The sequence below is a fragment of the Tachypleus tridentatus genome, chromosome 11 (assembly GCF_004210375.1).
Source record: "Tachypleus tridentatus isolate NWPU-2018 chromosome 11, ASM421037v1, whole genome shotgun sequence".
NCBI lineage: Eukaryota > Metazoa > Arthropoda > Merostomata > Xiphosura > Limulidae > Tachypleus > Tachypleus tridentatus.
The window spans coordinates 51,299,230-51,421,125 of NC_134835.1; the positions used below are offsets into that span (position 1 = coordinate 51,299,230).

At 32.8% G+C, this 121,896-nt stretch overlaps 1 protein-coding gene and 1 pseudogene across 8 annotated transcripts; one reads left to right on the forward strand and one right to left on the reverse strand.

Moving 5' to 3' along the window:
- The first annotated feature begins 20,104 nt into the window (after positions 1–20,104).
- On the forward strand, positions 20,105–71,842 carry LOC143232140 (phosphoenolpyruvate carboxykinase, cytosolic [GTP]-like; annotated as a pseudogene). The gene is made up of 11 exons (XR_013017394.1): positions 20,105–20,560; positions 26,168–26,431; positions 31,202–31,386; positions 32,286–32,489; positions 44,005–44,192; positions 44,430–44,643; positions 45,129–45,333; positions 52,815–52,918; positions 57,120–57,215; positions 62,373–62,609; positions 71,459–71,842. The product of XR_013017394.1 is annotated as a phosphoenolpyruvate carboxykinase, cytosolic [GTP]-like (transcript).
- A 9,334-nt stretch (positions 71,843–81,176) lies between these two features.
- On the reverse strand, positions 81,177–116,289 carry LOC143232141 (acyl-coenzyme A diphosphatase NUDT19-like). Of its 7 annotated transcripts, none has more exons than XM_076467229.1 (4): positions 116,175–116,289; positions 97,311–98,044; positions 91,479–91,686; positions 81,177–81,743 (listed from the first exon to the last, which is right to left on the reverse strand). In XM_076467229.1, exons 1-4 carry the CDS (start codon positions 116,206–116,208, stop codon positions 81,523–81,525), a joined length of 1,197 nt encoding a protein of 398 aa, XP_076323344.1. In that variant the 5' UTR covers positions 116,209–116,289; the 3' UTR covers positions 81,177–81,522. The 7 variants fall into 7 exon arrangements, with proteins under 7 accessions (XP_076323344.1, XP_076323348.1, XP_076323347.1 ...); XM_076467233.1 differs by lacking the exon at positions 116,175–116,289 and adding an exon at positions 108,259–108,281; XM_076467232.1 differs by lacking the exon at positions 116,175–116,289 and adding an exon at positions 108,145–108,265.
- Between the last annotated feature and the right edge of the window lie 5,607 nt (positions 116,290–121,896).

Below are 121,896 nucleotides of genomic sequence, written 5' to 3' on the forward strand. Positions count from 1 at the left end.
GGACGGCTAGCTCAGATAGCCTTCGAATAGCTTTGCGTGAAACTCAAAACAAACAAACAGTATATATGGTGTACCTAGCATCTCATTATTTAGTAGTTTCAAGCGTCGGAGTTGATGCTCGACCGAGCAAAGATGGTTCGTAACCCACCTATTTAAAGAACTTTCCTTTCACCTTGGAAAACACGTCCTAAAACTATGAAGCGCTCTGTGATGTACGTGAGAGACACTAACGTCTTAGAATATTTCAAACAGATCACCGAGTGGAATGAGCGGATTCAGAGACAGACATTACTATATTTGCAGATTAACCTGCATAGCCATGACATTCACTTGATAAAGTGGTCAGTGAAGAAGGTCAGCTTCATAATTGCAATGTTCAGCCGAGGCGTTGGTGCCGATCTCCTGATTGCATAATAAGCCACCAAGAATAGTCATTTAGTAGAGAAACCAATTACTGAATGGGATTGTAGACCATGAGATAATGAGTGACAGTCTGACAGAATGTGGCAACAGTATTTGCGACGACCATTCAATAAATACGCTGGGATGGTTATACAATTAAAGGATTGCTAACTGAAAAGACGTGACTTTCCTTGCTTTCTATAATAATGTGAGATATGCACTGCGCTATCTGATTACTACTAGATTATCACAGCGAGGTGAGTCATTGGTCGAGAAACAAATCGTGGAAAGGGCTTTGCTATCAGAGTTATTAAATGATTTCCTGACAAAATAATGGTCCAAGACAGTCTAACATTTCGTAAAGACTATATTATGGCTGCACGGTTCTCAAGAAAAACATCACATGTGTGTTCGGTTTGGTTGTTTTTAGCACAATGTTAACACAATGGGCTATCGGGCTTCTGTCCATCACAGATATCGAAATCCGTTTTATAGCATCTTAAGCCTAAATATTTACTACGAAACTATTACAAACGGTTTACACTTAACTGTACGGAGTTCCTTCATAAGTAACGAGGGAGGTATATTCTCCACTGCTACAGAAGGCAAATTATGTGAGGTTTGTGGATAGGTCTTATTATAATGAGATAACCAGTATTTACTTCTCTGTGATATTTCAAACAGCATGATTGGATAGAATTTTCTAAAAAATACAATGCTCCGATGGGTCAAATATTCGATACAGTGAGGACCACTGTACTTAACTAAAATTAGTTAGAGTAAATTATGATAAAAAGTTAGTGAAATAGTGAATATTAAATGCGGTGACAAAGATTTGGGTTGAATACTCTTGTTCAGTTGAATTATGCCATATATTATTTAAGTAATGCCTGTAACGTTCTAGACGTTTTATCACTTGCTGAAGTAGCATATTACAAAAACATAACTACTGAGATTGTTCTTTGTAATAGTAACTGTTACTGATGTAACAATACACAAGCAAAGAGTAATATTTTCGAAGCTACTGATGTACGTAGCGATGTGTAGAAGTTGAAAATATACATGTATGTAAACATTCATTTGTGAAAGTTGACAGATAATGGATTAGCTAAAAAGAAATAAAAGCAATGAACTGGCCAATGCCACATTTGCAGGAAATACAGCTGAACCTATGTATAGTAATTATAGATCAAGAGCAATTTAGTGGTTGAAATGAATAAAGTGAAATTAGCTGTGGAAATTAAGATTCCTAAACATTGTAACTGGCACAACAAATAAAAACTTGAAGTATTCAGTTTTTGATATGGTGAAAAACATTCTGATCATGTAGATTGAAATATTATCAAAGTTTCCAGTTTTATAAATAACATTTTAACATTTTTAAGCTTGAGGCCAGTTGTAGTGACAACAATGTGAACTCTGTGCAGGAATATTAGAGGCGAGAAGTAAGCCCTTTGTGCAAGATATGGCTACTTTTCTCTGTTCTTAACTTATGGCTAAAGGAAATAGTAGAGAAAGTCTAAATGTTAACGATAGTTCTTAAAAACAGGATAGTGCTTATGCAGTGTTTGATGTAAAATAAGATAATGCTGTGGTAGTATTTGATCTAAAAATAGGATAATGCTGTGGTAGTGTTTGATCTAAAAATAGGATAATGCTGTGATAATGCTTGATCTATGATGGTCACTTGTGTAGGTTCTGAAATTCGAAATCTCGTTTTCCTCTCTCTCTTTTCTACGAGATACAAGCTCTGTGTTTATGACAACTACATGTTAGGGAAAGGAATGTGGTAAGGATCCAGAAAGCTATGAACAACTACGACAGTAGTGACAAGCTCAGACAGCACAGCCAAAACTAGGTCGAACTCGAAACCAGAAGATACCTACATTAAGTGCAGTCCATAAGTGGAAGAAACTTAGTGTTGCGCAGCATGATTAAACACGTACAAATACACATATATCTGAATATATTAAGCTTGACCACTGTTGTTGGTTTTTGTTGTTTAACACTCTACTCCTAACTTACTGAAGCACATTTCACCCTAAGTTTTGAATACTGACTTTTCATAATTAAAATCACGTTCTTAACCCTAAGGGCTATGTTGTTGTTACCTAGTCAGTTTTTAATAATTCTCTTAGTGTTGTAGAGCACGTCTTAGGTTATGTAGTAAGCCATGAAAAACAAAAATGACTACAATGTCAACAACTATGAGCTGGAACCATCAGATCATGACAGACCACAAGAAATTCTTGGACTGACTCTCAAGTTACCAGAAATGTCTCCTTTTGTGTGATGATCTAATAATTATAATATTGTCAGATTGAAGTATTTTGTTGTTGTTGGCCAAGGTAGTTGAAGAAGATAAAGTATGGTGATATTTATTCTTGAAGTGGTTTTTAGTAAACCAGACATCATGGTGAGTCACGATCAATGATGCCATTATCATTTTTAAGACATAAATGTGTCATCTGTTCCACAACTGAGTTTATATTAATTCTTTAGTTATTAAAAAAAATATTGAACTTGTTCATGATGAAACAAGAAACAAACATTTTTCACAAACCATAATCAAACTTAAAACAAGCCCTTCGTAAATCGAAACAAGGGTTAACCTAAGATCTTTTCTACTAATCATATCAATATCTATATTTGTACAAATGCACCGTTTGGAAAGTATCTGATTACTTGTGGCAACTTAATTACTCCTGATTTCGTATAACAGGATAGGTTCTACCACCCGGTGTTTTAAAGATGTTGTTTTTAATTTTAATATTATTTAAATATAGAAAGTTTTAATTTGTATGTATAAGTGTATATTGCTTTACACTTGGAATAGTTTAAATACCAGTTCATAAGTAATCTATGAGGTAGTGAAGGATTGTATTAATTTGTGGTATCTTAATTCTAGTATATTAAGAGTGCTTTCCATTTTTGTTATATATTACTGTAAACATTCTATTTTATGGTGTTTTGATGTTTCGAGTGGTTTATTTTGCTATTGTGTTCAGTGTTACTGTTTTGAGGGACAACTAGTTATACAGAATAAAGAAAACAAATTACAAGTCAATAAATATTTTAAAAACGTATATTGCCAGAAACTGTACACAAGAGTTTGTTGGAAAAAACAACTACTTTGTGAAAAACATGGTCATTAAAGCTGAGACTATAACGAACAGGCAACTAATACATGACTAATAAAGATGAGTCATTGATTCAGCCAGATCAAAGAAATAATAAAAAAACTAACAAGACAATGGAAAACAGAAATTAGTTGGACTTATGAGGCAAAAATTGACTGATAATACTACGTCTGCTACAAATGATATAATAAGTTTATTATTTAAAAAAAAAACAGTTCATGAGTCAACTTGTTTATTGTTAGGAAACCTTGCAGTGTGTTTATTGAAATTGCTTCAACAGCCAAACATTACTGAAGAAAACAGCAATGAAAATGGGAAACTGCCTTCAGGGACAAAGACTGAAGAATGATTAATGCAAACATAAAGTGGAAATAATGTTGCATCAAGAAAAGAGTTAGAAATTACTCTTTAAGTGAGAGGCTTTTCTACACCACATGATGTGTACTGATATCGGATAAAAGTGTATATTAGGAAATTACTTTATGCGAAAACATGAATGTGAGGTTAGGGAAGTTTCACATTCTTGGATAATAAAATCCTTATGCACTACATGACAGCTTCTGCATCATAAGTTTAATTTCCAGTGATAACAGTGAAAGTAATCGTTATACCACTAGAAAGTGAAATACTCGTAGAAGCTCAATAAGTCAGATGACTCTTACTTACAAAACAATCTTAGGCGTTTAGAAAGATAAAAACGATAAACAAAAAGAGGTAATAAAACTGAGTTTTAGTAATTGTTCTTTATCTATTCTACCTGTGAAAAAGGATGGGCATACAAAATAATTCATGAACTATCAAAAGGTAAATGAACTCACAAAGAACGGTGCCTATCCACTGCCAAGAAGTTACACGACTTTGAATGCTTTATCTGAATCAAAATGGTTATGAAGATTAGATATGAAAAGTGAATATTTGGAAGAGCGAGTTATTGAAGCAGGTAGAAAGAATGTAGCCTGTACTGCAGAAAATTAAATGTGGTAGTTTCTCGTGTTATCGTTTGGATTTTGTAATACATCTGCTACATTTAAATGATTGATGGAGTGTGCTTTATCTGACCTCCCCTAGAACGTTACACTCATCTACTTGAATGACATCTCACACATGGAAAGACCTTTGATAATGCTAGCGAAGGGCTAAGAAAATTCTGGATTGATTGCGGAAAGAAAGCGTGTCCTCATCCCACGAATTTCGAGTTGTTCTGTCAATAAGCGACTATTATAGAACACACAGTCAACAGAGAATTAATGCCTACAGAGTCGTTTGTTCAGAACCGGCCAGCACCAAAAAGCTTGCAAGAGGAAAGAGATTTATCGAATGGTGCTTTTACTACTGTCATTTTGTAAAATCATTTTCTCACACAACTTGTTCTCTACAAATTGCTTGAAAAAACAATTATATTCTGTTTTATTGTTAATTATGAATAAGCAATCTACAAACTGAAGAAAGAATTAACCACTACTTTTTTATTAGTTTGCCAAATCTGGTAGATTCTTTCGTATCAGATACAATGATTTTGCATTGGGAACAGTACTCTCACAAGTACAACATGGAAAAGAATATAAGTCTTTCTAGTACAAAAAGACAATTCATTCAGCAGAAAGAAGGGTGTTGTACGACTTTAAAAGAGCGACTAAGTGTTGTACAAATTCTAAGTCACTTCAGTTGTTACTTATGTGGGCAAAAGTTTACATTTAACAGGTCATACAGCATTGAAATGAGTTGTGAATTATGCAATCAACATGGTCAAATGGGAGGATGACTTCAGAAACTCCAGATATACACTTTTAGCATAATTCATCATTTGGAACCGAGGAAATACAGACGCATCACGTCGAAGCTCACGTGTTAAGAAAGAATGTACACATTGTGAAAAGAGTTAAGCATGGCATAGTAAAGCTGAGCATCCTAAAACACAGAAGACGATAATCCATGATGTGACATACACAAAGGGATGATCAATAACTCATACTATCTAACATTTAAAAGATGTTCAGGCAAACGTTTTTTTTATAAGTTTCAAACCTATTATTCAAAGAGTCAAGAATAATACAAAAAAGAGTATGTCTTATAGCAAACAGTCACTCCGCACAGTCCAATGTCAAAAATGTAATGAGCGTAATGCGATTCACTGTGCTTACAAGAGAGTTTGTTATGTCAGAAATAAGAATATGTCAATGAGCAGAAACAACAGATATAGTCATTCCTTACATAGCACTACATTCACAAGCACTTTGCCAATAATCGTCACCACTTTCCAACAGCTAAACACTCTTAAGTGCTAAGAAGATACTGGAGAGAGTAAAATAAGGCTTTTCTTAGGTTCTATATCGAAGATTGTAAAAACATCAGGGTAAACTATGTGAAATATGATGTGTGTAAAAATCTTCATGAAAGAAGTAGCATGGGAAGCTGTAGCACTATTCTTTTGGAGCACTGCTTGAGAGAGTTGCACTTGAAGATGTGCATTATCCTTCGCCACAAAGAAACAATGGGAATAAATGCATCATAGTTGTGAGGAACTATTTCACCACACACCCAGAAACATATGCTGTTTTTAACCAGGAAACAGAGACTATAGAAAGGACATTTGTCAATGGATTCGTTTCAATATTTAGAGTGATTTTAGAATTTTGAGTCAACTTTGTTTATGCAGATATGTCAAATCCTTAGATCCAAGACGACCAGAACAATAACCCTTCGTTCATCTTCTGATGGAACAGTAAATAAATACAATTATATAGTTTTAAATCGTTTAGCAACTTATATGGATGAACACCAGAAAACGTGAAATAGAGATCCTGCATTATTACGTATGGGTTGTTGAATGGCAGTACATGAAATTATAGGCAGAACATCTTTGTCAGTCATGTTGGTGAAAAAACTTAAACTACAAATGGAACCTTTGGAGAAAATTATCAAAGAAAATATACTTGGTGAATGGATAATTTATGAAAATGAGATTAATTTACAGATCTTTTTGTTAATCAAAATTTTATTGTACTTTGCTTAACAAATTTAATTAAATACATGGTGACTGTAGTACTCAATTGGGAATATTAACTGCGTTAATTGTAAATAATAATTGTCTTGTATTTAATCGACGTTTCTTTTTTTCTTTTCGAAATGTTTGGAATAGAAAATCTCAACGCTTTTGGAAGTTATTACCACAAACATTTTTATTTTAAAATTATATCTTTGATACTTCCTTAACAAACGGTGAGTTTTTCATTCTTTTGATGTTGGCACAATGAATATTCGGCGGAGTCTGGTTTTGCTTCTTATATTCATTCATTACATTATGTAATATAAATTTTGTTCCTGGATAGTACCTGTTATTTCTTAATTGCTTATGTTGTAAAAATACAGAAAATGAACATTATTCCCTCAAACTTTGCTTTTGTGACCTGGATAATGAAATTTATAAATTAACATATTTTATATGTAAAAACGGATAAATTTGTACAATTTTATTTACATAAGGTCTGAATAAAACAACATATGAATCAAGATTTACATGTATTTACACTAAAGTTATACAAAAATGAACAAAAATGTTCAGAAGTGAGTAGTTTTTCGAGATTTGCAACTGTAATGTAAATCACACTCACGTATCAGCCCCAAACATAGTCTTCCATTATGTTTTCGTTACACGCTTCCAGGTCACAAAAGCAAAGTTTAAAAAGAAAAATAGGTCTTTTCCATTTACTCTAGGCATAAGCAATTGGGAAATAACACTTACTGCTCAGGAGCAAGAAAAAAATTTTTGTTACATAGTGTTATAGTTATATAGTGCTAATAATTGCCTATTCACTAGTGGTTATGTAAAGCAGAGTTAATTAACACCTGGAGGACATGCTTATCTTAATTTTACTCATGGAACAACTTGGGGCGTGGTTAGCAGATGCACTATAAAAAGAGATGATGCTATTATATTTTAAAACTTCATAAACGAGGAAACCAATTTTTAGAAAATAAAAGTGCTGAGACGGCTTGACTGGGAAATGAAAAATTGTGTTATAAATGTACGACAAAATATTGTGGAAACATCGAACGTTTATAATAGAGTTTCTCCACTACCCAGTCAAGCCATCCTAAAACTGCCATTTACTGTTGTATTTTATTTTGTATAAACACCCTTATTATTATTAAAAATTATTTCAGATTTTGACCAGACCTTCTTCAAACTAAGAGTTATTTTCGTTTTAAGAATAACTCTGTTAATCATGTATGCATACATCTTTCTTTGATTTTATTAATCAAAAATACCAATGTTTACTTTGTTTCACTCAGTTATTCTCTTACTTCAAGCCATTTGCTGTCGGAAATTACACTTCGTGATATACTTTCTACCATTTGTCTTGTTATCTGTGGGTATTATGTTTACATTTTAAAGTAATATAAATGCACCTGAGAATACACATGCTTTTGGTGATTCAGTAAGGTGATTACTTTCACATTTCTTGCTGTCTCTATTAACAAAGTATACAAAAATATTTCCCTCACTCTTATTCTTTCTTTAATGTTGCATGTCACAAAAAAATTATTTCAACGTTCAATCTGAAAAGAAATTTTGATAACGATGGGAGCTTTGTGCTTTTATCAGTGAATGTTGTGTCGTTTCCTTGACGGAAGTCATATAAGTTCATGATGAGTGAAAGGTTATCTTAGGATTCGAAAAGCTGCTTCCCATGCACCCAACTGTAAAAAGAAATCCATATAAACTCGAAAACATAAAGTGTGAAACCGCAATTTCGTATGTATGTTCCTATCCAATTTGGTGAAGATTCATCGACAGGGGACAAAGTAGTAGTATACACACCCATAAGACCACAAAACGCAAAATGCAAAGTTAAACTCTCTGTGTGTCTTTGCATGGAACCAATGAATCTTCATTCAGTATTTGGTGAAGATCCATCTTCAGGGTATGAGATCGTGATAAAATACGCCCATTAAAAAAAACAAAATTCAAAACTGAATATTTGTATGTATTTTACCATGGACCCAATGAATATCTAAACATATTTGGTGAAGATCCATGTAACTGGGGCAAATTAGTGCTAAAAAGCTCAAAAATGTCTATAAAAATGAGGAAAACGCGAAACTAAAAATTTGTATGTGCAAGGGCCGAATGAACCACCATTTCAATTTTGACGAGAATCCATCCACGTATTGTTAAATGATAACATAAATGTATAAAAGACGATAGAGAGTACTGTTACATTTATATGTATGTATTATTTTTATTATACTGTTTGGTTTTGAAACAGGGACTTTAATATCCAGAACGTGGGCACTTTTTGTTCACTGCATGAATTTATCGGTGGGGAGAAAAACATCTATAAGACTAACGCGGCATTATCACCATAATATAGTTTTCTAAATTTATGCATTCCGTTCTCCCAGTGGCTCAGCGGTAAGTCTGCAGGCTTACTATGCTTAGAATCGGGTTCCGATTCCCGTGATAGTAAATATATTCCATTGCGTAGGTTTGCGCTTAACAAAAATCAAACTACAAATCGTGACTCTGCTGTCCCTCAAATGCAGTTTTGCCAATCCCAACCAATAAATCATATCATTTAGTTTGACCTTGTCATAGGCTAATTTTACTTTTCCATTTATCACCTGCCAGGCCCGGCATGGCCAGGTGGTTAAGGTACTCGACTTGTAATCTTAGGGTTGAGGGTTTGTATCCTACTCATATTAAATATTCTTGACCTCTCAGCTGAGTGGACGTTATAATGTGGTGATCAATCCCACTCCTCGTTGATAAAAGAGACGCCCAAAAGTTTGCGGTCGAAGGTGATGACTAGCTGCCTTCTTTCTAGTATTACATTGCTAAATTAGAGACGGCTAGCGCAGATATCCCTCGTGTAGCTTTGCACAATTTGTAATTCAAAACAAAACACAAAAAAACATGTCCTCGTTGATAGCTTTTATTCGGCCCCCCCCCAGTATCTCAGCGGTATGTCTGCGGACTTACAACGCTAAAAACCGGGTTTCGATACCCGTGGTGGGCAGAACACAGATAGCCCATTGTGTAGCTTGTGCTTAATTCAAAACATATAACAATAGCTTTTATTGAAATAAAAGAAAAGAAATTCAAGTTGCTTTATTGTTTCAATTTTCTGTTTTTTTTGCAGTACATATAAAAAATAAATTGAAAAAGTTGTTTGTAACCATTGTCTCAATTTTGTAATTTTTTAAAATAGAAAAAATAGGAAAATGTCCACAAACTTCCAATGTTTGAGAATTAAACTAAAAGCTGAGCTAAAAAAATGATGTGTTTGTTTTAGAATTTCGCGCAAAGCTACACAAGGCCTACGTGTGCTAGCTGTCTGTAATTTAACAGTGTAAGACTAGAGGGTAGACAGCTAGTCATCACCACCCACCACCAACTATTGAGCTACTCTTTTACCAACGAATAGTGGGATTGACCGTTACACTATAATGCCCTCACGGCTTAGAATGCGAGCACGTTTGGTGCGACAGGGATTCAAACCCGCGACCATCGGGTTACGAGTCGAACGACTTAACCACCTGGCCATTCCGGGCAATTCCTGGCTGATGTATAAATATACACTGCTGGCCAAAATCTTAAGGCCAATGAACATTAAGAATAAATATGCATTTTGCGTTGTTAGTCTCAACCACTTATTTGAGTTGAACTTTGAAAGATGAAAATAAGAAAAGGAAAATAAAAATAAAAACCTCATTTCTTTAACATTTAATAGGGAAAATGTGAACACTATAAAATTAGTCTAAATAATAGCTGGTCAAAACTTTAATACTATACTGAAAAGAAGTGTTAATCGGTAAACACGTAACAAAATTTAGTCATCTGTGTTCAAGCAATAGCGTTTTCAACATCTCCCACTGACATTTCCTGTGTTACATTGAGTAAAAACATGGCAAAGGCTAAAAACTTGACAGAGTTTAAACGTGGCAGAATTGTCGAGCTGCAAAAGCAAGGTCTCTCTCAACGTGCCATCGCTGGTGAGACTGAGCATTGTAAAACTGCTGTTGCAAATTTCTTAAAAGACCCTGAGGGATACGGAACGAGAATTTCAAGTGGTCGGCCCAAGAAATTTTCTGGCGTTGAGCAGGAGGATTTGACGAGTTGTTCGGCAAGACAATAGTCGATCGTCGGACCAGATTAAGGTCCATATGGACGCAGAATGCAGCTCAAGAACAATAAGACGGCATCTACGAGAGAAAGACTTTGAAAACTGTAAACGTCTTCAAAGGCCACGCCTCCTTCCACACCGCGAAACAGCTCGGTTAAACTTTGCTGAGAAGCACCAAACATGAGACGCAATAAAGTGGGTGAAGGTTTTGCTCTCTGATGAGAAGAAATTGATCCTGAATTATCCAGATGGATTTCAACGTTACTGGCACGATAAGGATATCCCATCGGAGACATTTTATACACGACACAGTGGAGGAGGTTCCGTCATGATCTGAGGTGCTTTCTCCTTCCATGGAACAATGTAGCTTCAGGTTATACATGGGCGTTAAACAGCAGCTGGTTACATTGGCATGTTGGAGAGAGCATCCTTATTGACTGAAGGACCTCGCTTGTGTGTAAATGACTGGATCTTTCAGCTGGACAACGCTGCAATTTACAATACCCGCAGGACAAAGGACTTTTTCATGGCGGATAACGTCATTCTTTTGGACCATCCAGCGTGTTTGTCCGAACTGAACCCCATGGAAAATGTTTGGGGGTGGATGGCAAGGGAAGTCTATAGAAATGGACGTCAATTCCAAACAGTGCATAATCTTCGTGAAGCCATCTTCACCACCTGGAATAACATTCTAGCCAGCTTTCTGCAAACGCTTATATCGACCATGCCAAAGCGAATGTTTGAAGTTATTCGCAATGGCAGTTGTGATTATGCTATGGATGTGAGTCTAGAAAGTCTATTGGTACATTAAGTTATCCCCATCGATATGAGCGTTAATGATGCATTGTCTGTTTAATAACTAATATGTAGCAGTGGGCGATTTTAATCCCACATTCTCTGGTGTCTAATCACATAACTGACTAATTGTTATCCTTGTCTTTTTTGTTTAAATGACTTGATATATTTCTGTAACTAAGGCTGGTTCAAATCCAAACTTCAATGAAGTTTTATTAGCACCAAAATTCTTGAAACAAGTTCAATGATGAGTTTCATTGCTATAGTCTCTACTTCCTGTTCATAAACAACCTCTGTTTCTGGCAGATTGATGAAATAGTCTATCACTACCATGATATATTTATTCCCATTGTTATTGTGTTGCAGAGAATCAAGTGCATTAACAACAACTCTCTTAAATGATGTTCCAATATAATATTGCTATAGTTGCCTAAACTGTTCTTCAATAGACCTTTCTTGACTTTTTACTCAAAGCATAGCTTTCATGATTTATATCAATTTTCTAGAAATCCTTGGCGCCCAACCCAATAAAAGCGTTTCTTTCTCATCTCCAGTTTCTTATCAAAACCTGAGCATCAAGTTATTGGGGATTATGGAGAGCTTTTGAATTTAGAGACTGAAGAAGTACCAGTTTTTATTGTTGTTTCAGTCTAGTGTTATTTTCCATTTCTCGTAAACATAATTAATCCCTCTGTACCCGGTAAATCTTTATCTTTTAGCTGTATAGACTGTTTGAAGTTATTCGCAATGATGGCCGTGTAACTCACTACTGAGACCTTTGTTGGACATTTCCTACCCTGTTTAGGACTTTTTTTGGTATGGTCTTAAACTTTTGACCAGCTAGTATTTAGGCTAATTTCATAGTGTTCACATTTTCCCTATTAAGTGCTAAAAAGGTTTCTTATTTGTATTTCCCCTTTTTTTATTTTCATCTTTCGAAGCTCTACTCAATTAAATGGTTGAGTCTAACAACGCAAAATGCATATTTTTTCTTCATTTTCATTGGCCTTAAGATTTTGGCCAGCAGTGTATATTTTGTCTGTAGCATTCATTGCCTGACTGTGGTAAATAACTGCATGATCTTTTACGTAATTTAGTTTGCTCCTAGTGTAAAATCCTAGCATCTCTATATAAAATGAATATATCTTTAAAAGTTGGGTATGATAACACAGCAATAAATGCTTCTAGTGTAAAATCCTGCCATCTGTATCTAAAATGAATATATCTTCAAGAGTTGGGTATGCTAATGCAGCAGTAGTGGTCTCTTCTTTCTTCAGTTTGTTGAAAGCTTTATCCCAGTCAGAAGTCCAGTGAAACTTAATTTATTTTTAAAGTAATTTGTATTGTGAATAGTCTACATAAGAGAAGGATTTCACAAAGTTATGATAGTAAGAATATAGTTTAAGAAAACATTTTACATCAAGTAAGTTCTTCTGTGTTGACCAATTCTGAACACATTCAGTCTCAGATGGATCATTTATCCTTTGCTGTTTGTGTGCTCCCAAGAAACTCTTCTGCTGATGGAACAATTTATACTTCTTGAGATTAAGCTGAAGATTATCTTTCTTTAATTGATCCATAACTTTCCTTATCCCATCATAAACATCGCCACATGTTTTCTTACATGTAGTTTTGTCATTCGAAAATGAGAATAATGTGACAGAATAGTTCAAAGAAAGCACACTTGGTGGAGTTTGGCAGGTGTATTTGGTAGTCTAAATTGCCAAAAACATTTCCTTCAGGAACAGCTGTCTTCTTTTTACTTACTTTGTTGAATGCACTTGCCAAAACCAGCTCGATTTCTCAAAACCATATTAAAACCAATTCTGGGAAACAGACACTTCTTTATTACTTCATTCATTTTTTAGTAGATCATGAAGAACCTTGTTAATACATTCGTCTTATTTACAAAGTGGCATCCAATGAACACTATTTGGTTCTACTTTGGATGCTTTATCGAAGTCAGTAGGATTTTCAGCATTGGAACTCAAGAATGGAAGTTAGCAAGTGCAAGTCACTGAAGGAAACAGAGTGAAACTTTTTACTGTAGTCTTTTATTACAACCATTTGTTGTGATACAATTTAGACTGTGTAATGCAATATTTCAATAAGTAAAGAAATATACTCTCTTTGAATTCCACAGAAGCATCATATGCATCTGTTTGGATGATATAATTGCAAACGAAATTATCTTTGGTAATGCTTATTACGGGCTGAGAAAAGCTTTATATTGGCTGTGGAAAGAGAACCTTAGGCTAAAATTCAAGAAATGCGAATTGTTCTATCAATAGATGAGCTTCCAGAGACATATTGTCAGCAGGAATCTGTTCAGAAATTGCCAACATCAATGAACTTGCATGAGATAAGAGGATTTCTTGGACCATATTTTTACTGTCATTTATTTTATTTTTATTTTTTGTAAAATTACATATCTTACCAGATATACAAATTTCTTCAAAAATCGAATAATATTTTTGTCTACACTGATAGTGAACAAGTATTCAGCAAACCAAAGAAAGAATTAGTACATTCAAGTCTTGAAGATCTACTAATGTTAGAAAAACTTGCTCCTGATTTTACAGTAAGACTAATGTTATCACATGTAAAAGAATATACAGTAAGCAATGATTTTAGCAAAATAACGAATAATACAGCAGAAAAAAGTATTGTATAACTTGTAAAGATCTACAGCATGAATAAATACATTATGATTGTGACGGATTATTTTACAAAAATTCCAAATGTATTTGATGATTTTAACTAGGAAACAAAAACACTAGGATAGATACTTATCAATGAATGTGTTTCAAGGTTTAAGGTACTTATAAGACTTTATTCTAATCGGTAATGGAATTTTGAATCATCCTTGTGAGCAGACATGTGTCAGTTCTTTGGAATAATAGAAAAGAAAAAAACAGTGTGTTATCAATTTTAAATGGAATAGCAGAGATACAATAATATACTATTAAACAGTTAGCATTTATGTGGATGAACAAAGTAAATGAGGGATAAATGATTCCATTGCTACTATGACTTGCCAAATGACAGTACATAAAACTACAGGCAACATACCACCATCAGTGTTATTTGTGAAACTTAAAGTGCCATTTGACCTTTTGTATTCCAATCATGACGATAGCTATTCATTGAAGTGTTACAAAATAATGCAGAGCAATTAAAAAACGACATTAATGTCATACATGGCTTTATTTACTATGAAGTCAATGTTAGCAAGAGTGGATTTCATTGATATGACATGTTATGGATGTACAATCCTCACTGAAAGACATGATTAACTCCAAACTAAGGTAGTTTTTTGGAAAAACCCCATTTAGTAACGAAATGAATTCATAATTACTTTACAAAATCGAGAAAAACGAGCAGTCTAGCCAAATTTCATTCACTGTTGTCATCTCTGAATTACATATGTTAGAAATATATCAGCTGGGGATTTCAAAAACGAACCTGCATGTAAAAAGTCAACCTGCTTCAGATTCCAGGGTTCCTGTCGACATTACTTCCCATGGCTACCAAGAATAAGGCCATCGATGGGATCACTTGACCACATTCCTAAAATGAGTACATCAAGTGGTGATGAGGGAGGATGATTCATCCAATCTTCATATCAAAATGACTTGTTGGAAAAAGTTTAGAAACAGCAAAAGGAGATATTAAAGAGTTTGTTTATCAGAATTATTATTATTTTTTGTTTAACATGTTTATATAATAATGTAGTGATTGTGGTGCATACTTGGGAATCTTATTTTTGTTTCTTTTTAAAAGTGTGCTCTTTATTAAGCTGTTCAGAAATAAATGTCATTTTGAACTGCGAAGTTTGAAAAGTGTAAACAACTGTTGTAAAACATGCTTTAATTAAAGTAAGCACCATTTGCTTCAACACACTTTCGCCAGTGTGTAACGATGCTGTTTATGCCCCTTCTGTAGAAATCAGAGTTTCTATGGTCAATGTACTCCCTGAACGCTTCTTCTGCAGCTGCTTGATTTTGAAAGCGTATATTGTTCAAAAAGTTGTCAAACCGCCTGAAAAAATGAAAATATGTAGGAGGAAAAAGGTCTGAGGGATAAGATGGATGAGGCAGAACCTCCATTCCCAATTCATTTAATTTTTGGAACGTCATCTTTGACATGTCTTATAACGCCGATTTTGTTGATCATCTGTCAGCTCATGTGGAACCCACTTTTCCAACTTTTTTGTTTTTCCATCCACACTCGGGTGGTTGGCAATGCTTGTGTCTAGCTTTTCTGCGAGCTCGCGTACTGTTGTGCGAGGGTCTGTCGCAACTGCTTCTCTTAATGTGTTTTCATCTAAGGATAGCTTTCTTTCACGACCTTTGTGGTCTTTAAGACTTTCATCTTCAAGTCGAAACCTTTGGAACCAACGCTGAACTATACGTTCAATAACAGATCCATAGCCGAATGCCTGGTTGATGTTCCGTGTAGTTTTGATAGCTTTTCGTCCAAGTTTAAAGTCGTAGAAGAAAATCAGACGAAAGTCCTTCTTGTCCATGTTGCCGTGGAGACTGCAAAACCTACTCTGAGTAGGGCTGAAACCGTAGACAATTAAGACACCTTGTAAGAAACAAATGTTGGATTAAACCAACCAATGATGATTTACTCAATATTCAGCTTCTAAATGTTATCGCGAAAATTCCGACATTTGTTTCTGGACAACCTAATGTTTTATCTGTGTATTGTGATTCGTTAAGGATTTCATAATCCAAAAAAGAGGTAGAACTATGGGTTGTATTTTTATTATTTTAATATTTTTGTTCGCTATAAGAAGCTTTATACTGCATAATGTAATAAACAATATAAGTGTAATTAAATTGTGGTCTAGTATGGTAGCTTCCTGTAGACAGTAGAAAATTAACACAAAATAAGTCCCAAAACTGAATATGTTATATTTGATTAATCATTTCTGTACCTGATAGTGAGTTAGATAGTGAGAGTTAATGTATCTGTTAGTCTTTTCAGTTAAGAAGTTAGTCAATGAGTCAGCCAAAATGTTCGTTATGAATCAATTAGTGAAGTAATATTGCAGATAAGTTTACTTGTGTGTTAAAAATACCATTATTCTACGAATTTGTGGCGAAACAGTTTGTGAAGTTAGGCCTACCAATGTATGTAGCCTACGCGGGGTCTGTATTGTTTCCATGAAATAGTTTTTTAAAAAATATACCCAATTATAGAATACGTTAAAACAATGATGTTATAGCATTTTTTCATATGTCTAAAAAAATTCGACACATCAGGTCCAATTTAGACAATCAAAAAGTTTCTAGTGTCACGCATCATCACTATGTTACTTTAAAACTCTCTGTAGTAAACATTTGTAATGCTAACTTAAAAGATTAAAATATTGTTCACAACAGTACTATTATTTTCTTGTGCAAACAATACCAGCATCTGGTGTTACTTGTGACCCCAAAAGTACATAAAGAGTGTTTCAAAATACCTCAAATAAACAATATTGTCGTGAGCTGTTTGTGTGCCTTGTTTTTAAATCATATATTTTATTCATAGTTACAAGTGAAAGTGCAAGTGCAGAAAATGAAAATTGTTGTAAGTTAAATTTATTAAGTAACACAAAGTAATTTATTAACTTGGGGGATTTATGAATCATAATATTCACCTTGCGATAAGCTTAGAAATTTTAAGATTTGACATAAAGTTCTCTAGTACATTCTAGTATCCTATTATCATTTGAGACAGTTTGTTTGTTCTCTTAATTTCTACTAGGTTTATGCATTTCGACCTATCAACTATGGTTTAATTAACTAGAAATAATCTGTGTATATCAGTAAAAAAAACATTTTAATTTAAAATAACATATATTGCTTTGCTCCGGTGATGGTTAAATAAAGATTGGTTAGTGAGGGCAACCATAAGGGTACTATTAAATTTTCTCTTGTTTCCGATTTCATATCACATACTGTAGAACACATATATTTTATGTACTCTCTGTCATTACTGGTACGTTTAGGACAAAACGAAACACTATTTATATTCATAACTCGTAAAACATCAATTCTGCAGTTGCATTTTATTTTCAAATCTCATCAATCATTTGAACGATTTATTTTTCACATATTGTTTGTACATAATTTCAAAATACACACGATTATGTTAAGTGAGATGTTTTAAGACACGTTACTTTCTGTTTTTTGTAATTAAAAAATCAAAATAAAAAATGGTTATTGTTTTAATGAACAAGCCTATTGAACATGAATTATTTTATTCTCGTGCACTTTCATTCTCTATATTACCATTGACATATTTGGATTTTTTTAATAAATCTCTCACCTGTATCCCATGAGTACATCTGTTAGTATATTATACATACAGGTTTGGAGAAGACAGGTAAAACGAATAAAGCTCTTTTAAGATAGTGAGATGAATCAGTCGTAGTATTTTTACAAAGTATTTGGATCTATGTTAGGTATCATGTTTTTTTATTACTCTGTAAAAGTACATTATTTTTACATTTTCATAGTAATGTTCAGAGACGTTTGAACATTCATAATACATGCCAACTACAATTTACGACACCTTACATGTGCTTGAGATTATAGATACATTAAAAAAGTAATTAAACTAATTTTTGATAGTTAGTAGAGTGAATGTTGAATTATTTTCACTAGACAATTTAAAGCAACACATCAACAAAAGAATAGGGATGCAACATTGATGTCAGAAAGGGAATATTATTTTTGTGAAAGTAAAATAGAACTTTGAATACCTGAAATATAAATCTAACTGTTGTAAGTTACTTTTACTGTAGGAAGATTCTGTACAGCTCATACATATCATAATAATGATAAATATTACATATTGGTAACTAACTCTATGTGTAGATATGGATGCGAGGTTATGCTATCTAAGATAGCTTTATAATCTATAATCAGGGAATCCCAATGTTCTACATTTGAATTACTACCTCAGTTGTTGAATGTCCAATGGAAATAGGAATGACAGTTTTTTGTCCTACAAAAATGAGTGACATTCAGGAATTAATAGCAGTAATTCTTTTTCTACTGATTGGACCATACTTTGTCTAAATACTCTACCATGTGGAAAGGAAACAGTGGTTGAAAGAGTTATTCTCGATGGAAAGAATAAAGTTGTTGTGCATAGTTTTATTAGGAACGGAAAAAATAATTTGTGTTTGTCTGTTTGTTTTTGAATTTCGCACAAAGCTACTCCAGGGCTATTTGTGCTAGCCGTCCCTAATTTAGCAGTGTAAGACTAGAGGGAAGGCAGCTAGTCATCATCACCCACCGCCAACTCTTGGGCTACTCTTTTACCAACGAATAGTGGGATTGACCGTAACATTATAACGCCCCCACGGCTAGGAGGGCGAGCATGTTTGGCGCGATGGGGATGCGAACCCGCGACCCTCAGATGACGAGTCGCACGCCTTAACACGCTTGGCCATGCCGGGCCAAAATAATTTGTGATAAAGCCAAAGGTAACTGTGCTGTGACTGTTGATACAATCTATATTTCTTGCAAGGTGTCATAATTTGAATGATTAGTTTTCTTTACAAGAGAGGACAAACTCCAAACTTTATAGATGTTCATGTTAGAAGCAATGTAAGTCAAAGGTCATCCACAATGATCATCTTTAGAAATAAGTCACTAAGAGAACATACAACTGGGTAACTCCAAAGAAAAACTTTCCAGCAAAACAGAGGAGCTAAGAGTCACTAATGAGATTGTTTACAGAGTATCATCAAGGATGGGGCCATCAGTGGATTTATTCAACCACATATATACAGAGGAAAAATTCTTCCAAAAAACAAGACAGCCGTTGAAAACAAGGATCAGGATACTATCTTGTCTGTATACCTGTATTAGGATTGTTTAAAAGACTTCACACTTCAGGATTAGAGCACATGAGTATGTGCACAGATGAGGCTGCAAGCCATAATAATGACGTTAAGATAGGCCTAGAAAATTCTAAGATTTGACGTCACGTTTACTAAATCATTCTTGAGATAAAATTAAAAATAGAAGCTTAGAGAAGAAAGTTAAGAAAATAAGATGGAGAGTTGAAAAAGTCAGTGTATTTTCGTTCAGTATTTGGATATGTGTTATCTAAAGCGCTTGTTTTAGTCGCTCTGCATATAAAAGTAAGCTAATTTTACATTAATTCTAGTATTATTAGAGAAGTTTGCACACCATTTATGATATAGGTCTACGACAAGCTACGACAATGTACAAGTGTTAAAGCTTATAGAGATATTAAAGAATAAAACAAACTAAGTATTGATAGTTATTTGGGCTGGATTTTGCATTATTTTCACTAAATAATTTATAAGAATACATCTATGAAAGAATTAATATTTTACAATATTTCATACCAGTGTGTCAAAATCTCATGAGTATATAATGCAACTGCTTTTGGTAGTTGAAAGTTTAAGTGGATTTTATCAATCTATAAAACCAAATCTATGATGAATTTATCTTACTAAAATATTTTGGCCGCTCGTAAATAAAAATAAATGAATAAAATTCCGAAAGTATAACCCAGACACAGTTATATTCTTGCTTCCCGTGAAGGAGTGTTTTCCCAATGGAATTTTTCATCTTGCTAGCATCCAATGAGAAATAAAGAAGAGATCTACGTTAAATATCCACACCTCCAATATCAGTTAACAATGTTTCATCCGAGTATAAAATTATTCCCAAATTTAATATGACATGAAAGTGACTTTTAGCTGTTCTTAATTTAATCTTATAGGAAACATTAATCTTAAGTGTGAATTTTTATTCTATCTAAATAACTATTTTTGTTTATAGTTTTATTGAATACTGTTGCCTTGGTAATAACCTTCGTGACTTAATGGCGCAGAGTAGTAATACGATGAAAACCTTGGCTGGAAAGAATAGGTCGAATCTGAACAGTGCTCTCGGAATGTGAGGACTGGTAACCTTAGGTGCTATCTGGAAATCGAAGATTTTATTAAGTCAAATGGAATAATTTTAATATAAAGTATTGTTTGTTTTAATAATATTTTAAGTTCTCATAATTCTTCAATCTCATGATGCCACCCATTTTATGTTGGATTGCCAGGTGAGTTCCTTATTCACATGATTTTTTTAATCTTCTAGATTTACATTATTTGGTTATGTCAAATTTTCAGAAGAACGTTTATATTGTAATATTTATTATTTATATTCGCCGGTGATGACGCTTAAGCAAAGCTCTGGAAGTTATTATTGCACACTTTTGGAAGAGTTAACTCGTGTGCAATCTTAGCTCTTTAATTTTACTTTTTAAAGTTAGGTCTGTAAAGAATCAATGCGTAAGGATGTAATGCAGAAAAATAGCCGATGTTCAGGTTTCATAAAGAGATAGACACTTAGTTTTGTGTTCCGAAAAGTGCAGTCGACATTTTGGTAAAGATGTTAGCTGAATAGTTGAGAAAATGCAGAATTTCACTTGAATACTATTACTAGCCATTTCTCTTAACTGGCATCCTTACATCAAGGTATGCACTATGCGACCTAAATTTATTATAAATAGTATTTTAATGGTGAATTAAAAACAAGAACATTGGTATCTAATCGTAAGTAATACTTATTAGACTTATGCCATAAATTGATGATTTATTTAGATTAACAGTTAATATTAATATATAATAATATAGTTATTTCAAGACACTGACAAGGTGGGAATTTTTTTTTTTAAATAAATACTTAAATATTCAAGGTAGACATATTTCTTATATTTATAAGTAATAGAGTTACAGAAAGAAAAGGGCAGCTGCAAGTAAAACACCAGGTTGGCTTACAAAGAGTTTAAGAAATAAGATTAAAGAAAAGCATAAATTTAAGAAATTTAAATTGACTGATATAACAGGAGTTTAAAAATTAAATATGAAAAAAGTTGATGAAACAGGAAATTGTGACATCAAAAAGAATGTATGAGAAAAGATTGGCTGAAAATATAAAAATAAACAACAAGAATTTCTCTAAATACATTACAGGTAAACAGAATGTTAGGATGAAGGAAGGATCTTTGAAGGATGAAAAAGGAAAACTTGTGTCTGATGGTTATAAGATGGTTGAATTATTAAATTTTGTTGGTTTTTTTCAGTTTTTATTAACAAAGATTTGAGCAGTATTCTGCTTCTGGAACAGTTGGTAAATGGAAACAAGATGACTGTGTTGTTTTTGAGCTGGTTAAGCTTAGCATCCATAGTTTTATTTGTAACAGTTTGTAATTTATGTAAAATGATTGTCAAATATATTTAACTCTGTAGATAATATCTCTTTTTCAAGAGTTCAACATCCAGTTTTTAGTGCATTTGACTATTTTCATAGAAATCTTAAATTAATGAATAGAGGCTAAGTACTAAAACATAATGACAATATTCTTCAAATAGAAAATATTGCAACCAATTTTAAAGTGAATAAGTTAATAAAAAAAATCACTTTCAAAATCCATAAATGCTTAGAGAAATTTAAAGAAATGTGATATTCAAGTATAAAAAAATTAAACAAATCTTACAAAACTGTTGTTACTGTCACTAAAACCAAATTTGCTTAAACAAGTTGTCTTCTTCCAACAATGCAAACGTACTAAAAGCTTGTTTGTTCCTAGATACAAAAGTAATGAAATAAGAAAAAGTAAAGTAATTCAACAGAAAGACATTAATATCACCTGTCATCTATAGAAAACAGAAATATATGTAGTTTTAAGTAACTCTTTAATAAAGTATTAAAGATAAGTACATATTTTATTATTGGACCACCTGCTTCATGAAAGATCAAGGGTCTATAAGGAACGAATTTTGCCTGTAATGTACATGTTGGAACTAAAAGTAAGTGTATATTACATCAGTATCTTTTCAGTTGGAAAAATGCTAGAGTATAATAAAATAAGCTTTATAAACTTATTTAGTAAAAGTTAAAATATGATATACAGAACCAAACTGAACTCAGTAAAGGGGCATTATTTTCTTACTGTTCTCTTTTTAATTTTTTTAGAGAGGATGTTACATCTTGTTTAGGTGGTGAAAAGGTTGTGGATGTGGTGTACTGAAATTGTTCAAAAATGTCTAGCTATCAAATTGACATTAGTATGGTTTAGGGGAAGACTAGTTAGTAGGTGTTTAGGGGTTTGAATGTGAGAAAACAAGGTTATTATTAGTAAAGTGCAGTCAGATGAGTGAAGAGGTCAAAGCTTGTGCCTCAATATTTTCTTTTGGACATTAATGATATTGACAGAGGTATAATTAGTACATTAGAGAAGTTTGCTAATGACATTAAAATTGAAGCACTGGTATTTACAGAGTGACTTGAAACAGTTAGTAAGTTGAACAAATACTTGTCATGTGACTTTAATTATAGTAAACTTAAATTATTTCATTTGATTATCATAATTTGGATTGAGTGTTTAATACAGATCACAACTGAATAGTATAAATAAAGAAAAGGATCTTGACATAGTGGTGGATAAATCACTCAAACCATTAAATTTGTTTGTTGCTACTGGTAAACTAAAGCTAAAAGAATATTGACATTTAACTACATGACAGGTAATTATCTCTATACAAGCTACTAGTTAGGCCTCTCTTGAAACACTGCATACAGTTGGTCTCCATATCCAATAAAATATATTAACAGAAAGAGTTCAGAGAGTTCAGAATGATTCTGAATATGTAAGGGTTATCACTTGATGATAGGTTAAGATCTCTATCTGTTGTCTCTTAATAATGGTAACAGGTGATTTTGCTGCAAGTTACAAAGTTATACAGTTGATAGGTTAAAGACGTGTGCTTTTGTTTTACTGTATTCTGAAGTCAATAAGAAAAGAGAACATAAATTTAAAATCTGGAAAGAAATCAAGGTATACTGCATTAAAACAAATTTGTTTGATTAACAAGATGAATAGCTTATAAAATAACATCTAGTCAGCAGTACTAGTGGAGGTCAACACATTACAGGAATTAAAGAGAGGAAATAATTTCCCTAAAAAAGGGTATGTGCAACTTTTTACTTTTCATAAGGGTAGTTGTTGAAGTTGAGCCTTGAAAGTGGGTTCACATCAAATTATTGGAATAACAAACTTCATGACTCTCTTTTCCTCTCTGTACCATTCTGCAAAAGAGGAAAATAAAATTATTATGAAGGATAAATTTATTTCATCCACAACTAATGTGTAAGTGGTTCATGCAAAATATTTTGATATTTTTTCTTTACTATTGGAAATTAAAAAAAAAAATTCAAATTGTAAAAGGTCTAAAATTTGTATAATATAAAAATCTTACTATTCAAGTAAGCAAAAATTGTCCATCTTACCTTCTAGAGATTTTTTGCAGTTCTTGCAGGTAGAATGAGGTGCCCAGGGTTTGTCTTGATCCCTGACAGACTTGCCAAATATGCCTTGTAGGCTTCACATTTTAGCAGATGCTGTCACAGAGTACTTTTTCACTCTTGATAAATTGGCCACATACATAGCAGAATGCATCTGGAGAATGCTTACAGCTTCTTGATACCATCTCTGACAAAATCAGATATGTCTATGTGTTCATTTAGGCAACTAGAACTAAAGTGAAGAGGTGAGTGGTGAGCCTCTGTATATATATTACTATGGAAAGTTCTAGAAAATTCTTGCAAGTTCTACAACATTCTAGAAAGTTCTTAAATTCTTTTAAGTTTGAGAAAATTTTTTATCAGCTACTCAGCACTGAATCTACCTGGAATGTTCTGGAAAATGGGTACATTTGAAAATTTCATTACCCTGGTCACAAAAGCAAAGTTTGAAAAGAAAAATAGGTCTTTTCCATTTACTTTATACACAAACAATTTGGAAATAACATTTTATGCCTAGGAACATGAAAAAGTAAAAATTTTGTTACATGGTGTTATTTTAAGTAATACTAATCATTGTAATGTATATTTATAGGTAGTTTATTGAATATATTGATCAAGTTAATTTACCAGCTCCACCTGTGATAGCTTGCTCCAATTTCACTTCCATTAGTGTCTATATGGTTGTATACAGTATAATTGAACAGTCTTGTCTCTAAAGAGTTTTCCACAAAGCTTCTTAACTGAGGGTGAAGTATGCTTGGTGTCAAATTGTGAGGATGAATGCTTAGATTATTAATGATAAATTTATTGATGAAACTGATGCTTCCTGTAAAAGTTATTGTAAACCCTTTTAGTTTTGGATCTTTTCAATTCATATACTTGTAGGTATGTTGATATTTGTAACTTTGTGATATGGGTAGAAATAATCTTATGACATTAAAATGTACTCTATCATATACCTATATTGAAACTGATAAATGTTATCAATTTTCACATTACAATAAATTTATGATAATTACAAATCAGAGTAAGTTTCTTTATTCTAACAGTCAGGCAGATTACCAGTTACCATTTGTGTTCAAAGCTTAAAACATGGTTATTCATGATCAGTTATTTTAACTGGCTTAAAAACAATTTGCTTGATATTCTGATTGAAATCGCGTTTATTTTGATAGTAGTGTATATAGGCCTGAAGGCCAGACTAATCAGACTTGGTCAATTAATAATCATCTGCTTGACAGCTCACCCAGAAATATACAAATCAATCCAACATCACTTGGTCGTTGTGTGACAGGTCTTTGAATTAACAGCAAACATGACATCCATGAGCTTGGCTACTGTTTTTGTATCAAGCCAGTTTGTAATATGTGCTAGTTATCTGCACCTAGCACCAGCCTCAAAATGTAAATGTGTTTGATATTGGTTGTAAGTTTAAAGTTAGTGCTAAGTTAGAACATCAAGATTAATACTCTTTTTACATGTATAAACCACAAGTTCTAACTAAATATGTCTATATGACAATTTTTGTAATGAATATGAAAACAGAAAATGGTTTCTTTCAACTAAAGCAGTTCAGAGGATTAGAATTCTGAGAGAGTTGTCATTAAGGTTGCTACCTAAATATCTCTAAATTTTAGAATAGGAAAATACAAATGAAGTTGTTTAAACACAAAATATAAATTGTAGTAGCAGGGAAGAATATTTCTCAAATAATCAGGTGCATGGGAGGAGACTTAATTAGTCTAACAGTTATACTTGGAACTCTCCAATGTAATGCTTGAAATTTACTGTTGAATGTTTTTTTTAACTTTTGACAATATATGGCAGATTCTTAAGTGGTCAGTAAATTATATAAATATAATGAATGTTAAGTTATTGATGCATGTTCTCACACAGTAAGCAGATGTTTGGCAAGTTTCAAACAATTTGTTAGACTGTGGAGTACTCTAAATGCATCACAATGTAATAGACTACTTGCATATTGGACTTAGAGCAACTTTTCCAAGAGCTGCAAAGGAAGGATAGTTTTCATTTGAATAATGTTTCCTTTGAGGGAGAACTAGTTATTTCTGTACTAAATATTTGTTTCTAAGCTATTAACCTCTAATCCTTTCTTGTAGGGACACCATTTTTTACATATGTGACAGATATGTTTATATTAAACCATTTACTTTTGTTTTAGACTACTTGCATTTTCTGTTTGTGTTTGTATATGTATTTCTATTTTAACATTTTATCTATAACTTTTTTAAATAATAAAGATTGTATTGGAATTTCTCTAAAATGAACAGTATGGTAGATTAACAGATTCATAAAATAAACAAGATATTATAATGTATAAAACCTAATGTTTTTTTAGGTATGGAAAGGTACTTGCAAAAAGTGTAGATACTCCACTGACTCTTGGGAAATGGGTTCCAGTGACTAGTCGTTTCTTTAGCGTTGTCCATGGAGACATAAGCAGGTTAAAATCCAATGTTCGTGACTTTGTGGAAGAAAAAGCTAAGTTGTGCCAGCCAGACAACATCCATATTTGTGATGGTAGTGAAGCAGAGAATGACTATCTTCTCCATATGATGCAGAAACAGGGAATGATAATTCAGCTTAAGAAGTATGAAAACAAGTAAGTTCTTGTACATTTTTATGTTCAAATATTTTGATACACATTTAGAATTAATAGGGTACTAGTTTTGACTCTTACTAACCAAAAACTGCTTTCAACTGAGTTTACAAACTTAAGTGTGTGTGTGTGTGTGTGGTAGCTCTCAGAGGACTGAGAGGGAGCAACTGTGTTTATGGAAATTCTTCCACTCACTTCCTTATACACAAGTTCATAATGTATTTTATAATACCTTCTGTTGAAAGATTTAATATCATAAATAGTAAGTTTGAAAATGGATTAATTAATTTGCTTAGAAATGTCACATTTTATATTTAAGATATGCATTTCTTGTTTAGACACTGATGTTGACTTGTTTCGTTTCTGATTGTGTAAATGATTTTTCTGCTGAAGTAGATCATAGTTTTCACTGTTTATTTTGTGCTTTCAACTACATTGTATAGTTGATATAGTCAACTGCTCACAAATCTTTATGAATTTTCGTAATGTAAGTTTGGATTTGTCATTGTTGTTCTGCAGTGTTTTTTCATATCCATTACAAGTTTACCTATGTATGGTAATATTATATTTATTAGTTGTTTTGGAACATTGGGATAAATCAAAAAAGTAGTAATATCAAACATGAAAATTAGTGTTGTAAAACAAATAGTATTTGCATTACATAGTGGTTTCATCATGAAACTTAAATGGTCTGATGATGACTCTGCTGAGATTGAAAGGTTGAATGGTTTATTCAGTTTGTGAATTATTGTTAAGTCTTGTTATTGATCTGTTGAAGCATGTGATCAGTATAAATCTGCAAAATGTTTGACATTTCTTTTTTCAGTTTGTGTGATATGTATTATTGTAGATGCAGGAGATTTTGAACTTGTGCTTACCATGATTGAGTAAAATTTGCATGTGGTATACTGTGAACCCACTGAACTGTTCTTTTCCTTATACAAGTACATCATGAGATCAGACAGCTCACATTGTTTCTTGGTGGTCTCTAACCTTTTTTCCTTGCCTTGCCTCTTTAGTTACAACTGCTGAAGGTGGTCTGTCAGACTTTCTAAGCTACTTTGCAACCCCATAAGAACTTGAGAATTAGATGGGCTTTAAATATACATAATTTTTGATTTTCACAAAACTAAGTAATAATCCATAGAGCTTACTTATCCCTATAAATTTTCTCCTGTCATTTTCGACTTGGCACTGGTTGATTTGTTTTGTTTTTGAATTTCTTGCAAAGCTGCACAAGGGCTATCTGCACTAGCCTTCCTGATTTAGCCATGTAAGACTAGAGGGAAGGCAGGTAGTCATCACCACCCATCACCAACTTGTGAGCTACTCTTTTACTAATGAATATTAGGATTGACCATCACATTATAATGCCTCCCAGAGCTGAAAGGGTAAGCATATTTAGTGTGGCAGGGATTCGACTCATAATCTGAAAGTTGCCAGCTTAGCCTTAACGGATTGATAAGCATTTGATTGTCACAAGCATTTTTTCTTATTAAAGGTGTTTACTGTACTTGGTTTCTCCCATCACTTTTGCTAGTTTATATTTCTCTTTCATTGTCCATTTAAAGATATATTTACATATCTGAATTGTATATTTTTTACAGATAAAATGAAATCCAAATAAATGTATAATAGATATGTTAAAATAAACAGTTTGCCTCCATTATCATCATACTCAAGTTTCACATGTGTTCAGCCAGGTATTTACCAATATGAGTGTGAATGGTAATGGCAAGTCCCATAGTTCTCCTTCATTAACAAGATAGGTTTTATACAAAAAGGAAGTTAGTTTTCTTCCTTAATTAGATGCAGTAACCTTTTTCACTGAACTTTAAAAAATATATAAATTATGTCTCGTACATATTTGCAATTTTATTAATGCTTATTCTGTTTTACAGTTTTTTATGTAAAGTTATTTTCAATGAGCAAATATGATTTATGAGTTAACAGCTACTTTTCTGAAATTTTAAAAGATCAGTGGAGAACCATTTATTAATAAGTAATAAAATATAACTGAAATTATTTAATAGTTCACTCCTTTCACAGCAAAAAATGCCTGAAGTCAAGTGAATCTTTGTTACTGTTAAGTTGCAGAAGTCAACATTTCTCTACAGTAGTCAAAATATTTTCTTCTATTGCAACAATTGACAGATCCATCCTGGTCTTTAAATGGCCTCCAAACATTCCTGTGTGCAGCCATCTGCAATTGACATTAGTAAAATGAAAATAAAAAAGACCAAGTTGATCCATTTATGCTGCCTACACTAGTAATGTACAGCCAGTTAACCATTTAGTCAATTTTAGCAAACAATAAATTATTATTCAACTTGTCAAATTACTCAATACAGGCAAAGATGGACTTTTTTGCCTTCTAAGAATATTGCTTGCTTGTTTATCAAATAAAATCAACTACATGGTTAATTGGTTGTCCATTACTAGCCTAAATCTCAGCTTTGTGTACATTTTTATTCTATTTTTGCCATAATATAGGTAAGTTATGCACACTATTTATATTGTATTTCATTGCAAAAGGGAAAATAAAAACTTTTTAATAGTATTGTTTTTTGTGTGTATCATTAAACCAAGTGTTGCAAATAAATTTGTTTATTATATCTATGTTGTTTCCATCAATACTGACATATTTAAAGTACAAGATTTTTAGCAGTTATGTGTCAGAATCTATAATAATATCATGCTTTTAGACTATTTGGTTTATTATTGAATCATTTTAGTCAAAGTTACTGTCATATTGAGAACTATTTTGGTAGATGTTCCACATTTTTTTGTTGAAAATATAAATTTCTATTTTTAAATTTTGTATTCAAAGAATTTTAATAGGACATAAGGGAACTTTATGGTCATTTTAAGTTGGAAAAGTAATGAGTCACATCAAAACTTTTTTGATGGTAAAACAAACACTTTTGAGGAATCCCTCTGAGATCTAATTACATTGTGAGAGGGTGTTAAAAAGAATTCAGGTATGTATATGAGTAGTTAATATTAAGTTAATTTATTATTTAGTTTGTGATAAAAAGTTATTGCAATCTGTTTTATACACTCATTTTCAGATATTTCAGAAGGCTGTTAAAACATTTATGTGGTTATTGTTGGACATCATTACTTAATGAACTTTACAAAATAAATCCTGTTATTTTATCATCCATTTATATGATATAGAATTAACTCCTTATGTTGACTCTGCCATTTTGACTAGCTCCTTTATCAAACATGTAACCATGAAGTTAAAGATACTATAACTCTTGATGCAGTAAATGTGCCTTCACAAAATGGACAAACTTTTAATAAACGTTACAAGTATTATGCACACAAAAATATTAAATTTTTAAAAATTTTAAAGTTTTCTCTAAATTTATGTTAAAGTCTGGCTCTGGCTAGTCTGAATCATACTGTCTGAATGGAGGATAATTTTCATGTTAAGATTAAAAATACTTTGTCTTGCAGTTTTAAGATTTAATTTACAGAAATCTACAAAATCTCTTAAATGATTATCAAAAGTTTTTCAGTACAGCCTTGTATTCTGTATTTTATTTTCTCTATACTGAATGATATGGAATGAGTTCATTTTACCAACCTTTAACCACCACCAAAGAAAATTCCAGATAAATCTAAATTACCCTTTTTCTTTGTAAAATTGAAACAGAATGTTATTTATCCTAAAAAGCCTTGGGATTTTAACAATTCATATCTGTTTCTCTTGTTTAAATTTATTGTTTTATTGTTCTTTTAACCATCTCTAACTGCAAAACATGCATAAAAAAGCTATAAATACATCACAAGCAAATAGCACAAGTAACAGTGAAATGGAGTAACAAATTACACATTGCTTGTACAACTTGTATGTATATTTCGATGGAAAATTTTTTGTTTAATTATTTTTTTTTCACATTTTTCATACCTAATTAAATAAGTTTCTAAATTTTTCATTTTGGTTATTTTCATAGCAATAGATTAAAAACATAAAGTTTACTACTAACATATGGCTCTTGTTGTTTTTTGTTTTTTGCAGTTGGAAATTTGAAGTTTCAGTAGAAACTATTTCTAATTTTTGCTAGCATTGCTGTTAATGCTGTTAGCACTTTACTAAATTATCTATTTATTTCAAATATTCAGTTTAGTACAAAAAATCATAATATGCATAAAGCAAACATTTCCTATAATTATTTACCTAACTTTCTTGCTAAGCTATAAGTGTAGGTAATTTTCGTAGCTAGTTAAGTTGCACTTGGTGAACATTTTTGAATTTATATGCCAAAGAACTTAAAAGCTGTTCTGAGAGTAAACTTGCATCATACACAAGTTTTGAATCTTCTCTTTCTGTTAATTATAAATAATGTAATAATAAATGTTATAGAGAATTAATGAATTTTCTTATAAAACTTATAAAAGCTAATTATATCTTAGCAATATCTGCACTGTAAGTTTTTAGTTTGCATTAAAACTCAAACCCAAATAGAGATAGAACAATTATCTAAAATGTGTAATTTGGAGGAAATATGTCTCATATGCTACAGAAAAGTGAAATTTGAGAACTTGTTTAAAAATGTCATTTAGAAAATAATAAAATAAAACTTATTAATCTTATTTTGATTATAACTTTATTGACATAAATTAATATGTAATTGTGTAATTCAACTTTGAACGTAACCTTGTGAAAAGGTCTTAGCATACACATTTTTGCCTTCTGGTATGCATAAGGTTTATTTGACTTTTAGTCGTTAATAAACACTTAACACACATTTTTTTTGTTAGCTGGCTAGCACGTACTGATCCTGCTGATGTGGCTCGTGTTGAAAGTTTAACTTTCATTTCTACCCCAAATAAGCATGACACTGTCCCTGTAACAAAAGAAGGAGTGAAAGGAACATTAGGCAATTGGATGTCTCCAGTTGATCAGGAAAAAGCTTTTAGTGAAAGGTATCCAGGCTGTATGAAAGGTAAGGAATACTTATTCACATATTTTTTCTTCAACAAATTATTTCTGTGTTTCATCACTAAAGATAGTGTGTTAAAAAACAAACACTTTCAAGCTTATTTATTCATTTATGGATGCTTTGAAAATATTTTTCACCTTCATGCAGTGTTGTATATAAAATTGCAATGGCTTCCTAAATATTGCTATACAACCTAATAGTACATTTGGCTCTTAGACAAGAAACTAGTCTATGGAAATTCTTTGTATCTCTGTACAGTATTCATTTGTCTAAAATTATCTTTGGTTATGTCTTTATGTAATATTATGTTTTTGCAGGTAGTATTTCATTTACATAAAATGGTTTTTGAATCCTAAGTTATTTTGCTAATCTAATTAGATACAAATAACATTTTTGTACCTTTTAAATAACCTGAAGCATCAGGTAACAGTTTTTGCAATGAATATTTAATAAAGCACACTCCTCTAAGTAAATGTGTTAAATATCCTTCTGAACTTGCATGCCTATAAATAATTTTTACATGATTTATTTTTGTCATAATCACTATTCAGTAAATTTTCCATAGTTTTACATTCATTATAGTTTTTCTGTATTTTTAAAATGTACAGCTGAATTAAGATAAAATATTAGAGACATCTTGTACATTTAATTTCAAAACCTTTTTTGTGAAGTTACTATGAGTAGTAAAGGCTAATACAAGACAAATTTATGAATAAGGAACAATTTCTAGAATAGATGAGGATTTAAAAAACAGTACATGTAAGATGGAGATATTCTCATAACTTTAAATACTTAATTTTAAATTGCATTTTTTTTAAGATTTGAAATGTGTTTTTGCTTTTAAAGTGCATTCACTTGCATGGAAATGTGTTAGAAATACAGGTGAATGTTGTTTTTTTTAGGCAGAACAATGTATGTCATACCATTTAGCATGGGTCCTATAGGGTCTCCTATTGCTAAGATAGGAATCCAGCTCACAGATTCTGCATATGTAGTGTGCTGTATGAGAATTATGACAAGAATGGGATCTGCAGTACTGAAGACATTAGGAGAACAAAGCTTCATTAAGTGTCTTCACTCAGTTGGTCAGCCTCTACCAATGAAGTGTAAGTTTACAATGTAGATTTGTTTCACATCAGTTTTGTTGCATTTCATTTATGTAATTTCTAAGATCCCCTAAATCTACATCAAAAGTTTATACAGGAGAACTTTATATCTTATGTTATTTTCTTTAACCTAAAATATGGCCTTGGTTAGTTTTATCAACCCTTTAACCATTACAAAAAATATTAAATAAATTTAAATTATTCTCTTTATTTTTAAAATGACTGTAAGTTATAACATAAAATTAGTTATTTATGCTAAACAACCTCAGACTTATAACATTTATCTTTGGTTATCATGGTTTTAACAGGTTTATGTATCATAGTGTTAGTGTAGTTGGTATAGTTAAGATGTTTGTTGAAGGTTATCCACAGATACATATTATTTCTTCCATAGGGATAACTACCAACAAAGAATGATTTATTCTTCTCAGTATGTCTGTTACTTGGTGTTTAATTCATGATGTTAGGAACACATGTAGGTTCAAGAAGTCTTAATGAAAAAGAAACCCTATAATATGAGTGATTTTGAAAGGTGGACCTTTCCTCTTCTGGGGCAAACTTGGAGTCATGGTGCAATCAAACGAGTGATGTACATGTGTATAGGGAGTTTAATAACATCTTGAAGATCATCTGGTTTTGTTGACCAACACATAAAATGTATTCTCTCTTACATAAAGGTTACTATCCACTCTCTTAATATCACAGAAGATATTTGATCTGATGTACTTCTTAGTCTTCTTTGCATGAGGGATGTTTCTTCCCTTTACACCAACGTTCCACATGATGGACTAGAAACTCAAGTCTGCATCAAACCTTTCTAACCCATCAGAATCTCAAACAAAAATTAATCTTGTCAGCTTAGTTTTAAAGCTGAACAAATTCAAATTTAAATACAAGCACTACATTCAGGTTAACAGTTCTGCAGTGGGTACTAAAATGACTCCCAATTATGCCAACATTTTTATGAGTCATACCAAAAACCAGTTTGTACAACTCAGTCCTGTAAAACCTTGTATATGAAAACATTACATAGACAACATATTTTTCATTTGAACAGCCAGTCTTAAATCAGTTAAAGAATTTATCACACATGCAAACTCCTTTCACAAAAGAATAAAGTTTACATGCAATTATTTGCCTATGCAAATTAACTTTCTTGACATCAGTTTTTCTGAAAAACAGAATTTTACACACTGACTTGTACAAAAAACAAACCTATAGACAGACCATAATATCTTCACTGTAAAAGCTGCCACCCTGTCACACTAAACGAAACATTATCTACAGTCAAGTTTTTAGAATAAAAAAAAAACATGCTCAGATGAAACAGACTAGAGAAAATCACTAAGAATCTAAAACAGACCATGTTACAAAAAGGATGTAAAGATACCATTATCAATAGACAGATTGAAAAGGCTAACAACATTAAGCAGAAAAACATTCTAAATCAGAGTAATACTAAAGTTTCAAATATAATTTCTCTTATTTTTGCCCATCAGTTTAAACTCAAATGTTTCACAAATTTTGAAATAAAACATTTTCATTTCCTACAGCTTCACAATCATGTTAAACAGATATTTCATGAAATTTATGGTGTCTCCTTGTTAAAAATAACTCCAAAAGATATCCTTGTTCACACAATAGTGGATTACATCCCACCAAAAAATTGTCATCCGTGCAATAATAAAGCATGTTGTCAAACCCGCAAATTTGTAAAAGCCACTGACTCATTTTCTGACAAGAACAATCAAAGGATTTATTTAACATGTACAATTAAATTACTTGTGAAACAAAAAACACCATTTATCTTGTACAGTATAAAAAATGCAATCATCAATATGAAGAACATATCCAAACAATGTTTAGTGAAATTTTTAACAACCGTAAACCTTCTATTTACACCAAGAAAAATACTCTTGTTACTTAACACTTTAATCAACCTGATCATTCCATTGACGTTCTTACTCTCATTGGTAATGAAATTCAGATTTAAAACTACAGTAGAGAGAGAAATAAAGGTAGCTTATTGGATTGTTAGTCTAAACACTGTTAAATCTTTCGGAATTAACCTAGATTCTGGAATCAGTGACCTCCATTCATTGGATTCATCTCTCTCAGAAAAAGAAAACTTTTATTCTTTCCTCATTTTTTTTTCATGAAATATGAAAGCTGAATTTTCTGAAACTTGTTTTTTAAGATGATTTTTCGTATCTGTTTTTATAAATTGATTAGTATAACATATCTTTTTCAGTCACCTTCAAGGTTTCGCTTTTATTTCACTGAATCCTAACCATAGGATTAAATCATATTTAAGATATGAATAAGTCTGTATCATTGCATCATGGTGTTTGATCAGGGTTTAAATTCTCAAAAAAAAAAGAAAAAAAAAGTGGTATTCAGAAGTGGAAATGTATTAAGACGACTAGTATGTGTATTAAAACTTGTTAAAATAGAGAACAACATTTAGACCTTAGGTCATCTTCAGGTTGACAAAGAATGAAATGGCCTGGTTTTGAAAGGAAAAAAAAATGTGTAAGTATACAAAACAACAATTTGAGTATCGGGGAGTAAATACTTTCTGACAAAATAATGGAATGCACGTGCATCCAACAAAGAAGCTTAAGTAAGTCACAGTACTAGTACCATCTTATACAAGTTTCAGTACCAGTGCACACTAGCAATATTTTTCAACCATGCTTGAGTAAGTCAGAATACAGTGCATAAACATCCAACTCAATGTTGTGGTTATTCATTACCAAAGCTACTTTTATGAGTAATGGAGTAATATAATGCATAATAATAATATGCATACTTTAAATGCATCAGTTTATTTTATTTCCCAATTTCCTGAATCATGGGTTTAATGATTCCACCAGAGTTTCAAGAAAACATTTACTTCTGTTTTGGTCTACTGCATTGCTTGAAGTTGAAATTTCAACAAAATTCCCATTTTATGGTTTTAAATGATGAATATCTAAATAGCTTTCTTGCTGTCTTTTGTGTAGGAACCATTTGTGGCTATGTTGGGAAGCTACTGTTAACCATGGCCTTTAAATAGGTGCTGACAGGTTTTCTCTGCTGCACTTTTTGCCCAACCTTTACATTTTCTATCTATGCTAATTTCCACGGATCTTAAACTTTTAAAATTATAAAGATCAATAAAAGAAGCAACCAAGTTTAACCTACCTAACAGAAAACTCATTTTCCACTTGCCTTGAGTGCAAAATAAGTACTTGATGACAATTCCTAAAGTTTGCAGACATCTGATGATTGAGAGATTGACTGCTTTACACGAGGTAGAAGAGAGTTCATTTATTGATGTTACCATTGACCCTGTGGTTTTATATTGTCCTGTGGAATAACTTTTGCTAACTACTTCATATGGTACCTACTTTTTCAACATCTTTATTTTGTCTAATGCTGATGAAGGCCACCTGCTTCATTGTAGTTTTCACTGTACTAATACAGAGGAGGTTGATACATTGCCAGTGCAGTTGTCATGGATTTGATGAACGGGCTTCTTCTGCAAACGTGCTATCTTCCTCTTTCAGCTTCAATCTTATATGGTGTGACATTTTACTGTACAAGTGCTTAGAAATCTGTCATCTGTTTGGATACCTATCACTGAACTTTTTATAGTACTACCAGTAACTCAATTGCAAATACTATGTTAGACGCAGTGTATATGTACGGTTTATTGTTTTCAGCATTCTAAACAAAAACTTGCTTTATGGTTTCCAGGTCTGTCCTCTTGTTGCTTCTGGAAAGCTTCAATGAATTCTCCACTCTTTCATCCCAGTTATCCTTTACTGTAATGATAGGATGATGTATTGCATGACTGTGTTTTGAACAGATAATAGTCAGTTTCACTCAGTGCATAAGTAATGTTCCCATAAGAAACTTACTGACTAGCTTGGATAAATTTGTAATGACTATTATTGCATAGTTAGAAATCCAGAACGATTGTGAGAGAAGGAAAATTGTCAACATTTTGCATGTTATTAGTGTATGTTCCTTAGTACATTATTTAATTAAATAAAATTGTTTAGTGCATTACTACAATTTTTTTTAAAAAGTAGACTTAAATATCCCCAATTGCAAGAAAAAAGGAAAACAAAGTACTCTACTTCTTGTTTCTCATATTTGTTTGTTATTTATTATTATATAAAAACATCCCAATTATTACATTCATTAAGATTAGATTAGATGAAATAATAATACAATGAAATTGTTTCATAAAATGCAAGTCAAGCACTTGTGCAGGCATGAGTAATGACTCATTAGCTAAACATGAGCTTCAAGTGCCCCAAATGATTTTCAACTTATAATGGTGTGGATAGTAGTTAAAGATGGTCAATAAAAAATTTAGTTATAAAAAGAGTTATACTGTTATAAGTTTAACCCTTAAACAGCAGGAATGTTGTAGGTAGCACCATCAGTTGATGATGGCCACTGCTTGAGGATTAAAGCAACTTAGGATTAACTAATATTATTTCATGTTAAAATTTGAAGTAATTCTAAAAAGGAAAAAAGCTTATTTATATTTATTTAGTTTGTTTTTTATGTTAGTTACATGTTAGGTCAAATTGACCGAGCCCATGTTGAAACGGTTAATTATGTAGAATGTTGTTGCTTCGTAAGATGAAGAATGCTTATTTAATTTTCTCACTTCCTTTTCTGTAGGAGACAATTCTGGCTATGGGAGTGACTGATGTCTTTCTACCATAGTCTTTAAACAGGTATTGGCAGACTTTTTTTGCTTCCCCCTCTTCTCAGAATTTCCATTTTCTGTCTAGAGTGATTTCTACAGGTCTCAATAGTAACAGATCTTTATTCCAAATGACAACATATCAGATCTATTGGTAATGAATTATCTCAGTAGTGGTTATAACAGTATATTTTCACTCATAATTGACCTGAGACACCTTCTAGGCAATCGTCGGCTTGTTGTTATCTATGGGGGTCATCTTTGAGCTGCAATATCCTGGTTGGAAAAGAGAGTGATTTAATCATGGAATGCTTTTATAGTTTCTATGGTGCAATGCCTTAGTGAAGAATTTATATAAGATCTGCTGCTGCTGAACCTTGTGAGGTGTAAAAGAGCTTTGACAGGGTTGTCAAAAGTACATTACCTGTAGTAGTTGTGTGAATCACCAGTAATGCATAATCCAGATGTAGCTGATTAATATCTTGACTTTTGCCTGAGTAATTTCAAAACCTTAAAAACATACCAATTTTGTGGGAAAAATGATTGAAAGTTTTCATTAAAAATTCTTTAGTTTTGTGTTTTAATCTGGATGACATGAAAGCACTGATTGCTTCCTATCATTCTGTACGTCTTTTCTCACAGGAAACATTTCTGACACCTGCAGATAGTCACCTTATAGCAGTTTTCTTTGTACAGATATGACAAGTTGTGTGATGGAGAGGTGGCACTGTTGGTTGATCAGCATGTGCCCACCCTGCCTTTCCCACTCAACACAGCCTTGGAGATCACAGTCATCTTTGTTTCCTTGGGTCGTACCATTACTGTTTGTTCTCTCTACCTGTCACCTGGAGAGACCTATGATCAATCAGACCTTAATGCTCTCTTTGAACAGTTTCCATCTCCCTTTTTAACTCTAGGGGACTAATGGACATAATCCCCTATAGGGAGGTACTGATATTGATGTGAAGGGTCACTCCATAGAGTATATGCTCTCAGATCACAACTTTTCTCTTTACAATACTGGTTCTTCTACTTATTTTCATGCACATAGTCAGTCAGTTGCTCAATGTACTCCTGAAGCCTTGACACGTTTTCCACGGTATCCTCCTTTGTGGTGGGATCCTACCTGCTTCTTCCTCCACCTTCTTAGCCATCAAGACTCGAGCAGAACCATCACCTCTTTCCTTTTGAGCTGATTGTCTATATGACTAATTGCTTCTTTACACTGGTGGAACTCAAACTGGCCCTTCATCAGTCAGACCTGACATACACCACAAGGTGCTATTCTTTTGATTGTTTTTCACTGGATCTGGAAGGAGCATGTTTTTCCTGGTGCCTTTCTCTAAGCCTGGGAAGGATCACAAGGTTCCTTTAAACTACCATCCAATTGCTTTGACAAGCTGTCTTTTTAAGATCTCAGAGAGGATGGTTAATACTCCTCTTGTTTGGTTCCTCAAATCAAACAATCTCCTCTTGCCCACCCTGTGTAGATTTCAAAAGGCAGCACTCTACCATGCACTACCTGATTTTACTTGAAACATCAATTAGAGAAGCCTTTCTCATTCAACATCTTGTATAAATGTTGTTTGACCTTGAGAAGGCTTATGATACAACATGGAGGTATGGCATTTTGCAAGACCTCTAGTTATATGAATTACATGGTCATTTACCCATTTTTATTAAGTTGTTAATGGTCAGGCAATTCCAAGTTTATATGGGTTCAACACTTTCCTATTTTTTTTCTACAGGAACTTAGAGTCCCTCAAGGCTGTATTTTGAGTGTCAAACTTTTCAGTATAAAGATTAATACCATTACTGGACAACTCCCTTTTATTGTTTCAAAGGCTTTGTGTTGATGACTTTCACATCTCATGTCAGTTATAAAATATGAAGTATATTGAGCTGCTATTACAGACTGCCCTCAATTGTTTAGTGAAGTGGACCACAGCAAATGGTTTCAACTTATCTCTCTCTCTAAAACCATTTGCAAGCACTTTTGCCACCAACTGGGTATTCACCCTGATCCTAAACTCCGTATCAGTGAAGTTGTGCTGCCTGTGGTCCCAGAGACTAAGTTCTTGGGACTCATCTTTGACTGTAAGGTGACCTTTATACCACATTTCAAGCAGCTACAAGTCAAATGCACAAGAGCACTGAACATCCTCTGTGCCCTCTCTTCCACCACTGGAGAAGCAGATCAATGTTCTATGCTAGCAATATATCGTGTTCTTATTCAATCAAAACTAGACTATGGGTCACTGGTCTATGGCTCTGCCAGGACCTTGGCTTTGATAATGCTAGACCTATCATCATTGGGGACTTTGGCTCTGCACTGGGGCTTTCTGTATTTTCCCATCCAGAGCTTGTACACAAAGTCTTGTGAACCTTCTACACCTCTGTATACTTTGATCCTTACCACAGCATCCCTCCTAAGATTGTGTTTTCCTTCCTCAATGGGACATGCTATTTCAGAACAAATGATCTACCATTGTTTCTTTTGGCCTTCGTATCCAGGCCCAGTTAGATAAATTGAGTCTGTTCTTGGATAACATTGCTGTATCCACTGGTCAGCCCTTCCCACAATGACTTATTACAACACTAAATGTGACCTTTTTTGAACCATCTGAAAAAAAAGATGCTCCTGATTAGAAGTATCATCTTTTATTTGCTGAACATCTTTCGAATAATCCTTCTATTCCCATTTATATGGATGGTTCGAAATCAGGTGACTCTGTGGGCTGTGTCATGGTTTGTTGTGGTTTAGTGGTTGTGTACAGGATCCCCTCTTATGGTTTTTGTGTTCACTGCTGAACTGTATGCCATTTCTCTTGCCCTGAATCATGTAGAAGCTAAGCAGTACTCAAATTGCACTATTTATACTAACTCACTGGTCCTGGAATTGCTTCATTCATTCTCACCCTATTGTCGCTGATATTCAAAACTGACTGGCCCATTTCTCTGTAACATCAACTTTTATCCAATTTTTCTATATACCAGTCTATGTTGGTATTCACAGAAATGAGTTTGCTGACGCTGCAGCTAAATCTGTCTGCTCTGGTGCTCTCACTGCTGTGCCTGTTCCATACATGGACTATGGTCCTGTATTCAAGGCTTGACCCCATGCCGGCTGGCAGTCAGCTTGGAGTGAACAACGTGAAAACAAGCTTTTCCAGGTAAAACCCTCTATTGGATGTTGATCATCTTGTTTCCATAAAGATCAAAAGGAGAAAGATGCCTTAACTAGGTTACACGTTGGTCACAATTTTTTAACTCATTGTTTTCTTTTATCTGGGACTGATGCACCAATGTGTTGTCTCTGTGACATTCAGGTCAGAATAAGCCACATTTTACTGTCTTGCCATCGTTATGACTCATTGATTGCACCATTTTAAACATCTTTTGTCTCAAGGTTTATCCATAACGTTAGACAGTGTTATTGGCAATGATGACACTGTCCACCTTGCAAATGTTTTTATTTTTTTTAAAGGCCATTAACCTTTTCAACACTATTTAAGTTTTTAATTCATAAATTAGACATTTTTTTAATCTGATTCTTTTTTAACTATTAAAGTACAACTAGTTCAATATGAAATTAGAAAATGGCTGTAACTTCAAATTCCTCGAAACCAGGACTGGAAAGGCCAACTTCATGTAACTAACACTGATGTTTGAACTTATTGATTTGTCATCCTGGCGAGTTATAATTAAAATTATGCTTCAGAAAGTCCTTTACAACTTGTATTACTGTAGTTTCTCTCTTACTGCTGTAAACTAAATATAATAATTTGATTTAATGCTATTTATGTTTTTAATTCAAAATTTAAACTTTATTTTGTTTTACCTTGATTCCTTTTTATGAATTTTAATAATTTTAACTTTTTACCAGATGTTTGACACAGATAGTCTAGTTGCTTTGTGCCATAAACACCAAACCAACCAACCAGAAGTATTTAAAAAATGGCATTTTACAATGATGTGAAAGAGGAACTATTAGTTTTTAATAAACACATTAAACTATTTGTAGTTGCATTTTTACTATAAAACATCATGGTTTTCTTGTAATTGCCATTTCAAAACTTAACTACAACATGTATAGTTTTGTCCCCATTTCTTTAGTAACTTACATAAAATATTAAAAGATAATATTTTCATTTTTCATACAGCTAAAACTTGTTTTATTTTATGATGTGGCTGTTGATAATCACTCCATTTTCTGTTTTGGTGTTTGTGTTAATTCTTTGATAATTCCTAACAATGATGTTGTACAGATACCATGTTTCTCCAATAATAAGACCTACCCATAAAATAAGACCTAGTGTGATTTTTGGGGATAGTTTTAAAATAAGCCCTAGTTAAGAGTGGCAGGAAGAGGAAAGAAATAAAAAAAAAATTAATTTATTAATTAGTTTAAGAGTTAGTTAATTAGTTTGTTTAAGTATTAATCAGTTAGTTTAATAGTTTAATAATAGTTTATTTTAAATGGTTAATTTAATAGTTTTACTTTGTAACTTCATTTTTTTAATATATCAAAATAAGACATCCCCCGAAAATAAGCCATAGTGTCATATTTTGGAGTGAAAATTAATATAAGCCCTGTCTTATTTTCGGAGAAACACGGTAACAGTTATGATGTGTCCTAGATGACTGTCCTTGTCTTTATTTATGTATACTGCCACTTATATTCTGTTTTAACATTTTAACTCTTCAGACATCCTTTACTTCTGTCAAAATCCACCATCTATCATTTACCAAGGGGTAAAATTATTTTAGTTATATAAAAAGTAAGAATTAAAAAATCAACAAAACAGTAAGTTAGTAGATAATCAAATATTAAAATGTATGATTTTGTGGCTCTGACCTTCCCAGATATATCTAACAGAACTGACCACTTGTTTATCTGTTTTTGTGTTTGTTTGACATTTTAACTTCTCAGGCATCCTTTAATTCTGTCAAAAACTTCTCTTCATCAGTTATTAATAGGATGTAAAATAATTTTAATTATGTGAAAATTAAGAAATGAAGCAACCTACAAAACATTAAACTAACAGATAATCAAATTGGATCTAAAAATGTGAGTATTGATGTAAGTGCTGTAATCCTATAATGGGTACCAGTGGACGTCTCATTTTCATTTGGCGCAGTTGTAAAGAAATATATTGAAACTACTGTAGTAGTTTTCACTTGTTCATAAAAAAAAGTTTACAATTAAGGTAGATGGATGTATTCAACAGAAAAAGAAAAACTATATTGCATGTGGACTGTATTTCCCATGATTTCATTTATTACTTTTGTTTATTACTTACTTGGATCATGATAAAATTAATTCCAGTTATTTTTTCTCCATTGTAAGAATTCTGATAAAGTAATATCTAGCTACCTAATTAATATATAATCATTTTTGACTTAAATAAAAGTGGAAATAAGGACAAATTACAAAATTTTAATATGGTCACTTTATTATTCCTCTGATATATAAAATAAACTTTACCTTAAAAGTTTGTTACCAGTGCACTGTAAACATGAGCCTCCTGGTTGTCACCTTGAGGTAGCACTAAACTACAAACTGTGTCCTGCTTATTGGGAAGCTTCATTAGCAATAACTTTCTGCTGTTTAAAAAGTATTAATTTTCATTTGTTGTATTCAAGGTATCAGTATAATGCTATTATATTAAACAGCTAGTAGTAAAATATTTTTAGTTAGTAAAATACTACCAGTTATATGATATATAATATTTGACATATTCAAAACTTTTAACCACAGAGAATTTGTAAAATGGTATTTGTTTTCTATAGAGTTACTGTATATATTGTGTGTTTAATGAATAAATCACTTAATTTGTTTCATAATAAGACCTTCAAATATATTTTTGTTAGAAAGTAAAAAGCATGCAATTAGAATGAAGATGTACATTTATTCAGTTTTGTATATGACTTGATAATAGTGATTTATTTAATGTATCAGTGTTCTGTGGCAAGTAAGAAATTGAAATAAAACTACTTTGTTAGATCTGTCAGCAAATTTAATGAGTTTTTATTTTCAGATTAACAGATAAACGTTTTGTTTTGAGATAGCGTTTTTGCTCTTTTGCTGCATAATATTTATTTTATCATTGCATAGTAAATGTTAATTGAAAGTTACATAGAGGAAGTAAAAGTTGTTTAAAAAATAGTACTATATGCATATATATATATAAACAGTAATAACACATCAGTATAATAGAGCACAAACAATTAAATAAGACAAAAAGTTTTGTCAGGTCAAGATTGTCATTATCAACAGATGGAGAAAAACATCATGGCTTCTTGTAAGTTCAGACTCAGAAATGGCTGTAGAAGAATCAAAGTTAATTAACTAAGGTGCAAAAACTAGTTTAATTAAAAAAAAAAAAACTTCCAGATAGGGTTGCATTTAAATTCATTTTAATTACTGAGCACATTTTGACTAATTTTGATATTACTGTTGATACTCTTGTGTTGCAATGATTTGGGATTTCCTGTGAGTTTTGATTGATATTTATGTTGTAATGCTAAAGTTCATGTTTTAAGTTTATTCCATGACAGTAACTTTCATGTTTGTTTGTTTGTTAAAGTCAGTGTAAGCACAATTACAATAACAATACATTCTTAGCTGGTCAGAGTAATTGTTCTTTTTTATTAATTATTTTAATTTATGCAATGTTACTTTGTTACATGTAATGTATATTTTGAAAGTGATGTGTATGAGTAATTGCTTGAAAAATGTATTATGCTTAGTTCATGAATTCCATCATTAATTCTTTTGATTTAGTATTTAGTTTCTATATCTAGCACCCCCAATTAATAACTGGCCATGTAATCCTTCAAAGACTATCATATCCCATATACCTGCAAACAATGAGATATGCTCCTTTGGAAGTGGATATGGTGGAAATTCTCTTCTGGGCAAGAAGTGTTTCGCTCTACGTTTGGGCTCAATACTAGCAAAAAGAGAAGGTTGGCTGGCAGAACATATGCTGGTGAGTTTAAGGAAGCTATTTTATGAAACAACTGTGTTGTGATTTTTTTCTGATAAAACGGGTGTCTCTTTTTGTAGCATGATTATTTCATACACACACAAAATGCTCTTGGCTTACACAGAGAAAAAGTTAACATGGTATTAAAACATTTAGTACATAAAAAGGAAAGAAACATTTAAAAAAGTTATTCGCTTTAATTTGTTCTTGATTGTAAAAATAATTAATATTTCATTGTAGATTTTAGGAATCACCAATCCTCAAGGTGAGAAGAAGTATGTTGCAGCAGCTTTTCCAAGTGCATGTGGAAAGACCAATCTAGCTATGATGACACCAACATTGCCAGGCTACAAAGTGGAATGTGTTGGTGATGATATTGCTTGGATGAAATTTGATGATCAAGGACATTTGCGTGCTATTAATCCTGAATATGGTTTCTTTGGTGTTGCACCAGGTAAAAGTATAACACTGGTTTTATGGAATTTTTTCATACTGTAGTTTTTTAATAGAGAATATTTTATGAACGTAGTTGAATAATTTGAAACACTATTTCTCAAATATCTGAGTGTGGTTTCTTTGGTGTTGCACCAGGTAAAAGTATAACACTGGTGTTATGGGATTTTTTTCATACCATAGTGTTTTGATAGAGAATATTTTATAAACATAGTTGAATAATTTGAAACAATATTTCTCAAATATCTGAGAATACTACAGATTTTAAGAGAAATAAATTTTGAAGACTTCCATGCATTCAGAAAAGATGTGGCAACAAGTAACATAAACAGAAACAAATAGAATTGTGTTTTGGTTATCTGATATACATTAACATGGATGATTTCATGGTACAAAATTTGTAATAAATTAGAGGATATTCTGGTGTTTCATTTATTTTCATATGCATACAAAACAGTAATGTTTATCTGAACGTCCTTTAATTAGGGACATCTATGAAGACCAACCTAAATGCAATGCTTACGGTACAGAAAAATACAATATTCACTAATGTAGCTGAGAGAAGTGATGGAGGTTTCTTTTGGGAGGGCATGGAAGATGAAATTCCCAAAGAGGTGAAAATAAAGTCCTGGACAAATGTTGAAAATTGGAAACCTGATAGTGGGAAGCCTGCTGCTCACCCAAACTCCAGGTAGGGTAAAATTTCATTATTTTATTTGGAGAAGGAAAGTTATACAAAAAAAAAATTAATTCCACAGAATTTCAATTTTTTCACCACATACTTTAACAAAGAACAATGTGATGTGTGTAAGCACATTCAATACTAATTTGTAAAATTAACTGATGTTGATAACAAAAAACACATACTTAAAAAACAAAAAAAATATAGTTAAGCAAGAAAAACTTGAATCAGTTAACATTTCAAATACAATGATTTGGAAATTCAAATAAATCTGAGTGAGATTTGTAAGCTATTTGATAAAAATGATAGAAATTAGCAGATGCAATAATAAAAACAGTTTGAAAGAAAAATTGGTTTGTGAATGCCAGTTAACATGAATTAATTAATATACTATACTGAGAGAGAAAATAGATAATGTGACTAGGACAGCATAATTTACAGTTAGGAGAATCTAAGTTAAAATGGAAATAAGGACAAAAGCATTTAACACCAATAATAAGGTCTGCAGATTATGGATTTTTGTTAAAGCAAAAAGTAAAAAAGAGCAACATATATCAAATTAAGAGTAAGCAAAGTGCAAAGAAAATGTTTTTAAAAATTCTTAAGCAGATATACAGAAATAATTTATAGCTCAGATGCAATAAAAAAACCTGATTTCAAAGAAAATTTTGTAGTTTAGGTATTATCAGATGTTTTCTTTCAAAGTTCAGAAATTTCATCTAATGGTATTATTGGTAGCAGGTTGTGTATTAAGGTTGCAATAAATAAACTTGCAATCAGACTTTTTATGAAAAATGGATGCCATATAACAAAAATCGGGTGGAGGTGTCAGCGTCCAAAACAACGTATTAAAGCATTGAAAACTTCTGTGGGTTCATCCAAATTACCCATAGAAAGACTTAAACTTTGGAATTTCAGTGAAATTTTAAAACACAGATTAATCAAAATTATTTTCTGATAAGGCTAAAGAAACAAAAATCTTTGTGTGGAAGATACTGGCTGTCTCAAATAGTTAAGGTCAATTTCAGGAATGTAGCATAAAGGTTTATAGTAAAATCAATATCATGAAAGAATGTATATTCTAAAGTTGCTTTGTGATTAAGATATTCTATAAGCATTCACTAAAGTATGTTCTTACATGTATTAATATTTGTAAAATTGAAAATTTTCAAATTTCATCCTTTACATAAAATATCTGTGATACATACCAAACAAACAAACTTTATTGTTAAAAATAGTTCGTAACTGCAGTCATAACCCATCACAACTAAATTCAGATGTTTTACTCGTTTTTTTAACAAGTTTCCTTAAACAGAATCAGGTACATGAGGTAAGAAATTAGTAAGTAAATAAATTGTAATTTTCTAATAAGAGAAAGTATAATTAGAATAATATTTAAATTTAGAAAAGAAACTATATTGGATAAACTTTAACTAATTAATTTTTATGTTTGAGCATTTTAATATACTTTATACATACATTATGTGTCATGAATTCATAAGATATATGTAATTAATTTAGATTATTTATGCTTTGTTTAAAATTGGTATTTGAATGATTTTGTTAAACTCCCAGTAAAATTATACCCTGAAGAGTGACTTTTTAAAGTCAGGAAATCAGTTGAAAAAATTCATAAAGGAGAGTACAAATAGACTGATATTCCAGTGAGAAAGAGAACTTACTTCTGCAGATGAAAGCAAATACCTAGATACTCAGACTTTCAAACACAAATTTTAATTTATCTACTGTCACTTTCTCTGAGAGAGATATTAATTATCTATGTAAACTGAAAGAAAACAAGTCTCGCATTGTGTTATAAAACTGAATAAAATGATTCAGGACGAAAGGTCCTTTACATGATTAATACTGGTACTAACAGAGTAAAAATAAACATAATTTTAATGGTATTGTAGTTACATGTATAGTAATCAGGAAATGTTTGAAATCTAATTTTTTTAAATCCTATTTCATATAAGTACTTAATTGTATTGTTTTTAAAATTGGATTACAGATACATGCAAAGAAACATTGCAATATGTTTGTTTTTTTTTACACAGAGCTATTTTGATTTTCTCTCTTTTGTCCAAGCAATACTAAAAAACATTTTGCTCTCAGCACATCAGTATATATACCCCATCAATTTCACACCAGTTTTGAACATGCACATGTTGTGGCTACACTCTATCAATTATACTGTGCCATCTGCATCAACATAGCTAGCACTCTCTGATTTACACCGAATCCCCACTTTCATAATTTTGTATGAATTCATGATTTAATGTATCAACTGCAGTAGTTACAGTTAATAGCACTACTCAAACAACTTTCTAAGAATTGGGTCTAACACTGTCTGCAGAGGAGGTACAGGTTTTACTTTGTACAGTGCTAGATTCATAAGTTTGGCCAGAGATTTTCTTCTCATTTTCAACCTGATAATTTTGCTGAGGAAGAATACAGTCAAGGCGAAGACAAGTAACTTTCTTCTCTTTTCATCTTCTTATTTTGGTGTATCACACAGTACACCTCATTGGAATATTTTGCCTTCCATGTCCATTTTTTTTTCTACAACTGGTTATTCAGTGATGAGGTTGATGTTACAAGTTTTATTTTTCCTGCTGCTGTGCTCCACTGTTCAATTTGTTTGTTCTTCTCCCTTCTTCCTATGGCTTCCAGATCTCTGTGGATCAGATGTAAGTTTTTTTGTTGTTGTTGTTTTTTTTAACTTGTACACTCTACACCTGGTTGAAATATCCATTGTAGGCATGGTTGAAGTGCCCTCTGTTTGGCTTTGTCCTTTATACACAGGAGAATTGTTTCTCATCTCTGAGCTTAGACTTTGGTAAGTTAGATATTGGTTCTTACTTTGTTTCCTAGGTAAATGTGATTGGCTCTATATACTCATTACATTATGTTCTTTGTAGACTAGATACATTTTGATTTTTTTATCAGTTTCATATTAATGAGTGCTTTGCCAACTAGGTATGTTTAAGTAGTATGTACATATCACTCCTACTGTAGTAACATGTAATCTAATGTTCTGTCTGAATATTTTTTTTGTTTGTCATTGTTCATATGTGCCTTGTAATCCTAATTTTTGTTAGTGCAGAGCTTAATTTTTTTTGGTTTGTTAACATGTTTCTTTTCTGTTCATAAGGCTGAACTTTGTTTTGACTACATTCCGTATTTTCTTGATAGTAGAAATCCAATTTTTTCTCCATGTATGCTGCAATTTGGGGTTCATTCTCATATTACTCCCATTGTTCATAGGTGTTTATAGCTAAATATTGAGTGTTCCAGTTTAGGATCCTACCATTTGGATTATCCTCAGCTCCTTATGTGTTTTGTTGGATTGTAAGAACTTTTGCTCAAAACCTTCACTCCATGATTTTTTGCATTTGTCATCACAGATAACTGGCTCCTGCTTGCTTTTTCTTGTTTACAATCCAAAGACCACACTTATCTGCTCCTACAAGAAGCAGCATCAGGGTATTCCTGATAAAGGTGAAGAAATCTATTCCTCACTCCACTCAGTACCTTGTTCATTTGGGAGTCTTCTTCAATTTCAAGCCTAGTCAGACCCAGCATTCTCTTCATCTTCAAGATATGGAGCAGGCAGTCTTCAAGGCACTTGCTTTGCATTCTTTCACAGCTTGAGAAGCTATATCTTTTGAGGATGAAGGCTTCCTTCAAAGCTCTCATTCTCAAGAATTGACTCCATGCACATTCCCCTAAGTGAACACTCCTTGGACCACTCTTTTTACTCTTTTCCACATTCATTGTTGGCCTGATTTCATGGCTAGATAGACTACACCACACCTCCTGTATTTCATCCAGATCTACATCTCTTCATAGACACATTTTATAAGGTTGGGGTCTTACCTTGACAGTTAGGTACCTTCCAATCTCTGGTCAGTCAAGGAGTCTGCTCTCCAAATTAACATTCTTAAAATGGAGCTTTATCAAGCTTTGTAATAATTTCTTCCTATCTTGTTGGGGAGGGTAGTTATGGTACACTCCAACAACCCAAATGCAAAAATCCTAAGGATGATAAACTCAGTTACAGTTCTCATCATCTGATCTATATCATCCTTGTATAAAACAGTAATTTGGTTAACCTGTTAGGTATAAAATTAAAATGAATTTGTAATAAATGGTGGAGATTACTTCTGAATGAATGTTTAAAAATGTGGTATTGAATCTTTTTGTTTTACTTGTGACACCATAATTACTATTTCTTCATTTATCATTGAATGGTTTTAAAGCAGCTTTTTATTTAACAAAAACAACAGGCTTTACCTTGTCTGAACACTTAACTCTCTTTTCACAGTTTAATTGCTATTAAAGGACATAAAGGACTTTTCGTAGGAGTGTTAACTATCATAAATAGTTAGTCATTATTTGATAAATATATGGAATAATTAAAGAAATACCACCTATTAAACTTCCCATGCTCTTTACAATTTGCTTTATTTTCTGTAATGTTTTAAATCTCATATCTGACAAATATATTGTTTATGATGAATTCAATTTTGTTTGAGGAGTTAATGCTTTTCTTCATCATTCACTAACCCCCCATTGGCACAGTGTTATATCTGCAAATTCACAGGGTTTCAATACCTGTGGTGGGCAAAGCAGAGCTAGCCCTTTGTGCTTAATTCCTATCAGTCATTCATCACTCACTCAGTATGGCATGATTAGTTTCTACATCACCAAAATTTTTATTGATAAGATTATTGCCATTGCTTCTTCAAGATTTGTAATAACAGTCTGTACACCATTGTAGCTTAATCTGCCAAAGTAATTATTAAACTCCCACTTGAACTCATTTTAAAATAAACTCTAGCATTCTTTTGTTAACCTGAAGATCATCTAAGAATGTCAAAACATTGTTCTGTCCTTTATTAGTAAAAGTATTAATACCCATATCAGCTGTCCTGAGATACAAACTCCAGCATTACTGTATTTGAAAAAATAGAGGGCATTTTTATGAATTTATCCTTTAAGCTGATCCTAACTAGTATCATTTTGAATTCACATGACTGGACAAGATCATTGTTGAACTTAGGTTGGATACAAGCGCTATATAAACAAAACATTTGTTCTTTGCTGTTCCAAAGAGCATTCATTGTTGTGTCAACATCCTAACTTCCTATCATTCACATATTAAATTTATCTATGAATGTTATTGAAATCACTGTTTACCTATTTGCATAATCTCATTTAGGAATTTTTAAAAAGTAAATAGCAGCCCATTATTAGTACTGCACCTAAGTCTTATTGTCTGATACTTTCTTTAATATTGTTAAAAAACAAAACGTATTACCTAAAGTTCTTTTATTTCCAGATTTAAGTTACTTTTAGTGTTTTCTATATTGTAAACTTTATCAGTTAAAAGGCAAATTAACTTTGAATGTATTCACATTTTTATGCTTAATTGTAGCTGTCAGGCTATTTGCACTGTATATAAGTAAAGTTATGTAATGTGCAAGCTCTAACCTAAAAACACGAGGATAGTTTAAAAGACTAGATAGAATATCTAACCCTGTAATCTTATTATTTTTATGTATCATATTACTGTTAGTTTTAGTGTTTTCTTATTTTTGTTTTATTACCTGTGTTACAGTTAGATTATTTCTTATCACACATGTGTATAGTTCTCACATTTGAATATCTCATTTAATCTCAAAACTTATTCTTTACCATTAACTCTTTCAGTATGGGCACAGTTGATGTGATGAATTTTATGACTAAACCATTATTTTCTGCACTATAATTTTTATCTATCTCCAAATATTTGGAAAGCTCTTAGTAAATGTTACAAGTTTTTTCTAAATAAAAATGATTTTTTAATTAAGGATTTTTACTAAAGACTTGTCAGTGAGTGTTATAAGTGCAAAGTGATTTTCATGTTAAGATTAAATAATACTTTTCTTTATTTGAAAATTTTCAAATTTCATTTGCATAACCTCTAAAACATTCTAAATAAATATCAAGCTTTTTTTTAATGTAAAACTCTGTTTTGTATTTTCTGTACCCCTAATTCTTTTGACAAGTACCAAATTTATCCTTTCTCTTTCTTGAATGATTGCATATTCTAACAGGACACTATGATTGTTTACCCTATGTAATTTAAAGCTGTTAACAGCCTACATCTGTTTATACATAGTTTTGTTTTATTGCCCTTTGAACTGTTTAACTAATATTCCTGCCATACAAGTTGTAAATTACTAAGCAGACTTGTTGCTCATGTTACCATATCGATTGAGATAACGTATGAGACATCTTTTGAAGAATTATTGTATTTTTCTTTACCTAATCTAACGTATTTTAAACTGTTTCTAATCCTATAATAATGGTACTGTTATGCTAAATAGTTTTTGTTTACTGAAATAATGCATCTATAAACACTAACAATACACACAAAGCAAAGAATGTCCTTTAACCATCATAATTTAAATTGTTTTCTAACAATGACAGAAGACACCCAAAGCTTTTTGATGTGAACACAGCAAGAGCAACTTTCAAACTGAAAATCAAATAGACAATAGTGTGCACTAATAACAAGATATGCCATTTGATAGATTAAAACGTTGCCTTTGTATTGGATATCATGTCATAAAAACATCAGAGCAATGTTGCCAATTTGAGAAAAAGAGGGTGTGGCAAGTGGGTCTGATTTGTTAGTTTCACTCTGTTAAATAAGATTGAAAGCTGTTAAAATTAAACTTTCTTTTGGTAATATATTAAGTAATTTATGTTAAATTCTATATTTGAGAGACAGGTGGTAAATAAATTCAAGAAGGAAAATCTTGAGGATAAATGTAAAAATTCTAATACTATTAGAGATTGAGGGGTTTTAAAGTATTTCCATATAAAGTTAAAACTTGTATTAACTACATTTTCATAATAAAGTTATTTGTATACATTGATAATAATGTATTGATTAAAGTTTGAAAGTAGCTTTCTAAAACTTTGCAATGTCTGCTTTGATCAACTTGAAAGAGGGTTAAAGTGCCTATTTTGTTGTCTTCTTTACTCATTTTCAAGTAATTCTTCATGTGTCATTACTCACATTATACTTTATTTTAAATATTCATTTGATCATGTTTTTTTTTTCCTTTTATACATCTTTAGCTAACTTCTCCTGAAGTTTGTTTATTCTAAAACATTTGTTGCTCATCTTGTGACTAACAAATGTAGATGTTCATCCTCTTTGTGGCTCACCTAACTAATACATTGGTTATTATTTGAACAGCATAACTCGTTCATTTTATGTAGCCACTAGGCAAGCAACTGTGCAAAAAAAGGTCTTGTGATAAAATTAATCTTGTACAATATATGAAAATGAAACCTGCAGCAAGTGTGTTGTTTACATCATAATCTTAAACATGCATTTCATGTCTGGTACCCCACTTCATTCTTTATTTACTACTGTTATGCAGAATCCTCATACAGATAAGTTCAACAAAGATGAATTTCTTTATGTAAAGGTTCTGTACCCCAGCAAAACAGTGTCCAATGATGGATTCTCAGTGGGAAGATCCAGCTGGTGTACCAATTTCAGCCATTATTTTTGGAGGAAGACGACCTAAAGGTTTATTGTTTCTGAAAGTGTTTTTACTTTTAGTCTCTGTAATAATTAAAAACCTTGTGTTAAATTTAGTGACACATAAAATAATATATATGAAAGAGCTAGATATATTGTATGCTCTATCATGCAAAATATCTACTGAACAGATGTTTTCCAGTTACTTTCCTCATTTTGTCAACTATATTAACTGACAATCAAACAAAAACTAGTCAAACACTAGTAATTAATTTTCCTACTTTTTTCCTTCAGTCACCCAAAAAACTTGAGAAGAGAGAAATCTATTATACTTATGAAAAGTCCTTATTGGTTGAAGGAAGTTAACAAAGTTAAATATAATTAAACACTTCTTTCCCAAGGCTAACCAGCTTGACAAATATAATTATTATTCAAGATATTTTAAATTGCAGTGAGAAACAAAGAAAACATAAGCAAAGTTTTAAAAGCATATATTAAAAATATTTAACACTCTTACTGCTGATTTGTATGATCCACATGTGGCAGTATGCTGTGTATGGATCACAAAAGAATTCTATGCATGTCTAGTCTTCTGCACCCAGACATCATTTACTTCATGTCATAAGGTTTTAGCATCTTACATTCAAAATTTTATTAAACTACTTTTTGTTTATGTTATACCAAGGTGTATCAACTTAAAATCATTGTTAATAATCTGTATTTTTAGTTGTATACAAGTTTTAAGTTAGTAATTTTATAAAGCAACATTTTAAAAAAATTGTGAATTTCTCCTAGCATGAGAAATATGACACATTTTTGTTGGCATTCCCTCTTTTTTATTTCATTCATCACCCCTTCACTGAGTATGAAATGGTAGTGTACATGTAATAAACTTGTTATTGCTCAGACAAACCATAATTTTTATAGTTTTCAATGTTGTTTGGTTACAAAGCCATCAAGCACAAAATCAGACCCCTCTTGCACACCAAGATGTTGCATCCTTTCTCTCAGGATTTGCTAATAGTTCTCTCTTGTGTTTAAGTTGATATTGTCTATAATCAACGGAAAGCCAAGGTTTTCATCTACCAAATGGCTTATTATATTGTGTTGTATTCTGAACATAAAATTGTAACTCTCTGCAAACTTTGTTGTCATAGGAAAGATAATAACTTGTTTGAATGAATTTGTAACAACTCTTGTCACATAGTTAAGATGGTACAAGAATAATATGCAAAAACTAGACAATGTTCCATCACCAGTTTTCTAGCATTATTTAATTAAATAAAAATTTAGTGTATTTACTACTATTACTATAGAAAAATAGGTTAAGCATCATTGACAGGCAACAGTAAAAAACAAAAAGAAAATGTGGGTTAGTGCTTTTTGTGTTTTTTATGGTTATTCTTTATTTCTTATGATTAGTTAAGATTAGGTTATGTAAAATAAATAATATAATATAAATGGTTGACAAGGCTCTTAAATGAGCAGCTCATTGGTAATGTCATTTCATAGCATAATATAAGCTGTATATTCCTCCAGTGATTTACAACTTACAATGGCATGAATAGTAGTTATACATGGTTCATAGGGCAGTGAAACAAATTTAATTATAAATAAATGTATATTGTTAAAATTTTAAAGCAACTTAGGCTAAATGGAGTTTATTACAGCTTGAAATCATTGCATAAAAAAAGATATATTTTGATTTTTATGGTGGTTACAAGGTTGGTCAAATTGACCAACCTTACTTAGAGTTAAAGTAGAGAATATAACAGATAATATATAGCTTTATTGAAAACAAACATTTGAAATGTATTTTGCATGTTTTATAGATTACACAAATAATTTTAACATGAAAATCACTTCACACGTACACTATTCAAAACAAGTACTCCATATATTTCTGGATAATTTTCTTGTTTGTTTATTAAAAATACTTCACTAAAAATATTTTTTGTATGTTTACTGATAGACTGCCAAATTTTATGAAGATGTACACACTATATTAAATGTTAGTAATATCAAATCTATAAAGATTTTAAATGAGTACAGAGAGACAATGTGGTTGGTAAAATCAACTGACCCTGTATTGAAAGTTAAAGCAGTGGTAGTTAAATGGTTAATTTACAAGAAAGTTTGTTTTTTAAATTTCTAAATTAAGCAAAACAACCTGAAATAGCAGAATAAACAATTTTTCTGTGCTCTCTATCGATAACACCCTAAATAGAACAAATATTCAGGATTATCGCTAGTTTTTCAGTGAAGGATCCCACACTCTCAATTTTCTTCAAGATTTTCAATAAAATTCTGAAGGATCTCATATGTATAATTTAATAATTTCAAAAAAGTGGGGAAAAAAGCATTTTAATGTTAATGAAAAACTTTTCACAATGTACACTACATTTTATCTTCTGCAAGTGTAAAAGAGTATGTTAATGTTCAGTGAAAGATATTTACAACTTGCACAACATGTTTCCCTTTATGAGTGCAAAGTAATTTTCATTTTAAGATTTAAAATATATTTCTTTATCCGAAACTGTTCAAACATCATTTTTGAAATCCTAAAACCTTTTAAATAAACAAGTTTTTTCAGAAATACTGTATAAATATTTTTTGCCCTAATTTTGTAAGAGGTTAGTTTATTTGAATGATCTCATAATCACTGTAAAGTATTTTAAAATTAGGAAATTTCCTCTTTTTCATTTTGCAATAACTGCACAATGCAACAGAAAACCACAATTGTTTATCCTAAATAACTTGTAACAGTATATGTCTATTTTTACTTGAAGTTGATTGTTTTATTGCCCTGTGAATTATGTATGATTACTCTTTGTGTCATATAAATTGCAAATCACATGTCAAATGTACAGCTAACGACACAGTATCAAATTACATGACACATGAATTATTTGTGGTATATCTCGTGAAACAATTATTATTAATACTATTCTTTTTATTACTCTATATTACCTCAGAAAATTTAACTGTGTAATAAAAGTTGTTAAAAATTCAATTAGACTTGTCAGTGTGTTTCCTCTGTAAATAAAGTTTGAACTGGAAGAATACAGTTCTTTGTACATATAAAATGTAATATAATACCTCATATGGTAAGAAAAACTTTGGTTTTCTATTGGTTATGAGTAATTTGCTTTAAAGTTTTTTCTTGGAGAGATGGTAATAATTTTGAGAAGAGAGAAGGCATAGATAAATACTATAGTATTGTTGATAACTGTGTGCATACTGTATGCTGTTTATTTTATGTTATAAAGTTTGAAACAAAGTACTTGTGCTAGCCTTGTATATGGGGCATTGTGCTATGCACATTCAGTACCCAGGAGGTCAAATCTCGTGCATCTCAATAAATTGTCATGGGTATGGGATCTGGGAGTTGGGTTGAGTGGAACCATGAAATACTGTTCCATAGCCTTATTAAACTTGATAGAAAGTTTTCTATGACTAAAATATGAACACGCATACAAGCTGAAGCCGAGTCCAGCGGTAACTTTCTAGACTTAAAATTCTAGAATTTGATGTTTGATTTCTTGCAGCAGACAGAGCATAGATAGCTTATTGTGTCACTTTGCATAAATAACAGTAGCATAGATCCAAGGTTTTTTATTTTGTTAAATTAGATGGCTTTTGTAACATTTAAAATATTTTAGTTTTCTGTTTAGTTTTTAGCATGTTGTATGTGCAGGAACATTGCACTCAGTAGGCTAGGTTTTTATAGAAGTTTATATTAAAGTTTTCACATTCTCTTTAACTACCAAGATTTGTTATTTTTATTGCAAATTAGTACCTGAAATTTATTTTTAAAAAAATTCACATGTATGTAGATGAATCTTGCATGCAGTTAGGAACTTTAGTAGTAATTTATTGTATTATGAAATGTATTTTTAGTTTTTACTGTTTTGTGATAAAATATGAATAATAGGTGTGTTTGAACAGATTTGATGTAATGTACATTTTTATGAAGTCAATAATACTACCTTCTAATTACTATATTTTTAAACAGATTTTGAATAATGCTAACAGTTCTTTTCAGTTATTTTTATTTTTTATTAATTGCAGTTGTTTTACCATAAGAAACTGTAGAAACATTAATTCTTTATTTGTATACAAAAACTTTTCCTTCAACTTGCTTGTTTCCTATCTTGCATATTGTTTTTTTCTTCATTTTGTGGTTTTATTTGACATATTTCATTAATTTTTTTTAAATGGTAATGGTTACTAAATATTTATTTTATAGGTGTTCCTCTGGTGTACGAGGCTCTAAGCTGGCAACATGGTGTGTTTATTGGAGCAGCCATGAGGTCAGAAGCAACTGCTGCTGCTGAACACAAAGGTGATATATTGTTTAGATACTGTGTTAAAAGATAAAGTTGCAGTAATCTAAGTTTTAGTAAGATTTACATTGGGATTGAACTTATTAAAGATACACTTATTAAAATTTATTTCACAGGTTATGTACGTTTTCTGTTACAATATTCTAGTCTCTAACCGGTTCCGTAACAAAGGAGTGTTGTTAGTTTCTTTTGTCCATCTCATAATGTAAATATTTAACCAACTTGTATGAAACCTAGCATAAATTTGTTAAATAGCATTATTTTTGGCTGTAAATATGCATTGACTTTCATACATAGTGTTTCTATAATTTTTAAATTGTCACATTTCCAAAATTCTCCTCAGACATACAATTTTGAAGGAACATCAAAAATGCTCACATCTTCTTTTAATTTCATTTTTCTCAGTTTTTACCAGTAAGCTTCATTAATATATTCAGTCAGATTCAACATGATTAATTTTCATTAACATACTTCTTTTGACACTTTATTTTGCTGATTGCAGTAGTGACCAGTTCCAGCTATAAATCATAAAAAAAACACCTCAAAACTAGAAAATTTAATGACCTAAGTCTTGGCATTTCAAAATAGGTGTTGCCATTACATTTTTCAAGCTAGTATCAAGATATTTACTCATAATATTCTTGTTCAAGATCACTTTACATCTAATAAATACATTTCCAATAAACAATAAGTTCTGTAATTTGTGTGCATAATTTTAACATGATAAGTTTAAAAGTAATTTTCATAAAATAGGGATTTTACTATCACTTAGTTTAACTCACTAAGCCTAACTAAGCTTACTAATGTCAGAAGAGAATTTCTGTCAATTTCATGTATAATTTGAGATCAAAATCTATTTTATTGAATTATATTTAGAACTGTAAACATTGTATATAGCTATTTCAAAACTATACTTCATTAGTATTTGTTCAGACCCCATACTGTGATATAAGAAAGTGGGAATGATGGGCTTTAATAACTAAACTAATAACAAGAAAGGGCAATAATCAGAGAAACAAGACATAGGTAGTTATACTCTCAAGGAATGATAGGTTCCTAAATATAAGTTTATACTTTTGGATGAAAAAATATTATGAAAAATTCTAATTACATTATTATTTACGGATGAGAATTCTGGGAGCTGCGAAGAAAGGAAAGTTGGAAATGTTTTTAACTTGTTTACAAGCTGTGTCAAGTAAATGCTATAAAGTAAAAAAAACAACAAATTTTTAAAATATTGAGTTAGTTATTGAAATATAGTTGTATTTATTTAAATTTTGAAATATATATGTAGGTGTTCTCCCCTCCACCTAAAAGGTTCTAACAAGTTGATAGAATTCATTTAATTATTATTCTTTGTTTGTTTAGGTTGTTTTTTAAGCTGGTTATTTTTGTTTATTTTAAAAGTTGTCAATTATCTTCCCAAATTGCTCCCATGTCTTTGGTTACAACAGTGGGATGTAGAGCTGTTCCAGCTCTATCCATGACACTGCACAACAAAGTTTTTGCTTCTTGGACACTGTTGGGTGCTCCTTAAAGATTTTTGGCTGCTAATCACGAAAATCACATTCAAATTTGCCCATCACATACCGTTTCATTGAAATCTTCAGTTTTACCAGGGCATTGCTGCAATAAAGAAACGATATCAGGGCAACTGGAATCCATCAGTGCTTGCTGACTACTGTTGGATATTGTAACATGATGCACTGGACATTAAATACAAACGAAAATCAGGAGCAAAACAATTTTAATTATGTTCAATTTAATAGCATATTAGAAACATAAACGCAGTTAAACATGTTATTGCCAGTAAACAGTTAAGTGTCTATTTCTCAGAGTTCCTATATGATGAAGCAAAACCAAAACTATATTTGTGCATACCCACCAGGTACCTGTCACAATCAGCAAAAACTTTTCAAAAAAATTGTTGTGTAGTGTAATTTCTATTGAAATTAATATATTGTCATTTATTTATCTTTTAAATCTGGTGGTATTGCTCTTATATAAATTAAGTTGTTTAAATAAAATCTTATGTTACTAAATTCAGTCTTTAAGATGTATTATTCCTACCTATGCTTTCACTTCTTTAATAGCTATATCTTGGCCCTTTTTGATTTTTTAATATTGAACCTGTACAATGTGCTTTATCTATTATATTCAATTTTGATATTTTACTCTTATACCCTTATTAATTTCCAAACCTAGTTCTTTTTTTTGTATTAATTAGTTTAAATACACTGTTTCTATCTCTATTAATAATTGAATGAAGTATTTTCCATGCATTTAATTTATAAACCTATAGTTTATTTGCAACTTTATTTCAAAATTATTTAGGTTTGAACTTTTTGGTTTTGAAAATTTCTGACCAATGAGAAAAGTGAGAAATTAATAAATATAGAGAGAGAAATACAGGGTATATTGTAACTGTTTGTAGAAGTAAATTCCCATACAGTTCTTATCTCCCTTCACAAGACTTGCTATTCTCACTCATTGCTACCTTCTGTATGCAAGTTTTTTTTTTCCTCTATGCATGCCATAAACCTTCCACTTCCCCCTGTTGTTTTAGATTCCAACATATCTCTTATTCAAATCATGTGTCACCTATTAAACAATGCGATATGTATGCTCATATCATGCATACAGCTCCCTATTAAACTATCATTTTTCATTTAGCAGTGTTAGAGTTAGAACATGCTTTTATGTTTCTTTATTGCTGCATTTTCAACTTTGTTGTGCTCCCAAGGTAGTTAATTTTCAATATAATTTGATTTATTGAACTCAGTTATTATATTAGTTTTTATCGATTCATTCAAGTCACTTTTTTCCTTGTTTTTTTGCACCCATCCATATTATGGGTGGTGTAGACATCAAAAGTGGCTGGTCTTCCACTGTTGATATACTGCCAGGGGTTTCATGCTAACAAAGCTATGCTAGCTCTTAGACCATTGGTCTTCATTCTCCTCAGTAACCTGACATCCTATACCTTTTGTCTTTTCTGATACTGCAGTGTTTCTACTTCCCTTGTTATTCCCATGCTCATGCATTCCTTCTGCCTCACTGGTATCCTACCCTTCCAGATTGGATTATTTATGTGGTCAGTTGTTCACTAACTTCAACTCTGTTTTAATCGAACCAATTTATAATGTTCAGTGTTACCTTTTTTCCATACTACTTAATTCCTTCTCTTAACCTGTGCACATCAATGGCTGGATTTGTTTGCCATTGAAATTTTGCAAACCCTTCTCCCATTACCTTTTTTTTATCCAGTTCATTCCTCCTCTCACAAATCTTGAAGCTCATATAAGTGTTGTTCCTCCTTTTGTCCAATTGGTCTTCTTTCTCTTTCCCATCTTTCCCCTTCACTGGATCCAGATAGGCTTATGTGTCAACTCAGGGCTCTTTGTTCTTCTAGAGCCAGTATTGCTAGCATCTGAGACACATGATGTGGATGATGTGACCTCCTAACACCACTTGCACAAACATTAGAGTTTAGCCATCCCATTTATAGATAATGTGACCTCCTTATAAAATTTACACAAGCATTGGAGTTGAATCATTGCAGTTGTAGTTTACCCCTTTGATTCGAGCTCTCATCCTACCTTTGTGTGGATGTTAGTTATCAGTATTGAGGGCTGATATTCAAGTAAACAAAATCACTAAGAGTCTTCACAAGAGTTTGGGTTGTCAATTATTCTTCACAAATTGCTTTGTCTGTGTCTTGGGTCACAGCAGTGGGGTGCGAGATTGTTCTGGCTCTATCCTTGACAAACCTGCATACTCTTCTTTCAAGAATATTGTTGCCATTGGATAATGCAGTCATGTGCTATGATTGGGGAGTCGATTTCATGTGATGGGACATCTTTGTAATACCTGATGACAGTTCCCAGTACAATAAATCAGTAATGATTCTCATGACATTCCCAGAAATTGGTTTATTTCTTCATCCCCAATTCTTGGGATTGAGGTGATGATAGTATGGTTCTCATCCTACTTTCAAGTGAATGCTGGTATACCATGAAGAGTTATTTTAGATGTATTTGAATTACATAGTGTGGTCTGTCACACCCTTGCCATTCTACACTTCACAGCTTCCACCCTTGTATACTAAAGATTACATACAGGTGAACAGTATACCTGGCTCAGAAATAGTATTTCCTCTGTTATGTTCTTCAGATCTATTTCCCTCATTGTCTGGGTATCCTTGAAACCCCTTCCTGAATAAACGTACCCTTCCAGCCATAGGAGTGTTAATATGTGACAATCACTGTTCACTGGTAAAGAATAACTCAAGAGTTGGTAGTATGGTGTGTTGAATAGCTACCTTCGAATCAGTCTTATCACTTCAAAAACAGGGAAGGCTTTCACAGGTAACCCTTAAATAGCTTTGCATTCAACTCGGAAATAAAGCATTTTTAGGAAATTTTGTTGAATAATTGTGCAGTTATTTTTCATTTGGGAAAAATGTGTAGGTTTACAGAATTCAAATGACATTTAGGGAAGTGTTTTATTGCATATATGAGTTTAAAAGTGATCTACTCTTCACACTAAATATTTTATTGAAATCTCCTGTGTATATGTGTCAAAAGTTGAATGATTGATAAATTTTTGGAATGAGTATATGTTGTTATTTATTTTCTCTTGGGAAGTAATTAAGCTGTATCCGAAGATGGCTGGTATGAGTATTAAAACTTTTATTGAGATAAAGTGAGAACAACGTTTTAAGCTTCATAGATCACCTTCAGGTTAACAAAGTACTTAAGCTGTTTAAAATAAATTATATATTAATGTTTTGTACATCTCCTATCAAACATGATTTTATTTCATAATTATTGACTTTCAAGAATCATCAACACAAAAAACTTTATAGTTAGTGTGTTTATATATGTTTATGTAGGTGCCTGTCTGTTCATGTGTATAACTTGGGTACTGTTTTTTTTTTTATTATTTATTTATTTTATTTTTTTTAATTGTTGTGACATATTGGGAATAATCTCATAATTAAGGTTTTGTTTTCAGTTATTCTTTGACCTCGCACCTAAAGCTAAAATTTTATTGTACCCACTTCGGTCAAAGTTGTTAGTTTGATATTTTTAATGAATTTTGTAAATAATAAATAGATTAACCACATACAATAATAACTTTTTTTTTCATAATAGCTAAAGTCATCATGCATGACCCATTTGCAATGCCCTTTTTTTGGTTACAACTTTGGGCACTACATTGATCACTGGTTGAGTTTTGCTAAAAAGCCTGGATTAAAACTTCCCAAGATTTTTCATGTGAACTGGTTCAGAAAGGATGGTGATGGAAAAATCATTTGGCCCGGCTTTGGTGAGAACTGTAGAGTCCTGGATTGGATTTGTCGACGAGTGGATGGTCAAGATGTGGAGCAGGTAATTTGATTACAAAAAAGTTTGGAGGAGGGAAATATCAGAAATTGTATAAAAATGAATGTGCAGATAATTTCAGGAAAATATGACAGCTAAAGTCATCAAACATAAGATCATGTGAAAGCATACAAAGTACTTGAAATTCATCTTAATTAGTATATAGTTTGCAAACTTTAGAAGTATGATTAAATAAATTTTAACATAAGTATTAAGCACATCAACTGCTTTATCCATTTTTGACATGGTTGTATTTTTAAAGGACTTGAATGTTGAAGCCCAGTAGTTACCATGCCTGACTATCAGTCTGTGTGTTCGTTGTTCATATCCTATCATTACAGAAACAGAATTGTCTTTACACTTTGGAGCTAGGGGGTGCATATGTCAGTATTTGAATAGAGAAGTGTTAATCAAGTTGGTGATAACTTTCATTAACTAGAAGCCTTTTATACAGTTAAGTTTAGAATTAGGGACAACCAGCATAGATAGTCTTTAAATAGCTTTGCACAAGTATCAAAAGCAAAGAGGCTGACTCTTCAAATGAGAATAAAAAGAAACTTTTATGGTTTGAGACTACTTTTCACATTTATTACATGCATTATTCCACTTTTTTTCAGGGTCTAACTGATCACTAACACAATAAATATGATTGATTTACATTGTAAGTAGGAATGTAACTCATGAAAATTCTTTATAAAAATGAAAATAGTTGATGAAATAGTTATCAATTTGTCTTGAATGATCCAAAGACTATGTAGTTTAAGAAAAATAAGGCATTTGATTTTGATCTTTTTTACCATTTATAATAAATCAGTCATTGTTTAATCTATATTTATTTGCACTCATTCTTGAAAAGTTTACATACAGTATGATTTTCATTGAGTAAAAAATACTGTTTATTATATTATAGTTTATACATCTCATTTGCATAATCTCCAGAATCTTCTCCATTATATCATAAACTCTAGATATCATCAACATAGAGTGCAATGAACTATTTATATTTAAGAAATGGAAGTATGTTCATATCTTTTAAATGTTCCTAGGATATTTTTAAATTTCTCATATGCATAATTTCATGTCTTTACCTTTTCACTTAGTTTTTTCATTTTCTTCTTCAATATTTTGTCTTTTTATTCTTGATGCAGGTATACCAACCTGTTCCTGCCAACGTAATCTCACAATGTTCTATAGTTATTACAGGCAAAGGTCATCCACAAATTCTTTAACTAACACTTGCACATGTTAAGATGGTCTTCATCTTGCTTAGACATTTCCACTAGTCAAACTACATCAGTGTAAATATATACACTCAGAATTTTCAGATATGCATTTATAAACACAAATAATACAAAACTAATTAAAATATTAATGTTAAACTTAAATGCAATATGTTTCAGGCTGTTACTAAATCATGCAAAATTTCTTTTCATTGTTTGTAAGCATATCATTCATCCTCAAACTGTCGCCTGGCAGCACAGCTTTGACTTTGCAAGTGGGTGTAGCTGACCTAAAGCTTAGAAATATAATGTAAAACCCCATCAAGAAATTTTTGGAAATTTTCCAGATGCAAATGAAAAACAGGTGGTACTTTATTTCACCTTTTGTGCCAACAGTCTTTATTATGTTTTTGCTGTATCATATATATTAAATAGCTTGTGAAGTTTAGACTTGTAACCACAAGTAGATCATGTGACAGCAAACACCTGCAGTTTTAATTTTTGTTGTATCTTTTCTTTTAAAATGAAGGAATAAAACTTAAATAATATAAAGCTTTAAGTTATAACATACTTAATAACAGTAACTTTATTAAAATTTATTCATATTAAAATAGTTTAATTAAATTATGAATGTAACTCAGTAACATACACAGAAAGATTTTATAAATGGTGTTGGTGATGTTGGTTAAGTACAGCTTATAAGCTATGAAAATTTACATGTATGCTACTTTGAACTGTTATAGTTTAGAAGTAACATAACTACATTGTAGTTATACAAGATGTCTCATTTACTGCTGATTTCCTTGAAACACTTCTTTATGGAATTTTATTTAGTAAAAATTTAAATTTAAAAACATCTTCAGTTTCTAAATTGAATAGGTAACTTACTAAATCTGGACTGCAAGTTCAGATCTTCAAATCAATATCAAAAATACTCATAAGTGACCAGAGCCTCTGCCTCGATAATATTGGTTAACTGTTTTTTCCAAGTATGGCTCTTCTGTACATGTGACAGTCTTGTACAGTATTACATTCAAGATTTAATGAAGCAACTTTTATTATAAATGCACGTTAATACGTTTGTTATAAAAACAATTTATAATTCATATTCTTATATTATTCAAGTGTGAATCTTTTAATTTTAAAAAGAAATATTAATGATTCTCCATCTTAATTTTTCCATGGATGTGTCACATCTGAGCTCTGTGTTATTAATATAACAATTTTCTAACTTCAGTAATGGACTTGTACAGCTTCCAACTAATTATAAACAAAAATTGTATACATACTTACAAACAAGAATCTAAAATTTTTCAAATCCACCAGAGAAGTGCCCCCCCCGCCCCTCCATCTCTTTGAATTTTGAAATTGTGTGCTAATCAGCTAAATGGTTGAAGAATGCATTTATAACTAGTAAAAAGAGCAGATTCTATTCTATAAAAATCATACGAGTCATTTAGTTTTCTGTTAATTATTAAAAAAATTACTTTATAGTGATTGTTTTGTTGCTCTGAATGTTCATGGAATTTTTTAAACTATTTATAACTCACTTAAAAAGGCAGATACATTAGACTACTTTTAAACCTTTTGATTCAAGTAATTGTTGTAATTTTGTGTTCTAAAATGCTTACTTTAAAGCTAATTAATTTGGTTTTTGACATTCAAAACTTCAGAAATTCAGAGGTTTATGAAAGAACCTCTTCAATTTTTATTGAAGTTCAAATAAGTTTGATTACACAGTAAGTAATACAGATCCTTGTTTTAGTGTATGTATAATTTTTCTTATATATTTTTTTTAAAAAAAAAGGTATAAATGAGAGATGTCTGAGATTAGCCTAGTAAAAGTTCAGAAAAATAAAATGTAAAACTGCTATTTAGATTGGTTCTACAGAAACAGCTAATGGGCATATACTGTGGGTTATAGCTTTTTTGCATGTTGTTGTCTAATAGTACTTAGTACAAAGTATAACAGTAAAACTATATAATTAAAAGCAGTTAGCAGTTGAAGTAATTAATATAATTATTTTGTTCTTTCTGATCAATAATGGATTCAGTGTAGAGGGAAAATGGTATTTATTTTACTTCATAAATTTCAACTTTCATTTTACTGTATGTTGATTTAGTTACAGTTAACATTAGAATAGAAAAATTAAGAAATATAAAGTTTTACCAAAATAAACTGTGTGTGCATTTAGAAGATTCCAGAGGTTGTACAAATAAAATATGCCTTCACTCTATGAGTCTTCAAACTCAACATTGCATGGACAACTGGCTCCTGCTTGCTTCATGTTCACAGTCCAGAGACCACACACATTTGTTCCTATAATAAGCAACACCAGACTATTCTTGATAAAAGTAGAGAAACCCATTCTTTCCCCCATTCAGTACCTTCTTCATTTGGGGGTTTTCTTTAATTCCAAGCTTAGTAAGGCCCAGCCTTTTCCTCTTCATATTCAAGATATGGAGCAGGCAGTCTTCAAGGCACTCACTTCACATTCTCTAACAGTTTGAGAGATTCCATATCCTTTAGGAATGAAGGTGTGTCAAAGCACTCATTTCCACGGGTTTAACTCATATTCATTCCTTTCAGTGGCCACTCCTTGATCAGTGCAATGCTTTAGATCCCTTGAACTTTTTTGACCTTCCATCCCAAATCAGAGCTGGTCTTGTTTCATGGCTAGACAGAGAATAGACCATACCTTCTCCATCTACTTCAGATTTACCTATCTTCAGACTTAACTTTATAAAGTTGGGTCTTGCCTTAACACTTGGGTGTGGGACCTTCTAGTTTCTAGTCAGTCAAGGAGTCTGCTCTTGAGATCAACATCCTTAAAATGGTAGTTTAATGAGGTTTATCCCAATTCCTTCTTCTCTTGCAGGGGAGGTTTGTTATGGTACATTCCAACAACTCCACAGTAATCAGTTACATTATTAATCAAGGTCACATTCAAGCTCTGTGCTTTCAGACTTTGACTATCCTTTTCTGATCCGACAGTCACCATGGTGGTTTTATCATGCAATGTTATTGGCACTTTGAATCTAGTAGTGGATCATTTGTCTCAACCTAACAAGATTCTACACCCAAGAGTGATCCCTCAACGCATACCTTTGGGTAGGTGGAGTTCTCAGCTGGCAACACTTCATATCAATGCTTTCATCACTCACTGGAGCACAAGACTTCCTTTCTTTTGGTCTCTGATTCTCCATCTATTAGCTCTAGGAGTGGACACATTCAGTCAAGATGGGAAAGTACATAAACATTTATGCTTACCCTCCAATTTGATTCCTCTCCAGAGATTTATCACTAATCCTAACCACTTTGTGTCTAATCCTTCTTGTGACTTTATATTGGCTGGCATGACCAGAGTTCACTTTTCTTTTCTCTGTACCCCTGTGTTGGTATTTACTTCATCAACCTTGATCAGACATTGTTCATTCAGATGTCACCACACTCAGTTTTCAAGCATGGTTTTTGTCACATCTATTGTCTCAACTTAGGAACTGACTCCAGATGTTGCATCTTTCCTTTCCCTATCCATCAGACTTTCTTCAGTGTCCATTTTCCATTTGCCAAAGGTGATGGTCTACCTTACACCTTTGACTTCTTAGGTGTGGTTTCCATCCTTCTAAATCTGCTGTTCCTACTTTTCTCAGTTCTTTACCTAATTGTTTGATAAACACTTGTCTGCTTTGACCATGTCCAACTATTGGGAAGTTTTGTCAAACACCTTCCATTTATCCAAGTTTTGCCATTTCCCTCTATTCCAACTCTTTGTACTCCACTGGTATAGCAGTAAGTCTACAGATTTACAATTCTAAAGTCAGGGTTTCTTTTCCCCTGGGTGAAAACAGCTGATATTGCAATACGGCTTTGCTATAAGAAAACATGCACTCTTTTCTACTCTTTTTCAGTTATGTATCATCCACATTTCTTTAGTTTTCCTGACTAGGATCTCAGTGTGTGGTCTTTTATGCCTTTTTCTATCCTTCCTTTAAATTTTTGCCAACATGTTTCATGTACTATTTCTCCCTCAAGACCTGCTTTCTTCTCCTCCTTGCTTGTGAACATCATCAACTAGATATATATGCCATTAATATTACTTGCATTCTTTACCATTCCTTTTGTGTCATCCTGCATCTCAAATGGTCCTTCCTCCCTGAGACCTGTTATGCTTGTAAAGTTGGTTTAACTTTCACACTCATTTCTTTATCCTCCACTTGTACTCCCATTTTGATCCTCATCATTTTCTTCGTCTGGTTTGTTCCTTAAAGTGTTAAATGGCACATAACTGATTGAGTTTGTCAACTCATTAGGCTAGCATATTCTGACTTTCCTTTTCTTTCCTGATTCATCAAACCTTCTTCCACATCCATTTATCAAAACCAATAGCCTGACTTTCTCCTCTGGTAGTCTTTTTGGCATGGCTTTCTTCCTTCCTAACTTTCCATTTCTCATCATTCTCAGTTATTCATCTTGTTGTTAGGCAAATGCTTTCTCTTTAATTGTGTTTAGGTATTGGGTTGCCTTGTCAGATACCATCTGTTTTCCTGGTTTTGTAGGATTTTGACTTTCCCTGTCATGTTTCCTCTTTTCAGATTCATCATAGCTTTTAGTTACTTGCCTTCTCTCTCCTTTAAATGAGATGTTTAAGGCCAAAATGTGAACCACTCCCAACACCACCATTATCACTTATGATCTGCATGCTCTAGCTGTATTTTGCTGAGGTAGATATCATCTTCCCTAGTCATTCTACACATGCACATCTTTTTGCCTTTGATTGGGATAACTTTTATCATTTCATTTGTTTTCAGCAAACTTCATTTTTACCACTGATGATAGGATGTTTGTGCAGATAGTTCTTATGTAGTTTTGCATAAGATTCAAAAGACAATAGGATCTCACTTTGTGATAGGGCAGGTGTTATGCCAGGTTAGTTATGTTTTTCCTCAGACCTAGCCTGTTTATTGCTTTTATTATTATGCTAATTGTAAAGATGGATGGAGTGCAAAGTTGGTTTTCCTACTTTCTTTTACCCTGGATGGTTTTTCCCAGGGGAACAGCTGTTGTTTAGAGCAGGTCTAGCCTACATGGGATCCTCCTTGTAATACTGGGTTTTTGATGACACCATTCTGTTTTTATGGGTGAGTGCCATATAGGCCCTTCTTTTCATTAATTCTAGTTGAAGGAGGTTCTTTCCCTGCTCCTACAGTGGAGTTTTGGGGACTTCGCTTTTTAATACTAACAACAGGATGTATGTATATTGTTCTTATAGTTGAATGAATATTCAGTTGTCTCATGCAGGATGTCTCTTCCTTGCACTTACAATTGAGTTAGGCAATATTTCTTCTTATAATATCAGTTACAGACACTACCCTGTTCTTACAGTTGAGTTGATGCAATGCCATGACTGTTGTGCCAGGTTCAATTTTTTTTCAATTTCTTGCTCCTGTGGTGGTTTTGAAAGTTTGTCTGGTTTTAACTGAAAACTAACTTCCTTTTCATAATTCCATTTGCTTGATGTATTACACTGTTTACTTGTAGTTGGAGTTGATGAGTGCATAAGCCTTAGCCACTATCTTTATGTTACAATATATTTCCTTTTATCTTTTGTGATGTGATCCCCACTCCTAATGCTGAGGGTGAGTCGTGAAACTTTGTCCAGTTGAGGTTGTGTATTTACGTAGCTAATTCAGTTTTTATTTTTCTGTGAATTGCACCTCTTTGAACAAATTTCACATGTTCACATCCTTTTTTTTTTCAACCATATCGGACTCATTTCCTGTTTCAAAAGCAAAAGGCATACCTGTACCAAATGTAGTGCAATACCCCACAAGTGTGCTTTGCTTTCATCTTGATCTCACCTATTCATTTTGGGCAGTTGATCGCCAATGATTTTAATATTGTGCAGCTAAATTAGCCTTTGTAACATGAGATTCTAGCCTTGTGTAAGTGGGGGTAAGACTGTATCAGAAGTTAACATTATTCTTACACAGACAATAATTAACATATAGCAATATATATAATAACTATTCAATCACAGTTGGGTTTAATTTATCCTATATTTGTTTATTAACATTCAACAAACAATGGGATGATGCAAATTCCATCCTCTATCTTGTTGACATTCTTTCAAAAGGACTGGTATTAACAATTCCTACAAGCAGTTCTTTTTTCGATTAGTTTTTCTTTACTTGTTTTATAAAATAGCAGTTCATTGATGATTGTTTTCACTGAACTAGAAATTTAAATGTAATTAGAGATTTATGCTGTTTTGGAATAAAAGCATGCAATAAAGTTAAATCTAAAAAAGGAATTTGCTTTAGCACTTTTCTACTATAATGAGGGCTGGAATGGCAGCATTAAGAAATAAGTTAATCTTGCTTTACCATCATTGGTGGAATATTATTTTAGTTTTATTTTATACTTTGAATAGCAATCACCTTCCTATATCTGTCTGCAGGTAGTGAAAGGTGATAGAGATGTGGGACATTGGACACTTGAGCATCCACATTTGGTTATTCTAACATTTTTTTTAGTTATTTTATTGTCTTAAAGTTTGTAAGACTGGTGAACAGAAGTTGAGATTAGTAGATGGTATGTATATCTCCACCACACTGTGGGTCTTACATCCAGTAACCTCAAAATTCAGGGCATGTTTTGTATTCCACATTATTGGCTGTATCTTGGTGTTTTTTTTTGTTGGTTTTTTTATACAGCATCAATTATTATTTTTGGTTTTTGGGGTTAGTTTTCTTCATTGGGATGTCTTTCATTATGAATTTATTTGCTTTTTTTTTGTTTAACAAAGTCCTTTTTTATGTTAATTTTTGCTCAGCTGTGTATAGTATGTCATTCTTTGCACCATGGACAGTCTTCCTTATGTTGTAAGCTTGGGGTTGAGCAGCTTTTATTGCCACTTCTTCAAGCACTTTCTGCTCATATGACATGTAATTCTTTCTCCTATATTACATCATGCTCTGTAACTTGACTCTTTGTATTTAAAAGAAACAAACTATTCAAAAGCACCTCAGCTTCTTGGTCTTTTGAAATTTACTTCAGTTCAAACGTTGTAATTTTTCAGTTTAGCTGCACCATTTTAAAATGTCAGATTAACTACTGTCTGTTAAAATATAAAAAGCTTTTAGTTGGTTTAATTTTCTTCTTTCAACCTGAGGATAAGAAGTTCCAAACTATCGATAGTGTTTTTGATAAACAGAGTTCCTATGGTTTACAGTTATCATTTGCAGTTGTATGTAAATTACTCCAAATCTGGCTGGAAGACTTTCAACAGTGAGTTGTAAATGTCTTGAAATCAAGAGAAAGCAAAATATTTATGAAATGCCCTCAACATGATTTAATTTCCAATAATGATGTGTTTTAGGTATAAAATAGAAATTAATCACTCAACCAAGAATTATGTTATAACAAGCAAAATTTTTTGCAGTAAACATACAGAAAGGTTGCCTTTGTGATAAAAGTATAGAAATACATAATCATTGACTTCTTGACTGCAACCAAAGATAACTATAGGTCAAAACTATTTTCCAGAATGGAAGTTCAAATCACATATTTTGTTTATAAAATAATATATTTTCATCAGTGACAAACAGTTTACAGTAGTTAATATTTTCCAGGTAACCCCAATTGGGTATGTCCCTAAAGATGGTTCCCTCAACCTAGATGGACTTCCTCCAATTGACATGAATGAGCTGATGCATGTACCAAAAGAGTTTTGGCAGAATGAGGTTCAAGAGATCCGGAAGTATTTCAATGAACAGTTGCCTCAGGATCTACCTAATGAAGCAGGTGAGGAACTGAATAAACTTGAGCAACGTGTTAATAATATGTAGAACAGCCATTTGTTGTGCAGTATGAAACATTAAGCTAAATTTAATGTAAATTATGGTGACAATTGTGACCAAAATGTGTGTGGTTGCTTATTAGAATTATGTATATTAGTGTTTTTCCCACTGGTATAACTAAATAAAATGAGCAGATAAAAGTAAAACAGATAAAAATGAAAACAAGTAAATACATTCTTTTGATTTTTAATACTAATTTCATTGGACGTTTTTAAGTACTTTCCCTTATACAATACAATAAAATATGTTCAGAGAGGCATAATGGGAAAACTTTTCAGCTGATGGGTCACCAATTCAAAAAAAAAGTATGAATTAAAGTATTTAATAACTTAAATGAAAGTAAGTAATCTTTATTTGCATACATATATATACATATTTATACTCAATAAATAAAACTGTGAAAGATCTGCCATATTGAGGTATTTCTTTCCAAAATGTGTATACACACAGGAAGCAAAAATAAAACTGCTTTTAATTGGATTCAGATAAATGCATTGTGCATGAACATGGTATGTTGGATACGAGACTTCTTACCAAATTTTTGCATAATATGAAATTCCAATAAATTTGATTTCTTAATCTCAAGAGAAGTGTACAGATTAGAAAGGTCATTGGAATGTTCCACAAAAAATGAGCTTTAATAATTAATAGCATATTCATGGAATATTAATTTAAGAGAAAAATTAATTCACAAACAAGGTATGATCATTATCATTATACAGACTTTCATGTGGGGTGTTTTTTATTATTATTTATGAAAGATGCTATTGGAAAAGTTAAGAAAAAAGTTGTAATTTTAAAACAAATTGTTTAATGTTCTAGAAAAAACATTATTTGATCTTTATATGCAAAAACGGCTCGTTTGGGCTGAGAAAACACTTTACATAGAAGAGCGAACAACGTTTCGACCTTCTTCGGTCATCGTCAGGTTCACAAAGAAAGAGGTAACTGACCGGAAGCTGACCACATGTTTGAAAGGGGTTGTGTAACTGTGTGTCGAAATGTAGAGGGCGGTAATAATCAGTGATGACGAGAAACCCACTTACCGAGGTAATACCGCCTCTACATTTCGACACACAGTTACACAACCCTTTCAAACATGTGGTCAGCTTCCGTCAGTTACCTCTTTCTTTGTGAACCTGACGATGACCAAGAAGGTCGAAACGCTGTTCGCTCTTCTATGTAAAGTGTTTTCAGCCCAAACGAGCCGCTTTTGCATATAAATTTCTCAACAAGTGGGTTTCTCGTCATCACTGATTATTATTTGATCTTTTCAGTCAAACAGAATTTTAATTTGCACCAAGAATTTAATTTTAATATTCAAAATGCTTTTCATTATTCAGGCCAATACTATTAATCAGTGTTAAAATTTCATTTGGGTATTACTTGCTACCTTAGTGATTGCATCTTAGATATACTGATGGTTTTTGAATGTAGTCAACTGAAATTCAAAATATCAGTTATGAAGTATTTGGCACTTATAGTTTAGCAAATTATGTAAATAGAAAGGAAAAAGGTATTAAAAACTAGGTAATTCACTAACTGGTGAGGTTTCATGTAAGTTGTGGTATAGAAAAAGTACTATCAATTGTTACAGTTCATTTGCAATAAACCTGCTATTTCATATTTCCCATTGAAGTTCTAAGATTCTATAAAATTTTGTTTGCTTCAAATAGTGAGTGATCTGTAGAATAATTATATGAAGTTGAATAAAGTGTTTCAAAGAAGGCATTTGTCATCATTATAGTGAAATACTTTTCCAGACCAGTGATATGCATAAGATTAACTCTTATTCCAACTGCAGAAGGAAATACCTAGGCCTTTTACGATGCAATAACAACCACTTTTCAGGTTAGTGGACTCAGAATTGTGTTGGCCAGAGTGCCAACATGTAATGCACAGTCAATGTGACAGTGTGATTCTCAAATCAAGATAGCAAATTAAACATGTTTATCATGAAATGGTTATGCTACTGTGTAGTTTTAGTATCATCACATGCAGCATTACCACATACTTGTGAAACAGTGATGCATCAGGTATATTTTTTGTCCATTTCAACACCTGTACTTTTATAATAAAGTTCTATGTATTTAAGGAGTCTACAAATGTAGACCCACAAGATTCCAAAAGCCTGTCAGACTCGCTGGCTCAGCCAGAATGAATGCATATCATGGATACAACTGCACTGAGAACCTTAATACTTTTTATGTAGCACCAGTGTCTGGCCAAGAACTTTCAAACTCGGAAGATACTATATATGATGAAAAGTACATTCACGAAGTTGTACCTTGAGTTCCTGTCATTCATCTTGCCAAAGATTCTTGGCTTCAATGTAATATTCCAGTCATCATCACCAATGATCCATTGACTTCATCACAACGTATCAGATTTATATGTGGAGCTATTGTCGATATACATAGATCCAGCTTGCTTGAATCAAAGCCAAAATAAACTTGTGAAGATAACCCCTACTGCTGAGTTATCTGTGTGGAAAAACGTTTATATAGGTAAAAATGCAAGCCAAGTCCTCACAACCCTTACCTAACCGGTTGATGAAAAAAGCGAATTTGCTGGTGTTTATAGGAACTTTCTGGTGATAGCATGTGTAGAGATAAAGAATTGCTTCAACCTTAGTTGCTGTGTACAGATTGGTGCATGTAAGCTCAACATTGTATCAGTGAAGTCGGGAAATATCGTTTCATTTGTGAGGGGAAAATAATTCACTTTCCTGGTGTAATTAATGGAGTTGATGCTGAGAAAGAACAACCAATGGTAACGAATCCTGTACAACAGTGAACTCTAACAGCTTAAAATTTGATGATTTCTGAGGTCAGTTATGAAGAGAATCAAGTACAATTCTCTTAGCTTTACATCAAAGGAATGCTGACTGAAAAGAAATCCTCTCACAAATCCACCATCCCAAAACAGCAAAGCACAATAAGTTCAATGCACTTTCACTCCTGAAGTATGCAGTTGTTCAAGGAGGGTAGGCAAAGGATATAGTGAGTCTTATGTAAACTTTGAACTGCTGGAGAGCATTAGAGAAATTTAATTCATCAATGTACAAATAAAGCATCTATTAGTTATTTTATTTTTGCTTAATATTCCATATAGATTAAGAATATATTTCACTCTTGTGCTAGTTTCAGTATAAGTGCTTCAAACAGGTAGACTTAATCATGTGCATGAGTAACAAGAAATAAATTAGGTTTAAGACAAAGTTATACTACTCTATTTAATTACTAAATTATATTCAAAATATAAATTCTAATCAATTGAATTTGTTTCCTTTTCTGTATTATTTTCTATTTCGTTTAATGCTTAGATAGTATTGCATACACGGTCAGGCATCAGGGACAAAGGTAAAACAGTAGATCAGGAATTGATTCATTACACAGTGGATATGATAATATATTTAATTTCTTTCATTGAGATGATAAAGAAATCCTATGAACATCGTATTCAGACTATCTGTGTCATAAGAGGTTCTACTCCTCCAAAAATAATTTTAATTGAATAAAAATCACTGGCACTCAAAATTTCCATTATGCATCTTCAAAACAATTCCTCAAAAATAACAGAATACCAACGTCATTTATTAAGCAATGGGCAACCAATAATTGTCCAGAACTCTACGTAGAAAAAACCAGATACACCCCGAAAGTAATAATAAAAATATTCCTATATTTACCACCATCATAATTCAAGAGAAGCACAGTATATTTGTACACAATGCTGTCATTTTAAATAAAAAAACCAAACATAAATAAATACAGAAAACAATAAGTTATGTTACTCGAACAAAACAGCTCCACTCTAAACCAATGGCTGGCGCAGTACGATTTTTGAAAAATGGGATCATGTAATCGCTGAGTCAAAATATACATGACGAAACATGTCTCAAACTTCAAACAAGCACATAACTTTATGAAGTATGGTTAATTATCCGAAGATGGTCAAACAGTGCATGAGATACTGGACAAGTCAAACTTCCTGTAACAAGTGGGAAAGGGATATAACTTCTGCACTTGACAGATGAAAACATTTATGACAATAGTATGATCCAGGTCAGGATATAGAAATAGTTAGACTGTGAAAAAGAAGAAGAAAACGCTAATAGAAGATAAAATTATTCAGAAGTAAAGGAAAGTGAAATTATAGTAGCTAAAGAAAGTGTAAGCCCTATCAACGACTCCTAATAGAAAAAGTTTATAATCGACGAAGGAAAGGAAAACTAAAAGGGACTAGGAACTCAATAAATAAAACGTCATGTCTCGAGGAAAGTGAAATGTTAGAGGAAATAGTCACCAGTAATAAAATAATGAAAGTAAGGTGAACAATACCATCCAATTCTTCCATATGTTTGATTTAATACTTTAGCAGTAAGTGTTTTTTCTTTCAGAAACTTTTTTAGATTGCTCGTTTAGCTAATTTACTGCTAATATAACATTTAAAATAGTAGTTATAAATACTAAATATTTTAAATGAGTCATAACAAAAATTCGTTATGAGCTATATAAATAGATACAACATAGAGGTCTTATTTCTCCAAGAAACACACACAGACAGTCTTAACTGAAATTTTAAATTTTAGAAATAAGTTTAAGTCCTCGCGTCTCTGTTATCCTAAGAAGCTAGAACAGATATCATTATATATCCTAAATTGACTGGCAAAATCAAATTGTTCAAATACAGAAAGACGACCTGTGTTCGTTAGATATATATAAACGGCAGAAAGATAAAACTAGTAAATTATATTCAGGAGTCTAGGTGCTACTTTTTCTGTACCTATGATATTATCATAGACAGAAATTTTAACTACTATACCCTAAAGTGTAATAGGCAAAATTTAAAAAAAAAAAATTAGAGATGAAACTGTAAACTGGCTCCAACGAGTGATTTACAAACTTTATTTAGGTAATGTCTGGTGCCACATTCAGGTTTCCAGCCCCGAATGTTGTATTGGGGTAATAATGGAGTGGGGTGAAATATTGCAGTTTGCAGTAAAAACCTGATTAGCCCAATTGACACTAAAGATCATGATGTTATTGATCACCACGTAATATGCCTAGAAATAGCAACACGAAATAAAATAGACCGAGGTTATGAACATCGGACACTTAATGTACCTGCTCTTGAAAACATTAACACAGCAGAATAAATACACATATAACACAGAAAACCCTACCACAAATGAATGGGAGTACCTAAACCTTGAAATAAAAAATATATATATATACAAGAAAGGAACAAACACAACAACAAAGACATAAATTTCCTTGACAAAACATTAATGGCTGGAAGTAGAACACAAGCAAATGACCCTAAAATGGCTGAATCCATATAAATAATAACTGAATTAAGTTAACTATATTACAAATTTGAGGAACTACAGTTCAAACACTAGAGAAGGAAGAAAATTTCTAAGGAGTTCTGTACAAGCACTTTAAGGGAGGAAACTCGTAAATAGCTTTATATAATGAACGGTAAACAACAGCATACCACTCCGATCTCTACTGTCTTGCCCCCCGCTAGTGCAGCGGTATGTCTTAGGATTTACAACCCTAAAATCAAGGGTTCGATTCCCCTTGGTAGGCTCAGCAGATAGCCCGATTGACTTTGCTATAAAAAAAGCAAAAACACGTCTCTATTCTAAGACGACAAAACTGCTCAATCCACCTTTTGGTGACATCTTAATAGGAACACTCACAACACAAGAATGCTGAGTAGTAATCAGTTTAATGAAAAACAACAAATCCCAGAACAACTGAATTATATAAGGAAAAATCTGGAACGCATTAGGAGACTAACTTACACTGAGAACGAACTCCTGTCCTAATTTTAAGACTGGTATAATCATGACACACAACATTAAATAAGAACTAATAACACACCTTAACCATTACAAACCAATACAGACTATAAAATTCTCACAAATTGTACAAATACCAAAATAAAAATATAAAATACTGTAATCAACAAACAAAGCTGCAGTGTTCCGAATTCAATATACATAATTCATATATACAACAGAAACAAACCATAAGCAGTGGTGGGATTCAGGGGGTTCGCGCGAACCCGTTCTTAAAAATTTTTTAGCTTAGCGAACCCGTTGATGGCTTCAATTATACCGTCGAATTGTTGATGTCGTGGAAACTGATTGCGTCACACTTCATCACACATTTCGACAAGAAAGGTTTAATGAGAAAATCACAGACCGTATTATTGACAATCAATTATTGATGACAATCAATTGACTATTTGGAAATTTTAAAATGAAATAAATAAAAGATTTTAAAGCACTTTTCCATTATTTTCCTTTTCAAATGATGTATCAGTATAGACTTCCGGAAAAGTAAGAGAACCCGTTATTATTGAGGCCTTCCCTTGAGAGAACCCTTCTTAAAATTTTTGAATCCCACCACTGACCATAAGTCAGTATAATAACAATTCACCAGGAGAAAGCGTTTGACCAAGTCAAACACGAATTCCTCATGTTAAAAAAAGAAAAAAAGAGCTTCCCAGAGAACATAGTAAATTGAGTCTAATCTATCTTCACAAATATCAATGACACATGAGCTGTCAATGTTTATCTATCCAGGATAATTCCTTACAGCTCTGAGTAAGACAGGATTGTTCACTATCTTTTTTGTCATGGTAATTGATACTATACTTTCTTCCATGCATCAATGCCATAACATTAAGAGTATTCCTATCCTAGAAAACCCAGTACCTGAGCAAAAATTGTTGCTCACATAGATAATGTCACCTTAACTCTAGCACAATCCAGTCTATTATTCAATATAATATTGAAATAGTAAATGTGCACACTGTCACTACTGGCACAAAAGTTAACTGGAACAAATCCTATGCATTCTGGTTTAGTAATAATATTTAGTAGCTTACGAAATAATGTATTCGGTCTAAAATGGATTCACGGCCCAGTTAAGATTTGGTGTGTATCTTATAACACACAATATCAAGCTATATATAAACGGAATATTCTTACGAAAAAAATAAATTAAACAATAGACAAGTAGCAAGAGAGACAGGTTTCTCTTCTCACAAAAACTCAAACTATCAAACAAAAAGCTTTTTCAATCTTGTATATGTAAGACAAATACACCTTATACCCATCACAAACAGCAAAAATAAAACAAATTAATAAAAAAGTGTATATATACTATGGTCAAATACATAAGAACTCGTTAAATGGGAGGTAATTAACCTCATTCCTAATTAAGAAACACTAGGTATGACAGATTTAGATTAACATTCAACAGCAATTTCAACGCAATGTATTTGCATGCTATTTCAGCCTGAATACCTGAAAACAAATTTTACAATTGGGTTATCTGGTGTACACTGGTAGAAATCGAACCCTGCATTTAGCACTGTAAGTCTGTAGACTTACTGTTTTCCCAGTGGAGGACAAACCAAGTGGATACAAACAAAATCTATAATTTAATGTTAACACAGTGCTACTTCAAAGTAGATACATATTATCCTTCCATAGACTGAACTAAAAAGTCTCACCCTAAGTTTATGTGATCTCCTTTTTGTTCATTAGTACTTAAACCCTTATTAGACTAAATAAGCATGCTAAAGCAAGAGCATACAGAGTATTACTTCAGCATGGCTCTAACTGTATATGTGTGGTAAATGAAAATCTTCCCATTATTATGGTAACGCAGATGCTATGTTGTATAATACTGGTGTCGAGCTACCTTAATTGGTGAAGAAAGTTAGGTCAGTAAAACACTAATCTCTGGCAGAGATCAAGAGGACGATGAAATCAAATAGCTTAACTTTCTTGGTTCCTCAGAATCAATGTGAAAAACTTTCAAACACCTTGGTGAGAGTGTTTTAATTGTTACAGCTTTAAGTATTGAAAAAGAAAGCAAGTGCATTTAATATGAATATTTTAAACATACTGATTTAATGAACGGACGCACCAATACTGAGGTGAGGCAAATGTTATGACAATCATAATGGGTTATAGATTAACAATTATTTAATCTAGTCATGTTTGGTTAGCATACGTATATATGTATAATGAATACTTTATGTGCATTACACGGCCTCAAAGTCTTTATTTTCATCTCTTACCATGCATGTTCCCAAGAGATGGAGAAACTTATGAATCACAGCTTCCTAATTAAAATATACTAGCTTATAACATGATGAGACAAATTAAGCCTTATTAGTCTTCTATGTCAATTGTTAGATGTGGCTATATACAGAAAACAACTCAAAGAACATCAAATGTTGCATTCACAATGATAGTCATGAAGAATATATTATCGTATGGTCCAGGAAGTGCTTAGAGGTTTGAGAGCAAAGACTGAAATTGAAGCAGAAGCCATGCATAAGAAATCTTTGAATGACCAGCTTATAGTGTGTAAGTGTACTGTCATAGTTGATAGCATTAAAGATGTTGATATCACAAAAGTTACTAACTACAGAGTAACTGAATCAAAAAGAAATAAAAAGACAAAGGAACAGGGGATGAAGGCAACTCTGGATGAAATTGGTAAGCTCACAGTGAAAAGGTGAATAATTTAAAAATGATAAAATAAAAGGAACAAGCAACTTCTTATAGTACTTGAAGCCAAAAGCTTGTGTCTGTTCTGTAAGTGAGGGATACCCTATTATTTCTTTAAATGCACTCATTAAAGTGCTTGATATATATAAATTTTTATTATTTTACATTTATAATATATTTTGTTTTCTACTGTATGTGTTTGAATCTAAACTACATCTCATTAGCTGGCTAAACTTCAAGATACATATATTGGGATTATGGCGTCATTAACAGTAACCATGTGCAACAGTGAAATAATCCATTCTGATTTTTGCATATAAAAACATATGAAAAATATGCATAATTAGCTGTAATCATTACCAGGTTGATTTTTAGTTTTACTCAAAGTCAGCAGCTTGCTCTGATTAGAAGTTAATAACAGTTCATCAATATTAAGGGCACAAGAAGATCAGTCAAAGATAAAAAGGAACAGCTCATTAAAATGTCTTCTAGGTCTATCAACATTTTAATGAGCTGTTTCCTTTTATCTTTGACTGATCTTCTTGTGCCCTTAATATTGATGAACTGTTATTAACTTCTAATCAGAGCAAGCTGCTGACTTTGAGTAAAACTAAAAATCAACCTGGTAATGATTATAGCTAATTATGCATATTTTTCATATGTTTTTATATGCAAAAATCAGAATGGATTATTTCACTGTTGCACATGGTTACTGTTAATGACTTATAATCCCAATATATGTATCTTGAAGGAACAGCTCATTAAAATGTTGATAGACCTAGAAGACAAAGTCCACATCAAAGAGAACTAGAATTTATAAATGAACAATCACTGACTATATTAGTGTTTAGTTACATTAAATAATTATGTGTGTTACAGTATTTTTAATTTTACAAAAGTTGGAATGTTAATGGGTGTGAACATTAAGGACTAGATCCTCAAAAATACCTTGTGCAAAGCATGACTTCAGATGCATTTAATTCAGACTAAAAAGTTTCATTACATTTCATAGTATGCATGAAAAAATTAGGTTATATAAAAAACTGTTTATTTACTCTAATAAAATTAACTTTAAAAAACAAATTATGAAATGAGAAGTCTCCATATTTTACAATTCCCCATGTAAAAGAATTCAGTATAGCATTCAACACAGTTTAGGTGTGTTTCATTTTTACTGTAGTTTCACACAGATAATTAGCAGTTACAGTGCTAATAAATCATTTATCAGATATAAACGGGATTAATTCTTTAAATACAGTATCCCTTTACACTAACACAAGATAGAAAAAAATTATAATGAAGATTGTGTATTTCTTTTGGTACTGCAGTAGGTTAATGGTGTTAAGTGACCACAAGGAGATGATATATTGCAGATTACAGTACTGATGGGTCCTTTTACTTCCATTCTGTGCAAGTTGTTTGATTTTGCTTTTAATTCTTCCAAAGTATACTGGAAATCAATTTGAGGATTTTGGCCATAATAATCTGGGTTTTCTGGGTAAAGATCATCACCTGGAGTAAAAAAAAGATTAAATGTAAATATTTTTTGTTACATTTATATTAATCTCCTATTTATAAGTTGTAAAAGTATTGTCATCATTATTCTTTAAATTCTTAAATATTTTGTTTTATTGACCTCATAGAATCTATAAAGACAGTGATTTCAGTATCATTATGGGTTCTTTGTCATTGTTTAAAATGTTACATATTCAAGCAAGAAATGAAAAATATACTAGTAACTGTTCAAATTCCTCACCCTGTTACAAGGGCATCAAACATGAAAAATATCAAAATAACTAAATTAATATGCATTTACATGGTTGTAAAATAACAAAAATCCTTTGAAATTTTTTCATCTCCAGAAACCTTCATGTAATTATTAGTAAATTACTGATAATATATGTTCAAAAATATTTTGTTTAAAGCCTGTAAAAATAATTATATTTGCTGTTTACACACATTATTACAAAACAAATAAATTAGTGATTAACACTTTACAATAATTGCTGTTATCTGCTCAATTCTTACGTCAATAAACACAATTTTGAAACCTGCAAGGTGAATACTGCAACAAAATGTAAGTACTCTTTAGAAATCAAAATACTAAAATTCTTATGTAAGGAAATCTGATTGAAATTATACTCAACCTACAACAGTTTCACATACTGCAGACAGTATAAAGGCTAAATCACATTAAAATTGCAAATAGCTGCAAAGTTTCGATTTTCTTAAACTGAATACATATTTCAGTGCTGCCCTCTATATACAAAATAATTACACATGGCACAAGCCTTCTATCTCCTCTCCATTGGAACTGACTATTTCCAATTCATTTATCATGCAAATCATCCTGTGCCAACCCTCTATCAATTAAAAGTGTGACATACTCTTATGAAGCATGCAACTCCTTCTATTCAATTCTACTGAATTATTACTTAAAAGTTTTTGCAGAAGATAGAAGTACTGGTTTTCAGTGGAGAGGAAGGATGGGAAGTGTGAGAGGAGGTAAGTACCTATTAAAAGTATAGGAAATTTATTATTTCCAAAGCAGTACATTACTTCCTTTAACATAAAAAGCTAGAATCCCATGCTGAATATATGGAGGGAATGATACAAGGTAAAGAAAGAAGCATCCTTTGAAAGTGTTTGTAAGACACTCCCTAAGAGGAAATAGTCTGATGTGGGGAACCAACACCACCTCTGAAACAGGTATACTTTTTGCCCAACATAGAAGCATGTGAAACCCCCTAAAACCCAGCATATGAAAAAAGAGGGATGGAGAACTGGTGCCTCCCTGGTAATTGAGATAAGAAACCACTGAAGAAAAGTCAGAATGGATCACTACCAGATGGAGAAAATTAACCAAAACCTGACTACAACAAGAATTTCCAGGACATTGATAAAATAAAACCTATTGAACACCAGACCCAAAACCTCAATCTTCCAATTGATCAAATGGATTAACCATTCTTGAAGGGATGCATCCATGAAATGTGGGAAATCAGACAAGGAGGAGAAAGCAGGTTGCCCACCAACATGTGAATTTTTTCGAACCACCAATGCTGATGACCGATAACAAGAGTATGAAGAAGGATGATAAGAGCCAACAAAGGATCTTGGCAAAATTCCATGGTCATGAAAAAAAATATAAAAAATCCCATGTTCAAGCCTGACCTATGGGGATATGAGCTACCATGGAAGAACAAACCAGTAGAATTTTGCAAACTGTAGTTGAAATAAAAACTCATCAAATAAAGTCAAAGAGGAGAAGGGCAGGCATAACTGAGATATGTGTTGAGAAACATCCAAATGGACAAGATGTTCAATAGGACACAGTAAGTACTTTTCCAACTCGATTAACAGCCCATTATAGCCACCTCCAGGTGCAGTCAATAAGGGTAACAGGTAGACTCTTGTTCAGAATGAGCAAACAGTATCCAGTTAACAAAAGAAAGAGGTTAGCATAACCTGAGAGCATATAAATGATGAATGAATGCTATGAATGCCTAACAAAATATATATATAGGGCCAAAGTAAGTCCACAGGGAAACTCATGAAACAGAGAAATTACCCCATGAAGATTAACCTGAAGAGAGGGTTGCAGGTGATGAAATATCAAGATATGCAAATAAGCATCAGCAACATTCCTCTATCACCAATAAACATGGATAAAAAGCCCAACTAAAATTGAGAAATGACTCCAAGGTAAAACTGGGAAGATCAAAAATTAGAATGAGGTGAGACAAAGGCATAGGCCTCTAATCTCTGGTTTGGTATGAGGACAACAAACAGCCTGTAATAAAAATCTGAAAGATGAACAGGTGTAATGGCATTTAAAGACAGAAAATCTTGTACTGTATTGGACAAACACAGGATGGAGGTAGAATCTCAAGTTATGAGGAAGGAAAAGGGTACCAGGAATATAGGAGGTAGGGATAAAATAGTAGGACAAGTCATTCTGATAAAATGCAAAGAACTCATGGCACTGTAATGAAAGATTGCCAAAGGGTGACAATACAATACAGACAATCTACCACTGGACTGGAACCCTCTGGTTAGTCTGTGGTGCTGTTAGGACATGCCCATCAACCTTGAATAAAATAAGAAGAGAAACCCAAAGATGAAAGTCTTTTGTCTTTCATAAAAAGGTTATGACACCTTCATTGGTCCAGTCAGATTCAGTTTATTGAGGATTAGTGGGGCAAGTTCAAGGAAAAAGAGGATGACCCATATCTCTGGATAATAGCAGAGAAATCCAACAACAAACGTTTAGCCTGTGAAAATAGTGTAAGAGGTATAACACTAAATGTGGGAAGACAAACCTCAGAATTCATTGCAGAAATACATAAATCAAAAAAAGTATTTGATGGAGAATAGGAGAGTGAGAGAAGAAAAAATAAAGACTGGAAAATTAAGTTAAAATAAAATATTTCCTTAATGTAAAAAAAAAAAAACATTAGAAATTAAATAATTAAAATCATGATTCACACACAAAGAACACCAAATAAAAAGAACATCTCAACCCAAAAAGTGGTACTTAGTTGAAGTAGTCACATGCATAACAAAAGTACATCACCAGCTTATTGGTAGAGTTGATGCATGATGATCTGCGAGAGAGATGCACTGGAATTAGTCTATTTGAACAGAGGGGATATAGACAGCTTGTGGTGTGTGTAAAAAAGATATTCCCTATGGAATAGAGTCAAAGACAAGCCCCTCCCACAATAAAAAACCTAGACACATAACACATTTTTCAGCTTATAAAATAAACTAATTACATATCATTTACTAAGGAAGAATGAAACTTCTACAAATACCATTATGTTTGATTTATTTTAATGGCCATTTTATTAATAATTTAGATCAATTTCAGTTTTTTATTTCAAAAAATTTTGAAATTTGAATTTCAAAGTACTTGTGTAAATATAATTAAATCACTCAAACATTCAATACGTATTCAGTATAAAATTAAAATTCTTTATTCTAAGTCTGACAACTGATACAGATGTTCTGTATGACATCAAATAATGTCATCCTCAAAAGCATGTAAACAAAATCTGTTATTTAAATTATGATAATTAGTTTAATGTTTTATTATTTCTATAGTTTCTCCACTATTTCTTGTCATTATGCCATCAGTTGAGCCAAAATAAGTTTTTTCCCATTCAATGAAAATATGACTTGCATGTTCAGCTAGTTCAGAATTACCACTTTTGTTGTTTACATTTCTCTTACATCCATTTATTCTAAATTTACAATTTTTTTTAAGGCTGACCAATTTATACAGAACCATATTCAAAAAGTAAATTTCATAAATACCTATTTTCTCCATTAGGTTAGGTGCACTTCTAATTTCATTTAATATTTGACTAATTTTATTCAATCACTAATAAATCAGAACAAGATATTTTTTAATTTTGAAAACATTGATGTGACAAACATTGGATGTAAAATAAAAATAACATCTAATTTTTTATCTGTTTTATAAAATGTTGATTTTAGTTTAACTTTTTGATTATCATTTGTTATTTTGTTAAATTTTCTGACAGCTCTATCATGATATTAGATGAAAAACCTCTGTCTAATGCTACATATGTGATTAAGAATAATTTGTTTTTAAAAGATCTTGTCTAGAACACATCTTTAAAGACTTCTATTTAAACCCTTAATTGTTTGCACACATTCTATCAGAATTATTTTTATTTGTTTAATTAGAAGGTGAATCCAATCATGCTTGTTGATAAAACAACTTATACTTGTATGTAAATCTAAACTTGCATATGTATAAATCACTTTTCTTCATAGGAATCTCACTAGGAGTGCATAGAATGTGTTCATATTACTATTATTACAGTAATAATATTCTCATACTAAAAACATTAGACACAAATCAACTTTTTTAAAAGTTCCTAAAGTTATTCTTTTCTGAAACTGAATATATATTTTCAAAAAGTACTTACCTTCGGCCAAGTGTATAACTACTATATTTCAGTGCACAATCTTTTCACATACGAACTCTATTCAAGCCTTGAACTCTTATCATATCCCACAATCAATGTTGCTCAACTGCATCATGCATGTAATTCATCACGTGACAGCCCTCCAGCAACAGGAGTGTGACACTCTCCTGACATGTGATTCCTATTCGACAAGACAAATCTGTCACTTCAAGACTGGGCAGAAAAGAAAACATCAGTTTTCAGTGAGAAGTGTGAGTAAAAGTAAGCAAGCACTTATTGGAAAATTGTAACTTTCAATATGCTATGTTACTTCTAGTCACATGTATAGCTAAAATCCCACACTGAAAGCATCTGAAGAACATCCATGAAGTGTTATCCTCAATAAGAGGGGAATACATAAGAGAGAGAGATTGCACCACTTGCATATCAGATATACCCTGTACCCAGTGTGGAAATATGTATTGCATACATGGATGGAAATGAGCTCAACCAAACAAGAAAAGAAAACTAGTTGGGTCAGAATCTGAGCCTCAGTATATCAGAAGCTAAATCTTGTAAAAGAAAGACCCTATGAGAATCATCTAAAGACAGAAATGTGGGAAAAGGTAAAATGGATGTGCTTCTAGGTGTAGAGTGGCTAGAGCATGATAAACTAGATACAGCTGGTCAACTCCAGTCCAAAACCAAGTGTTATCAGGAATAGAACTTCCAACCCATGATAGGAGGAAGGTCTACACCTTCTTAACCTCAAGTTAAGTAGAACAGAAAGATATATATTGCAAACTGATCTGTGAAACAGACACATGTGCAAATCTACAACCAACTGCATATCCAGGAGTCCAACATCCAAACACTGGTAGGAAGATATCTGCCACTGTAGTAGGTCACATAAAACTAAATCATATTGGTACCCCACTCAGCAACATTAGCCTTGAAAACATCCTGTGGTGAAGTGTGAGAGAGGACCATCACCCCACAATGTTATCCTCCAGATAAGACCAGAGAAGCTGGAACACACACTATACTCCAGGTGACCACAAAATGGCTACACTAAAAAGCAGACCACCTCTGATTTATTCAAGTAAAGAGATGACAGATGTTAACTATCTTCTTCTGCTTTACATATGTAAGTCCATGGTTTAGTATGGTCATATTAATTCTCCCTACACAGGTTTGGATGAATTCACCAACAATGTGACCACTTTGTATTTGTTTAAAGTTGTTACAGTTTTGATACTACTAACTTTTAATATAGTACATATATGTTCATAAATTTTGGCAAACTTTCAGTAAATATTATGTCTTTCAGAAGAAAAAACTAATCAGATTTTTAGTAAAGTATTTCTGATAAACTAAAAAAAATTTATCCATGAAAACATCTTTATTTTTTACTAGTCTGCATGCAAAGTACAAAGGTTGGTCAGTTTGACCAACCTCACAATCAACAAGAAAAAAGGAAAATTGAAATAAATCTAAGTTACTTTTTCTTCCTAGAAATACTTCAAATTATAGCATGACACTACATTTGTTTATTCTGAGCAACTTTAAACTTGTAACAGTATACATTTATTTGTACTTTAATTTCATTGTTTTAATGGTATTTGAGCCATGTCTCACTACTATTGTTATGCTATAAAATTGCATTACCCCTGAGTTATTCTGAGCTACTTGTGCATGCCTTGTGAAACATTTTTCTTATATTATTATTACTTATTTAACCTAATCTAAGTATAATTAACCTAGAGAGATTCCTATTTCTACATTTCAGTTACTTTTATAATAAAGAATACATATGAAAAACAAGAAATAAAGTACATGCCTGAGTGTTATTTTTTCTTGCTGTCAACCCCTGAAAACACTTAACTCTACTTTTTTAGGCTAATGGTAGTAATGCACTAAATTTTTATTTAACTAAATAATGCACCAATGAACACAGAATAATGTCTCATAACAATCACAACTATTCAACAAGAGCCATTACAAATTCTTCCAAATTAGCCATTATCTTTCCCATGGGAACAGCAGTAGTACTGAAAGAGAAACTGACAATACTCTGTTCAGAAAACAATGTAATATTAAAACATTATTTTACATATGAAAAGCTTCACTTTATATTGGTTATAAATAACATCCTGTAACCAAACAGGATCAAAGTATATAAAAATGATGGTTGGTTTGAGAATGATGATTTCAAAGAAATTTCCATTAAATTTCATACTTATTACAGGGGTGGTGAATAAATTAGAGAAGAGCGGATGCCTAGAGAAAAACTGTCACATTTCTCACATTAAGGGAATTCAGATTATTTTTATATTACCTCACAAGATTAGGAAACTAAAACATATATTATTAAAACATGAATTATTAGCTATTATTTTGTACTATACCAGTTGGTACAAAAACAGAAAGTAGTTTAATTAAAAATTGAATGTAAGTCACTAAAACTTTCATAAGCTATGCAGTAAAAAATGCCTATTGAGAGAAGGTTAGAGAAGCAAATATATCACAAGAAAAACATACTAGTGACCTTAGAGAAAATCCCATTTTAACTATGCGTGTTACTGACCATATGCATAATGTTTTATTATGAATCACCTTGGCTGTACATTGCAGATTTAAGGTATAGAAAGCATACATGGACAAGCAATGCTCACTACAGAGCAAGACTTGTAATGAGAAAAGGAACATGCTACTGAAAGAACATAAGATATACATAAAAACAAAAAGATAACTTACCCAGTCACAGCCTTATCAAAGATTTAAGGTTGGTGGCAGGTGGAGGACTGCAATCTGATGAAAAAAGAAACAGCCACTCAATGAAAATATGAGGTTAAAGCCATTGTCCAACTAGAGAATTTCCTATGGGTGATGGAGGTATGATGCCAGACTAAAAGTAAAGTGCCAGATCTGATGTGATGACACCTGGACATACTTTGGGAAGAAGAAACCAAAGATGAATATGCAAATCAACTCAAAAGCCAAACCTAATTGGTAAGGATGGAAGGAGAAAGGTCCCAAATAGAGAAATGTTGCCAGGAGATGAAAATGCAGGAATAAGAACCATGGAAGAAAGTTGTGCAAGAAATATAAGAGTGAAGAGCACATATAAGACATAGAAGTCTATCTGTAACACACCAGGAATATAGATGGAATATGAAAGGAAGTAAAAGTATTGAGAAGATTTGAAGAGGAAAGACCAATCCAAATAAAGGAGAATAAAAGTTGAATGGTACAGTGTGTGAAACATCAATGGCAAATATATGACTGACACTCCCAGGATAACAGAAGTAGAAAATAAATCTTAAGAAATAAGTGAAACAAGAAACTTGAGGACAAAGGTTCAAATAAAGGTAGAGTGAGGCTGTGATGAAAAACACTGACATTTTAATCTGGAAGGACAGCCTAATGAGGAGGACTATGAATCTGGAAGAAATACAATAAAAGGAGGAGGGTAGAAGAGGTAAACGTCATATGGTACCAGGAAAAATGGAAGGTGAAGGATAAGGCTGAGTCTGCACCACCTAGAATAGATGCTCACTGTTAATAGGATCTTAAAGTAATGGAAATGATATCAGACAAAAGACACCAGGGTGGAGAAATTAAAAGGATGAAAGCCCCTCTGACAATACTTGGATAACCCAAAGACTAGTAGCAAATCACCACCCTGAGAGGGAAACAAAAGTCAGCCAAATGAGCCCTAACTGGACTAGAACCCACAATATACTCACTGGTACTGTTGGTGACAATGAAACCTATTTAAAACAATATAATGCATAGTAGAATCCATAGTGGTAGGAACAGATAAAGGATGGAAGGGTGCAGTGTGGGAAACAGGAACAAGAGATTGTAAGAGCTCAAAATGAGACAAACAACCAACCAAAGATTGAAGGGTCTAATGTTGCCTCATCTGTAAATGTTAAAGATAAATGGATGGTAAGCAAACCTGGAATAAAGCAGCATCCTTCCCCAGAATATCCTACTAACAAAGAAACCACATGTGAAGGTAGAGAGCCAAAGGGGATGACTGCACCAATGAGGGAGAATATATCCTCCCAACCCCCTCAGAAAGTTGGTGGAGTGCCTCAGAAAGGAGAAGTATAGTGCACAAGTACCATAGGAGAACAGTAAGAGTAAGACAAAGGCAGCATGTCTATGCATGGGATAAATGGAGAGGATTTTCAGGGTCATCCCCCATACAATTAGTAGTAATTCCAAATGCTAAAAACCCAGAATAAATTTATGAGCATGATGGTAAACCAAGGCCAAATTACCCAAGACCCATTAAACACAAAGTATGCTAGCACCCACTCGTAATTGAGAAACTAAATGCTCAGCAGGTACCATAATACCAGGTGAAAGAGGGAAACAAAATACTCTGGGTAAGGGGTGTCATGCAATAAGAAAGGAGTTGGATCATAAGAAATCAGGGAAATGAATAAAATGAAACATATTTGAGAAATCATATTTAAAAACAATGATTTACACCTAGTAGGTTCCATGGGAGAAGCTTAATAAAACATGGCATAGTTAGGTGGGAAAAGGAGTCTGACAAAATCCTCTAAACCATGTACAAGTTTGGCAGATTAACAAGGAAGTTTAGCAGTATCAGAAGAAGAAGGCTGATTCATATAATGATCAATTTCCAAACAATTTAGAGCTGAAAATTCCTCAGTTGAGAACTTCTAGTCTGAAATTTGTGCAGTTGTGTTGAATGATATTGAAGAACATCCAAAATGGAAATTAAAACTCTGGAATTCATAATAAATGATGAAAATGTTTAAAAAAATAAATAGACAATTGTAAATTATAATGTCAAACTACAGATATAAACTGTAATAAAATATTAAAATTATATTTCTACTTTACAGAAGCATGAAAGAAAATGCATATGAAGAAAGCATTATAAAAAAAAATGTCTGTATTAGATCACTGCATAAGTGATAGTCTGGTAGAATCAAATAGAGCGAGTTGCATGCATCAGGAGGGTATGCCACACTATCATTGGCGAAGGGTCGTTGAATGATGATTTACATGCGAGACGCAGTTGAACCACATTTATTGGAGAGTACATGGGAGTTCAAAGTTTGTGGCATGTAAAAAAAATTTGTATGGAATAACTATACTTGCAACACGAAGTGATGGACCATATTTGAATTTTTTTAGCACATTTGTATTTACAAATTAAACTATACTTGCAGCAATTGTTTTTGTATGATACACGCACTTGTCGGAATCCATGTCATGTAACTTATTCAAAATACCAAAAGTAATAGTATCTCTAGTTTACCTGGCATTAAACTCACAACTCCATTTGAGGCAGTGCAGATCAAAGGTAGCCAATGTTCAACACCCTTGTCTCCTCTTTCAATGGCAAAATTTTTCAGATCTTTAAAGCTGTCCAATCGAAGAAGTCTTGACAACTCATATAATTGAGGTGGAGCAAGAAATATATTACTTGAATAAAACTCCTGAAGCATTTTGACGGGACTATAAGACTGTAAAAACATGTATTATGTTGTTTAAAATATAGTTTACTATTCAAGTCAAATAATAATGTATCACTTTTCCAGTAAAGTGTAAAAACTTGAAAACAGTACCTGAAATATATTTTTTCATGATCAACTAAGTTTTAGACAAAAAATTTTTTGTATCTACAAGAACTTTGGTAATATACTGTATTTCATACATATGCAAAATATTTCATTTTAAGAGATTGTGAACTGTAAAGTAGACCTATTGGGATTTGACCTTAGCTTGATGTAGCAGTCAGTCAGTCCTAATACAATTAACATAACAGTGTTTTGGGACAACACAGAATCTATTGATCCATCAACTGTTTCACTCTTAGAATTGAACTAAAAATATTAATAAATAAATTAAGAAAATCTTAAAGCCAGCCCTTATTATTCTTATACATAAAGCTTTCTCTTAAACTCACTGCCTCCAAAGGCCAACCACTCGGTTAAAAAAACAAAACTGCCTTAGATAAAGATGGATCTTACTCTGCCAAAATTTATATTTGTGTCACCTAGTCCCATCATCCTCATTGTTAAGTGATGCATGAATACTATCATTTCTCTTCACAATCTCACACACTTAAATCAGATCTCCTATAAGTCTTTTTTTTTTTTTTCCAAGATAAAACAGTTTCAGAGATGTCAACCTATACTTATATGACAACACCCTCACATGCCAGGCAACGTTCTAGTAATCCTCCTATGAACCTTTCAAAATAGTTCAATGTCCTTCTTTTGGTAAATAGTGCAAGACTGAACACAATATTTAAAATGTGACCTAACCAATGGTCTATACAATGAAATTATACCCTCTTTTGCCTTGTGTTCAATACTTTTGTAGATACAATGTAAAATCCTGTTTGCCCTGCTACTAGACACTGCTTGAATAGCTTAAGAGACTGATCAACTATTAAACCAAGATCCTTTACTTTCATGACACTCTTACGGGTATTCTCATCCAAATTATATTTATAGTTCAAATTAAGATAACCCACGTGCATTATCTTGCACTTATTATAATTAAAAGCCATTTTCCCAATTCATTAAATGATCTAAATCCTTTTGTAGATCAATATCATGCTCTTCACAACTAGCAATATGCAAAACCTTAATATCATCTTCAAATTTCATTTATTGTAAGATTAATCCAGTTCAACTGAGCTTTATTTGTAACAATCCTCTTCTTTCTTCCATCCAGTCACTCTTCTGTCCAATTTAGTAACTTATCCCTCTCATCTGTAGAGAATTTTTCACAAGCCTCTTGTGTAGCACCTTCACAAATGCTTTCTGAAAACCCAAATACCAAATCTACATATTTTTCCTCATATTCATAAACAGCAACCCTATCAAAGAATGTCAAAATTTTATGAGACAAAAACTTCCCTCAGTGAAACCATGTTAACTATCCAATAAAATTCTAAACTTCACTAAATTGCTTTGCAAAACCATCTTTTGTCAGACTCTCAAAAAATTCACCCACAACTGATGAAAGACTAATGGGCCTATAACTAGTGGGACAATTTTATCATCTTCCTTGAAAAAGAGGAGTGTCAATAGCTAATTTCCAATTCTCTAGTACTTGCCTACTATTCAAGAACTAAAAAATACCTGTAGTAATTAGTTCATATATCCAGTTCTTAACCTCCTTCAAAACTCTTGAGGAAATATCATCTAATACAGGAGATTTATCATTCTTTAATTAAACTTCTCAATTTGTTTCTTAACAAACTCAGAATGTAACTTTGAATTAAGTTTAAATCCATGATAGGATGATACAAAAGCAATAATTCCAACTATTGAATATTAGTTATGGAAAAAAAAAAAAAAAAAAGACCACATACATTCGAAATTATATTGGAGCTGCAAAGAAATTTTACTGAAACTTTTGAGTAAAACTTAATTCTACTAGATTATCAATTTTTACATATTTTTAAAGCCCCATTTATTAAGTATGAATTTTCAGAAGAAAAGTGAACTTACTTTTTGTGCCACATTCATATGAAAAGGCAACTAATAAATATACACTAATGGTTACAAGAATATGGGCAACTAGAAAGCATTTCTCAATGAGGTTTTTGCACATTTTGTCCATTGTTTTATGAACTTTATTACACCATTTCAGTATAATGGAAATTTATGTTAATAATCCAATTGCTTACAGAAATATTAATAACATCAGTTGCCTGGGATAGCTGTGCATGCACACTGTCATTGAGAGGACCAAAGAGTGAAGTTACAGAATGCTGAATTATAACTATGTGCAGGATGGGAAATGCACTAATTGCATTTGTACAGAATAAGTAATATGGAGTTTGTAATTACTTTAGAAAAGCATCTATACATTTAATGCTGCTATACTCACTAATTAAAGCTTACATTTCATCAGAGTTACAGTGAAATAATTTTACACAGTATTTCCCCATTCCTTCTTCATGAATTTGATTGCCATTTTGTAATTGAATTGTAAGCTACCTGTACATATTGAGGTGGTACATAGCATGCTGCTAGCAGTGAATTCATGATAAAATTATTCATTTCAGCAAACTGTATGTGAAAAACAATCTTTATATTTCTAAACTCTCCTAGAAAACAAAAATTCAAAAATTGCACAAAGTTACAATAAGGTTTGTCTGAATGGTAATACATGAGATAAACTAAAATTCCAGTGATTAGTGGTATTTTCTAACTGATTAAATAATGGTCCTATGGATTGATTTGTATAGTGTTCCTCAAACCATGGTATGTTCAAGTCAATAAAGGAGTGGGGGGGGAGGCTAGTAACATAAACTGCCAGACAACTGCCTTCTCATTAGTCAGAAGTTAAAAAAAACACAAACACCCCCACACAACAAAGTTGCCTTTATCAGATCAGCAATTCAAAATTAGTCCATTAAGTAGCTTTGTGCTTAACAAACATAATAGCAAGTATGCAATAGTTTGAGTACTCTGATAATTCAGTTAGTCCCAAACACTAATATTGATTGATTAGCTTATTTGTCACAATTCAGTGTAGTCACTGTTCATAAGTAATGCTCCCAAAATGAAGGAGACAGTTGGGTCAGATGTTTTAGGCAAAGGCTACTTATAGCATCTGAAGTGAAAAATTAAAAGTTTGTGATTTTTTTTAAACATTAAATTTATAATTTATTAAAGAATATACATAATTTAAAATCACAATAAAAAAATTCAAATCTTTGCTAATATGTGGCAGCTCAATGTTGGAGGTTTGAATTTGCCTCAATAGGTAGCTGGAGTTTACCAGTTTTGCACTTTTCACAAGTTTCATTTCCTCTGTTCTTTGCATTGCAAGTACCAGCATTTGGTATATTAGTATGTTTATAAAACAGCCAATCTACATTTCAGTCAACTTCATATAAAGTATGTTTTTGAGGAGGCCCAGAAATAATTTTTATCCTGCAAATTTTTATCCTGAACATGCAAAGAATATGTAATTCAGAGATCTGAACAGTTTTGTGATAAGACAAGAAATATTTTATAAACTGACATGATTAACTTTTGGTCTCGTGTTATCAATGAATAAGCTCCCCTTTTATGTAAAGGCTTTGTTCATAAGAGGCCTTTTCTAAGATCTTGGAATAATTTCAATGATCAACAATGTCATGCTCACCTAAGATGTGTTCCAATACACTTAACTGTTCAGCACTTATTTGCATGTTATTTTACTTGCATCAGCAGTTTTCTTACAGTATGTTACTGGTTTCATTGAAAGAACATGCTAATTGAAGAATGTTAAGAAATTAAAGAATGTAGTGTTACAAATATAATACTTGATAGTAATGTCTTATAACAAGTATAATTAATTATATATAATCAGGCTCCACTAGTTTAGAAAAGTCACTAACTATAATTCAGTCTATGGATTATGTATACAAACCTATTTAATAGTTGTATTATGATGTGAATTACAGAGTCAACTTGATATAAAACGTGGAACTGCTTTCTTACTGATTTTACATTCAAAAAATTATCAAGGCAAGATGGATATTTTAGAACATAACAGATGCATACTATTTACCCGTTTTAACTAATCACAACATATGGTATTTGTTATGAGATTGCAAGACATTTTCCAAGCCACAACTAGATACATTTAAGTGTATAAATGATTACAAACAGGCTTCCAAAGACCAGCCTGTATGCCAAATGCCTGCAATGTTGTAATAACATATTTAGAAAATTAAAAACATGTACAACCAATTAGTAAGTATATATTCTTTTAGACAGAACTTGAAAACAGATTCAATCACATTTTCATACAGAAACATAATGCAGATGATATTGGTATAGAGAATATACCAATCTTTATCTCATGCAAGATACTGTGGCACAATGCGTTTGGTCACAATTTCATTTAATGGATTACAATTCTCAACATAAGAACGATAAGCTGTTCAACAGCAGATGGAGTGGACTGCATATTCACAAGACTTTAATCATGCCACAAGTGTACTGTAAGACCTCTAGAAGATTCCATCACATGATTTGAGAGATGTTATTGACTAAATAAGAAAAAAAAATACAACTATAAACAAAGCAGAGGAGTTTGAGAGCCATAAGAAGGCTTTGCGTCAGTAAATTATCTGATTCAATTCATATAAAATAATGTTACAAGATATTAAATGACATAGCAACGAGCATATCAAGATGTGCGAGTGGTTAACAACAAAGCAATAAATCACAAACTAATCCTTTGTTTCTTACAGCATGAACACAGAATTAGCAATGTGACTTTGGAGCCAGCATGTTTAAAAAAAACAATTTAGTAGCAACTTTATTCACAAAAACTATAAGTTTTGTAATGCCCTACCTAACTGGACAAAACTGTCTTCCATGCCCTCACTCTTGTCCAATGCAAGCTCAGTTTTTATTTGTGCTATGGAGCTTCTACCCCATACATAGGCATCAAAACCACAAATTTGCTGTATTGAACTAATGAGCAGCAATATTTGCTGCCATCATTCCCAAACCCCTAACCCCTCATTAAAAATATTTTACTGCAGTTATACAGTTTAAAAAAAAGCTATGATTTTGGGTCATTAAACATTTCTGTCAAAAAACAAAAATCACATCCCTAGAAAATGGCTTTTCCAAAGAAGTTGAAAAATATCTCAGAAGCTGTTGTTTCAAGGTGACTACACTCAAAATTTAAATTTGAAGTACTATATCATGAAATGAAAAGATATAAACAAAATCACTTCGACTTTAAGTTATTTTATAAGTAAAAATAAATGGTCAAATGTTTGCATTTCTAAGTATCATATAAATGATTTACATAAAAAACTGAATTGAAAGGATGATTGACATCATTTTCCAACAGTGTTTTTTTTTTTTACCTGTCATAGCTAATATTATAAATTATGGTTATTCAAATGATTGGTGTAGTGTTGTTAATAGGTAGTTTCAATAAAGCAGCTGACCTATATTTTCTCGTCTCTAATTTTTTTGAGAATACCTTTTAGGGAAGAAAAATAATTTCCTAAAAATAAATTTTTATTAAAATGATATAAAAGGTGAAATAAGTACTAAGCACATCAATGATGAAACTATAAAATACATCACACAAGTGAATCACATGTACTTACTATGAATGTGACAACTTCACTTTCATCCAACATGATCTCTGGCAGTTTCTCTATGAAACAAATATAAAACATTGTGTCAAATCGTTTGTGGCCAAAAAAAGTAGGTGTTAGCCAACTGGACCATTCATACAATGACCAAAGATCTGGGCATATTTTGCACTCCAGGCAAAGGTCAATAAAACTGAATGGGTTTTTCTTTAATTTTTGTTTCCATTGAGCAATTTCAACTTTATCTTTTGTAAAACTGGTGGCTGTAGGTTTTGTATCATCCATATTATATCTTCCTATCAAAACTCCAGTTTCTTCAAATGTCTCTCTGATTGCAGCTATACGGAATGCCAAATCTGCTGGAATGCACTGATCACGTGAAACTGATAAGCTAGAAAGCAATAAAGGATTTCTTAACATGAAAGGACGTGGGCCTTTAACATTACAAAACTTCTGCAGCAGTGAATCTTTACTTGCACCAGCCTTTTCAAACACATTCCACCAAGCTGAAGAAAAATCTGCTTCTTCCACTAACCCACCAGGAAATACAAAAGCATTAGCCATGAAAGAACTCAAACTGCTTCGTTTAACCATCAGAATATGGTAGTCACACCTCTCTTCTTGTTCACTTATTGTTTTCATGGCTGTTATGGAAGAACCAATGCCATTCCCTACCAATTGTTGCGGAGTTGTTTTGGATGCAATAATTAAACTTGATGCTTCTTGCCATGGCTGTGCAGCTACTTCTGTTAGGAGAACCACAAATGTAGTTAATATAACATGTGAAGAGTAAAGGGCAACACAGCAGTGGATGTGGTGGTTAGTAATGTATCAGTGAAACTTTGACTTAACTGTAACTCTCTTTTATAAGATCTATTAGTAATATCACTGTGCAGTAGTATAATTATAATTTTTCATTACAAAAATTTAAAAAGTGTTGCTTTGTAGCAAAAGAATCTACTACAAATAAATTTCATAATACAAATACTCCCACTGTGTTATCAGATACATAAGCCAAAAAAAAAAGCAGACTTAAGAAGTTTCTGATATTTCTTTATAACAATAATAGAAAAACTATGGGAAACACTTCAGGTGTTGTAAGTAAAACAACCAAAAACTGGTGCCTGTTATAGTCATTAATCAAAACTATGGGAAACACTTCAAGTGTTGTAAGTAACACAACCAAAAACTAGTTTCAGTTATAGTCATTAACGAAAGTAAAAATCAGATACAAAGACTGGACAAGAAGTTATTGATAGCCTGTGAGAAGTTTAAGATAACCCTTGAATACAAAGTTATAACATAATGTAGCACCTGGATACTGCATTTATGTACATTTAATATACAAATATAAAATTACCAAACCCAATGGATTCAAAGTAAAACTAAAATGAGACCCATTGCCTGAACTGTGCTTGTTAGAAATATATTATTAGCTGAAAGAACATTAGAAGCAGAAAAATCATTTCAAACATCCCAAAACAGACAATCTACTGAAGTTAGTAGTTTAAGTATTGTATAATGAGGGTAATAAAAACATGCAACATCTTTCATAAAACACTTGGAAAGCTGTCTTTTCAACATTATCAGCAGTTTATTTTCATCTGTGTTGACTGTTAATCTACATGTGGTATAATGTATATACTTTCCTTATTAGAAATGTTTCATACAGTGAAATTTATGTGAAGCATCCACCTCTTCAGTGTAAGCTAATTGGCCTAAAGTGTTCACATTGTCAATTTCTGTGTAATCATTTCAACTTCAAATGCTTCTTCCACTTTGTAATTTTCAAGTGATTTCTCATTCACCTTGTGAACTCTCATCTTTAATTTATTGCTTTCAAACATTGGTTGGTTAGTCATTTGACATTTATTAGCAGAAATTAACTTGGCTATCTGTGTCAAATAACCAGTAAAAAACCTAAAAGTAAAATTGTAATAAATTGTAAAAATAAATTTATGTAAAAGTTCCAAAATACAAGTAAAAGATTTAAACTGAATTAAAAAGGCCAATGGCTCACAAAAAGTTAAAAATATAAATTGGACAGTGTCACCATCACCAATGACACTGTCCAATGTCAGGGATAAGCCTTTACAAATAACATGTTGAAAATGGTGCCATGACTCACAGTTGTAACAATCACACGACAGTAAAATGTGGACTACTGTGACTTCAATGTCACAAACGTCACACATTAGTTGATCAGTCCCAGATAAAAGAAAAGGATGGATAAAAAACTGACCAATACATAGCCTAGCTGGGACAATATCTTCCTTCCAATCCTTATGGAAACAAGATGGCAAAGAACAATAAAAGGCATGATCTGGAAAAGCTTGCTATCACATTGCTCACTTCAAGTCCACTGCAAACTGACACAAAGCCAAGCCTTCAAATGAGGGCCATAGTTCATATAGAAAACAGGCACCAGAGAGAACAGATTTAGTTGCGATGTCAGTGAGCTCATTCCCATGAAAATTGATGTGACAGAAACTAGACAGAAACAGAAGATAAAGAAAAATGGGCCAGTCACTTTTGAATATCAATGAGAACAGGGCAAAAACTAATGTGATTTCAGGTCCAGTAGTAAGCTAAGAGTCAGTGTAAATAGCACAATTGGTGTACTAGCTTTTATGCAATCATAAACAAGAGAAATGACATACAACTCAGCAGTGAACAGAAAAGCTGTAGAAAGGATCCTGTGAGCAGTCACTGAGCCACAACAAACCATGGCAGAGCTTACAGAATTACCTAATTTCAAACAATTTGTATGAATGGGAATAGAAGAATGGTTTAAAAGATGTTCAGCAAATAGAAAATGATGCTTTAAATTGGGTTGGTTGGTTTGGTGTTTGATGGCACAAAGCTTGGCTATCTGCACCAAACATATGATAAAAAGTTAAAGTAAATTTAGTAAAATTCATAAAAGGAAATTAAGATAAAACAAAACAAAGTTTTAAAAAAACATAAATAGCATTAAAACCAATGTTTACATCTAGCCTACAGCAGTAAAAAAACAAACTACAGTGATACAAGTTGTAAAAGACTTTCTATAGTATAATTGTAATTATCAAAACTCACAAGGAAAAGACTAACAGGTAAGTTAAAATCCACTGTCAGTCACCTGAAGTTGGCCTTTCCAGTCGTGATTCTGAGTTATTTGGCATTATGGCCATTTTCAGAAAGTAATAAAAGACTGGAAGCAAAATTTTAATTATAACTCACCAGGATGACTAATGGGTAGTTCAAACATTAGTCACCTGAAGTTGGCCTTTTCAGTCCTGGTTTCAAGTTATTTGATGTAACAGCCATTTTCTAATTTCAAATCAAACTAGATGGGCTTTGATTCTTAAAAGGGAATCACATTAAAAAAGGTCTAATGTATAAATTAAAAAACTTAAATAGCATTAAAAAGATTAATGACCTTTAAAAAACTAAAAATGTTTCCAAGGTGGACAGTATCACCATCACCAATAACACTATCTCAAGTTACGGATCAGCCTTGGGACAGAACATGTTTAAAATGCTGCTGTCGTTGAGAGTCATAATGACGACAAGACAGTAAATTGTGGCTTATTGTGACCTGAGTGTTACACAGATAAAACACTGGTGCATCAGTCCCAGATAAAAAAAACAATGAGTTAAAAAACTGTGACCAATGCATAGTCTAGTTAGAACAACTTCCTCTTTCCAATCCTTATGGAAACAAGATGGCCAAAGTCCAATATAGGATTTATTCGGAAAAGCTTGTTTTCATGTTGCTTGCTCCAATTCAACTGCCAACTGGCACAGAGCCAAGCCTTGAATATAGGACCACAGTTCATGTATGAAACATGCACAGCAGTGATAGTGCCAGAGCTGATAGATTTGACAACAGTGTCGGCGAGCTTATTCCCACGAATACCAATGTGGCCTGGTATCCAGAAAAACTGGATAGAAGTAAACGTTAAAGAGAAATGGGCCAGTCGATTTTGAATATTGGCAAGAACAGGGTGTGAACTAATGTGAAGCAATTCCAGGGCCAGTAAAGAAGGAAGCGAGTCAGTGTAAATAGTGCAGTTTGAGACCTGCTTGCTTCTATGTGATCCAGGGAAAGAGGAATGGTGTACAGTTCAGCAGTGAACACAGAAGCTGTAGAGGGGATTCTGCACTTATCCATCGAACCACAACAAACCATGGCAGATCCCACACAGCCACCTGATTTCGAACCATCTGTATAAATAGAAATGGAAGGATGGTTCAAAAGATGTTCAGCAAATAACATCTGTATTTCCAATCAGGAGTGTCTGCTTTTCTCAGATGACTTAAAGATAGGTCGCATTTGGGGACTGTAATAAGCCATGGTGGGATGAGCTGATCAATGGATACTGCAATGTTATCCAAGAACAAACCCAATTCATCCAACTGTGCCTGAATACAAAGGCCAAAAGAAACAATGGTAAATTGTTTATTCTCAAAAAACATGGCCCACCAAGGAAAGAAGACTGTGGTAATGAATAAAGGTGCAAAGAAGGTTCATGAGACTCTATGTATAAGCTCTGAACTGGGGAAATGCAGGAAACTCCAGTGCAAAGCCAAAATTCTTGATCATGAATGAGGTCCAACATCTTTAAGGTTGAGGTCCTGGTAGAGCCATAGACCAGTGATTCATAGTCGAGTTCCAATCAAATAAGAGCATGATATATCTTTAGCACAAAACATTGATCCACTCCCCAAGTGGCAGAAGAGAGGACATGGATAATGTTCAGTGCTCTTGTACATTTCACCCTTAGCTGCTTGATGTGTGGTCAGCTTACGGTCAAAAATAAGCAAGTCCCAAGAACTTTGTCTCAGGAACCACAGGCAGCACAACTTCACCAATAGGAAGTTCAGGATCAGGATGAATAACCCGTTGGCAGCAAAAGTGCATGCAAACAGTTTTAGAGAGAGAGACGTTAAAGCTGTTTGTTGTGGTCCACTTCAGTAAACAACTGAGGGCAGTCTGTAGTTGCCTCTCAATATACCTCATGTTTGGTGACTGACATGAGATGTGAAAGTTGTCGACACAGAGCCACTTTGCAATAATAAGGGAGAATTGTTCAGTGACTGCATTAATCTTTATACCAAAAAGTGTGACATTCAAAACACAGCCCTGATGAACTCCAAGTTCCCACAGAAAAAAATGGGAAAGTGTCAAACTCACACAAACTTGGAATCTCTTGTCCATTAAAAACAATGTTAATACAAATGGGCAAATGGCCATGTAACCCATATATATGGAGGTCTCATAAAATGCCATACCTCCATGTGGTATCATAAGCCTTCTCAGATCTGTTTTTGAGCCTTACGTGCCATGTGGCAGGCAGAATTCCACCACGCATGAGAATATCATGGAAAAAGTGTCAAGGATTTATGAATACATTGAGCAGCTGCTTGTATAATACAGTCAGTTACTACTGCCATACACTTGTCTATTGATGAGAGGATCAAGTTTTGCAAGAGCGGTGAAAGAGGGCCAGTTTGCTTGATCCAGCTTCCACCAGGGTACAGGGGTTGGGTGGCATCAACCATGACCAGTCTCTCTCAAAATTATAGGAAAATGATCACTGCCTCGTAGATCATTGCCAACCCTCCACGAAAAATGGGAGAATAATGAAGAGGAGCCAACTGAGAGATCAATAGCAGAAAAGGACTGACTAGGTGCATGAAAATTAGAAGAACCTGCACTGAAAAAAGAAAGGTTGTGATCAGAGATACAGAGCAACCTCTCCTATCAATATCAGCATTTTCCCAGATGGGATGATGTCCATAAAAGTCCCCCAGGATTAAAATTAATGGCAAATGTTTAAAGAGAGCATCAAGATCTGATTGATCATAGGTCTCTACAGATGACAGGTAGAGAGAACAGTGATGGTGTGACCAAAGGAAATATGAATACCTGTGGCCTCCAAGGGTGTGTCGAGTGGCAAAGACAGGGTGGGCACATACTGATCAACCAACAGTGCCACCCCTCCATGCATTCATCTGTCATACAGCCTGTCATTTCTGTACAAAGAAAACTGCTGAAAAGTGACTGTACTGGCTGGTTTCAGAAATGTTTCCTACAAAGAAAGGCATACAGGATGGTAGGAAGCAATCACTCTTTTGATGCCAGCCAGTTTAGAATGTAAACCTTAACAATTCCATTATACCAAGGTAACCATTTTTATTTATGTGTAGGCAAAATGGGTGGAGAACCCTTCTATTCACGACCATATCTTTTTTTCTTTACTGTCTTTATTTGAGAGAGGTCTATTGACCTCCATGGATCCTGCCCTGGGTCAATTGGGCAGGTCTTTGCTGTTGGAAGAGGATTCCAGCGATTGAAGGCATGAACAAATGGTCATTTTGTATCTTGGGGCGGGAGAAGAAGATGTACTTGAGAAAATGCCTGTACCCAGAACCAAAAGAAGTGGATCTTGAGATTTGCTGCAAAGTATGTTAGGGACAGAGATAGTTATTGAAGTTGATTTATCAACTTTTTTAACCATGGAGGTCAAAAGACTTTATTTGGTTTAAGAATCATTCTTTTGGATGCACAGAAAGATCTGTCTGCTCTCCCACTGAAGTAGTAGAATGAAGTGCAGCAGTATACGTCCGAGATGAAGTGATGGACAGCAAGTCACAGGGTAAATAATGTTATGAATTGTTTTCAAATGCTGCACCTCTTTTCCTTCTGACCATTTAAGGTGAGAACGAAAGTAGGATGGGCAAGAGTCATTGCAATTGATGCAATGAGGATCCATTTCACACTCACAGGCATCATGGTCCTTGCCACTACAAGAATCACACATCAAGGAACCACGACGAGACATCTTTGAGTGACCAAACCGCTGACACTGGAAACATCCGAGAGGGTTTGGTATTTATGACTATACCTTGCAATTAATATAACCTGCCTTGATGGTGATGTAAATATCAAAATAATTTCATCTTTGCGAGTGGAGATACACCTCACTGCAAAAACTCCTTTGGTGGAGAACCAAGCGAGAATCTCTGACTCATGGATGTTCTTTAAATCCTTCTCAACAGTAACTCCTCTTGATTAATTCAAAGTAACATGAGGTATAACCTCAACAGGTATATCTCAAATTGCCTTTGAATGCAAGAGTTCACCATGTTGAGATATGGATGTTTCCACCAATATGTCATCAGATCAAAGCTTCTTTATTGACTTTGGAGAGACAGCAAGTCTCTTTAGTCCCTTCTGAATGAAAAAGGGAGACATTTGCCATAAAGGTTTGTCTGAAAAAGAATGTAGTATAAGAAAATAAAATACAACAGGTGTTACAGATGTCAAAGATTGCTGCTCAGAATCTTCAACTATTTTAGTTAAAGTTTTATTTGGAGGATCCTTAATAAAAAAAAGAATATTTCAATGCCCACTGACCCCACCCACCATGGAGCCCTATGAGCAGATGCACTACAATGCCAAACAAGGACACTGCAGCAATGCCAGGGTTTTGTGAGCACTATACCCAAAGACCAGTATCACATACAATGTCCACAACACCTGTTGAGAACATCCAACACTGGTATTTGGTTGGCCCTAGCCCAAGTGGACCAGCCTACTGACACAAGGGGGGCCACCCCAAGGTCACCCTTCTATAGAAATTCAAGGCCAAATTGGTGTGTTAGGGTTGGACCCCTCAACCACCAGAATCCTCTCCTTCCCTTCACGGGTCACAATTCACAGCAAACATGTGGGTGGATGTTTAGATCCCAGAGGAAATAAACTGAACAGAACCTTGGCCTGGGAGGACCCTCACCATGTACAGGAATCCACACTGTGGGTACTTTAATTTGGGAGTGTTCACCTTCCTCAGATGACTCAAAGAAAGATCACAAATGGAGATGGTAATAAGCCATGGCAGGATGAGCTGATCAGTGGAGACAGCAATGTCATCCAATTGCCCACCCAACCCAGCCCGCTGCACCTGGATATGAAGGGCAAATGAAAGGATGGCAGATCACCTATTCTGAAAAAAGCACAGCCCCTGAGGAAGGAATGCACAATTCTAGGTGGGATGCTGTAGTTAGGATCAAAGTTTAATGGAAGACTGCAAAGAATGTTGAAAATGGTAGAGGTGAAGAGGAGGTTCATGGAACTCAGTGTCCAAATTCTAGACTCAAGAATTGCAGAGCCAAAGCCTCACATGGTGAATTGGATCCAGCATCTTCAAGGTTGAGGTCCTGACAGAACCAGAGACTCATTGTTGACTGTGCAACAAATAAGATATTAGGTACAGAATCTTGATCCATTCCCCAAAGAGGATATTAAGTGTCTTCATACACTTGACATGTAGCTGCTTGGTGTAAGGTCTGAAACTCAACTTATGATCAAAGATAAGCTGCAAACACTGGGTCTCAAGGGCCATTAGAAAGACCAACATAACCAAGACAGAGCTCAGGATCAGGATGTATACCCTGTTTGTGGTAAACATGCATGCAAACAGTTTTGGGAAAAATAAAAGGGAAAACCATCCACAATGGTCCACTTCAGCAAACCTCATATTTGACAACTGACATGAGATGTGGAAGTCATTGACACAGAGCCCGTTTTCAACAGTAGGAGAAAGTTGTGTAGTGATAGTGACAGTGTGACACTCAAGACACAGACTCGAGGGGCTTAAAGTTCCTGTGGATAAACAGAAAAGTGTCAAATCTAAGTAAATATAGAATTGTCTGTCCAATAAAAATCCCAATAAAAATAAGTAAAAGCCACATGATGCAAATGGTTGGATGCCATGCATCCATGTATTGTCACAAGTCTTCTAAAGGTCAAAGAACATGGAAACAAGAAGGCTTCCCCTGATCAACATTTCAAGTCAGATCAAATGGTATATGGTGTAGTATTGTCTACATAACCTGCACTTGATGGGTGAGAGCAGGTTGTTTAATTCAAGAAACTAAACAAGATGGGCATTATCCATATTCTCTGACACCTCACAGAGACAGCTAATCAAAGTAATTACATGATAATTTGAAGGAATCTTGAGATCCATCCCAGGTTTAGATAATAGGAAGAAAATATACTGGCATCAATCATCAAAAGAAATATTCTCCTGCCATATCCAGTTAAAAACAACAGAATATCAGGAGAGGGATGGTGCAGTATTGCATAGTGAACATCATCAGGTCCAACCAATGCACTACTCGACCAATGAAAAGCAAGTTTGAGTTCCATCAGTACAAAGGGGTGATTACAGTCATAAAGATGATCACATCATTTTTCCTTAAGAGAAAGAGGTCTTTTGACCTCTACAGATCCAGCAATGGATTGAGAGGGCAGGTTCTCTGTCATTAGACAGAGATTCCAGTAACTGAAGGCATAAACAAATATTTGTTCTTCATCTTGGAGCTAAAGATGGTAGGCAGTAACTGGAAGAAATGGTGAGGACAGAGACAACAGTAAATGTTGGCTTGTCAACTTCCTTATCCATAGAAGGTGAAAGACTTTTTGCATAGTTTCAGAACCAGTCTGTTGGAAGCATGGAATGGTCTGTCTGCACATCATTGTGGCAGTGGAAAGTAGTACATCAGAATACATCCGAGATGGAGTCGGGACATCCCAGCTTCTGATTACTTGAACCTATTTTTACTAATACTCAATTTGTATCTGATTTTATGATAAGAAAAGGTCATTTTTATTCTAAGCTACAAAACAAAGAAGCCCAAACGTTTAAAAAACCTCTCCTCACATTTCTTATAAAATCTAGTTTTGTTAAAATATCCTGTCTTTGTATCAATTGCAACATGTAATTTTTCCTTCCTTTAATATGAAAACAAAAGCTCTACTAGATACTTTAAATATAGCCTTGTGAGCCTCACAGAACAGATGTGTAAAATAGTATTTTTACTCTTTAATTTCAAACTCCTACAATATCAATAAATTATGAATTTTGTATGTTATTTTAACCACAGCTAATTATGTATGGTAAAACATGGAATGACTGTTATTCACAGCACAAATACCATCATGAAAAATTAAATATTAAGCATAAACTCTTGAACGAATTTTCACAAAATTGCCTCCTATAATCTTCTACTAATTCTAGTTTCAACTATTCCTAATAGTAGCTCATACCCAAAATTAATAACCTTAAAAAACAATCTTATGAGGTGTTTTATCTGCATCATAAACTAACAGTAGTATCTTCTTGTGCCATTATCTTATGAATTTAGCAAAATTAAATCATGATATCAGTATTAAGCTTACATTCAGTAACCTAATACTAGTACGTACTACTAATTCCACAACACTAACACTAGTATAGTCGTACTCATACTGATAATAATACCAACAGCAGTAGTAATAATAGTATTGATATAACTACGTTAATAAGTTAAAACATTACTTATGTGTTTAATTGATATTAATCTTTTACAGTTAAACTACTAACTTTAATACTAATAACATTTCAAAATCAAAAGCTTCAAAACGTACAACTTTATATAAAAAACTGCACCAACATTGGTAGTACCAATTACCATTAACAGCACACGAATGAAAAGCTCGAGCATCATTAGTCATGGTACAATTCATTTTTAGGTTTAACTTTTCATTGTAAGTTAGTGTCAAAATACGTGTAGAAAATTTAAAACCAAACAGATTTGTTATATATTGCTTCCACATTTTCGTAACATAAGATAACAAACGTTAAAAATAACATTACAACACATGATTAGATCATCTTTCATATAACCTATAATAAACGTGCCAATAGAGGGCCATGTTTAGTAACATAAAAATTCAGTGCAAGGTACGTTTTAAAAATGGAAATCGTTGAAGAAGCTATAAAATGTATTGAACAAGTACTTAACCTTCTACCTATCAAAATTCAGTCGTTTTTATCGTTAGTAAGTAGCCTGTGGAATCATTTAGTTCAGCTAAATAATTAATCAGTAACTACATATGTATAGGTGTGTATTTACATACACATACACAAACTTATTCCAAACAAGCAGCCATCTTTAGAAAAGTTCTAAGAAGGACCATTACAAGTGGTATACGTGTTTGAGCATTCATTTCACACACTAAACAATTTTACAGTGCCAACTTCCGCTACTGCTAACGGTAGTTTATTCTATAAACCAGTCACCTTCTTAGAAAATAAAATAATTCAACTGAATCCTTGCCTGTCTTTTTCAAATATTTAACTTAAACTTGTGCTCTTTTTTTCTGTTATCCTCACAATATAGCACAACAAACTCGGAGGTCTTTATACAGAGAATTTTGTACAATACAGTAATATTATCTTTTTTTTTTTTCTCTGAAAGAAATAAGATAAGAGATCTTAGCCTATCCTCAAAAGGCATCCTTCGATTCCAGAATAATCCCACCAGCCCTCCTTTGAACCCTTTCTAAAAAGTCTGTATCATTCATTACGTAAGGAGGGCCCGGCATGGTCAAGTGGGTTAACGCGTTCGACTCCTAATCTGATTGTCGCGGGTTCAAATCTCCGTCGCATCAAATATGCTCGCTTTTTCAGCCGTGGGGGGTTGTTATAATGATACTATTCGTTGGTAAAGAGTAGTTCAAGAATTGGTGGTGGGTGGTGATGACTAGCTGACTTCCCTCTGGTCTTACACAACCAAATTATGGACGGATAGCGCAAATAGCCCTCAAAAAACAAGTAATACAAAAGAGATCAAATAAACACATGATATTTCAAGTGAGTTTTAACTTAGCATTGGTGATTCGTGTAAATAAATTTTACTTGTTTGACTCGCTATTAATTTGTTTATAAATCCACCTACAATTCTATTACATTTACCCACTAGCAACATATCAATGGGTTGAATGACTTAACTGTAACCACTTTGTCAATTTTCCTTTCTTCACTCGTGCTACCGTGTGGGCTCCCATCTGTATTAAATATGTAACTCAGATTATTAAAACCTGTGCAAAACAAGAGCTTATGGATGTATAAAACAGAAAAAAAAACAACCAAAAAACGCGTGATAGCTGGATTAAAAGAAACCAGACGTATGGAACTAGAAAAAAGATAAAAATCAAATACGAGTTATTTTGTACAAAAAAACAACAACCTGAAAGTGTGCAGTAGATTTTCTGAGAAATTAAGATGATAAGTTAAAACTGAATCTCACACGTCAGCATAAGGATAAGAAATGACACACAGATATTATTTCAGTAAGTCTTGGTTCCTACAAGAAAACACCAAAACTCCTCAAAGACAAATCAGAGAATCTCATTTGAAAGTGCCAAACCTGCATTTTCAAAGCATAATCTCTTTACAGCTGACCAATTAAAAAACAGGCACCGAAAGAAGGAAATATTGATAGTCACTAATTATCCTTACAAAACGAGGCATAGTGGGACGCAATGCAAGTATCTCATGATTGTTTGTTTGTTTTAATTTCGCGCAAAGTTACTCGACGGCGATCTGCTCTAGCTTGTTTTTTGTTTTCATTTGTTTTTGAATTTTGCGCAAAGCTACTCGACGGCTATCTGCGCTAGCCGTCCCTAATTTAGCAGTGTAAGACTAGAGGGAAGGCAGCTAGTCATCACCACCCACCGCCAACTTTTGGGCTACTCTTTTACCAACGAATAGTGGGATTGATCGTAACATTATAACGCCCCCACGGCTGAAAGGGCGAGCATGTTTGGTGCGACCGGGACTCGAACCCACGACCCTCAGATTACGAGTCGAACACCATAACCCACCTGGCCATGCCGGGCCTGTATCTCATGAAGCAGCGGATAAGTTTCTTAAACAGTTAATACAAAAAAAAAGTAATATCTATGGCCGCAATTCATCATGAGTTCTTAATCGTTGGAACTCTTCTAATCGTTTATCATCTAATGTCGTGAGTTAATAATTCTTGAAGGGAAGATTTAGTTGTTATATATTTATTTGCAATTTTAATTGGTTCAAGTTCTATTGCTAAGTAGACAGCTTTATTCAAAGATGTACACCTAGTCTGCTTCAGCCTCGTTAGTAATCCTTAACCATTAGGGCCCGGCATGACCAGGTGGGTTAAGGCGTGCGACTCGTAATCTGAAGGTCGTGGGTTTGCATCCCTGTCGCGCCTAACGTGCTCGCAATTTCAGCTGTTGGGGCGTCATAAAGTGACAGTCAATCCCACTATTCGTTGGTAAAAGAGTAGCCCCAGAGTTGGCGGTGGGTGGTGATGACTAGCTGTCTTTCCTCTAGTCTTACACTGCTAAATTAGGGACGGCTAGCTCAGATAGCCCTCGAGTAGTTTTGCGCGAAATTCAAAAACAAACAAACAAAGAAAATTAATGACACCCAGTGTGTCAAGCAGCATGTTGTTTTCGTTGCACGACACAGTACACTCTGTGTTAATTTCATATCAAAATCTTTGAAATAAAGATCCTGTAGAACACCATTTATAACTTATGACGACTGTGTTAATTTTTAATAACACTTCATGTTTATGGTTTCCTAAACTTTTTAACTTGGAAAACATACAACTAGCGAAATTTCGCGCAAAGCTATTCGAGGGCTATCTGCGCTAGCCGTCCCTAATTTAAGAAGAGAAAAAAAACAAGCGCCGATAAATTTTGGTATATGAACCATTTTACACAATTGTATTTAATATTATTAAATAACACTGATGATTCCAATAGCTTTACTTTATAATCTATTTTTCAAGGTATGTAATGAGATGAAAATGTACTGCATTGATAATTACGAAGAAGTAAATGTTAATTACAGTATTATATCCTGGATGTTCCCTCTATTGTATTTTGTATTGTTTATTTGTTTTTGAATTTCGCGCAAAGCTACACGAGAGCTATCTGTGCTAGCCGTCCCTAATTTAGCCAAATATTTGGCTACTCTTTTACCAACGATTAGTAGGATTGATTGTAACATTATAACGCCCCTACGGTTGAAAAGGCGAGCATGTTTGGTGCAACGGAGATTCAAACTTGCGACCCTTAGATTACTAGTCGAACGCCTTAACCCACCTGGCCATGTTGGGTCTGTATTCTGTAAAATAATTTTCTGACAAACCTCATGTTATTTTAAGTTGTGATAAAACCATTCTAAGTCTAATGGACAAAAATTATAAATTATCATATTATGCAGTCGCAAAAAAGAAGAGGCTTACCTCAGTTACGGTGTGGACCTATCCTGCTTTTTTTAAGAGCCCCGGCATGGCCAAGCGTGTTAAGGCGTGCGACTCGTAATCTGAGGGTCACAGGTTCGCATCCCCGTCGCGCCAAACATGCTCGCCCTTTCAGCCGTGGGGGCATTATAATGTGACGGTCAATCCCACTATTCGTTAGTAAAAGAGTAGCCCAAGAGTTGGCGGTGGGTGGTGATGACTAGCTGCCTTCCCTCTAGTCTTACACTGCTAAATTAGGGACGGCTAGCACAGATAGCCCTCGAGTAGCTTTGTGCGAATTTCAATAACAAACAAAAAAATTCTTTTAAGAACAGGTGCCAATGATTTTGCAGAAATAAGGGGTGTATTCAAATATTCTTTTCAATAAGTCCAAGAATTTATTAAAAATAAAATACTATATTGCTTGTCATGATTTGTTAAAAATTATTCAAGTTAAGAGACATTTTCAACATCAGTTGTTTGTTCTCCGAGTTAAAAAGTTGAGGAAACCGTAAGCATGAAGTATTATTAAAAATTAACATAGTCGTCATAAGTTATAAATGGTGTTCTACAGGATCTTTATTTCAAAGATTTTGATATGAAATTAAGATAGTCTGTACTGTGTCGTGCAACGAAAACAACATGCTGCTTGACACACTGGGTGTCATTAATAGAAGTGATAGTTTAGCAATTTTCTCCCTTCTGTATCTCGGACTCTGTTAATTCAAACTATCATATTTTCAGTGGATATTCTCTACTGGGCTTTACTAATGTACTAAATTTCAAGGCAATCCATTAATACATTTTGGTTGAGTTTCTTCCTATTTTTTGTTCTTCCCAACACAAGTACAGAAATTTATTTGACAAAAAAACACACTTAATTTTCATGTGTTTTTTTTTTAAACTTAGTTCAATGATAGATCTTTTTAACTGTGAGTCTCATGTGGTGTAAAGATGGTAGCTACATTTACAGCATTGAAAATAATTTTATAGCATATATTCATTTGTGTTCATACCTAAGGTGCTTTGTATCAGATTATATTAAGCAGTAAGATATCTGAGCAAGCAATGACATTATAAGCCACAGATCAGGATTGTAACAGTCTCAGTAAAATTAGATACTGTTGTAAAGAAAGTATGAAATAATGTAAGAGATTGTGAGAAATAACAGGATTTGATACAAATAAGATGATTACAATAAAAAGTTTTATTATTATAGTTGTCTTTAAACAACTGGGTAACTTAGAATAAAGTTTAATGGTTTGAACATCATTGATCTATGAAAAAGTGAAGTTAAAATTATCACTTGTTTGACGAAAGGAAGACACTACATCAAAATATAATTTTTACACTGTTATGAGTTACATTTACCATCAGACTTGGTAGTTTGGAAAGATGATTTGTATAGCGTATCTGGAATGTATTTGTGATCGCTGATGTCGAGAAAACCCACTTGTAGAGAAAAATATATATGTAAAAACAGCTCGTTTAGGTTGAAAACATTTTTTACGTAGAGAAGCGAAGAACGTTTCGACCTTCTTCGGTCATCGACAGGTTCACAAAGAAAGGAAGAGGTAACTGACCGGAAGATGACCACATGTTTGAAAGGGGTTGTGTAATTGATTGTCGGAATGTAGAGGGCCTGCTTAGATGTTTGAATATATAATTTTATATTGTTATTATTTATTATTTTTAATACAGGTAAAAAAGTGTTCCTTTGTATTGGTTTATTTTGGGTTTGAGTTGTATAAGTAAGGCTTCTTTAATTTTGCGTTTGTTTATAATCACATTAACTCTATACATTCTAACATTAACTTCACATGTGAACAGGAAAAAAAACAACAATCAAATACCATTTCTTAACCTCAAAATTACAAGAATCGATACACAATTTAAAACAGAAATCCACCGAAAAATCACCCATACTGGACTATACATTCCTTGGGACTCAGCACATGAAACAAAACAAAAACTCAACATACTAAGAAACCAAATAAACACAGCCATAAAACTATGCTCACCAGATAAAATTAACGATGAATTAGACAAAATAAAACAATACTTCATCAACATCAATAAGTTTCCTCCATAAATCGTAGAAAACATTATACGCACACACCTAGGCAGAAAGCAAAATCAACCAACAAAAGTAAATATATCTCACGAATTAAAAAAATCACGAAACCATATACTGCTGCATACCATATATTCCCGATATCAGCAGAAAAATAACCAACAGTTGGCAAAAACTAATAACAAAATGTGGCATTCCAGTTAATACTAAACTTATTCAAAAACCAGGCACAAAACTAAGCTCTATACTATGTAAAAACTACACTGACAAACACCACACCAACATTATTTATAAAATACAATGTGATAACTGCCATGACTTCTATATTGGAGAAACATGTAGAATAATGGAAACCAGATTCAAAGAACATAAAAAGTCACCTTCACACATTTTCGAACACTGCACGTCAAATAAGCACAACATAACCATAGAAAACACTCAAATACTAAATAATGAAGCAAACATAAACAAACGCAAAATTATATACAACAACTCAAGCCCAAAATAAACCAATACAAAGGAACATCTTTATACCTATATTAAAAATAATATAATAAATAATAATAATAAAATAAATAATATAAAATTATACATTCAAGCATCTAAGCTCGCCCTCTACATTCCGACACTCAATTACACAACCCCTTTCAAACATGTGGTCAGCTTACGGTCAGTTACTTCTTCCTTTCTTTGTGAACCTGACGATGACCGAAGAAGGTCGAAACGTTCTTCGTTCCTCGGAGTCGCGCCAAAACATGCTCGCCCTCCCAGCCGTGGGGGCGTTATAATGTGACGGTCAATCCCACTATTCGTTAGTAAAAAAGTAGCCCAAGAGTTGGCGGTGGGTGGTGATGACTAGCTGCCTTCCCTCTAGTCTTACACTGCAAAATTAGGGACGGCTAGCACAGATAGCCCTCGAGTAGCTTTGTGCGAAATTCCAAAACAAACAAACAAACAAACAATCTTCGTTCCTCTACGTAAAATATTTTCTCAACCCAAACGAGCCGTTTATACATATATATTTGGAATGTATTTGATTTAATCAGTATAGCCATTTAGTCTTCTTCATTGAGTAGTGATATCAAGACATTCTGTGAATGCTTCAGCTTTAATTAACCCCTAAAGATTAGCGTATTGTAAAAATGGATGACATAACAAAAAAAACTAAATCACTGAATTTAGTAAACAGTTATCAATAGAAAATTATTTTAAGAATATCATATAATAAATACTATGCTTTTGTAGTAAATGAAACAGATATACGTCTCAAAGTCAAACCTTTGTTTGTTGTGCAAGTTTTAACAAGTTTTTTGTAATTAATTTATACAAACAGTTATTATTAAGAGTACTGTCAAGATGCCTCAGAGAATAAATTGCCGTTTGTCTCTACTACACATTTTTAATATCTCAGTCAGAAAAAACATATTTAATTGATATTATATGGGTTAATGAAATCGCCTTCAGATGTACGAATAATATATAAATCTACATTTACAAAAAATCGTAATTATTAAATATTTATGTAGGACATATGATACCTCTATTATCACCTACATATGCATCTAGAACAATGGGCTTGATTTTTAAATGTTTCTTTTTCTGAAAAAAAAATCCTAAAATACAGGTGTACAACATGTTGGTAAGTTTAGAAACGGTGTAGTGCAAAACATGCATTCAAAAACAGAATGTCTATAGAATAAGGTGAATCGTATCATTTTAATAATGCAACTGTTCCTTAAGCCTGATTACGACCCCCGAATAGAATTTCACTCTATGCCCAATAAAAAAAACAAAACTGGAAGTAAGATATCTAGATGGTGTAAACCCACTTTAAAGGTATTTTTCACTTATGTTTATTAACTAGTTACATTAAACAAACTTAATTCTCCAAGATTAACTTGCTTTTTTTAGCTTATTACTAAAAGGGGAAAAAAAATCATTCTTAAATAACTCCTCATAAGAAAACTATCCAGGCAATAATTTTCAGTATTATCATACTTCTCAAAAAACTATCTATTATAAGTTAATAAGATCGGAAATGGAACCGATCTGCCATTTAGAAACTTCTAGATGTGGCGTACTCCCAAATAAGAAAACTATGTTATATATGTATATTATTTTCCTAAACAAGCTTTAAGAACTGCAACAAAAACGCTGAACATACTAAAAACATCACCAGGGAACAGACTAAAATATGAGATATAAGATGTGTTCAGGGTTTTGGAAATGACTCCGGAAGTAGGATTTACATAGTTGTGGGGTACACCGTCTGCCAGTCTTAACCTTTGTTAGCTAGCGTCCCGTGTTAAAGAAAGAAGAGCAGAAAAGAAAATAAGAGAAATGATTAAATAATACGTTAGGAGAGCAAGATGTGGGTGTTTGAGTCCGGAACATTCTACACCTAAATCACTGACATAAATACGCAAATATTTGTTGTACATTACACAAAGTATACTAATTTAAATATGTTATGGATCAAAGTTAAGAGTTATTGTACTCATCTGACTAGATTGGGTTTTTATTTTTAATGTTTTAAGGGTGGTACAGAGTACCATCAAAAAAGTGTAAATAGTTTCCTTTTCTTATGTATTAATAGCAAATAAACTGTTACAAAGCAACTATTTCTCGTACAAACACTAATGACAATTTTTGGCACAGAATTGATTATATATATATACATAAATTATAACCTGGATGATATAAACGTCGAAGCTGAGAGCTCATTGTCGACTTCAAAAACTTCACGGTGTAATAAGGAGTCCTGAGAAGTGGAACAGAATCTTTTGATCAACACCAACTTGTATTCTGAAAGACACAAACAACTATATGCACTTGTAAGAACAAGTTGATAATATCTAACCAGTTTCCTTTATTTTCATTGGCTCAGTAAACCTTAACTTATCTGTAAGTAAACAGTTAAAGTCCAATAAAAATGCAGAATTTAATTTGGATCGAACATAGTAAATATTGGAAACTTTATGTAACTAAATCATTCTATAGCTAAAATTTATGCATTCTACTTTTACACTGGTTTTCTGCATGCCGTGCGAGAATAACAAAGAAACTATAGTAACTTGGAACAGGATCAACTTTATAGTTTTCGTGGCCATGTGTAATGTGACATCTGCACATAATCAAAATAAAGCATGAATTTAGTACATATTGCCTGAAACCCTAACACCACAACAAACTAGAAGTACATAGTATGTTACTATACTGCACTTTCCTTCTTTCTCTACCCTGGGATTATACAAGCCAAGCCAAGAATTAACTGTAATCCTAGAACTAACAACGTTTAAAATCTTGCTGATTAACACACACACAGATGTCACAATCTTTGGACAAGGGAAACAACAATACCATAAAACATCTTTAAACTATTAAAATTAGTTACAAAATCAAGTTCAGAAAGTTTTATAAGTAGTGTAAGAAGTGTTGTGCAACAAACAACACCAAGATCTTTTTTGTCTCACAATATCTGCATTTTACATTTTTTCAACTGTAATAACACTGTTTGAAGTCTAATCACTGACATCAGTGTTTAGTAGGAATTCATAATCCTGCCATGGACACAATAGCACATTTTTTTTTATTTCAGAGACTGGAATGTATGCTTACAGTATTCACTCCATCTGAAGTGTATCTCTGCCTTAGTAAAAGCCCATGACTGTGAGGTAATCTTCGAAAATTTACCAAAGCTGTTAGTAATAAAACTTAAACCAAGAAAACTATAAAATTGATGTTTATTCACCACTGATATTTCATCATAATCCATAGATACTCCTTCTCTACTGAACAAAATGACTAAGCAATTCCAAATTCTTGTAGATCAATACACAATTCTGTGACTTAGTGCCACGCATGCCTTTCTCATATTTTATAGAATATTATTTTCTGGTTTAGAGCTACAGAGCCATGTGTCTCATCAAGAGTGATAAACACGTATTTGTCACTTCTCTCACTGTATGTTTCATTTGTTTCTCGAAAGTTGTAGACATGTTACATTTATTCAATGACATGTTGCAAGACTCGTACAACCCTTCTATTGTGCTAAAAGCAGCTTGGGGTTTACTGTTAGTGAACCACTGTGGCTTGCCAGTATCCACATTATAAATCTAAACTATCATATCAACTGACCCTTTTCAACATGTCGAGACATTTCTTTGTTTGTGATAGTGGATATGAGTCAATGTGATTTACCGTAAAACAAATACAGAACCTCGCGATGACGAGAAACCCACTTGGAGTAAAAATGTATCTCTGGACGGCTGGTATGGGTATTAACACTTTCACCAAAGATAACAACGTTTCGACCATCTTTATTTTGATAAAAGTGTCAATACCGATATCAGTCGTCCTGAGACACATAAATACAGAAGTACCTATTTGTACCTTCCTTCTTTCTGAAAATTACTAGCGGAAATTATATTCTTTGAAGAATACCTTTCTCCATCCTTTAATATTCATTCAATTTCAACTACCTCCCTACTGTTTCAAAAAAATTAGCAAAGTAGTTATCTACTTAAACAGGTGTCCACTCTATCTATGATGTTGTGCGACTGTGGTTTGTCCCAGTTAGCTATCAATACAATAAACACATTAAAGCCGGCAGGTCACCAAATTGTTGCAAATACAATAAGTTCAAAACGTCTGCTCAATTCTCAGCAGCAATATCAGGTGTATTAATCACCAAATATCTACGTTTGAATGCTAACATTTTTACTTCCAATATCAATATCCATTCAACATTGTAGCTGAATAAAGTATTTATATAATTACACTACAGCATCAGTACTTCATCCCCCTTTGACAGATAACTTCTCAAACTATTTCCGTTTGTTTTCTCGATACAATACAGTATACATTATATATAGGTTGTATAATGACATTAAAGAACACCTGCTAACTGGACAAAGTATAGAAAACCAAAAAATATCACTTTTGCGCATAGGATATTGTGATTTTCTTTCCCATATATACTCATACAGTCCTTTGTTCTTTGGGTTCATCAAATTGAACACTGGATAACTATACTGCAAAAATCAATTCACTTGTTGCATAAATGAAACTGGTTGCTAAATCCTATATTGCATCAATTCCAAGAAAGACACTGCCACAACGTGAAGTTGACTACAACTACCTTTGTTCTATAAATGACCCACTATGGATATTAGGTTTGTGAGCTAACTATTCACATATCGTTTATCAATGTTTTTCAAGACAAAGTTCTTACTGATAGGTCAGAATGGTGGTTTAAATTAGAGTGTCTCATATATTACGATATTTACAGGTATTTTTAATGTTCCTATAAATACAGAAACTTTATTTTTCAACCTTGTACTCTGATGGGCATTAGCAAAGACTCACTTAGCCTTGAAAAAGTTGGATTGACTATTATATATTTATGCAAGCTGTTCCTTGAACTTCTCCAAGACAGTTGGAAGATCCAACTCGTTAATCTGTTGGAGCAAAGTTTACCTTACTGCTTGATGAGGTAGGGTTAGTCCCTCAAAAGTGACTCAAGCGGTACACTACTCCTGGATTCAGTCTGAGTAGTAGTAGATGACTTTCCCTCAGAATTTCAGGTCACTGGTTGTGAGAAACTTCCCATTAGATCTATACTGAGGGTGTTTGACTAAAATAATCAGAAATAGTCCCTTTCATTCTGTTTGCGATATCCACATATTCTCAGATTGAACTGAAAATTTAACCATTTTTTATTTTTAATTTATTGCCAGTTACCTGAACAAAATTTCTACCCTTAGCAGTGACTTAACTATATATCAAGATAACCTATTTCTTAGGCTATTGTCGAGTGTGGCTCTCTGTATGATTAATATAGAACATCTACATAAGTGGCTAAATGCCCATTCCCACAGGTCTTAGCAGTGACTTAACTAGATATCAAGATAACCTATTTCTTAGGCTATCGAGTGTGGCTCTCTGTATGATTAATATAGAACATCTACATAAGTGGTTAAATGCCCATTCCTTTAGTGATTTTCCTATTTCCTGTGTTAAACGCAGCCTATTGATTCACCCTTTTCTTTTTAAGAAGCACACCAGCAGCACAGTTGATTCACAATGTTTTCCGGTCTTTAAGCTGTCTTCTGTCTAAATAATTAACAGTATCAAGTGATAGACATTCAAATTCAGGAACAGACTTAAACAACCTGCTCAAAATTAATCTAAAGGCTTGCCTGAAATATTTAAATAATTAATCCAAAACCTATTTTGCAGGCCATTTTAAGGCCTGAGACCGATTTCTTTGGGCTTATTCACTGAACCTTGAATACCAAACCAAAATATTCCCTCTTGTACGGGTTCTGGTCAGAACTAAAAGAAGGCATTGTTAACAGTTTTATTCTTGGTTTATAATCCATATCTTTAGGGTAATAAAGTATTCATAATGACTCATTAGACAGTCTTGACCGATTCCACTTACAAGATGCTTCTCTCACTCAATGTGGAATTTCTCCATTTATCTTACTTTTTAGGCCAACGGTCACGACCTTCATCCACATGTACCCCTATGGAGACAACTCTAACAGGCAGAATTCCTCTTTCAATTACATATAATGGTCTGGACACTTGTTCTTTGTGATCATGAATAAAGTCAAAGTTGTTATATTTTCAACTGGCAATGAACTGAAAGTTCAATACATTTTCATATGGTTTTGAATTTGCCAGGCATTCCAGCATTATGGTAAAACTCTCAATGCTCCCCTGCCTCCAAGACTGACCCTTAGAGGTACAACCTTCAGTTTCATTATATCAGTCAGTAGGCATAGGCTGACTAATGTAATTTCTATTCACAGCATTGGTGAAAGTCCCAAGTGCAGGATAAAAAATGTCCTAGACTCAACACCTCTACCACTGAACCATCACTCTTTACAATTGGACTCTCACCCGCAAGTACTTCTGCGCAAAGAGAAAGCTGTTCTTTTCATTGAAACTTTAGTTTAAACTCACCTTGCAAAAGATCTGTTTGGGAGTGTACGTTCTTAATCTCACCACAGAAAACATCCCAATAAATATTAGTGTCACAGTACGATATTTTCCAATAATTAAAAAAAATATTATTATAGAAGGTATAAAATACAAGATATGTCTACATACTTTCCTGTTTCAGCTGATTATTAATAAGTAAAGAACATTTACACATAAATATTAATCTAATTTACAATACAAGAACCTTAATTATTCAAGCACGTACAAAGCATTTTGTTAATCATAACACAGAAAATCACTTTTGGATAAAATATTGTTGATGCTAGTAAACTCTTTATGCATAGCTTTGTATATGTTACATGTTTTATAAGCACAGCAAAAGAACTTTCTTTTAAAACATTCTTAATGAAACTTTAAAATTTAGGTATAAACTTGGGAATCCTCCATTATTGTTACTGATCAGGATATCCGAAAAGAAATGTTCAGGATCCTGGTGATGATCTATAGTACACTTTAAGCTGTTGTGTCCACTGTTTAGATTATGAAGAAATGGGAAAACACCATCAGACTTCTTAAAACAGTAAAGCTCAGCAATCTGCCTTCGATAGTAAAGAAGTTTGAGCTGTTTCAAGCATTATTTTTGACAAAAAGAAAAAAGTTAGCTAACATTAGCGCCAGTCTCGAGCCCATAGTGGCAGCTTAGGTTAATCATATATCGTATTTAACAGAAAATGAATTTATTTTGTGTCAAAGTTCATCAACTAAAATCAAAACAGGTTTTGGGATAGACACATCGTTTGTCGGTGTCGTTTTACAACAACTTAGCATTTAACTGTATCGTCTCTTCTAATGGTATGTTTGTATTTGGTGATTCAATGTAAAAAATGACACAATGCACATCAGTGTCAAACGTTAGTTGTTCAATACAGAATATATTAATTTGTAGTAAATGTTTTCAAAAAATCAACTAAAATTTAGCTGAGACATAATTATAAATTCTGGTACGTATTACGATTTATCCCGGATGAGTATCCAGTTTATTATGTTACGTATTACAATTTTAAATAGTCTGAAACTGGGTTAAATTGTAATTTGAATTTAGAAGTTAATTAAATATAGAGATGTATCAAATTTATGATGTTTGCCAACAAGATTTATACACACAATTTTCTTTGTTAATACAAATATATTTTAATATACAAATAATAATACAATTTATAATAACGGTTATTACAAATAATGATTTATATACAAAGGTTTTACAAATTTACAAACAATATTGAGTCTTCTATTTGGGCTGGAACTGTATATGTTTTCAAGGATTCACGATCATCAAATTAATTTTTAACTAATATCGGTACAGTTCACTTAATGGGGAGGTATCTAGCTTTTTCTTGATTAAGTTGTTAAATAATTTATTCATAAAAATACTCCGAACATACTCCAAACCATGACTATGGG

Coding starts and splice junctions, on each gene's coding strand:
- LOC143232141 (XM_076467228.1), bottom strand. CDS start 107,949: ATGTGGAAGCAATATATAACAAATCTGTTTGGTTTTAAATTTTCTACA. Junction 98,045..107,804: donor TCATTCGTGTGCTGTTAATG/GTAATTGGTACT, acceptor TTCTCCTAACAG/AAGTAGCTGCACAGCCATGG. Junction 81,744..91,478: donor AGTTGTGAGTTTAATGCCAG/GTAAACTAGAGA, acceptor TTTTTACTCCAG/GTGATGATCTTTACCCAGAA.